The sequence below is a fragment of the Nilaparvata lugens genome, chromosome 1, assembly GCF_014356525.2.
Source record: "Nilaparvata lugens isolate BPH chromosome 1, ASM1435652v1, whole genome shotgun sequence".
Taxonomy (NCBI): domain Eukaryota; kingdom Metazoa; phylum Arthropoda; class Insecta; order Hemiptera; family Delphacidae; genus Nilaparvata; species Nilaparvata lugens.
The window spans coordinates 13,343,820-13,461,652 of NC_052504.1; the positions used below are offsets into that span (position 1 = coordinate 13,343,820).

The 117,833-nt window shown below is 34.7% G+C and overlaps 6 protein-coding genes across 10 annotated transcripts; 2 read left to right on the plus strand and 4 right to left on the minus strand.

Moving 5' to 3' along the window:
- Window positions 1-3,558: 3,558 nt before the first annotated feature.
- LOC111064056 (retinal rod rhodopsin-sensitive cGMP 3',5'-cyclic phosphodiesterase subunit delta) lies at window positions 3,559-14,600 on the plus strand. 2 transcript variants are annotated; one of them, XM_039430831.1, is made up of 6 exons: window positions 3,559-3,739; window positions 5,984-6,046; window positions 6,641-6,776; window positions 10,794-10,915; window positions 11,783-11,902; window positions 13,704-14,600. In XM_039430831.1, the coding sequence occupies exons 1-5, from the start codon at window positions 3,699-3,701 to the stop codon at window positions 11,862-11,864; spliced, it is 444 nt and encodes a 147-aa protein (XP_039286765.1). In that variant the 5' UTR covers window positions 3,559-3,698; the 3' UTR covers window positions 11,865-11,902; window positions 13,704-14,600. The 2 variants fall into 2 exon arrangements, with proteins under 2 accessions (XP_039286765.1, XP_039286773.1); XM_039430839.1 differs by lacking the exon at window positions 10,794-10,915 and adding an exon at window positions 8,378-8,499 and having other exon boundaries at window positions 3,575-3,739; window positions 13,704-14,599.
- A 3,218-nt stretch (window positions 14,601-17,818) lies between these two features.
- Window positions 17,819-22,217, minus strand: LOC111064075. Its single transcript, XM_022351741.2, has 5 exons — window positions 22,022-22,217; window positions 21,226-21,325; window positions 20,682-20,774; window positions 20,099-20,251; window positions 17,819-18,282 (listed from the first exon to the last, which is right to left on the minus strand). Exons 1-5 carry the CDS (start codon window positions 22,207-22,209, stop codon window positions 18,232-18,234), a joined length of 585 nt encoding a protein of 194 aa, XP_022207433.2. The 5' UTR covers window positions 22,210-22,217; the 3' UTR covers window positions 17,819-18,231.
- A 1,769-nt stretch (window positions 22,218-23,986) lies between these two features.
- On the minus strand, window positions 23,987-34,697 carry LOC111064057 (glutamate--cysteine ligase regulatory subunit). The gene is made up of 5 exons (XM_022351724.2): window positions 34,316-34,697; window positions 32,184-32,382; window positions 30,038-30,222; window positions 28,963-29,077; window positions 23,987-26,927 (listed from the first exon to the last, which is right to left on the minus strand). The coding sequence occupies exons 1-5, from the start codon at window positions 34,421-34,423 to the stop codon at window positions 26,767-26,769; spliced, it is 768 nt and encodes a 255-aa protein (XP_022207416.2). The 5' UTR covers window positions 34,424-34,697; the 3' UTR covers window positions 23,987-26,766.
- A 4,767-nt stretch (window positions 34,698-39,464) lies between these two features.
- LOC111064058 (zinc finger protein 98) lies at window positions 39,465-46,267 on the minus strand. Of its 3 annotated transcripts, XM_039430740.1 has the most exons (6): window positions 46,096-46,267; window positions 45,566-45,571; window positions 45,162-45,226; window positions 43,548-43,616; window positions 42,733-42,811; window positions 39,465-41,582 (listed from the first exon to the last, which is right to left on the minus strand). In XM_039430740.1, the coding sequence occupies exons 3-6, from the start codon at window positions 45,222-45,224 to the stop codon at window positions 40,633-40,635; spliced, it is 1,161 nt and encodes a 386-aa protein (XP_039286674.1). In that variant the 5' UTR covers window positions 45,225-45,226; window positions 45,566-45,571; window positions 46,096-46,267; the 3' UTR covers window positions 39,465-40,632. The 3 variants fall into 3 exon arrangements, with proteins under 3 accessions (XP_039286674.1, XP_022207417.2, XP_039286682.1); XM_022351725.2 differs by lacking the exon at window positions 45,566-45,571 and having other exon boundaries at window positions 46,095-46,267; XM_039430748.1 differs by lacking the exons at window positions 43,548-43,616; window positions 45,566-45,571 and having other exon boundaries at window positions 46,095-46,267.
- Window positions 46,268-48,817: 2,550 nt separating this feature from the next.
- LOC111064059 (neutral and basic amino acid transport protein rBAT) lies at window positions 48,818-68,207 on the minus strand. The gene is made up of 10 exons (XM_022351726.2): window positions 67,317-68,207; window positions 66,670-66,858; window positions 63,301-63,464; window positions 61,958-62,083; window positions 59,919-60,148; window positions 57,331-57,496; window positions 55,167-55,338; window positions 53,988-54,183; window positions 51,374-51,517; window positions 48,818-49,067 (listed from the first exon to the last, which is right to left on the minus strand). Exons 1-10 carry the CDS (start codon window positions 67,738-67,740, stop codon window positions 48,992-48,994), a joined length of 1,887 nt encoding a protein of 628 aa, XP_022207418.1. The 5' UTR covers window positions 67,741-68,207; the 3' UTR covers window positions 48,818-48,991.
- A 19,671-nt stretch (window positions 68,208-87,878) lies between these two features.
- Window positions 87,879-100,420, plus strand: LOC111061592 (peptidyl-tRNA hydrolase 2, mitochondrial). Of its 2 annotated transcripts, none has more exons than XM_022349289.2 (4): window positions 87,879-88,129; window positions 93,470-93,594; window positions 94,438-94,518; window positions 99,584-100,420. In XM_022349289.2, exons 2-4 carry the CDS (start codon window positions 93,478-93,480, stop codon window positions 99,869-99,871), a joined length of 486 nt encoding a protein of 161 aa, XP_022204981.2. In that variant the 5' UTR covers window positions 87,879-88,129; window positions 93,470-93,477; the 3' UTR covers window positions 99,872-100,420. The 2 variants fall into 2 exon arrangements, with proteins under 2 accessions (XP_022204981.2, XP_039286757.1); XM_039430823.1 differs by lacking the exon at window positions 87,879-88,129 and adding an exon at window positions 92,654-92,796 and having other exon boundaries at window positions 99,584-100,274.
- The last annotated feature ends 17,413 nt before the right edge of the window (window positions 100,421-117,833 follow it).

Here is a 117,833-nt window from a genome sequence, read left to right on the forward strand (position 1 = left end):
TAGAAAAGGATAGTACCACCGGCTTTGTCAAAAAGATAGACAAGGATAGCAAAACCAAAGTTGATAAAATACTGTCATTATAACGTTCCTTAATTCCTCCCTCTACATCCATGACCAGGGAACTGGATAGATGGCGTCGAATGGTAAGATGACAGGTCAAACTATATTGTCCTTGTGAGCATTACAATACTCATTGACTGAGTAGAATGGGTTCCTCTTCAGCCAGATCTCAACTCGGTTTTTAAAAGCAATACCCTGCAGGCTCTTCACACCAACAGGCAGGTCATTGTATAGGCGCAGTGCAAATATTGGGAAGGAGTCTTTTCTCTTGTTGGTTCTGCAGCGCGGTATGTCAATGTCAAGTCTCCTCCTTGTAGCATGCACATGACGATCAGCCCTCAGCACATGACAGCCCTCGGTGTCCTTAACATGCAGCAGACTCAACAGTATGTACTGGTTGAAGACCGTAAGGATGCCCAGGTCAATGAAGATAGGCCTACAGTGCTCACGATGCCCTGCTGAGGTGATCACTCGAAGTGCTTTCTTCTGGAGCATCAGCACACTCTTGCAGCCCGCGGCATGCCCCCACAGCAGGAGTCCATACAGCAGATGGGAATGGAAAAGGGCAAAGTATACTGCATCACCATATCTTTCCTGCTGAGAAGGGCTCTGAGTCTACGCAGCAAGTAGATTACTCATGACAGCCTGGTGCAAACTCCATCAATATGGCCTGCCCATGTCAATTTTGAGTCAATGACAAATCCCAGGAGTTTCACCACTGATTTATGGGCAGAGTCAGCCAGGCTGCGAACGTGGACCTCACTATAGAAATTATAGATAACTTTTTTGAGTTTTGTTGTGTAAGAGTGTTTGTGGTGTGTAACTTACATTGTTGTTGAACAAATGCATTGTTGTTAGCTTGGTTGTGACGTAAAGATGGGTGGATTTGGCAGTAAATGTTGGCTTCAGAGGCTAGACTTCACAACGTGTCTATTCTATAACTGATCTAATATTACGACAAATAGACGCTTGTGTCACAAACCACAGTGCCCCTGGAACAGAGTGGGACAACTACAAACTGGGAGTATTCGTATTCCTATTTCACAAAGACGACAAAGTGGACGGCGGCAGATTGGAACACATTGGTTTCAGCACAGAGAAGGAAAGGATCGTTTTTACTGGGTGGATTCAGTTTGTTGTATGGATGTGACATGTGATAGAAAATCTTAATGTCTATTATAGTGCCTCCAACTGCATGTATTATTCATTGCTTGAGTCAATCTGATTTTCGAACTCTGCTAAAGTAGGCTATCTAAGACAACTCCTGTCTTCAAGAAGGGTGAAAAGCATGACCCCTGGTAGTTACATACCTATATTCATATAGCCTGCAATCCCAAAAATTTTGAAACTAGTGGGCTGCCAGTTGGCCAGATACATTTTATACTGTTATAGCAGATCAGCTACTTGTTTATTTTGACCAGAGTGGCTTGTTTGTAGCCAACTGTTTCAGAAGAAACAGATTAACTGTTGATGTGGTTGTTTTTTTGGTCTGCAAAATATGTTATGATTGCTATGAGGTGCATAGTCTTGCTAGGCTCAACTTGTGTGATATCAGCAAGGCATTTGACTCACTTGATCACCTGATTTTCCTCAAGTAGCTCAAGCATAAAGATGGATCACCTATCATGCTGATCCAGGCCTATCTGAGGGGCCGCAGACAGGCAGTGCTGACCAATGGCATACTCTCACAAATTAGAGAATGTTGTGACTGTGAAGTGTCCAGGGTTCTGTCTTGGGGCCCCTGCTTTCCTGTGAATGATGTTGCATGATTGTGTGGATTGCAAAAGAACAGTCTTATACCAGCAAGAGCTTTCATACATATAATACACGAGGGGCATTGAAAAAAGAGGGAGCCACAGGTAGGATGCACCCTATCAGGGGCTGGGCAGGGCATAAACTGGCCTTGTTCACCTATCAATAAGATGCCAATAGCAGCAAGAGACCAAGTCAATGCTGGCCAGGTCAAAATTTATTGAGGAGATTTCTGACAAAGAACCTATTGTAAGCTCTCAGTGAGTTCTTCCTGTTAGATAACATGCTGGTAAGTTATTATTAGTTCTGAATTTTTTGTGGTGACTTGAGACTTTGTTTTTTCTTCTCATGTTATGTTTTGAAGGGACGGGTTCAAGGATCTAAAGGTTCAAAGATCATCACATGCCAACCAAAGCTTATTGTGTGTCCCAAGTATGTAAGTTGGGCAAACCAATACCTGTGTCCTTTGAAAGATCCAGGAGTTTTTCCAATATTTAGTATTTAATAAATTAGGTCCATAGAAGGGATCACTGAAGTGAAACCCACTGGGACATGTCAAGGAGAAAATCAAAGCAGCTTTCCTGAGGCAGAAATCGAATAAGAAAATAAGCACTCAACAAACTGCTCTCTAACATTTATAGAACTCACATACATAGGGTGATACATCAGCAGGCTCTTCAGAGCCCCTCGAAACCGTACAGCAGGCAGATCCCTGGTCAACAGAGGCAGCCTCTTATAGAGGCTGATAGACATATGGGCCAGACCAGTCTGGGCTCTGCTCAGCCTCTGGTAGAGTACAGCCTGAGTCTATTCCTAGTCTTATATGGGTGGAAGCTCTATCAGGTCACGAGCAGCCCCACGCAGCCAAACAGAGCCCTTCTCTTTCCCCTAGTCCCTTGCAATCCAGTATGATATGTTTGGCAGTCTCTATGGATTAATTATAAAGGCACATCTGACTTTCATTTCTGAGTCCAATCGCGTGATGACATAACCTGAAGTGGCCATGTGCTGTTATCAGAGCAATCAACTGCTTGACCAGACCTCTAACCAAACTCACCAGACAGCTGGTAAAGTAAGAGCTTGCATCAGCTAGCAGACTTTTGCCAAGTGCTTGATCAGGGTGACCTTTTCATTGCTGGTGATGTAAATCCCTGGAAAATTTACATATCGAACTATTGCTATAAGAATCATAGGTTCCAGTGCTCTTGATGTGAACCATACCTGATTATCATATTTAAATGATCATAACTGGAGATGAATCGTGGAGTTTGTGCAGCAAAAAACTAGAGCAATTTACATTTCTTCACCTCTCAGCAAACTGAGATGCTGATTGATTGAGACTCATTACCTGAATAGTCCCAGTCTGCTGGGTACTAACAAACTGGGTGACAAACTGGGATGGTTCTAATTCCAGCACTGTCCCCCAAACTGGGACAGTGGAAGACGTCAGAGTGGTTTACATTTCAGAGTAATCCCAGTCTGTCATGTGCGTGCAGCAGCAAACTGTTGCAAAAAACACGTTTCAGTTTGCTAGAGTCTTATATTGTCGTTAATTCACTTTGTCACAGTTTTCGAGAGATCACATCCATGGCATGCCGCCAAATCGAGTCAGCAACAGACTGGGTCACATTCCTGAGCAGACCCAGCTTGTCGTGTCATGAGGCGACAGATGCGGTCGAAAAAATGAGCCGATTTGTCGTCAACCCAGTTTACAACTATACTACCCAATTGCAATTCCACCGTTGCTACTTGCTATCAAGTTGGCTGTGGTAGACGACGGTATCGTTGGCAACAGTTTGTTGATTTTATGCAGCTTTTTGTTGAGTGTTTAAAATTTCTGTAATAATTGCTTAATAATTTTTTAACAACGCATAGTTAACATCAGGATGACTCCAAGAGCCGAAGAAATTTTAAGTGGCTTTCAAGTGTATCCTTTTAAATTTATAAACATGATGCATTATCTGGTTTAACCTCAAAACTTCAAACTTGATTTCCTGAAAGATTTTACATATTTCTTTGATTATTAAGTTTAAGTTGTAATTTGATATTCAAATACATACAAATTTGAACATATAGATTCTCTATCTCCACTGTATATCAAAAGTAGGCTAATTGGTTATTAAAAGTCTTTTGGAGGCAAATTCTATATTGTAGTTCATCTAAAATTAACAATTATAAAAGTATCAATTATATAATGTTTAAAATAATTTATTATGCCGTTAATCAAGCTAAAACTATTGATCGTCTATAAAAATAACAGTATTAACAATTCAAAGAAATCTAGTCTTATTCCCTGACCAAATATTTTACTCAAACTAATCTTCCTAAATAGCATAGCATATTCCCTTATTCCTATTCCCTTATTCATTTTTCTTCATCAAAGACCAGTGAACTGAATAGATGGCGTCATGAATTTACTTTTAAGATGGCAAGTCAGGCTATGTTGTCCTTGTGTGCATCGAAATATTCACTCATGGTTTAGAATGGGTTATTCTTCAGCCTATGTCTCGTATATCGTTGTACCTGCTATGACTAATAATAGATTTCTTATCATGGAGCTCTAGTAATACTTAACAGATGTTGAGCTCTAGATTTACTAATGTATGATGAGTTCGATTAACCAGCCGGGGTGACAAACAAATTGGCGGATAGTGAATGGTCCGCTTCAATTTCAACTCGACTGGAATCAAGTTTTGTCTGTATTCGACCCATTTTCGGCCAATCGCATGAATATACTTCCATTTTCATGATATTTGGCAGAAGGTATTTTTAAGGCGCGTCAACTCATGTTTATACTCTGTATTTTAAGGATAATATCAGTAATTTCTCGTGTTCGAAATCTCGCTGAAAATGCCACTGTTATTCTGTCAGCTCCTATATTGAAGTAGTAGATAGACAAGAGAATTAGTTCATGTTGCATAGACCAGTTGACAGCACTACTCAATGTTAGATTCTAGCAGAGGAAGCTGTGGCTTAATATAACTTTGCGAGTTATTCTGTTTACAGAATGAAAGATTCTTAGTTCCTCTAGGTTTAAATTTATGTCGGAATCACGACGTAACATAAAATGTTTGTTTAATTATTTCTAACGGTAAAGTGTAGCTTAGGGGGTTGTGTTTTTGCTTTCAAATACTTATTTTTTACTTGATACTTGTTGTCTTCACCTTTACCAGCAGGGCTGGATTGATTGCGTCACAGGTGGGTCCAAATGATATCGCCCAAATTGTCCTCAAATAGGCCTACACGTTTAGCGAGTGTATTAAGCACTGTCGACAAGCCAGGACTTGGGTCTGCTTCTAAATGTCATCTTAAGTCTGCTATCATCCAGTCACTTAACCGCAACTGGCAGCCTGTTAAACACTTGAGGGCCAGGTTGGGAAGCAGTCCTTCTGCTGTGAATCTGCAGTGCGGAAGGTTTTTTGATGAACAATGTCCAGCCGTAAAGCTCTGCTTATGTTGAAAAACTTATTTTTATGATTGTCTTGATATGAAGTAGGCTGATAAAGATATAGTTACTGTAAACCGTTAGGATTTCCAGCCGCCGAAAAATTGACCAGGTTCAGTGATCCAGATAGCCACTTGAAGATATCACTCTCACAGCACTCTTTTGAATAAGCAGAATAGCTTCACAACTGGAGAGACCATAGCTCAGAAATGGTAATATGTGTGGTATTATTCAAAAAGTTTTGATAATATTAAATAGGTTGACCAAACAGCTGAAGTGAAATATAGATGAAATCAATGTCACCCCGCAGAACTACTAATTTGCATTCAAAGTAACTTACAGAAGAAACATAATTAAATTTTTCTTTTGATGACAATTGTGGAGCATTAAATGAATTTCTGGCATGCACGGATTAACTGTATTCCACGTCAATTGTACGTAGTACAATCCAAGTATTTAGTAGCTTCAGACAACGTATCTTCAACTATAAATTATTGGTCCGTAAAATTTATGTTTAGTTTAATATTATATCATCTTGATGTTCAATTAATTGAGTAGGTTGATAATAAGAAACACTTGTAAGTAAAATTAACTTATAATTGTACTGCAAAAGCAGTTTCAGCTTTAAACTGACCAGACGTCTGTAATATATTTAGAAAATAATAGTAGCTTAAATCTGTTTATCTTGTTGAATTTTCGAGATTTCCTTGACTGAGTTTATTTTAGAAACTGGATGAATTTGAGGGATGCTGATACTGGACAAATTCTGTGGCAAGGATATGAAGATTTGTAAGTAGTTTTGTAAATAGACATTTAGTTGTTGTATTTTCTCATAAGTTTTTGTTATCTTCATCTGTCATGATTGTACTTTAGCAAAACTTTTGCTACTCTCAAACATTATTATTATTCCTCATTTAAAGGAGAGCTTCAACATTCGTATGAACCAATATTATTCACAAATCGTAATAACAGATCAACCATATTACAAGTCAGAAGATTACATTTATCAAATAAGAATAATACATGTTATCTTGAAATCGTTAAAATAACCAGTATTGAAAACTAGTTTGGGAATAAGTCATTCCAAGAGTCTTGATTCTTGAGAAACTCACGTGAATATCGTCATAAATACACATCTACACAATTATTAGAAATGTTGTTTTTAAGTGTTTTTCTTGAGAATTAACATTCTAACTACCGTAATGTGGATCTTGAATTAATGTGGTTTATTTGCCATAGTAACGAAATATTCAAGTAATAATTACATTGCAACTAGCATGATTCTCGTAAAATATTTTAGCCAATTCAATAATTCCATTTTCTTAATAATACTGCAGCCTATAGCTTACTATTGCAAAATAATGAATATTCCAAAAATTTCAGATCACTGCCGGACAAAGAACATGAAGCAAGAGTGCCAAAGAAAATCCTAAAATGCCGAGCTGTGTCACGTGAAATCAACTTCTCATCAATAGAAGCGATGGAAAAGTTCAGACTACAACAGAAAATCCTTTTCAAGGTAATTGTAAAATAATCTTCCAATTATTATACAATGTTTACGATAATTTAATGATTTTCCAGTTAATTCTCAACTTTATACAATTTGAATCAGGCTCCTATATCTTATTTTAGAAACAGCTACGATAAAAACTTGAAAAGATCTTGAAAATAGAAATAAAAATAAAAATCTCAGTACCCTTTTTGAATTATTTTATCACAAACAATTAAAATAATAATTATTTCATTACTGTAGCCCTATACAGAAAAGAGATAAACAGTAGATCTTATATTATCATTCTATATTATTCCAATTGATTCATAAAGTACTACTATTGAGTCTCGTCTCCTTTTGACCATCACAAAAAATAGTTCAAACACTCCATAAATAAAATCTGACATTCCATTGAGTGGGGAAGGTTCATATAAATCTTTGAAAGAATTTGACAATCATATTGAACTGGAATCCAATTCGCTGTGAGCACTTAAGTAGTGTGGAATATAAAATAGTCCGTAGTATCTGTGGCTGAATTTTGTTTAAATGAGGATATTTTTTGAAATTTCAACATGGGGAAGTATGAGGGATTCACCAAATAGCTGTTGTCGCCCAAGTAATTAAGTATATTATCTAGCCTTGGTTGTTGCCTTCCTAACTATAAAAACACCGGTAATAGTAGAGTCAACTTTCAATGACTTCAATATAGAATGCATATTAAAGCCTTGTCCACACCGTTGCGAACCGCTTGGCAGCGACGGAAATGAAATAATCTTTAGGATATTGTGGATGGTTGAAGTTGTCCCGCTCCCATTGCCGTCATGCGGTTCGCACTAAAATTCAAATTTTAATACAAAGTTCCACAATCACTGAAAAGAACAAATCAGTCACAAGAAATTTTATAACAATTATAAACGATAAATAAGAATTAGTTTTCAGTTATAAACCTCATTCTATACTTTAAACTCATATTTATATAATCATTTTATATAGTATTCTTATCAATCATTATCTTCCTCTTTAATTGCCTAATTTTTATCACCTCGGAATCACTACCAATTCATCTGGATGCAAACTGGGTTTATCAAGAACATTCTCAATTGTAGATTTTTGGGCTTCAAATATTTTATTAATGTGACAATTCATTCAAACCCACAAACATTAATGCTGTACTTGAGTGTTTTATTATTATTTTTTAATCAAACTTGAAATAGTTTGAATAGTATGTTAATACCTTAGACCAGTTATAGAATAGACACGCTGGGAAGTCTAGCCTCTGAAGCCAACATCTACTGCCATATCGCCATATCGTGACGTCAGCATCGGATAGAAAACTTTTCTGCAGAGTTTGTTTACATTGTTTTCCATAGCTGATTGTGTCTATTTCAGATGGAAGTAAATTATTATTTACGAAAATGGTAAATTCCCGCTGAAATAGAAATAGTAAACTAACTCTACAGAATTTTCTATCCGATGCTGACGTCACGATATGGTGAAATGGCAGTAGATGTTGGCTTCATCGACTTTCAGTATGAATATACAATGGGCCGCGTCTATTCTATAACTGGTCTAAGGTTGATACTGACTCGTTTGCTGATTACTTAGCGAATGTAACTTTTTTGTATTAGGGAAGGTGTCTAGAAGAATGGTTTTTCGATTTTGGATTTGTCATACCGAACTCAACAAACACGTGGCAGTCTGTGATAGAGGCAGCTCCTGAATCTCAAATGATGCCTGCCAACGTTCTCAAGTAAGTCCATCTTTAACCAATCATCTAGAACACACATTCATACATTTCAATGTGTTTTCACGAATCATTGAATGGGAGGGAATTGTCTCACGAATACAAAATAAAACATTTCAATCTAATTTTTACATGTATGTGATTTTCCTTGAATAAAATTATTATAATACGTTACTATTAAAAAATCCTTGGTCATTATGTCATAAGCACTCAAGTCCAAAACTTCAGTTTTGAGAAAATTGAGTCCGAAGTTTTCTTGTATGTTCAAACATTTTTTTTTTCAAGAATATTTTTGATCCTATCACAATGAAACTTACAAATTAGGTTTGAAATACACTTATTCATGATTCTATTATTCCAAAACAATGAAAAAATAAAAAACCACTGATTCAATTATGACTTAAGTTGTTTGATTCATGAAAAACGATGTTATAAGTGGACTTAAGTTGTTTGGTCCATGAAAAACGATGACATAAGTGGACTTGAGTTGTTTGGTTAATCAAAACGATGACATAAGTGGACTCAAGCTGTTTGGTTCATGAAAAATGATGACATAAGTGGACTTGAGTTGTTTGGTTAATCAAAACGATGACATAAGTGGACTCAAGTTGTTTGGTTCATGAAAAATGATGACATAAGTGGACTCAAGTTGTTTGGTTCATGAAAAATGATGACATAAGTGGACTTGAGTTGTTTGGTTAATCAAAACGATGACATAAGTGGACTCAAGTTGTTTGGTTCATGAAAAATGATGACATAAGTGGACTTGAGTTGTTTGGTTAATCAAAACGATGACATAAGTGAACTTAAGTTGTTTGGTTCATGAAAAACGATGACATAAGTGGACTTGAGTTGTTTGGTCCATGTAAAATAGTTCCATTCGGCAGAGGTGGACGAATATCTGCAGCAATTGAGGGATTCTCTTTTTTCAATGGCAGCAAGATAGAAATCGTTAAATCCTGTGTTTACCTTGGATCCACCATCTCCAGTTCTTCTTTTGGAAACCTTTCTCTTAGAGCGTCCATACGCAAGTCGAGGCTAGCCGCCGGTCATGCATTTTCAACATTGGCAAAATCAAAAACCAACTCCATTTCTTGCATTAAGAAGATATTTATGGCATTGGTCAAGTCAGTACTGCTATCTGGTGCACACATATGGGGATTACGACTCTTGAATGAGTTTGAAACTGTGCAAACCAGCTTCTACAGAAGGATTTTTCATTTGCCTCAGTTTACCCCGAATGCAGCATTGCGCATGGAGGTCGGGGAGATTTGCATTTCCTATCTAATTTTTACTGCAGCTATTAACTGGGTTATCCGGATTTTGAAAATGGATGATGATCGTCTCCCAAAAATTTGTTTCATCAGACAGGCTGAGTTGTTAAGACTGGGTGCAGTTGACCACATATATAATTGGGCGGCCCAGTTGAAGTTGCTGCTGGAGGGTGTCAACAGGGGAGAGCTCATCTTCAGCAGAGATGTTCGAGAATGGCAGATGAATAAAAGGGTCATACTCCATGATTTCAAGATGAGGCTTAAAGTTCAAGATCTTGTGAGGTGCAATGGATCTGCTTCGTTCCTCTTTGACGTTCCGAGAGGAGTTGATGATTTTGAGGCTGCTTATTTCGGCCTTAATATGCCTTTCCACTGTATCAGGCTGATGATACAGCTGCGACTTGCCACGAGACGACAATTCAACCTCACAAGTAGGGGCAACATCCATAAGATCAGAGCAGATCAGTTGTGTTCCATCTGCAACTTGCAACAGCTGGAGTCAGTCGAGCACGTGCTATTCTCATGCCCACAGTATGCAGCACCGCGAGCATGGCTCATTGGCAGAGTTCCGGCATTTGAGGAACTGGATCCGTGCCTCGTGATCCGCAGTCACGCCACACTAACGACGCGGGATATGAAGATCCTATCTACTTTTGTGGAGCAATGCTTGAAAATTCGCTCATTCTGTTTGAACGAATAAGATGTGGATTTGACTGTCTAAAAGTGCAAACAATGATTTGAGGAACTATGATTTTTTTCTTTTGATTGTACTGTGATGAGTGTGATATCCATGAATTTTTTTCCATTTAAGACTTTATTGTCATGAACTCTCTAGATTAGCTTGTGATCTATATTGTCTGTAATGATTTGTTTGCTTTTGTAATTGAATTTTGTAAATAATGCCAACCTGCTATAGGATAATTTCCTAAAAAGCAACTGTACTAAATAAATAATGAATAGTATGTTGATACTGACTCGTTTGTTGATTACTTAGCGAATTTTACTAATGTTATATTTTTGTATTAGGGAAGATGTCTAGAAGAATGGTTTTTCGATTTTGGATTTGTCATACCGAACTCAACAAACACGTGGCAGTCTGTGATAGAGGCAGCTCCTGAATCTCAAATGATGCCTGCCAACGTTCTCAAGTAAGTCCATCTTTAACCAATCATCTAGAACAAACATTCATACATTTCAAAGTGTTTTCACGAATCATTGAATGGGAGGGAATTGACTCATGCATACAAAATAAAACATCATATTTAAATTAATTTTTACACGTCTGTGATTTTCCTTGAATACAATTATTATAATACGTTACTATAAAAAATCCTTGGTCATTATGTCATAAGCACTCAAGTCCAAAACTGCAGTTTTGAGAAAATGGAGTCCAAAGTTTTCTTGTATGTTCAAACATTTTTTTCAAGAATATTTTTAGGTAGTAGGTTTAAAATGCACTTATTCATGATTCTATTATTCCAAAGCAATGAAAAAATATAAAACTACTGATTCAATTATAACTTAAGTTGTTTGGTTCGTAAAAAACGATGACATAAGTGGACTTGAGTTGTTTGGTTCGTGAAAAACGATGACATAAGTGGACTTCAGTCATTTTACCAAATGATACCATCCGAACAGCAAGCTATTCACATTTTCAAACTAACTACAGTACCTGAGTACTATACTCAGTATTTGCAATACCTGACTTAAGATGTTGTAATGGTCTAGATAACGGAAGTAGGACGAAAGTGGTTTTACCAAAGTGTAAATCTCGAACTTCTACATCCGGATGTGAAATTATCTCATTTCTTTAAAACGTGGACTTAAGTGCTTGTGTCAAATGACCAAGGAAATATTAACAGTAAATTGAATACTTGACAGTAAATTTCACTCAAGGAACTACTGAGAAGTTCATTAATTTTCAGGAATTATTAGATTTTTTGAAATTAGATTTGATGAAATATATCACGTGATCTAATAATCAGTCTAATATTCTTGTTCCCTTTCAATTCCAGTGGAAATATTCTAATAGAAACGAATTTTTATGATGATGATCTTCTAGTGTCTACGTCACGAGTGAGGCTGTTTTACGTTTGAACATGTCAATCTTTGGTTCTTCAAAAGCAAGCTGAAAGGTAAGACATTCCAATCGTACAAACTAATTGAAGCTTAACCAAGCTTAAACGCTATTTTATCCTCAAAGTTGAAGAATTATGCAAAATTAATGACGACCAGTGTATATTAGGTCAATTTTATGCGGATTGCATGAAAATAAACATTCTTTAGCGTTCCTATACGAGCAAGTTTTTTTGTTGTTGTTAATTCACTTGGTTTAAAGATGATGAATAAAGTTGGAATATAGTTGGCACGATGTTGGAAGCTTTTTTCAGCACTAGTTGAAAACTGTTTCTAAACAAAGTAAATCAACAACTATTCTCAAACAAGACAGTGATGAACAGTTTCATGATGTTTTTATTAAACTACTGTTCTTGATTAAATGCTATTCAATTGTTTAAAACTATGAAGCCATCATAGAATCATGAGGCTTTGGTAATAGCATAGCCACCTTTAATACAAGGCCGCGGCCTACGATATTGCAACGTCGCAGTGTAAGCCTACAATCTAATACATGATTGGTAAAAAAGATCAGCTGGTTTTTTTACTTTCCTTGCCCTATTACCATAGGTAAGGAAAGTATTGCTTTCCAAAAAAATTAAGGTAGCCCAATTTCATGTTTTCTATACGTTTCAAGGTCCCTTGAGTCCAAAAACATGATTTTTGGGTATTGGTCTGTGTGTGTGTATGAGTGTATGTCTGTGAACACGATAACTCCATTCCTAATTAACCGATTGACTTGAAATTTTAAACTTAAGGTCCTTATACCATGAGGATCCGACAATAAGAAATTCAATAAAATTCAATTCAAGATGGCGGAGAAAATGGTGGACAATTACTAAAAAACCATGTTTTTCACGTTTTTCTCGAAAACGGCTCTAACGATTTTTTTCAAATTTATACCATGGATAGCTATTTATAAGCCCTATCAACTGGCATGGGTCTCATTTCTGGGAAAATTTCAGGAGCTCCGTAATATTCTTGAGAAAAATGGCGGATAATGACTAAAAAGCCATGTTTTTCACGGTTTTCTCGAAAACGGCTCTAACGATTTTCTTCAAATTTATACCATGGATAGCTATCCATAAGCCCTATCAAATGACATGAGTTTTTTTCTGGGAGAATTGCAGGAGCACCGTAATATTCTTGAGAAAAATGGCGGATAATTGCTAGAAAAACCATGTTTTTCACGATTTTCTCAAAAATAACTTGACCGATTTTTTTTCAAATTCATACCCTGTATAGTTATTTATCAGCTCTATCAACTGGCAAAGTCTCCTTCCTGGGAAACCAATGGGGGGTCCACCCCATCCTTGGGAAATGGACTTAGTAACCTCCTTCTCGTGCATGAGGTAGGTAGGTAGCGCAGTTCATAAAAAGAACACATAGTCGAGATATTTCATCTGTAGAACAGCTGTTCTGACGACTTTAACAAAATGACGACTAAAAAAAATCATCGAATTTCACAATTCACACAAAGAAAAAGTACTCTGAAAACAATTATATATAGAAGTCTGATCATAGTTTCAAATATGAGCAAGGAAAGACGGAAAGTTGTGTGAGTGTTCCACACCAGATATTTTAAAATCTTTTTCACGAATCATGTATTAGATTGTAGGCCTACATTGCGACGTTGCAATATCATAGGCCGCGGCCTTGTATTAGAGGTGGCTATGGTAATAGTCACATTGTTGTATGAGTGAATTTGAAGCAAGCGACACTTTGTTCTGTACAGGAAAATTGCAGTCACTTTTTATTTAAGATTTTGAATAATTTTGATGCAGAATCTAGAATGAAGATAACGTTTTTCTTTTTTTCCAGAGAGTCATCAAACTGCATAGTTTGCAACTTATGACATCTGCGCGGTGAGCAGTGCGCAATGTGAGCCAAAGATGAATTTATTGAACATTTAACTTCAGCACAGCTAGGAATTTCAATGTATTATCGTTATTATGAGACTATTGACATTGCTGCTTACTGATCAACTCATTACGATCATTCCAATTTACATATCAACCCGTTCATAGCATATTTAACTGTTTTAGCATTTATATTATGTACTCGTTTCAGTTGAATCCCAGCTATATTATTTAAGCCTGAACTAGTCAAAAACAAGATGTTTCCGATCTGGTACTACCGTACTCGAACTAATTTATTTTTAGTTATATTTGAACTCTGATATTTATTGAAAACGTTGTTATTTTATAATAATATTATAGAAATAAGATTTTTTAAATCCAACCGTAGTAATAATTTTTACAAATCAATTGGGAATCACTCGTATTAGCTGGTCTTATTGTTATCGATCTCATTCACTTAATTCATCATTTCTTACGTCAAGTTATTACATGTAACTTGTAAGCTCTTCTCTCTCTCTCTTGCCATAAATTTTCTATAGTAAATGGAACTTTTTAAAATTAGTTAAACAAAGACCTCAGTCTTGAAGAACTCCACTTCACAACCTAGAATGTGAACTGATTTTACTCCAGTATTATGTGACGCAATTGCGATTGCGTCTAGACGAAATGTTAGGAACTAGTTTAGTTTTTCTAACCAATATTCTTGGATTTTGGAGTCATCGGTTTAATCATTTTTTAATCTGGTGAGAAAGTTATACTAATTTGTGTGCCTAAATGTTTGTAAATAGCTTGATATATGTGTAATCACTTAACTGTTGTATATACTTGAACATTCAATAACAGAACTTCATAACATTGATTAGTTGTTATTACATTTCTCAAGAATTGCACCTTCCAGTATCTCAGTTGTTTTGTAAGGTTTGAATAAAATTTACTGGTTCACTACTCCTTTTCCAATTGTAATAAGAAAACAAGGATTTTGTCAAATTTCACTGAAAATTTATTAAAAACTTTAAAACAGTACCATGGTTTCAAGTTTACTCACGATAAACGTGAAACCATGGTACTGTTTTAAAGTTTTTAATAAATTTTTAGTGAAATTTGACAATATCTTTGTTTTCTTATTATGGAGAGATTTCACATCACCATCAATTCTACTAATTTTCCAATTGTATTCGAGAAAGTAATAATTTTTTATTGAGAATAGTGATTTGTTTTTAGAATGTTTGATGTAAATAATTGTAGTAGAGAAGTTATCTCTTTCAATTTCAGAAAGTGAACTGAATTTGAGAAAGTATCATTTCTACTCGAGATAATGATTTTGTAAATGAGAAGATGTCAGTTTTGATTAAGAAATCAAATAAAAAACTTTTTTATTGCGGATGATGCTCACATTAGCTTTTTCTTGTGCGTGGGTAATGGAAAGTGCGTTGGTGAATTGATGAGGTGATCAAACGTCCATGCCATCGGTGGGATTCGAACCCGCGAACCAGGCGGTGCTAGCAAACCGAAGTTTGTAACGTTCCTTACCACTATGAAATAGCCGATGTTGGAAAAAACTGATATAAAGTTGGATAAAGTTCAAGTCAAATTCATGTATAAAACTAGACTGGATGATCAAGTACTAGTAGTATCATTTACTAGTAGTTCTGTGAACAGTAGACATCACGCAGTATTCTCATCCTCTAGAACCTGATTGAAACTATAGACCTTATGGAAATACAGCAATAGACTGGCTTCTCCACTCATCTGTGTAATCACTTGTCACCTGATTTATGATGAATAATTCTATAGTCTGATTTTTACTCTAATATTGGCGTAAGAAGGAGGCTTCTTTTTCCTTTATATTATCATTGAAATGCAAAAATTCCAAAAACCGTGTATATACGTCGACGTGCAATTAAAAAAGGAACATACCTGTCAAATGTCATGAAAATCTATTACCGCGTTTCGCCGTAAATGTAAAACATTTAAACATTAAGAGAAATGCTAAACCGTCGACTTGAATCTTAGACCAAACCGGCCATATCACCATTTAAAATGTGTAGAATATAGGTTTGATTTCGAATATAGATAAATTGATTGAGTGATTTCTACTTAAATTAATCCTCATGATAAGGTAGAAAAGAAAACATGACGTTAGTCAAGATAATTAATTTCTCATTTTCAAGTGATAACTACTCATTTACATTTTACTGTTTCTGAATTACAACTCACTACTCTCAATTACATGTGATGCTTTATCAATCACTATTCTCAAATTTCAATTGATATTTTCTCAAATGGAAGTCATTTCTCAGAATACGATTGGAAAAAGTAGTCAGGAATAAAAAAAGTGATAGTGTATATTATTCCATTAGATTTTTTTTAATCTACATTGCAAATGCATTACCAACCACTTTAAAAAATCCCAAGAATGGGCTTGAGTCACATGAGTGAGGGAAACTTGATGTGGGATGACACGTCCTGTATTGAAACTTAACAATCTAAAAATTTACATTCCTCTCATTGTGAGCTCTCCTGAAATATTGAAGCATGTGCTGCCTCTTTTTCTTTCTGCTAAAAAAATTGAATCAATTTCCAAACAATTGAATCATTAGAAGCTGATATACGATTCAAGTTGCATGTTTTAATGGAAGCACTTTGTGTTTGACACAGTGTGTAGTTTAGCCAAAACACTCAAAGTGTATTTCACCTGATTGCTCAGCATCTGTAATTATTAGATAGTTAGATTTAGTGGGGGAAATGATATTCTATTTTGATTGCCATGCTAGCCTCCTCGTTTCATAAAATTATAATATGCATAGGAGGAAGTCATCATTCGTGTTAAATTTTAGTTAGATACAACATTTGATAGATGAATAAATGAATTTCTTATAAATAAATAGATGAACCTTGCATTTCTTTAATTTTTCATTCTACGCCAATCTGCTTGAATTTTATTGTTCAATAGATTAAAAATGAATGATAAGCTCAGTATTATAAAGATATAATTTCAGTCTCTGCTGATAAAGATGTGTAATAAAACTGTAAAATAATCTACAACAGTATTTAATTTGCAATGTCTCGCATAGATACTTCAAATTCCACCAGCTTTCTTGTCTACGAATCTATTCTATGAATAAGTTAGTAACTCTGTTTATTTTATCCTCAATATTATTATATTATGTCTCGAAAGTATTGAAGAATGACACTGAAAGTCAATCGATTATTGTTGGAAATTTATTTACAAGATATTGTTTATATTTTTGTCATATTATGATTACATTAATTATTGTATTTGAGAAATAAAATAACGAAAAATCTAATTTCCATTATAAGAGGCAACTTCTATCTAATCATTGTGACAATCTTTCACTATTGGACAACTATGATTGTTGGAAATATAACTCCACTTGGAACATACATATTAATACATTCATTCCTAATAATATGTTTTTAAATGAATAATACAGTTTATTCTATGTAGTTGATGTAATAAAAATTGAATGATTTTGGTTTTTATGGATGTTGAATACAATCTTATCCACAGCTCTTTTTAAAGTTCTAGACCTGTGTAAAGAAATCTTAAGTAACTCGGTTCATATTAATAAGATTCAGCATTTTATCAAATTAATGTCTTTATGCCTAATATCAATAACTAAGAGTGCTTACATCTGCTCGGCATGTCTTAGCTTTCAGAGTTCGTTGCAGACATTTGAAACTATTATAGAGATTTCATTCATGTTTCTGATGATTTGAAATACAATTTCGGTACGTTACGGTACTCTATTATACTGGAGTTTTTGGATTGATGTAAATTATATTTGTTTGCTTGAATGCTCAATATTATAGTCCAGTTTTACATGTTAAATCTTGATTTAGGCCTATTTAATCAATTTGCTGTTCCTGAAATTTAAGGTACGCCGTCGTTTCGTCTATTAGAACAGTGTGTCAGTCTTCTTTTGGAGATGGACTGAACAAAATACTTGTACACAATGTGATACAATGTGGAACATCCATCTAGAAGTGAAATAAATCATTACTAAGTTAAAGTTACTTGATCCTGGATTGAACCGTGGAACTTAAGCACAGATGTGTTTTAATAAAGTTTTTGATTACATTTTGTTCAATAACCCTAGGGTTTTCAGCTCTTTATAGGCTGATTTCAATATTATTCATGGTTTCAAATTTAAAAATTAATGAATATTTATAGAAATTGATAAATTCAATTTGTAACAGACTGTTGAACCTGAATGGTCTTTTTCGCTCATGCCAGGGAGAAGTGGTGGTTGCTGTTTCAAACAAGTGTTGAAAGTCTGTAAGTCTCATATCGAATTTAAACAGTCTAGTCAATATTATTTTCTCTTGTTAGCTGTAGGAAAGATTATGGTAATTTCAAATTCAATTAACCAAGAGACTTCTGAGACATATGTGTTTATTGTTTCCAATTTCCAAAACATTATTTTGAATTGGACTTATTAATTGTTAAAGAAGAACCATTTTTACATTCATTTCAACTTCCATAAAAGATTGACGTAAGAGTAAGTGGCCTGCAGCACCTGAAACATTGGAAGTGGATTCAGGCTAAACATACATCACATAAATTCAACTGACACATTTTTAAGTAAATCTCAAGATAAATATCCCATTACAAGCTATGGGAGCACCTGTAAACAAAATAAATTATGAATCCTAGTGCAGCTAGAATGAATAAAATTAGATCTGATTCAGATTAAAACGATAAATTTGGTAAATATATCATACACCTCAAACGACAGGGTCCACTTACTATCAAAATTTAGCTCCTCTAAATCACAATGAATAACTTTTTATGGACCACTAAATGTAAAGGGTTAGCCAGTGAAACGGGAAGATTTAAATAAGTAACTAATTCTTTGAGAAAAGTAACTTTTTATGTAGGCCTAATGGTTATAAATATAAAGAAAAAATCTAGTCATTTACTGAACAATTTGTGAAAAAATAATTTTTGGATATAAAATTAACAAAATGTTCTCAATTGGAATCTATGCACTGCTGCGGCCGGGCCTGGAAGTTTCCCATGACATTTTGCAGCTTATTGACAGCAGATTGAGGCGCATTTCCACCTCTCAGAAGATACTGGTCAAAGGAAACCCCTGTCGCACTTCATGAAACGACTCTTCATGCTAAAAAGTAACGGTTTGGTACGCAATGTCGGCAAGAGGAATCATAGGCCCATTTTTCTTTGAGGATATCAAAGTGCTGTAACTGTCAACTCTATCCTTTACGTTGCAATGATACAGAACTTTCTTACGCCACAACTCGGCAGTTTTCCTGTAAATGAACACACAATGTTCCAACAAGATGGAGCAACAAGCCACACTGCAAGAGTGGATTCTGTGAATGCTTTGTTCCCAGGCGACGTCATTTCCCAAAACGGGGATATCCCTTGGCCCCATCGCTCACCAGACTTGACAGCCTGGGCCTTTTTGTATGGGGTTACTTAAAAACAAGAGTTTTTCTGAACGATCTACCTAGAACTGTTTGTCATGAAACATCGAATTAGGGACGAAATCGAACAAATACCAGTCAATATGCTGCAAAATGTCATCAGAAACTTCCATGCCCAGCTGCAGCAGTGCAGCATTAAAATAATAAAGAACACTTCGTAAATTCTATAACCAAATAGTTATTTGTGCAACTAGTGCGCAAAGTGACAGTTTGCTGCACCGAAAGAACCGTTTACGCCCGAGCCGTAGGCGAGGGCGGAATGGCTTCTTGAGTGCAGCAGAGGAACTTTGCGCACGTATTTCACGTTAAATTTTTCCTACAGTAACCATTGAATATGAAAAGTGGGTAATTATGGGTAAAATTCCCTGAAATCCATCAAATGTTTTTCTTTGTAATTTTATTATTAATAAAAACCTTAATTTATTTAAAATTGAATAATGTAGTAGTAAATGAATGAAGGCGGCTGTCACTCATGTGGTGGCTGTCCTCGTTGTCCTTAATATTATTATAACGTGCACCACAGTCACTGTTACCAACTTAATTTTGATTTTGCTGCACTGGTGCTCCATATAACCTACTAACTATTTTGCGTTGCATTGCAACGTTGCAACTATGTTGCAAATCTTGAGTGCAGAAAAAAAAATTTTCCCGCACTAGAGCGGAAAAGTGATTCTTTGCGTTCTGAAATCAGTGCAGGAATGGCCACTTTTCAAGGTACCGGTAACTGTAGGAAAAATTAATTTTTTCACAAATTGTACGGTAAATGGCTACATTTTTTCTTTATATTTATAACCATTACATAATAGAAATTATTTTCTCAAAGAATTAGTTACTTATTTCAATTTTCCCGTTTCACTGGCTAATATTCTCACACTATTGACATACCTTTACTACATTAGTGAGGTTTATCGTGTAGAGAGCTGTTCTGAGGCCCAACAGCCGAATAGAGCAAGTCATGCATATTGTTACACTCTTTTTGAACCAATAAGGCTTTTCAATCCAGTTGCACATTGTAAAGTCGTGGAATAATTGTTCACTCTGAAAATGAATTTAATTCGATGAGCACAATTTTTATAAAATATTCTATAACAAATTTAGTGAAAAAAAGTTCAAAATATTTGACATGAGCAACTCGGATATGAATACGGTAATCCTTTTATTCTTATTAATTTATAAAATGTTTATATGAAATACCGTAGTTTATAATATATGATGACAATAACTGTTTAGAACATGCTTTTCATAAACTCAAATCATCTGAGCTGTAATTAGAGGCATCGAATTTATTTTCTGAGTTACACAAAAATCAGTTATGATTACCAGAAAGAATACTTCAATAATTATTGATGGCTAGATTACAAAGGAATTTGAAAGTTCAGCGGAAAATGATCAATTATGTTTTCAGTCTGAGATTTGCATGTGAGAGATAGTTTCTTAAATTATTACTAGAAAATGTCTGTTTTCATACCTCATCTGTTAATCCTTGACCCATGAAGCAAATGATGGCAAAGGTGAAGAAAGCTGACCCGACATCGGTGATGTTATATAAGCTGCCTGTACTCTGAAATTATAATTAATCAATTAAGCATAAAATAATACTTCATTGTATTACTTCACAGGAGCCCCGAAGGTCCTGTACATAAATACCTAAATTGGGCTATCTATGAAGTTATTAGGTCAACGTTTTTCTTTTTTTTATTCAATAGGAAATCGATCAAAATTTCAATAAAATAACAGAATAATGATTTTAAAGGAAAAGGCAAAGTTTTGGTTCTATTGATTATCACTTGTATCAATTTAATAAACATTACTAATTATTACAAATGCTACTATGAAGAGCGAAAGGACCTATGAGCAGTTTAATGAAAAATTACTCAGAAGAATAATTAAGAGTGCCTGTTCACGTGAAGAAATTGTATACATAAACTAAACCCAAACATTTTTTTTTTTATAAATACCTAATTTACTGTTGAAGTCAAAATATTAGAGCATATGAAGTACTTGTGCCGTACCTCCATAAGAAAATATAGTTTCATCCCAACAATAACTGCAATAACATTGTTGAACGGAAACATCATGAATGAAATGGCGCTGTTCACATTCCTTATTGAGCTGCAATAAAAAAGTCTCATTTGTTTGGAAATTTTCAAGAGGGAGAATTTTAGAATATAAAAAATAAAAATGGAATTTAAAAAATAATGGTGAATAAATTTATCTCATTGCCATAGGAACGTCTCATATTGAGGCGCATTACGCTGACAATAAGTTATGACGAACTTTATAACTTGCTTGTAGTTCGGAGTCCACCTTAGCCTGTAGGCCCACTTCTCTCTCACCATCATCCCTTCCATTACTCACGCACAAGCCCAGTGCTTATATAGGAATAATACTCAGTAAACCAGCCCGTAGTCCTAAACTCACAATACGTACAACCTTGTATGAGACACAATTTTGATGTTATAGGATGTATAGGGTATACAATACATTTCCAAGGTGATGGATTAGATCATGCGTAATATTCCATGCTTTTACCTTTCAGTATCAATTTCAAAATATCTTCCATGATATAATAATGATAATATGGGCTAACTATCTAAAATAGGCCTATGAAGAGTTATGTTCAGAGAGAGCGAATTTCATCTAATAAAGCTGTGATCATCTCGTTCACTCGTGTTTTTTTTTTTTTTAAATAAAACCATAAATAATATTATGAAATTAAGGATCAGTTGTTTTAAAAATATCGATCTAAAGATAAATTTTATTTCAGCAAGTATACATTATTATTAAGATATGACATCAAAAATTTACCTGAGAATAGCTTGATGGTATTTGATGCAGAGGTTTATGTATCGCTTGAGACTGATCTCATAAAATTGCTTTTTGTCATCTTCGGAAATCTTAGAGTCAATGCTTCTAATATACTGACGTAATATCCAAATTTCAGCCTCCAATTTTTTGACCACACAAGTAACCAGAAAACAGAAATTTGCAGACATTTCCAATGTGCATATAAATATCAAAACTTGAATTATAGATAACAAAATGTATACCAGTATGGCTGGAATTCTGTGAGAAAATAACTTTTGGATTGGAATTGTTATATACACCATAAGGATCTCGTATTGTTCAATAGCATCGAATTCTTTCCGGTAGAGCTCATGGACTCCCTTAGCCATTGTTAGAAGGCTTTTCAGTGACCATGCTAGCACAAAAAGCAGAAACATTATGTGCACTTTTTTCTCACGCCGGTTGGTTTCTTTGATCAACTCCTTTTGTTCCTCATTTAATGGAAACTTCTCATCAGATGGATACAGCTTCCGGTCGAGAACTTTGAACAAGAATATATAGTGGTGAGGAAAGTAGATTAGATGAATAATGGCGCAGAATTGAAAATAGATTACGACGCTGTTCAGAATGAAATCAAATTTATAATCTGTATTCCAGAACCTGTGCGTGAGTATAATTGAGTTGACGATGCCAGTTGTGTTGATTAGTAGGAGCAATATAAATCTTAACGAGATATTTCCCACGTCTTTCTCGTTATCTTTGGGCAACTTTCTTCCCATAAGTTCAAATATTTTTGTTACAACTTCAGATGTTGCAGATCGCCAAAACCATTCAATAGTAGACTCAGCCATTCAAAATCAAATTTGCCTACGAATACAGAACGGAATACATGAAATAATAATACTGATTAAAGTGAACAGATAAAACATATATATTATTTCTACTACATAATTAATTCAAACAGGTATATTGTAAGTTGGTTAAATTCAATTATAGCCTATTCATAAAAAAATAGCTACTCTCACTGTTAAGGTAAGATTTTGTTAAATGCGATTTGAATTACAATCAAAATTTTCAGAATAATGTGGCATAATCCACACTACTTGTTGAAGAACAATAGGTTTACTGCTAGAGTAGTGAAAATCAGCGATTGGTTGAGTGTTTTTATATCCAACGGCTTATAAAAACTCGTCAATTTATAGAACTCATTAAGTTATAAATAATGTAATGTAAAGACTTCACTAGTTCCATTCCAAAAATAATGCATTAATTGGAGTAATAAGTCTTCAATAACTGACGTGACAGAGTAATTTAGGCGACAGTGAATTATAAATACTGTTCCAAAGTTTTAGAGAAAACTGAATGTAGTTTCCCATAATTTCTGAATTTTTTTGAATCAATTTTTTATGATGTCGGATAATCAAGCTAACTGAATTTAAGAGACTTCTTTGGTTATAGAAAATTGCATGAAACTAATTGGGGGGTTGGCTATTGGGGTTCGAGTCAATATCGAATAATTATTCTCATGTCTCCAACAATTTGAAGATGCGACAAACTTTTTTACAGTTAAAACAAACAACAGAATAGTTAAGGAAGGTCACATAATTACAAGCCAACTATTTTCATAATGATATCTTACTTCGGAAAGTTGACAATGACTTTTTACTTCGGAAAAATGCAATGATATCATTACACTCAATTCATTGATTATTTCATCCTTATAGTTTCGAAACTAATTTTGAGCAAAACAGTGCTCGCTCCCAACATTAAAATTACTGCTCCATAAAATTATTAATTGTACGCTTTTCTGGTTATAGGAACTGAACTTCAACTGAATAGAAATATGATTTCTATCAAGTTAACAATTTGCCAACAATAAAAATTCTTGATTAAAATAGAATCAGAAAAATGTCAATAACTTTTAAAAATAAATGTGAATGATTAAGGTTGAAAGATTCACAAAAAGGAGAATAAGATTGTCTGAAATATTTTTGTAAACAATTTAATTGACACAACATTCAAATAGAATAAACACACACACATACAGTGAAAATTTCATTTAGTGAGCATGATTCATTTTGTAAAAAATATGATTTTTGAAATCAATCTTAAATTATTTCTTAATGGAATAAAAGAAAGCAGCTTGTTGACATGATGTAGTTTCTTTTAACATTAATATAACAACATAGAAATCTGTTAAAAATGGTACTAAATATTATCACAGAATATTTCAAAAGTGTGGATAAAATTTAACAGATAACACAATATATCAGAAATATGTAACTTTTTTCAATATTAGATAACATCAAACCAGTCTGATAAGTAATAACAATGAAGACATTAATGAACTGTCTGTCATTTTACTGGATAGCTAGGCGTTGCGGGAAGCCTATAAGTAACAAATAGGCTACCTTACATAATAAGTAAAGTATTGATTAGAATAGTTTTGCTTTTGACAATATTATTTCACTCAAAATATTCAAGGTTAAATTATGAATGACTTGATGTATTGCATGTTACATAAAAACTATTGATAATAATTTGTAAAGTGATTGTGATGAATTAAAAAGCTATTCAGTTGAATTAACATTTTCTATCGATCAGATAATTGAGGTAATAGATAGTTTTAAAATTAATTATCAAATAAATAAACAATGATGATGATCAAATTTGAAGTTCAAGAATGATCAGAGCATAAAAATAAAAATTCAAAACTACATTCATAAAAAACATTTTTTTAAATAATTTGTGAATAATCAATCCAATATATTTTTCATAAAAATATTATATTCGATCTTCATCACTTTACTACAGTATTTCCCATGAAACCGTCAAGTAAATATGCACTGGGATAATTTAGTTGAACAGGGAATGTAAGAGAATTATTTTTATTGATCAAACAATGCATGGTCTGCAACATTTGCAAAAAACTTATCAGAGAAATGACTGATTGGCTTTTGAAATATTTTCATGCATATTTCATACACTAATCTAGTTCGACATTTTACCAGTAGAATAGCCGGCAGTGGCAGAATTGATTCTCGTGAAAAAATAGGAATCTTAAGGTTGGATGTTTCCCACATCGGAAATGCTTTGTAATGGAAATATAAATAAAAAGCTATTTATCAGATGAGAGAAAAATGAAAACTAATCAAAGATCAATGATAATTTTACTGGGACTGGGATCATTAATGGAAAGAAACATTTCTAATAGAAGAAACAATTTCACATAGAAAGAAACTATTAAAAAAATTAAAACCAAATTTTTCTCGTACACGACGATATGATTGAATATTCTAAATAGACTTTTTGTCTCTTGAGATGAAAAATTTCAAGATACATTTATAATAATATTTCTACTCCATAATAATATTATTCTAAATCATTTTGCTTTTAAACTTGAAATGTTTATAACATGATAAATTAAAGCCAACGGTTTTTCTCATGCTTTTCCTTATCAACTAAACCCTATGCACTTTAAAAGTAGAATATTTCGTGTTTCAATTTAATCATTCAATCTAATCTATGAAATACCACTATTTGATTCAACTCATGTGCTGAAATCATTAATAAAAGTATCAAGTGGAAATAGAAATAACATAAGATTTAGCAGAAAGCTAACAAAGAAATCTGTACAGTTTTATTTGTGCCCTAAAGTTAGAAACAACAGTACCGCATTACACTCTAATTCAAAATAGCCATAATGATCGATATCTATAGTCTATGATATAGCAAGTTCATATTCCATGTCGGTAGGACTCTATTGACAGCAGCCAGGGCCACATTTACGAACAATGCCAGATAAAATTGAGCTTACCCTAAATTTAGTTGTCCAGCAAAGCAACACGATTCTAGACAACCTAGTTAAGTTTTGGTCCAAGCATCATTCATTGGATTATCATTTGTCCCAAGTCATAAATGACGCTATAGTGATTGAGATTCACGATATAAAGCTAGTGAAAAAGATAGGATGACAGGATTTTCAAGTCTCGTATTTCTAGAGTAGATAGCATGATTCAAGTTATCCCGATATTTCTGATATGATATCAATTGTTAATCATGATCAATAATTATATTTTATTCGTAAATCATTTATTCATGTTTGGATAATACATTCTCCTGAGATTGAATATTTTGTTATATATATATATTTCTTCATAGCGTAAAAGCAATTTGGCAACATTGCGGAGTTGAAAGAGGATATAAATGCTTTACCTAGGCAAATCTGTCTAATTTTGTTAAGATATCTGCTTTGTCTAATGACAGACAAGGATAGCAACACCAAGGTTAATCAGGTGCTGATTTTATAACATGAATCTCACCATAGACCAAGAGTTAGCTCAATTTCGTTCCCTAGGAAACAACGATTCTAGTACGAGGTTGTTAGACACACACATCGATTTTTGGACGTACAATTTTTTGCCGTCCTTACAATTATATTGGATTAAACATAACTTGGCATACAGATGATGTGTTGTACAGTTCTAAGACGATTGTTTCATAGTTCTAAGGACTATTGTTTCTCGTCCTTATAAACTATATTGGATTAAAAATAACTGGGCAAACTGATGTGTTCATAAATTGGCCTAGTTCCGTTTAATCTGGTAGATTTCATAAGGACGGCAAAAAATCGAACACCCTAAAATCGATGTGTGTGTAATGACTTTGGACAAGTCGTGTGAAGTGTAGTTTTCGGCATCGTTCATAAAACGGCCCGAACTGCGATAGGAAAATAGTTGTGGAGAGATGGTTTGCTGATATGAGGCTCACGTGGGTGGTGTACGCTGGATGCAGATGAGATGGCTCTTGGATGCAAGCACGCCGCGACACTTGATGTGCACCAGTAGACGCGACATCCACAACAGCTTGAAGCTGCGCGCTTCCTCGGCACCAAGCAGAGTCGCCATCGCTTCACTGGGCAGCACGTCTGCAAACAAAATCGGCCATCAACATAGAATTACTACTGTACCCTCCAGTCAGGGTTCACCCATGCAAACACAGCCATTAACATAATACCATTTCACCTTTGAGGAAGACACCACAGGATACAGCCCAAAACGGGTTCTATTACAATTTAACAGTCTTAATTTATGTGTAATATTTATGTAACAGTACAATTTAACAGTCTTAATTTATGTGTAATATTTATGTAACAGTACAATTTAACAGTCTTAATTTATGTGTAATATTTATGTAACAGTACAATTTAACAGTCTTAATTTATGTGTAATATTTATGTAACAGTACAATTTAACAGTCTTAATTTATGTTTTAAGTCTTAAGTTATATGCCACTGTCATTATATATCATTCAATTAGTCGAATTCACACTCCAAAACAAAGAATCACAGATATTTGATTTTAAAATACTTGGTAAGAACATCTAAATTGGATTATATCAGTAATTGAATATTCAAAAAGTCTATCCTTGAAATAAAATTATGTGACAAATGAACTGAATGCATTATTGACCGAACGTAGTGAGGTCTATGTTTTAACTCTATTTTTATTTTTCTGTCTGTATGTAACGCGATTACGGCCAAACGCTTGATGGAATTCGATGAGATTTGGCAGGAACATTCCTTTTTCAACTGCGCGACGATGTTTACACAAGGTATTTGAAATTTTGCATTTTAAGGATAATACGGAAGAAAAGGAATTCCTCCATACTCTGATATCACTATATATATTAGCCTTTCCTTATATTAAGTATTTGTACACAATGTGATAAATAAATATATCATCTACTTTGAAGATAAGATTGATCAGACTATAGAATTATTCATAATCAATTAGCTGACAAGTGGATTATTCATTGCATGCATTACACAGATGTCTGGCCGTGTCTATTTCTATAAGGTAGGGTTTCAATATTTTTTATGATGCGTGCCCATCAGTATCATATATTCTCACATTTGAAAAACAAATTTAATAGGTGATTAAAAAAAAAAGATAAAATTAACTAAATAATGCTGAAGAAATTATAATACTCTTGATTGAAAAAAATTAATTTTAAAATAGTTGGAAATATGTTTATCAGATGGAAAGATTATCACGGAACTGGATAAATTATCATATGGGATATAAATTCAAACATAAGTGAGTTTTCGATCTTGGAGAAAACAAACAACAGTTTTTAAGAGTAAATTATGATTCAACTGTGAATTTTGATTCAACTGAATCAACTAGAACAGGTGACATCAGATACTTGTGGATGAGAAAACTACGTGAGGTCTACTGTTCACAGAACTACTAGTATCTTACTTGGAACTAAAAGCAAATTAAACGTGAATTAAGTCTTAATACATATAGAATTGAATATCTTTATAAGCCTCAATAGTACATCACAATTTGACATATAGGCCAGTCAACACAATACAATACAGCACAATAAAAACAGACAATAAAAAACTAGAGGACACTACAATAAACAGTCGCAGTACATTGGACTCAAATTCAAATATACATTGTACAGTAAAATTCATAATTTACAATAGTATCAGGGTCCAGAGATAATAATGATCATAATGATCATACTGTCAGACAATAAAAAGAAAACCGTTAAATTTGTTATTTTAAATAACATTGAATAATAACATAAATTTGTTATTTAAATTTTTTCTTTTGATTTCACCTAGATCAGTAAGATTACTATTCCAGAATTGGAGAGCTAATTTATCAACATCTATCAGTTTGATTTATTCAGTAGACCAGCGTACATTATTAACTTATTATCCGTGGTATTTTTGTCACTCTCCCACAGATAAAACTAAGCAAAATAGCCAATATTTTCTTAGAAAAACATTAGTCTCATGTAAAAAACTAAATAATTCAGTATTTGAAATCAGAAAATTGCAGCCAGGAAATGAATGTATAAATCTACAAGTTGTCTACAACATGCAATCCAAAGTTGTATCATTGATACGAAAAAATAGTATTAAAGAAGTAAAAAGTGTCACTTACGTTTAGGGTCGTTGTGCGTTAGCAATTGTACGTCGTTTTTATTTGTAAATTCCTGTAGTTGAGGTGGTACAACACAGCATGTTGCCAGGCTGATTTGAACTATAGCTGGTTTAATCTAAAAAGAGTTACAAGCTCATGAAAAGTACCGCAGAATCAAGTTTCTGAATAATATATAAATTGAAATCTTAATAAATGTGTAATTTTGTATAATGTATATTTAATCTGAAAAGAGTTACAAGCTCATGAAAAGTACTGCAGAATGAAGTTTCTGAATAATATAAATTGAAATCTTAATAAATGTGTAATTTTGTTTAATGTATAATTGAATGAAAAGTTGGCTAATCAATATTCAAGTGATATAATGCGATTATAAACCACTTTTAAAAGTACAACATAATATCTATCAATACTGAAAAGAGCATGATAATAAGAATCCTGCTTACACAAATGAATATTGAATATAATTTACACTTTAAACAGAGATATTGTGGAATTTATTGTCAGTTTCACATAATTTATGTGGTCTAATTTAGTCTAACCAAAAAGACCACTGAAGATGGATGCCTTGGTGCATTGAAACTTAAGTTTGGCTCAGATAAATTATGTGGAACTGACAATATCGTTTCTATTCCACCTAAATATTGAATACTTTTCATCAAATTAACTATGACCTATAGATTTACCAAATGCATTTTTCAAATTAAATTATTACCTATGAAACAATTATTATCAGAATGTTTATTTGAAAATGAAAGTTGATAATTTAAATTTATTTAAAGTAGACTTCATTTTAGAGACATAGACATGTTAACATGTTTAGTGTTTTTCCCCACTTTAGGCCTACAAGTTTATTTAGGTGCTAAATTGAAAAAGCTATCCTAATGGGTTCAACAATTATGCTATTCTGTAACGAGTTTGGGTAATAATGTCTTGTGACACTCAATATAGATCAAATGTCTTGAAGTGAACTTTTGTTGACTTATTTCCGAGTGAAATATTCAATTAAATACTATTTACAGGTATTAAAATCAATTAAGTTCTTCAAATCGATAGAAAAACAGAGTGATAACCTTACCTTGCTCATTTCATAGAGTTTGACGAATGTGTCTGTTTCAACGTCAGCCACCCCAATCTGAGCGATCTTATTGGCCGTCACGTGATCCTCAAGCACCGACCACAGCTCCATTAATTTAGCAAAGTCTTCACCATCGTAGGACAGCACTAGCGAGTCCACATGACAACCATTCACAACTTCCAGTACTGTAACAACAAAATCCATCTCTTGAGAACGAGAAATAAATTGACTTCAGTTGGTTTACTCTGTTTCTTCGCTCTGAAGATTGTTTTGATAAATAAAGTGTACCCCTACAGTAATATGTGTTGGGGTTTATTCTACATGAGTTTATATTTTTTATACTTCTTATTAGTATTGAAGCAGAAGTTACAAAATACAATCCATTAGTAAGATAGTAAGAATTTAGTTGCTGTTTGGGAAAGTTATCCTAACCATTTTTTCTGTCTCACAGGAAAATTTGGAAAAGAAATGATTCTGTAGATAGTATAAAACTCATTAGAATAGGCCCCTATAGTGAGATTCACATTATACAGTCAATGGAAATAAAAGGACAATGGAGTTACTGATTTTCATATTTCCACCACCTTCTATAGTGGACAGCGTATGATTCTAGCCATACTGGTATTTATTTCAGATCTAATGTTAATTGTTCATTCTTGTAGATTATGATCGATTATATTTTATTGGATTCATTTTATCAGTATTGGGGGCGGAGGAGAGTGAAGATGGTGGATGATGTCAGGGACGAGGGAAAATACTTCATGCTGGAGAGAATAGCACATGACAGAGAGGAATGGAGAAGAAGGAATCATTGTATGGACCTGCCCTAGGGCAGAATACAGATGATGATTTTATTAGTGAATTTTATTCGTCGAAAAAAAATTCAATGATTTAATAAGACATTTTCATATAGAGATTGAATATTTTCGAAATTCATTATATTTCTACATGGTCTAAACCAATCTGGCAACGACGCAGATCTAGGAAAGGGTAGAGCTGTCTGCTTTGTCTAATGACAAAGGATAGAAAACCAATGTTAATCAGGTGTTGACTTTATAACGTGAATGTCACTATACATCCAAAGCCAGAATGAATATTTAATTTCAATATAAAATAATTTTAAAATATTTTTTTCGACTTATGAAATTCACTAAAATATAATCGATCATAATTAACAAGAATGAACAATTAACATTATATCAGAAATACCTGAATGACAAGAATCATGCTGGCTTCTATTTATTTATTTACAATGCAAATGACACTAATGTAATAACATTGAAAGATAAAATAATAAGATAGTCCTTGTGCTATTTTTCTTCCAAATTTATAGGTGACAAAGTCCAAGATAAGGTTAGAATTTCACGTATAAATGGGTAGGTCATACTCTCGCCGAGTACCTCGCCAAATGGCCAATACGAGCGGCTCGCCGACCACACTGCAACGTGAGATGACACCAGAAGACGAGCGTCCCATCAAGATCAGTGGTAGGAAGCCACTAGCCTTCGCTTGTCACGACAAAAATCGGAGCGAAGAAGAGTGGTGGCATAGTAGCCATCTACACTACCACACTCTCGCCCTTGTCGACATTTGTTGTGGTTGGATGGAAATTACTGTCCAAACTTGGCCACATCAACAAATAAAAAGTCATTACATCCTATTTGTAGACAATCGGCACGAGTGTGGCGCTGGTACACTGGGTTTGTCGGAAACTGCAAATGAACAGTGATTTGTTCATTTCTCAAAACTTGATTGAGTTTAAAGTTTAAGGGAGCTTAGTGCTTCATTAGTTTTATTGCATAAAACATCTCTTACTAGAGAGTCGGCCGGCAATCAAGTGGTTTTATTCTTTATTTGAGAATTTAAAGTTTTTTTCATGTTTTTACGAAAGTTTTATTATCAATCTATCCAAATTTTAAATTGTTTGTTTTATTCTAATTTATATTTTTAGATTGTGATTTAGTGTAGAAATTGAAATGGACATAACCTATGTATAATATTTGGATAATTTGAAACTAAATTATGAAATTGAAGAAGTTTTGGACAATATCCTGTTTTTTTTTTTCCGATTGTTGTATTGTTTTTGCTAACCTAATAAATAAATAAAAATATATACCTAGCTCATAGCAAAGCGTAGGCTACTTACACTTATGAATGGCTTCGGTGAGTGCCAGTGGACCACCGTCAGTGACGTACACTTTGCCACTGTACCTGAGTTCGCTGACATCGTCCTCGGTTGGCACATCACTCTCATCCTTCACGTGCACCTCCACCTGGTCACCCCCAACCTCGGCACCCCCCTGCGTCGCCCATCTGTCTAGCACAACACGCACACTCTCCACCAACTGCCAACAGCAAAATACATTTTCAACAATTTGAAGAATATCACATAGGCCTAACATTTTAGTTGTCGCTGTGAATATTTGGTTCTAAACAAAGTACAGAATCATCTGCCGTCATCTAGAAACTCCAGAACACTTTAGTAGGCACTGACTTTCAAGCAACTAACCACCACTCTCTCAAATGCAGCCATTTTCAACTGCTTCACACATGCTGGAAGCTTCTTGAAGAAGCGTATTACTGACCTACTGTAGCATACCTGCGATCTCTGGAGGCGAACCCTGAGGATATCGATCAGCTATTGATGCCTGGATGTTTTAGTGATGCACATCTGAGCGGGTTACCAAGTCTTGTTGTTTCTTTTTGATGGGCTTCAGGCAAAGTAGTACGAAGTGGCTAAAAACTTTTCAAAATACTCAAACCAACAAAAAGGGGCTTGAGTGTACACGATGTTTTACTTGCAATCATGATCCAGGCAGCCCGTTTTTGCAGTTTCAGTACGTCCACAACCTTAGCTGACACCACAAGAGTAGACTGTAGGTAAACTAATAAGACAGTGAAAAAGAGTGTGATACATCATGACCAAGTAAGCCTCCGTCACATGTCCCAGCAGCTTCAACAGGAAAAACACTCTGGACAGTCTCTTAGTTACCTGCAGAATGTGTCCAGACCTGCTTATTCTTGTGTACAAGAAAAACCCCAGCAGCTTCACAGTGTCTTGATCAGGCAGAATGCTAACTACAATAATGAAAGAACTGAATTCGTGACAGACTAAAGATTATAAGCTGAGTCTTGTTCTCATTCAGCTGGAAGCAGTTGATGTGGGAACAAACGGTTGAATACCGCAGATGCTTCAATGACATATCCAACACCTGATGACAGCAGAGATGTTATCTTCTATAACCTAAACAAGAGACGACCCGTTGCTGTCTAAGTCATTGATCATGATGGATAAGATCGGTCCTAGTATTAAACTTTGAAACACTCAAAAATTCACTGAAAGTAGGGAGGAAGCTGCCCAACCCAGACACCACCTGTGCTTTCGCCGTTGGGTAAGAGTCTAAGATGTACAGGATAGAATACAAATATTCGGTCTAATAATATTTCTAACTTGAGAAAAAATGAACAAGGTATGCCTATATCTATTTGTACTTGATTTGAATAAAATAATCAAACAACACTTGCTAACAAGAAGGACTGATAAACACTCCTATAACACAAGAGGAAGAGTGAAATTAGACGTTCCATTCTGCTGGCTGAGGAAGAAGAAGGATTGTTTTCCGATGCTAGCCCTCAGAATGTAAAACGCTCTACGTTACCTGGACTTGAGGTGCTTCAGGGCACGAAAGAAGTGGTTAGTGGAGTCACTATTCTACAGTGTGCAATAATATTTTGAGACAAACAAAAACACCATCTGAACATTTGATGCTTTTACTGGCGGACCTTCTTGGAAAAACGTACAAAACTATATATTTTCAATTGTTCTATAATGTTTGACTAAGTGAGCAAACGTGTCAATAAGTGTTATTTTTGACATAACTTGTACGTCAATCCTATAACAGGGACCAAATTAGGTCCACTTCCAGACACAGTCAATCCTGACCTCTGGTTTGACTAAGGAGAAAATTAAGTTTACAAAGTATAAATGTTTTTAAAAGTTAGGTCTATTCAAATGCGAATGAAATTTATTTCTAACCTTCTATCTTATTCTATAGTTTTCAAGCTATTGTTGTTAATTAGGAGCGTATCATTATTATTCATAAATATTCAATCAATCTACCTAAAAGTTATGCAATAGATAATCATCAAGTAAAAAAGTAAATAAGTTACTTATAACAAAATACCTAATGTAAAAGATTGTATTTTCTAACCTAGAAATTACGAGTCAACACTTTACTACTGACCACTAAACTAAAATAAATGAAAAAGTAAACGTACCTCCTCTGTTGGATTTTGAACAGCTTTTTGTTTAAAGTTATTATTGTTCAAAACATTTCCAGTACGAATGCATATTTTTGAAAGAGAAGGAGGAAACTTGGTAAACATTTTCTGAATGTTGAGTTCTATTTTCCGAGAAGTAGAGGATGAAAACCAATTGAAGTCATTCAATATTACACAGCAAGAAATGAATGATCAAGGTCACTAATAGTCCAACTATTTTCTCATATTCTTTATTAATCAACTTACAATAGCACGTTATCGCAAGTGCTGTACCTTATCAGGCTATAAACTATAAAGGATTGACGCGTCGGCTGCATCGTTTGCCACAACCCACAAGAAAGAACACACTTGCCACTTGCCACCTTGCGGCATGCCTCTTCATCTGGGTTTCATTTTCATGCTCACAATAAAAATCGAAATTTTCCAAGATAAGCGATATTTTTACTATTGCAGAATATAATCGAGACGAGAACACTTCTCTCGAAAATTCTGGCAAGTTCATTTTTCAGGCCGTCAACTGTGACTCTTTTGCAGTAAATCACAAAATACATAAGAATATCATTTTGTTAAAAATACATTAAAATAACATTCAATCTCTATAAAAATATCAATTTATTATCAATATTATTATGCTCGTATTGTTCTCAGTTGTCCTGGAAATTGTGCTGTGGTGAGAAACATCGATGTTTTGCGCAGTCAACCACGTTGGTGGAAAATATCGATTTCGTTTTAGATTCACCTATCAAAACTGGTTGAACGTAAGGCATTGCCGTTATTGATTATGAATGCTGACAGTATCAAGTGAATTGTAATGTATCCAGTGTATATTAAGATAGTGTGCAGAATGTAAATTTTGGCTCAACTCACACTTACGCGACTCAGGTCGAGAAGAGACTCGACTCGACTCTAGTCGAGAGCATGTTCACTGTGTTTTCAAATGGTGACAGTCGCGGAGACTATAGTGAGGTCCACCTTAAAATGATAGTATTTGATCAACTTTAGTTTTGCTATCCTTGTCTATCATCGACAAAGCCGGTGTTGCTATCCTTTTCTAGGTTCACAACGATGCCAATTATGTTTCTGACAGTGTAGAAATATAATTAATTAATTCAGAGAATCGGCATCGCTATTTTTCTATCTTTATCCACTGCCATTATAACGTGGACCTCACTATAAAGTCGACTGGTCTAGTGTCACCATTTGGAAACATATGCTCTCGACCTGAGTCGCGTAAGTGACCGTATCCCCATATATCACAAAAACTTTTCTATAGAATTTAATGCTTAGCGGTCAGCGCAGTTTGTTTAGCTTATAGTGTTGTAGTTATAGTCCAGTCAAATGGTCGTTTACTCGTTTTTCAGGAAACAGCCCCGAAAGAATTTTTCTCGACGGTTCTATATACCGTATGTATTTTGGGGCGCTGAATTCGAATCCGAAATTTGCTGACACGCCAGAGGGCGGCTTCACCCTCAAAAACCCCCAAAATTTCGGACTTTTTTCGAATTTCTCATTCATTCTCGAAAACCTTGAGTTTCTCAAGAAAAATCATTTTCGACAAAATTAATAGTTATTTGTGCAACTAGTGCGCAAAGTGACAGTTTGCTGCACCGAAAGAAACGTTTACGCCCGAGCCGTAGGCTTTGCGCACGTATTTCACATTAAGTTTTTCCTACAGTTTCCATTGAATATGACAAGTGGGTAATTATGGGTAAAATTGCCTGAAATCCATCAAATGTAAATCTGTGTAAATTTGTTATTATTAAATAAAATAGAATGTAGTGTGTGTTTGAATGGCGGCTGTGTGCTGTCAACTGCTGTCATCCACTGTTGTCCACCCCATCAAGATTCTTATAACGTGCACCACAGTCACTGTTATCAACTTAATTTTGATTTTGCTGCACTGGTGCTCCATATAACCTACTAACTATGTTGCAAATCTGGAGTGCAGGAAAAATTTTTCCCGCACTGGAGCGGAAAAGTGATTCTTTGCGTTCTGTAATCAGTGCAGCAATGCTGGCAACTTTTCAACGTAACTGTGGGAAAAGAAAATAGTAGAATTTCCAATGGATTGAGTGGTCGCGAAGGACTCTATCGTTTTTGGTTCCGGAGCTACGAATTTTCAAAAAAGGGGTATTTTTAAGGGTTTTTCAAAATTATGCAAACTCACCATTTTCACCCTATACAACTTGAATATTTCACTAATGAAATATTAGTAATGATGAAAACCACACATCACGTGATACAGCAATTAATTCCGAAAGGGATTACTTAGGAATTTTCAAATTCAGTAGAGGGGAAGGGGGGACACCAAAAAATAGAAAACAAATCATTCAATAAAAATACAATTTTTTCATTATAAAACCTTTCCAAGGTCTTCCTAACAAAAAAAAAAAACATATTTCGGCTGAAATCATCAGAAGTCCTTATTTTCTATGAGAATCACCCGTTAGCTACCAGTACACTTAATTCCATTATTTCCGTGTGGGGGGGCACCCATAAGGATACGTCAAGGATCAAAACTTTTAACACTTATAACTTTTGACAGAATGACCAGATCTTCTTGTTCAACAGCTCATTCTTCTCAGCTCGTCAAGGCGGTTCAAAATCATGTATCATAACTTAAATTTGATGAAAAAATAAAAATTCTTCTTTTAGTTTATTTTAGCCCATATTTAAATACACAGAAAAATGCCCAATTTCTGATTCTAATACCATTCAGAAGTTTCAACCGATTGAAAAAAATGATTATTTTTATTTTCTCATTTTTTCTACGATTTCACTGTTATTCAAGAGTCTCTAAAACAAGTAAGATACATGATAGAAACTTGTGATTGGTCTCAAATGAAAGAGAATTACATGGTCTATGAGCTACGATGCCTCAAATCCATCTTGCATGACTGTTTATTATCGAAAAACTGTGAAAATGAGGAAAATATCGCAAATTTCTTGATTTTTTTAAACAAACGTATCTTATTTCACGATTATATTTTCACAAAATTCATTCACCTCACATGATAGAGGAGATTCTGTTCTTCAAATCAAGACCAAGTAACATTTTTCATCATTTCGGGTTACCAAGGCACACAGTTTTTAATATAGAAATTGGACAATTTTCTGTGTATTTAAATATGGGCTAAAATACTCTAAAAGAGGATTTTTTTTCATCAAATTTAAGTTATGATACATGATTTTGAACCGCCTTGACGAGCTGAGAAGAATGAGCTGTAGAATAAGAAGATCTGACCATTCTGTCAAAAGTTTTAAGTTTTGATCCTTGACATATCCTTATGGGTGCCCCCCCACCCGGAAATAATGGAATTAAGGGTATCTAACGGGTGAATCTCATAGAAAATAACCCTCTTCTGATGATTTCAGCCAAAATATGGTTTTTTTTTGTTAGGAAGACCTTGAAAAGGTATTATAGTGAAAAAATTGTATTTTTACTGAATGATTTGTTTTCTATTTTTGGGTGTCCCCCTCTCCCCATCTACTAAATTTTAAAATTCCTAAGTAATCCTTTTCAGAATTAATTGCTGTTTCACGTGATGTGTGGTTTTTCATCATTACTAGTGAAATATCCAAGTTGTATAGGGTGAAAGTGATGAGTTTGCATAATTTTGAAAAACCCTTAAAAATACCCCTTTTTTAAAAATTCGTAGTTCCAGAACCAAAAACGGTAGAGTCCTGCGCGACCACTCAATCCATTGGAAATTCTATTTTCTTTAATTTTGTTGAGAATGATTTTTCTTGAGAAACTCAAGGTTTTCGAGATTGAATGAGAAATTCGAAAAAAGTCCGAAATTTTGGGGGGTTTGGGGGGTGAAGCCGCCCTCTGGCGTGTCAGAAAATTTCGGATTCGAATTCAGCGCCCCAAAATTCATATAGAACCGTCGAGAAAATTTCTTTCGGGGCTGTTTCCTGAAAAACGACCATTTGACTGGACTATTAAGTCAACGAAGAGTTACCTCTTCTTTCAGCTCAATCGTTTGATTGGTTAGCAGCCTTCCATCTAAATCTGTCCATTGCTACTCTCTTTCCATTGTAAATGGCTCATATCACCCGGATCCTTCATCATTTGTCTTAAATACTGTAGCCGGGGTCTCCCACGACCCCTTTGTCTATCAACTGTTCCTTCTAGAATACTTGACGTGAAGAGTTACTTACAGAGGGGAAAAAGTTTGGGAGACAATTTTTGACACTGTAGGGTCTTCTGTTTAGGAGGGAAACATATAAAGTGAGGCCCAAGTTAAAATGGCAATATTTGTTAAAAATGGTACTGATATCCTTGTCCATCATTCCACAAAACAGGTAGTGCTATCCTTTTACAGCTCCGCAACGTTGCCAGATCGTTTTCAACAATGTAGAAATATTCTAAACAAAATATTTAATCTGAGTTATAAACATTTATTATTTTATCATCGAGAAATATATTTCCTTGACAAATAATGTATAATTGATTTTTTTTTAATAAGAATGAACAGTTGATAATAATTACATCAGATATACCGGTATCAGCTACCCTCTATAGAAATCAGTAGCAATTCAGATAATCGGCAACGCTGCTTTTCTATCTTTCTACACTGCTATTATAATCTGAACCTCACTATAGTATTTTATTTATTTAATCATTCAGAATTACCCAACTTACAGAAAAGTACCACAGGCTTATAAGCCCAAAACGGTTCAAATTCTAATTTTTACAACAGTCCAAATGTAGCTAGGTTATGTGTCACTTAACATTCATCAATTACACACTCAATTTACAATTCAAAACACACAAAAATCATTTCTAAATTTAAAAAAACACTTATAAATTAAATTGAATCAATCACAAATAATTAGAAAATTCTAAACTTTGAAAAAACTATAAAATTTTGAGACCTAAAAGACAAACACACTATTTGTCTAATAGTATGGACTGATTGATTAGCCCAGACAAGAAAGAATATTCTCTTGCCTCTACTATTAGCTTAAATACATAAGGCACATTTTTCCTGAGTATAACAACAACAAAATGACAAAACAACTTTATCATAAAATGATTGGAAACGAACAAACAGGCTTATAGCCCTTACTATACTGAGTATAATGTAGATTATTAAATTGTAATAAAACAAGAAGAGGGTTCTGTTGCAAAAATATGAAATGTTTAATTACAGTAATTTATTGAAATACATTCACACACACTGTACCGCAGAAACACATGCAAGTATCCTCGTATACAACTCACAACATATGTGTACCATTTCTAGGTCTCTTGTACACACACACTTTACCCGTATGGCATGTTATGCGTGTCGTGGTTTGGAATTATCAACGTGAACAATTGTTGTTCATGACACGGAAAAGCTAAACAGCACTATACTTCAAACGGACGAGACTACAGATAGATAGCTGTGACTAAGGCCCGTTTGCAGGAACTTGGTTTAAACGAAGAAATGTTAGTTTAAACACCGTATTAAAAACATTACGATAAATGTAACCACTTGATATTTGAGGTCGTTTCCAATGACTGGGGATTCCAGATAGGCAGTGTCGGAATTCTCAATAAAATAACCTAAATGGTCATTCACGCTGTGGAGGTGCTTGACTCCCAAAAAGAGGTTCACTGTAAAAGTCCTGCAGTGAGTAGAGTGGCTTTTACATTGCAGTGAGTAGAGTGGCTTTTCCACATATCTACACGTAAACGTGGTTTAGCGTTGAACGAAGTGTTAGCATATAAATGGTCCAAAATGTGCTTTTTCAATATTCAACTCGAACTCAACATGCTAGTATTGGCAGTCATCATAGCAATAAATAAATAAATAGCAATAAATAAATATGGAGTAATAAATATACGAGTGATTTTCGGTAGCTGTAAAAATTCATCAGCCGAAATCACACTGTATGAAGGCGGGGTGAAGAGACACACAGTATCAACTGCCCTAGCGATCCGCAGCACACTCACAATCGTATACTTGCGATTATAATATTGCGAAACAAATATAATTAGTGTGTGTTAAAATATTCATCTTTGCAATAAGGCTACTAATCTTCGCTATGGGCTTTAACCATATGATTTTCCAAATTCCATTTGGAGAAGAATCTTTTGTGACAGATTCCACACGGGGTTGGTTTTTCTTTAGTGTGAGTCATAATGTGGAAATTCAAAGCAGGCTTCTGAATAAAGCATTTGTCACAGAAATCACACCTGTAAGGCTTTTCGCCAGTATGACCTCTAACATGGATGAGCAAAGTTGTTTGTGTTGTGAATCTCCTTTCACAAGTATCACATTTGTAAGGCTTTTCTCCAGTGTGTATTCTAATATGGTCTCTCAAATGAGTTTTACGCGAAAAACATTTCTCACAAAATTCACATTTAAAGGGTTTTTCTTTAGTGTGAGTAAGAATATGTTTTTGCAGACTATTTTTTGAGAAAAACTATAATCGCAAAACTCACATTCAAAAGGCCTTTCTCCAGTGTGGATTCTCATATGCTTACGAAGGGCTGAATCTAATCTGAATCTTCTAGCACAGCACTGACATTGAATTGGCTTTTCACCAGTGTGTATCCTAATATGTCCAAACAGATGGCTCTTTCGTAAAAAACATTTCGAGCAATGTTCACATTGGAATGGTCTTTCACCAGTATGAATCATGATATGCAACTTCTTACCTTTAATTGATAGAATTTTGTTACAAAACTCACATTTGAAAGTTTTACTCCTAGCATGATTTTCTAAACCACTATTCAAAGACATTTTGTCAAAATTTTCTTTTTGAAACGGAAATTCTTTAGTGTGTTTCATAACAGGGCCCTTCAAACTGTTCTTTCGAGACAAAGGTTTTCGATTTTTCAAACGGCTTTTTGGTGGAGACCTTCTATCACAATTTTCACTCAGAAACGGGGAATCTCCAGTGTGAATTTTGACATGGCCCTTCAAACTGCTCCTTCGAGAGAAACTTTTGTCACAGAACTCACATTTCAAACCTTTCTTCCCACTATGAATGTTAATATGGTCATTTAACAGGCTATTTTGGGAAAAAACTTTGTCACATAAATCACATTCAAATTGCTTCTCCTCGTATTGTACTCTTTTCGAATTTCCTTCTTCTGAGTCACAAATACTGCGATCTGAATGTCCCTGCACTGTGTCGATTTGAAGGAAATTCGATGACGATTCAACATTCTCGATTGATGGATATGATTCATGCTCACGTTTTACACTGATTGGCATCGTCACAGAAACTAGTGGTTTGCATTTACTGTCTGCATCGATGTTTTCTGAAAATAAATTAAAGATGATAATTAACATAATAGATTAATACAGCCAATAAGAATAATATAATTAAGAGTGTTCCAAGAAGGAGTTCTACCAATTTCGATCATTGATAAATTCAACCAGAAAGGGTACAGAGTTCTACAGGTTTTAAAGAAAACCCTGAATATTTTAATGTCAATTGATATCGTTCATTTGAGCTGATTCATATTTTAAACAGACAAATAATATCTGATAACCTTGAAATATATCAAATATACTTGTAAATAATATGAAAAGTAAATAAAACATCATCTGCATACCTTGAAATATATCAAATATACTTGTAAATAATTATGAAAAGTGAATAAAAAATAATCTGCTTACTGAAAGGCATGTTAGGCTGGACCTACATTGGAGCAGACTTCCTTCCTCAGTCTATCCATCTTGAAGACTTGATACGGACGGAAGTAGTCTGCTCCAATATAAAATTCTAATTTATTTATTTTCCTGCATAAATACAATCGGCAAACAATAGTATGCACATAAGTGATAATATTCCAACCAAATTAAAAAAAAAAAACAACGCAAATAAAATACAAAATATACTTAAAAACGATAAACAAGTCATAACATGTGGGTCGAGCCGATAAACAAGTCATAACATGTGGGTCGAGCCTTACAATGATTATTGTAAACTTGAATTTTTACTTGGTGATGGAAATTTTATCAGCGGGAGACATGGAAAGTTCGAGAGTATCGATAATTTAAGTTTAAGCCTGACAGCACGGCTGGCCAAGGAACGATCAGTTCTTCTTTCTAGGATCATCATAAAATATTTATCAACAAACAGGTGACCGTAAACCACTTTCAACTTGAAATTCCTTGCATATATATCAAACCACAGCCTTCTCTAGTAGGTTCAGCCAAGGTATATAAAGACCTTTCTATGAACCTTTGAATCAGTGAGCTGGTTAGTCTGAGTTGAATCATGAGTATTAACAGAAACTTGAAAGAAACAGGTCAAAATGCATTAAGATAGTAATTTTTATGTAGTCCTACATATTCCGAGCTGACAGAGCAACTTAGACCTGGTAGTACAGAGTTACCAGCGCTATCCCACCAGATAGCTGTGATTTAACTAAGAACAGCCTGAAGAATGAATTCTCAACTAACCTTTATTTAGCAGAAGAGGATCTTTGGTGTCGTCAGTTGCTTCAATTTTTACTCTAAATTCCTGATCAGTTGTGGAATACTGTAGACAAATAAATGCAATGCATTATTAATTTAAGTAGATAGAACAATTGGAAATTTTGATACACAAATTCATAGTTTTCTGCTCTATCAATACAACAAAGACCGTCTCCAATTCAATTTTCACTAATTTTATATTTTTCTAGGCTATCATTAGCATAGGTCTACTCGTTCTGCAGGGAGACAGCATGCTTGTACAAAACAAAAGTATTCAATGAAATGATCAAGTAGTATCAAAGTATAACTTGATTAAGTGAAATGATTGAACGTTATTGATCTTAATTTCTTCAATGAAATTATCAATTAGTATCAATCTATAACTTCATTACATGAAATTATCAAACTTTACCTTTTAATAAAATGCAGATCAATTGACCTGCATTGAATTTGATTCAATAAGAACTGATGGTGAAAAACTATTTGTCTAATTTATTACATACAGAGCCACCTGTGTGCATAAGTTAAGTAACCCAGACTGCTAACCATAGCTTTTCTATCCCTACTATCACATACGTTTGTTGACTACAAGGTCAAGATGCTTATACTCGACCTGCAAACCATGGCCCATGGGAGGGCTCGGATATTTTTTCCAGGTTTTCACAAATTTGCTTTTTAGCTATTTTCGCCTATTTTGCTTTTGTATAAACATAATAATATTTTACTCATTCTTTAAAAAAATAAAAATCATTTGGTAAAACTAAGAAAAAACAACGTAATAATCACGGATTTTTATTCACCTCTTCTTTGATGCAACTCTTTTTGAATACTTCTGGCTCATCATAATTCTTAGTGTTCACATTAACCGACTGTAAAAAGAAAATTCACTTGATTATCTTAAACATTTGAATTCAACAATAAGTTAACGATCATGAAATAATAATGTAGAGGTTACAAGAGAATCATGGGCCAAATTATAAGGAAAATTAGAGAGAATTAAGATAATTAAAAAAATATAAGAGAATTAAGGTCTAATTATAAGGAAAATTCTTTCCTCAATCAACAGGATTGTAATTTATTGTGATATCTCAGCTTTCCAATGAAGGATCATTATTTTCATGATTGTCTTTGTTATTGACTATAATAAGGAGCAGCCGACTATCCAACAAAACAGACGGCACTTGTTTGAGTCATCCATTCAATTTTTACCATATAAATAATAAAATATAATTTGTAAATTATAGTAGAATTGACTTTTGTGTTTTATAACTAATAACGTTAGCCATAAACATTTTTCATCTCCAGTCTCCAGTGAACTATTTTATTTTTGTAGCCTATCTATAACTAAAATTTCTCTTATAGTGGCCTCTTATTATTATTGTAGCCTATTTATAACTTAGGGTTCTCTTATAGTGGCGCCTCTTATAGTGACTCAAGTATGAGGGATGGGCCACAGAAGCCCCCCCCCCTTACAATAGTTATATTTTTGTCATTCATAACGTCCCAATGCTAATTTTTTAACAAAAAATTCAAATTTGCAGCAGAAGCCAACATGCCTCGACGCTACAAAAGATCTTTAACCAGCAGAAACTGGAATATTTTTCAATAAATGATTGGTTTTTTGAAGTGGATTTCATTTGTTATAGATGTCATTATTTATTTTGAAGGTTGAACAGTTGGTTTCACTTTGTCTAACTCTTAAAAATGAGCTTGAATCCATATATTTTTTGGAATGAAATAAATTCACCCCAATCCGCGGTTGACATTGTCTCTTATTTAAAAAAATATATCTTCATTAAAGTGAAAAATATCAACTTTTTATAATAAAGAATACTCTTTGAACATTGCAGTATTCAATAAAAAATATTACAAGAAATTTGTTCAACTTAATTATTAATTGCAAACTATTTAAAAAGTCAACTCCCCAAAATAGGTCACCCTTGTTTATCATAATTAAAAGAGAAATTTAGCTTTAAAGTAAAGAGTTTTATAAAAGAAATATTATTAGGCGCGTATTTGAGGGCTTAATGACAATGGAGTTGGGAGGAGACAGTAGAATGATGAAGTCAATTCAATTGTAAAAGGTGAAGATGTGGTATGTTTCATCAAGTCACAAAGACTGCGCTAAGAGGCTGGACTGGTCTTGTTGAGAGAATGGCAGATCATCGAATGCCAAAATCAATTCATTAAGGCCAGGATGGAGGGTAGATGGCGGTAGGGAAGCTACGCAACTAATGGAGAGATGAAACGAAGGATGATCTCCAGAGGATGGGAGTCCTCTTTTTGGATAGTCTTCTATGTGCAACCAAAGTCTATGATTCAATAGGTCTATAGTAATATTGCCATAGGTTCTAAGTACCGTATTTTTTGTGCTTGTAATATATATTTATATTATTGGTGCTTGATTTACTCACAGTTTGCTGGTATCCCATGTCTTCCAGCCGTATGAGTCTCACAATCGGGATTCTAAGCATCATTTCTGGAATAGAAACAAGAACTATCCCAATATTTATAACATATCAGCCACAAACTCACTGCTCTTTTCCAATTGTTTTCTAGTTTCCTTAAATGTAAATTTAAACTTTCTAGTTTGCTTCAACTAGAAATTAAACTTGCTAAATTCGATTAATCTATTAATTACATAGGCTATTGTAATTTCTTACTTCTAAAATATTAGTCTTTCAATAAAATATGTTTCCTTGATAAAGCTTTTTAAACATGTAATGATAATGATCATATGATTTATAAACATATGCTCTAGTTATTAGGCAAATCAATTATTGCATGTTTCATTTTATGTGTCATTAATGTTTGATACGGTACCATAAACATAAAGCCTTGTTAATCTCAAAAAGGTTTCTCTTTCGTTCTAATTTAGTTCAAAACATTTACTCATTAAATACTACACTAAAAGGTTCTTTTCAAACTATTTGTTCCTTCAAATAATTATAGATATAAAATACATAGCAGGAAATAGCCTATCTTAGTCTGAATGGAATAGGTTGAGACTTGACATCTTGACCTCCAACCGACAAATTATATTTTTTGAAAAATATTTGATGCACCCAAACACTGTTTCTTACAGTTATTATTTTGATTATCATGGTCTAATAGTAAACAAAATCGAAATATTGGTAGTTTGAGGCTTATGTTCTTTCGAAACAGAGTGTAATATTGTTAGGAAAAATAAATTCAACTAATAAATTGAGGTTATATTAGCATTATTTTTACTAATAATATTAAGCTATATCAAGACGTTTTCTTTGAACTTTCTCTTTAAAGTCAAGATAAGGTTATTGGATAGAATTAAGTGAGAACAAATTGATAATATTATCCTTGTTACTTACGGTACTGAAAAGTCATTACAGCAAGCAGCATGGACTAAACATGTAAACAAAACAACTAAGTTTAACTTTTACACAGAAATTACATCAATTTTTTGTCAACATTACAGTATTACCGTATTAATTAAGTGAGATATCGTTAATGCTAGACTAGATTCTTAGCAAAATGACTTAGAATAAATTATGTTCATCCTCTTCTTTTGTAAAGACAATTTTATTACACTTTTCAATCTAAGCGGGAAAAGTAGCCATTTTGAGTTTTTGAACTAAGCACGGCCATCTTAATTTCGATTTACTAGGCCATAGCACAGAATACAAAAATATAGCATTATAGAAGTTTTCTCTGGCCATATTATAGAAGTTTTCTCTGGCCATAGGTAATAATCTTCAGCACTCCAGTGAAATTTTTTCTACTTCAATTACAGCATTCCATGTTTTAATAGCCGTAAGTTTATTTGATTCACATTTTTTTGTGATTTTTTTTAATCTTTGAGCCGAAGCATACCGTATATCCTTTTCCTTCTCCACAAGGTTTCCATACATTTTTTTACACTGCAGAAATATAATTAACAAAATAATATCTCAACTATGAAAATTTATTATTCAATCATTGTAAAATATATTTTCTTGACATATAAAATACATCAGATCATTTTAAACGAGAATAAACAATTAATATTACATCAGATACACCGGTATCAGCTGGCAGCTATCCTCTATAGAAGGCAGTGGCAAGTCAGAGAGTCGACAACGCTGTCCTATCATTCTCCATTTTCCACTATCACGTAGACACAACGTAGAGCTCTCTGTACTTTGAAATTCTAAATATCCAAGCAATGAATGCTCAATAAAGAAAAGCATATAGAGTGAAAAGTTTGGAATAAAATGTTTGACCCAAGCAGCTCTGTTTAGAATAGTAAAGAGCTAAAGAGATAGCACACCAATTAAAAGCCAATACCTCCGTTTACGGAGGTAGTGCTCCTACCCAATGTGCTAAAGGGGAGGGGCGATTTCAAGGTACCATTTTTTCACATATATCTCGAAAACTGTGCGTTTTACGGACATGGATATTCTTAAAAACATTCCATACAACATTCATCTCAAAACTTTTCTCATATCTTCCATAGCTTTCGAGATATCTTTTAATTTAAATTAAGGTGATGTCTCATACTTCACAATAACTTTATCTTTACAGGTGCGTGATTTCATGTAAAATAATATTGAAAGAATAAATAAAATGGGCAACTCATCTAATCTTTCTAATTATAGGCTCATCTCTATTCTATCCAAGTTCTCTAAAAAATATATTGAAAATTAACCCTAAAGAGACACACTGGAGTGTTTCACACTCCAGGGATTTTTTTTGTGTTCTGCAGTTGACAATATCAAACAGATAAGAATTTATGCCCAGTCTAAATTCGGTTTGTAGTATTTTCAACTTCTCTCCACCACTTCCAGTCAGTAATAGCATTCTACAAGGTCACCAGCTCATCTTGTTTTTCGTTTGGGGTGTCTAACACCCCAGAGTGTCTTTTACGTAGGACTTTTATCAAACACTTTTATTACAAAGATTACTCTTGTTTTGTCACTACGAATGTGGGATGATGGATAAGATTGGAATAAATGCTATGATTCACTACAACTTGAGATTCAAAACAATAAAATGAAGAGACGTGAGTTTTTGATGAAGTTGTCATTGGCAATGATCAAGCCATTCGTTCAAACCGGATTAGGAGCTCCAACACTTAGGCGGAGCATACGTACTTCTAAAATTAATATAAATATTGATAAGCAGTGCTTTACTTTTGATTTCTGTATGCACTTGGAACAAAAATTATTAAGAAATGATGAAGTATGGTCCAAGTACTTGTTTATTTCTTATTTTTCAAAGAAAAATGCAAAATTAAATTGGGGTGTTCAACACCCCAGTGTGTCTACTGTGTTAGCATAAAGTAAGTGTGTCTCTGTAGGGTTAAAAATTCTTTATTAGGCTGAGTTAGGACTTCTAAGTCCTCTCTACCACTCCTATTTTTATCTCTGAACTGCTCCTGAATTATTGTGAGCAGTGCGGCCTGGTTGCGATGGGGCAACTCAATCTTGCCAGCTCTGAATCTTATGCATAAAAAATTGTGACTTATCGAACCAAAAACTCATCGCTCTTTCAACTAGCAAAAGCTAGTTTGTAGCCTAAACTAGCCGAAGCTATTTGTGAATGGGTCTGGGTCCATTACATTTTTTGTTTTCATGAAACTGAATATATAGAATACAGCATGTTTTCTCCAGACGTTAAACGAAAGGCTACAGATGCAAATGGTGTTTTGTCAACTTCTGATTTGCAATTTTCAAAGTTTCAAAATTGAAACTTTCAAATTTCATTGAAAAGTTCAATGTTCAAAGAATTCTGAATGATATTATCTCATGAGATCTAATCGGGCTAATCCAACTCGGCCCAGCCGAGGGAGACTATGAATGTGACTCAACTCATCGTAATATTTTCACTGCATCGTACCGGGCACGTTCACTCATACTGATATTGGAAGTCCAGCCGTAATCAGTTGATGTGGAGGAAGTCACACTTTACTAATAACATTTTGCTTTTTACAAATATTCCATCCTAGTCTCAGCACATTACTTGTCATTGAGTCGTTCTTGTAGAATAGTAAGTTATTGTGAGAAACAATATCTTGGTAGTGTGTACTAAGAAATGATGTCAATAAAACTCATAATTTGCTTCACTACATGCTTTATTAATCTTCTACTTCTTATGCTCATTGTAGGCATTGTGCCTCAAAAGTTCAGCTTTGAACCATGAGCTAAAATACTACAAAATAAAAATAAATATTGAAAAAAGAAATTCATCAAATTCTACATGTCAGTTTGTAAAATGCGACCCATTGTTTTTAACCTTCAGGAACGAAGTTCAGAACAATAGCACTGTATGGCTCCAGTGACACCGAATCTGCATTCAGCTTGCTCCTGCAACAAACAAGTATTTGCTTTAGTCCAGTCACTATAAATACATTGGTGCTTGCAATATACAGAGTGAGTCGTATGTACCCTTCAATAAATTGGAGACTGTTGTAGATATAATACTGTAACTTTCAGGATAAGTTATTGGTCAAATACTCTACCTTTTGACGTACTACAACTGAATCTCAACCCCTCATAAGGGGGTGACTTAGGTGTTGTAACTCGAATATTTTAAATGTTAACACCCATTGTGTGGTACATCATTTTTAAGATATTTCTAAAACAAGAAAGATGACATCAATAAAAATGTTTTATGATACTTTTATCTAAAATGGCAGCTGAATGAAGTTTTAGACTTTGAGGAAATGAGGGGTTGTAACTCAAATATTTTAAATGTTAACACGCATTGTGTCATCATGCTTGACACAATGCTGGGATCTCATCGTACTACACTTCATCCTTTTCAGCTTTAGGGCGATTCAAAATCATGCATCATAAGTGAAATTCGGTCTAAAAATGGAGAATTTATTGTTTTCAAGTTAATTGCTATAAGGTACACGCCAATTGAAGAATAATTATAATAATTGTTATTGATTTACTTCATAGAAGGGAACACAAAACTTCAACTGATGCAGTTAGATTTTGCATTATTGTGTAAGAATAATTTATTCGAAAACATTGATATAATCATTTATTGAGTAATTTCGTTAATATTCATTTCCAGGGATCATGACTTGAACACACTTGAGGATTCAAATGTGTGACAAAAGCAAAATGATCAAGTATAGATCTGCTCTAAACGTGACAAGTTCTTAAAAATCCTGTTTTCATTAACCTGTATCCAATTTCCGACCTTTAGACACTACATATTGTGGGTTAGGCTGGGCGTACACCGGTTAGTCAAGACAAGACTAGTCACGTTTAGTCACAATACTTCACATAGTTGCTTATGAAGACATGTCTAATTGCAATTACTAATCAGTGTGAGTTGCGTCATAAGCAACAATGTGAAGTATTGTGACTAAACTTGTCTGATCATGTCTTGTCTTGTCTTGACTAACAGGTTATGTACGCCCAGCCTTAGAGTGGTGACGAGGAAACTTCCTTGTTGGCAGGCCCGTTACATAGAGCATGACTGACTATAGATAACAATATAGGCCATGCATAGAGCATTATATACTGCATAAGCACATAGTTACATAAAGTGCACGTAATTAGTAAGATTCTAAAGCTGCATACAGACTTGTGCGCCACAAACACACACTTTTTGCTTTTCATCAGCTGATACTATGCTCTATCTATGTATATCTGTATCTTACTGCATTTATGTACAAATACAGGTATAAACGTAGCAACAGCTGATGAAAATTGTAGGTATAGTGTCTGACCTGTCTGTGTTCGTGGCGCATAAGTTTGTACGCAGATTTAATTGTTGAGACAAGCTAAAAATTATAAAACTTCGTTGTTTAGAGGTCCGTTACATAGAGGTAGACAAGTGTTAGAAATTCTCAAATATCATAGGAAACGGTGAACATTCGTTAATAGTATTTAGTTGTTTAGAGGTTCGTCACTTACATAGCGATTCGACTGTAGATTATTTCCTACTTATTGTAGTAGATACAGTTTAGTTTTAATGTAGTTCAATTCAATTATTGCAAAATCAGTTTATGTTCATGGTGTTCACATCCCATAAGGTGCGTAGACTTGATTACCGCGAACACGCGCATTCCACTTTTCGTCAGCTGATGTGTAGGATATTATTCTACAAATCAATATCCTGTTACAAATCAATAACTTTTATTAGTTTCACAAATTCACATTTTACATTTTCTTGATCTATACATTGAGCTTTTCTTGTAAAAACTAACTTGTTTATTTATTGAGCTTTTCTTGTAAAAACTAACTTGCTTATTTATTAAATTAACGATGTTGCTTTACTTTACTTTTCTTGTTCGTCACAATTATTAAACTGCATTAAGGGAGCAACGATCCCGCAGTATATGACACGTCAAAACTTTTGCTTTTTGAATTAATCACATGATTACTTTCATATGATGATAACATCATACGCCAAAATATAATTACCATCGCTACAATCTCATATCCTACAGATGCTATATCTGTAACTTATTTTTTTCTGTGCAGATATAATCAGCTGATAAAAAGTGGAATGCGCGTGTTCGTGGCGCTCAAGTCTGTACGCAGCTGTAAACAGCTGACAAGCAGACAGGGGATGAGTCACAAACCTAAAACGAGCACAAAAAATCGGAATGACTACATTGAGAAGGGATAGGCTAATCTGTATGACTTACTTGGGAGCGTAGCCGGTGGAGGGGGTGGCAGCGGAGACGGTGACCTCGTTGGGGACACCCGCCATCTGCGACTGCAGGTTCACCTCCGCACGCGCATCGCCCACGTTCAACGCCACCAGGTAGCCAGGGTTGCCTTTCTTGATCCTAACAAACCAAAAACCATCAATTCATGCAATAATCATATCATAATCATCAACGACAAGTCACTAGTAGAACTTTAGTTCCTTACTCTTCAAAGTGAAGTACAGTAACTTTACTCAATTGAGATAACTTCACTTATCTGGGATAACTGAAATTGAGATAGTATTAATATAATTTTTTTCAATTCAATTTATTTTTAATTACACATACAAGTTTGATACAGAATACATGCAAACAACAAGAACAATACACATTAAAACATAATAAAAAGAAAGTGGCGCAAAAAAAGGGTGGAAGATTGAAGGGGTTTTCCAACTATGAGTTCTTAATAGCTGCTTCACATTTACAATTTATACTTGACATTTTAAAACTGCGTCTGTCTTGCAATCCACTTTTAATATTACTCTTTCTAAAAATTAAAATAAATCAAATTCCCAATGAATTTTAACTTGAATTCAATCGAATAAGTACTATCATAGAATATTCTTCTCAATTCTTATTACTTTTATCTATTTCAATTTATTTTTACACACACACACATACAAGTTTGATACAGAGATTAACAAAAATAATACATGCAAACAACAACAATACACATTATAACAAAATAAAAAGAAAGTGGTGCAAAAGAAAAGGGTGGAAGATTGAAGGGGTTTTCCAACTATGGATATCCATGTACTAGGAAAACCTTCAATCCTTGTAAAGGTGAAATAGGTATCAGGAAAGGTAATGAATGGTAAATGAAAGGTAAATGATGGGGGAAGAATAATAAGGGAAAGGATGGAAAAAGAGACCGATAGGACCAGGTGTTAAAAAAAAGATTTAAAGGACTAGATGAATTACAAAAGATTGCAGAATAAGCAAGCACACAAGTGAGAAGAGTACACTTTGTGAAAAATCTCATAGATAGAAGAAGTAATTGCATTTGATCAGGTGTTAATATCCTGTTTTAGTTTTTTAGGTAACTTATTTTAATTGAGATAATATTATGTTAATTGAGATAATTTCATGTTAGTTGAGATATTGTTCTATGGCAATTCACTCGTATCTCAAAGGCATGTGCCCAGAAGAGCAGTCTACAATAATTCATCTCAAATAGATTTAAGATTTATCTTCATTTAACAAGTTGTAAGCGTCAAGCGTCAGATAATTTATCCTATGTGAAATCTAATAAGTAAGATAGAAAGTTGGAGGCGTCAGATAAGTTAAATTTGAAAACAACAGCAAGATTCTCAACTAAAACCACATGAATCTAGCAGAATAAAAATACAAAAAAGGAAATGGGAAAAATGAGTTCTCATTAATCAATAATTCAATGCATTCATGAGTGGAATACTAGTGGCATCATATCAAATTATATGATTATGTTTCTGGTTTTTTGTAGTATAATAACATTTAATTTCGGGTAAATCCACTGAAAAAGTATCCAGATGATAGAACCATTAAATTATTATCACAGTTTATTAATAATAAAGACCAAAGAATTGTACTCATAATATTGTTCTTATCAATAACTGTAAAAAATCAACTTTACTGTGTATCTGTGGATTTACAAAAATCTTTTACCAATTTTTTGTTCCTGATATTCATCAATTTTACATTCTATCTTATAGTAGTATTATCATTTACTTCTCTTTTTGTAATCTACAAGTAGTATTCAGTTTAAAAAACTTTTATTCTAATATTTTTCCTCAAGTCTTGTTCGCAGTTTCTTATTTCTCATCCCAACTAACCTCTGTTTCCCCTCATACTCCCCATCCACCACTTACATTCCACAACCTCATGCTTCCTTTTCTCCCTCTCCAAATACCTGTACTTTAGTTTCAATACATTTCTCTCTTAATTTAATATAATTTTATAGAAAGCATTCAAATTTATTTTGTACTAGCAGATAACCCGTACTCTGCAAGGGTCTAATTAAAAACTTGACTAACAGAAAACTTGACGTAATAAAATCTTGAAGAATTTGAAATTGGCCTATAACCATCCTCGGTAAATCAAGAATCTATATTCAAATTTCAAGTTAATCAGTTCAGTAGTTCAGACGTGATGATGCGTCATTCGTGAATTTCCTATCCCCTACATGTATAAGCCTTTCCTTTATTGTATTGTTGTAAATGTGCTTTTGTAATTAACACTCTTTATTCATTAAAAGTTTTCATCCATGAACAAGATAAAAAATAAAATACAACATTATTTTTGAATATCTCTCATAAAACTCCAACTAGTTATTTACTTGTGAACGATATTTATTATAGAATAGGCACCTGCTGAAAAACCTTATTAGGTTTGGCGAGTCTATATTATGTGTTTTTGAATAATAAGATGATTGAATGACTTCAATTATTTACACACCAAAACTAACAAAAACACAGATTTAAAATTTAAAAATACTTCTAAAATTAATTGAATCAGTTTTAAAAAGTATAAACTTTCTTTTAATAACTTATTTATAATATTGTGATCAATGTACCTGGTGAAAGCAAAGACAGTGTCGTTGAGGAGAGCGTGGGAATTTGTATCACCGTAGAGGAACGAGTCGGTGGCTCGCAGGTGGATAAGTGCCTTGTACAGGTTGAGTGTGCTGTTGGCGTTCTCCTGCTGGGCCTTCACGTTCACATCGGTGCTGTCGGCCGCCATCGGCTGCCATGGCTCTGCTGTCGAGAACCCTATAAACCGACAAACACTCCAATTCAATCCACACAACTCAACGTTGATAGCATAAATAAATAAAGAATTCATCCCTCTCTAGAAAATTACAAAAAACAGCAAATACAACAACAAAGCTTCAAATTTGAATAAAACAAAATTACAACTTCACTAAACATGAATTGAAAGTAAAGTAATGTTTGGGTGTAAAGTACAGTAGTCAATTTTTGTCCCTAGGGTCTAAAAGACCCCAGAGTCCTAGGGTCTAGTAGCCTAGTAGCCCTAGGGGCTGAAAGTACCTAACTACTGTATATTACATCCTAAGGTGCGTACAGACTTAAGCGCCACGAACACGAGCATTCCACTTTCCATCAGCTGATGTTATGCTTATTTTATCTGTATATTACTGTTTTTGTACAAATACAGATATAATAAGTACAGCATCAGCTGATAGAGCAGTGAAATGCGCGTGTTCGTGACGTTAAGTCTGTACGCACCTTCAAATAATATCAAGTAAGCCTATCTGGGGCTAATTGCATGAAATATACATTAATATTGAATGAATGAAGTTTTATTCTCAATAAGCTTAATACAAGAAAATGTAAGATATATTTTCTTGTATTAGTAGTCAGCTGGTTATTAGAATAGGAAATCACTAAGAGTAATATTAGCTTGCATATTTTCTCATGCAACTGGGCCCAGATTTGGTAGTAGGATTTTCGGGAAGAATAGAAAAGCCAGATATGCTTACTAAAAAGCATAACAACTTTAGATGACTCAAGTAAGTTTAATTATTATTGAACGGAAATCCAAATAAAATGCTGTAAATAACCCCGAAGACTCCTGCTACTGCAAATATTGACAACAGGGTTAACAGCTAGATTGATTTCCATTTAATCATAATTATACATTAATTAGGATTTGAACAAATGTAATTTATCATTAATTCCCATCTGAAGTAAGTTTACATTTTATACCAAGTCTTAAAAGATAGTTGACTGACCAGCGTTTGTGGAATTGTCCCATGGAATGGGGGTGGGCTTGACAAGACCCAGCTCGAGGCCGCTGTGAGTGACCGGCGTACCAGGGAGCATCATCGTCACCACCATCAGGCTAGTGCTCACCTCATCCTTGAAGTTATTCTTCATTGTATTATCCACTCTCATCGGAATGATCTGTCAATAACGCACAAGTCAAATAACCATTCTGAATAGACATTTTCAACAGATATTTCCTAAAACTGTAAGTGTCGCCGATAAGATATCTAATAAAATGAAAATCTAATTAATAACTCATGTTATGAGTTTCCTAAAACTGTAAGGGTCGCCGATGAGATATCTAAAGAAAAAAATCTAATTAAACAATGACTCTTGTTATGCGTTAGACGGCGTTATACCGGCGAGATATTTTCAAGGATATAAATTGCCGAGGAAATATCGACAACATAAATCGCACGGGGGTTCATACAGAAGTGATAAATCGGCGGGGAGGGGAACAATGAGCCATCATTTCTGAATTCTGAACAGGTTTGTGACTCCAGTCACAAGTATGAGCTCAAGTCAGCATTCGTTGTTAATGTATGAGAAGCATGAAAGTTATTAATTTATAGATAATGCAGAAAGTTTGTGATGAACCTCGAGTTATGATAAGCTGAAGCCAGCATTCGTTGTTATCTATTGTATGAGAAGCATGTAAGTTATTTATAGATAATGCTGGAAGTTTATGATGAACCTAGAAAATATATCGCAAGCAATTTATCGCTAGGACCGACAACAAGCAACACTTTAGGTGATTTTTCTGTTCTGATAAGCTGAAAATCGCATAATAACACACTGTAACTTATTTGAGCTTAAGCCTGATCTTCTTTTCCGCAAGCGTTATGCACTAGATGTAATGAATAAATAAATAACCGTGACACATTGTAACTTATCATGTTCATTGCGACATGCTCTAGTCTAGAAAAAGCTGTCAAGTCCATTGAGACCTGTTCTAAACTTAGTCTAAAGACGCTCGATAAAAAGTTTCCACCTAGAATAAAACAATAGCTCAACTTTCAGTTATCGAAATAATAAAATGAAGAGCATTTAATTTCAATATTTTGGATGAACGGAAAATAAGCTAGTTGAAGAGTAAAACTAAAACTTAACTTCTAGGGTCGGTTTCCGAGCTCGGGATTTAGCTAAATTCTAGACTTTAAGGCTGTTTGGTACACTTTTTTCATTATCTAAATTGGATAATCTTTTTCAATACAATTGTTAAGATCATTATAAGAGTGAGAAAAAGTGGCAACTGAAATTTTTAAGTGGTCCAATAAGCGAGTTATGGGTTGTTGAAGTGCTAATTTTCCAGATTCCGTTTTCTTTCCAGATAATAAACGGTTTCGACTATATTAACAGAACTTCTCTTAAAAATTCAAAAAATGTATCTTTCCAAAGTAAAACATTTTATTCCCCATATCGTTCTTAAGTAAAAAGTAACATTTTTTGTAAATTCGATAACTTGTTTATTTTGGCATAAATCGCGAAAAAACGCATATTAGAACAAAGCCAATGATATTCTGAATATATTAAAAAAAACTCCAATAGAAAATTGGAAACTGTTTATGATCTGGAAAGGAAACGGAGTTTAGCACTTCAACAACCCATAACTCGCTTATTAGACCACTTAAAAATTTCAGTTGCCACTTGTTATCACTCAATAATCTTAACAATTGTATTGAAAAAGATTATCAAATTTAAATAATGAAAAAAGTGTACTGAACAGACTTACAGCTGGCTTTTTCGGAAATTGGCTTTCCGAAACGTAGTCACAGTTTTTATAATAATCTTTATTTTCTCATTCCTATAATTGGAAACTGGTTTCCTTGAAGAAATGAAACATTCCTAAATAATTCAAAATAGCTGAAACTTTACACTATTTTTTCTTTACTTTATTTTGTGTTCAATATTCTAGTTTATCGAAATTTATTTAAACGTGGACTGCGACTACGCCCCCTTTCGGGAAGCCAATATTCTGACTCAGCTGTTTGAAGTTTAGAACTTGGCTAAATCCCGAGCTTGGAAACCGTTCCTGAGTTATAAAAATAATAAAATGAGCAGCATATAATTTACTGTCCATATTATTATCACTATAAAAGGAAAATGGTGAGATCAAAGATGTGAGCCTACCTCCCATGTGGGCCAAGACGACTTATCGAGAGTGATGGTGACGAGGTCGTTGAGTTGTGACGCATTGAACTGCGGATGCAGCCGCTGCGGTTTCACCAGCAGCTGGCCAACTGTCGCGTTCGACGCCGACCGCGAGTCGGGTCGCACACCGTTCACCGACAAAATCCTACACACACATTCATAGATCATTACTCAGTTACTCAAATACGCTTTCACCTACATCTTCTCCACCGTGCACAGACAAAATTCTACACATACATTCTGTTGACTGCCAGATGTCAGGAGAGTTTCTATAATTTTATAATATCTATTACTCGATCAATTTATCGCTTAGGCATCGGCCGGTTTGAGTGTCAGTGTGAATTCAGCTCTCGTACTGCTAGCACTCCCTGTCGAGGCTTTAAGATTCAGGAAATTCGTCCTGAATCTGCCTAAATATTCGTGTCATTTAATATCATAGGAAATTCGGCCTATACATATTTATTCGTGTACATAAATTGCATTTTCGTTTTACATGAAAAGTTACTCACGTTTCGTATTAATTAGTGAAAAGTGAATGCCAGAACGCAAGTTTAGTTTTTTGTTTCTATTCATATTAAAATCTTAGTGTTAAATATCCAGACAGTAAATTCCACCCTAGAACCGGGAAACAGCAAGGAACCAACTTTAATAGTCGCCCTTTCGGTTTGCATAATTTCACCTATCTTTTCCTCTCATCTATCCTATCCAACTGTCCACCTTTTACCTCAAAGAAGGCTATAGAAGTAGGCAAACAATTCAAACAATTCGATTCAAGACATATTGGATTTTGGATTAGGTGAGTACCTTTTCTGATTTTCTATATGTTCTATGTATATGGTTTTTCTGAATGGATATATTATCCAGCACAAAGATTTGATTCGTTTTATACAGTCCACATCAGAGTAATTAAAGCTTGCATTTTGAGCTATTTAAATTTACAGAGCCAGTATTTACGTACCATATCATAGCCACCTCTAATACAAGGCCCCGGCCTACGATATTGCAACGTCGCAGTGTAGGCCTAGAATCTAATACATGATAGGTGAAAAAGATTTAGAAAAATACCAGCTGATCTTTTTCACCAATCATGTATTAGATTGTAGGCCTACACTGCGACGTTGCAATATCGTAGGCCGCGGCCTTGTATTAGAGGTGGCTATGACCATATTCATTTTCAATTATTAAATAAAATCAAGTTTTATTCAATGACATCACTAACATAAAAAATTTAGTTACTCAGTTAATATTACAGATCATTGAATATAATCTTCTTCATTTAAGAAAAATCAATTATACAAATAATGATAATAATTACCTACATCTACTATTTCAAGTACTCAGACAATTCTTTGACACGGAAATAACTATTTTTTGAAAAGAACAACTAAAGAACTACTTTTTCCCCAAGTAATGTTGAATACTTTAGTAAAGGATGTTAAATACAGTAGTTCCTGGGGCTACTAGACCCTAACACTCTCGGGTCTTTTAGATCATAGGAACAAAAATGACACAGAAAGAACTATTGCTTTAAAATAACAACTAAAGGACTACTTTTTCTCCCCAGGATGTGAAATATAGTAGTTACTTTTACCCCCTAGGGCTACTAAACCCTACGACTCTGGGTTCCTTTAGATCCTAGGGACAAATATTGAATACTGTACTTTACACCGTAGTGAGAAAAAGTAGTTCTTTGGTATTCTTTTGAAACATAGAAAAAGTAGCTCTTTAGTAGTTCTTTCGATGACAAGGAGTAAATACGGTGATTATGAGTACTAGAAGAGTCAATAAAAAAGGGAAAAACTGAATATAAGCAGTGGATACCACAAGGGCTAGAAGTAACTTCATCTCAGGACAAATGAGATATGGATTCTAGCATTTCTATCAAAACCTACAGAGACACTCTCAAACTTTGTTGAACGTATGTTTTTGCGAAAGTTTGACAATGTAGCTTGTAGCAAAGAAAACCAGTTGGTTCAAGTTTTAAGAACTCTTCTTAAAGAGAAGGTAAAGAGTTACATTAGTAGAAAGGAGGGCAGAAATCTGCGAGATTTCAATTTGTCTATAGTGAGGTCCACGTTATAATGGCAGTGGAGAAATATAGAAAAACGTTGCCGATCCTTAGTCTTGTCAATGCCTTCTATAGACGATAGCTGATCAGGTTTTTTGATGAAATATTAACTGATCATTCTCATTTGAAATAATCAATTATAACCATTAAGCAATAAATTATATTTTTCAATAATTTCGTAATGAATTTTAATAATCAAGATAAAATATTTTGTAAAATTAATTATTAATTCTACGTTGTTAAAATACGATCTGGCAACAGAGCAAAGCGAGAAAGAGATAGCGCTATCCGCATTGTTGAATGATAGACAAGGATAGCAATACCATTGCCAATCAAACACTGCCATTATAACGTGGACCTCACTATAGTTTATGAACATAACTTAAAAGGTTTTCTTCACTTAGAGTTTAAAGGTAAAATGAAAGGTTAGGTAGATTAGGTTTTGTCTTTTATATTGTAATATTTTGATATTATTGAAGATATTGATTAGTGTAATTACCCCGAGCTGTTGGCCGGTATCTGGTTCCACTGGTAGAGCACGTCGGCAAGTTGGGGCAGATCGGTGGTGCGATGGTGCGTCAGGAAGTCATAGTGACCCAAGTGGGCGTCCCCAGCCTCCCTACCCGATGCAATCGTCTCATTGACCAGGTCCTTGTCCTCCAGCAGGTGCTGCACTTTGTCCAGGTGGAAGCCCGTCACGCCCACATCCAGCCAATACTTCATTATGTCCTACACAACACAATCAACACCACTCAAACTACTACTATACAGAAAATCTGGTGTGGCGCACACACACAACTTTCCTTGCCGTTATGAAAATTGATAACCTGACGCTAATGTTCACGCACATCTCAAGTCTACTATTCTAAGATCTGAGCCAGCTGGTGACAGGACTATAACGCTGGAGACACACGAGGTCTGCTATCTCTTCATAGTGAATGATTTAATAGAATCAACAGTTTGCAATTGAATAATCACATTTTCTCGAATTCCGAGCTAATTTCCATTTTTAGGTGAAAATGTTACTGAACATCAATTGTAGAGATTTTCATGCTCAATCCTTTCCAATTGAAATTTTTTGTTTAAATTGCATCTGAAGTGATAATTGGGAATCTAAAATCAAACTTTGCATAGATGGGGCGGAGCTCCTGAAATTTTTACAGATATTGGACTTGTGGCAGTTGATAGAGCTTATCAATGACATCTTTAGGTATAAATTTGATCAAAATCGTTGGAGCCGTTTTCGAGAAAAACCCCTGTTTTTTACAACATTTTCGCCATTTTAGCAGCCATCTTGAATTGCATTTGATTGAAATTGTTCGGGTCGGATACTTATAGTGTAAGGACCTTAAGTTACAAATTTCAAGTCATTCCGTTGATTGGGAGACGAGATATCGTGTACACAGACACACATACACTCATACACACACACACACACACACACACACACACATATATATATATATATATATCATATATATTATATATATATATAAGTTACAAATTTCAAGTCATTCCGTTGATTGGGAGACGAGATATCGTGTACACAGACACACATACACTCATACACACACACACACACACACATATATATATATATATATATATATATATATATACAGACCAATACCCAAAAACCACTTTTTTGGACTCAGGGGACCTTAAACGTATAGAAATTTGGGAACCTTGATTTTTTCGGAAAGCAATACTTTCCTTACCTATGATAATTAGGGCAAGGAAAGTAAAAAGATAGCATAATAATATTTTTGTCATATATTCATTTAATCTCAACTGTTTTCCTTGCATAAAATCAAGCCGGTAAACAGCTGTTTGCAGAACAAATAAACATATGATTCTCATTACAGCATACTCTACTGTAATGAAACCATATGTTTTCTCTACAGTCGAGTATGTTTCCTAGTTCCGAAATAGGAACAGCAAAACTGTTACAAAAAAAACCATCTTCAGTGCTCCAGGTGGAAAGTTTTGTCAACTTTCACAAAATTCCTGATTCGGAATTTGTAAACTAGGTTATGCTTATAGAATGTATGTAGTAATTTCAGAACAAGCGGGTAATGTTTTCAATTTCTCAATTATATTTGTTTAGATTATTATGACAAAAAATAGTGTACGTTACTTGGACGTGAATGTCTTTTGCAGTGCTTGAATGAAATTCTAGTCTCGGCTAACGCCTCGACTAGAAACATCATTCTTGCCTGCAAAAGACCCCTTCCCGTCCATGTGACGTAAGATACCGTTAGTGTATTGTATAGCCTACTACTGTCTATTATTACTGTTTTGACCGGGTCAGAGTGTAAGGCTGGCCACTAACGGAAACATGCATGATACACAGTCTTCATAGCCTACATTGTTGTGTCACCACAGCTGCGATCACAGCGAAAAGATTCGAGCAAAATTTGAAAAACAAGAAACTAATAAAGTGATCAATATATTTGTTTCGTAGTCGATCAATAAGTTATAATGGGTTAGTTCTTTCACAACATTTTCCACACTCTTCAAGAAAATCTCTCAACTCACCTTGAAAGAATCGATAACAGCTTGATTGTGGAAATTCAGGTCTGGCTGTGACTTTTCAAACTGATGCAAATAGAACTCTTTTCTGACGTCATTCCATTCCCAGGCAGAATCTCCAGTAACACTCAACTAAAACACAAATACGAGTTGAAAGCTATTAGGTACAATGAAATTGCAATAATTTGAACGCCTGAATGATGCACTTTGGCATGGACAAGCAAAATTGCAAATACAATGACAGTGAATCATAGTGAAGTTATGAAGAAATCATCATATATTTCTGTGCTAGGCCACTACCTCTGTATACAAAGCCATAGTGCATGACAGGTGGTTGTTGGTAACGTCAGCACAGGTAGGGCTCCTAAACCGATAAAAACACTAGCTGATATAGATCAGCTGGAATCAACAAATTTTTATTGGTGTAGGAGCCCTACCTGTGCTGGAGTCACCAGAATGCACTAAGGCTTTGTTTACAGAGGTGGTGGCTCGGCCCACATCTTCCAAGTGAAACTACTCTCAAGTCTCTCAACTGAGCTTGTGATCTATCCATATTTGAAATTATGAACAAATCAACTTTGAAAATTACATTGATCTTATGGGTCAAAGATGCGTTTGATTCAATATGGCCAACTGCTACCACGCACTCTCAAGTTCAGTGAGTTGCATAGAAATTTCATCGAAAAACGTTATTTTTTGTTGCAGCCTTTGGATTTACTACACAAGATAGAAATATATAAAATTGTTTTGTTGATGCTGATGTCGATACAGAGTTCATAATTGTATCACAAGAGCCCTCTTTTGTGGTAGATACTAGAAAACAGTGATTGAACTATATCAACTATAGATAGTTGAAGGCGAATGTAACGTAAGACTATAACTACTCAGAGAAATTGGCATTATATGTCTATAAAATTGTTTAAAGAACTTCCTCTAGAGGTGAGACTCATGGACAACAAACGTTTCAAATCTTGCATAAAATAAGTTCTTGTGGAAAAATGCCTATATTCGGTTAATGAATTTTTTGTATAGACTTTATGAGTGTGAATGTTCTACTTTTTTAGCCACAGAAAAACTCACATACATTTAGGTATCACCCGTTTTAAAATAGCTTTTGTTGTGTAATACCATTGTTATTATTATAATTGTGTTGTGGTGCAGCTGTGCTGTAGTAATTGCTCATTGATCCATTGTTGTTTTAGTTATGTGTGGATTGTAGTGAGTAGTATAAGTTTTATATGTGATAGTTGAGTTCTTTAACTCGTATTTTCATTTTTTAATTAATAATGACGATTGTCTCAACATATTGTATGTTTCATGGCAGTAAACGATGATTTGATTTGAATTACCCAATTGTTTGGAGGAAGAGGTTTGTTGCCATCCCCATCGAATTTCGTTGCTTTCTTCCACACATAGTAGTCGGTGAAGGGCTCCTCTCTGTTCACCGACTTCAAAAACCAAGGATGTTTGTCACTGGAGTGATTCGGGATGAAGCTCATGAGCAGATGCAAACCTAATAAGAAAACAAAATATTTCAATTTTACAAAATACTCAAAACGAGTTCAGTACACTGGAAATAATTTAAAAGAAAATCAAAAGTAACTATAATAGAATAATAGAAAATTGATATTTTATTTATTCATTTACTTATTTATCTATACATGGATTCCATCATTTCAAACCGTCCAAATCCGTGTCCGTCCAAATTTTTTTCACATGAGTTCAAAGTTAGTGAAACCCTGTACAATTATTTAATCACCACAATAATTTTTATTGTGATCATATTTTATTTATTCATTTATTTATCTATACATGGATTCCATCATTTCAAACCGTCCAAATCCAATTTCCAACTATGGAAGCAATTTAAAAGAAAATCAAAAGTAACTAGAATAGAATAATAGAAATTCAATATTATGACTAGTCATGTAATACTACTAGTAGTTCTGTGAACAGTAGACCTCACGCAGTATTCTCATCCACAAGTACTTGATGTCAACTGTTTTAAATGTTAACAAAATCAGTTCACGTTTGAATTTGTATTCCATAATTTATTAATATTTATGTTAATTTAAACAATGAATAGAATATATTTCTATTCCAGAATTTATATAATATTCATCCAGTTCCGTGATGATCTTTCTATCTGATGAAAATTAATTTTTTAGAATCAAAAATATTATAATTTCTCCAGCATTATTTAGTTCATTTGTTTATTTTTAATCACCTATTAAATTAGTTTTTTTTCGAATGTGAGAGTATTGATACTGATGGACACGCATAATAATACCATGACTGCAAAACAAAATATTGAAACCAAAGACCTTAAAGTTGCGATTAGACCAAATTTATTAACAAAATGTTAATAACTCAATCCTTATAGATTATATTAGATTGAACATAACTTATCATACACATGATGAACATGTGTGTTTGTCAACTTGTGTTCAATCTAATAGAATCTATGAGGATCAAGTTATTAACATTTTGTTAATAACTTTGGTTTAAATCCAGCTTAAAGATGCATAACTCTTAAAGGTCTTTGATTGAAACTATAGACCTTATACAAATACAGTAATAGACTGGCTTCTCCACACATCTGTGTAATCACTTGTCAGTTGATTTATGATGAATAATTAGATTAGATTCTATAGTCAGATTTTTACTCTAATATTGGCGTATGAAGGAGGCTCCTTTTTCCTTTTATATTATCCTTGAAATGCAAAATTTCCAAAAACCTTGTATATACATCGACGCGCAATTTAAAAAGGAACATACCTGTCAAATTTCATGAAAATCTATTACCGCGTTTCGCCGTAAATGAGCAACATATAAACATTTAAACATTAAGAGAAATGCCAAACCGCGACTTGAATCTTAGACCTCACTTCGTTCGGTCAATTAGAACTCATGTGAAAAAAATTGGGACAGATACGGATTCGGACGGTTTGAAATGATGGAATCCACCATGGCAATTGAATTTTACTGGTATCATGATATTCATTGATCAAATTCAAATTTATTTATTCGAATAACATAATTACAAGACGAGATATAGGTTACTTTCTGTAGTATTGAGATTTTAAAGGTTAATTAAAAACATTACAGATCCAGTTGTGTCAAAGCTATTAAAACCTTGTACTAATTATTTACTTACCACAATAATTTTTATTGTGATCATAGAGTACCATAGGTAATAATGAAATTTATTTCGTAAGTTCTGAAATTTACGTGGTGGAGCTGGAAAGTGATGAAAGTATATGTTTTGTCCGATGAGGGACAAAGATAGCAAACCTCAGGTGCTGACTTTATAACCTAAATCTCAAAATAGAATGATGACTCCATGTCAACTGCTAGGAGATCAGTGAACAGATAGTATCTGACTATTTAGTTTCTGAATAGAGCTGCCTTCTATAGTGATACAATCGTTCTGTCAAAAGCGATTGGTCCCACTTTATGTCAATTAAGTGAGTTGGACAGTCGACTTTATTCGATAACTAAGAGCACATTAACCGTTGTTGGGTCGCACGCTAGTCTATCATTCAAAATTCAAATGCTCAAAGGATAGTCTACTGACTGCAAAGATGCGTGTGAATTTCGTAATAGAAATGAATATGAGCTTATTTATTCTACCATAAAACTTTCACACTACTTACCGAAAATGAAAATATAAACTTGCAGATGAATTTGTACAATTTGGACTTAAGGAATTTGATTTCATAACAGATTCTAATCTAGGATTGGAATATTCTACAAATTAATTATTGACAAACCGGTAGTATATTTATAACTCTAAAATGATTAATGATTACAAAACATTTTTACTATTCGGGTTTTCAGCCCAGAATAGTGAGGTATTTTTTGTGTACCACACAACTCTCCAAGACTTTGTCATAGTGAAAAATGGAAATAGGTTCTGATAAATGGTCTTGGCTATCAAGAGAAGTGTAAATAAATAGCTGTATTTCATGGAGTAGCTAACTATAACGGAAATAGATTCATAATAAGCTAAAGCTAAATTGAATCACATTCTGAGAAGGATTTTCATTTAGTTGTTACTGAAAGCTGAGTCAAAATTTCAAATTCAATAATCTGAGTACAATATGTAAGTTATCAGAGTTTTGTAAATTTTAATGACAATTACTTTTTTTATCTTAACAGCGGTAATAAAAATGATAAGGAACATTTTTTAACGGTCTTCAAATTTTTGGCATGCTTAAGCATCATCAAATAATAAAACTTCATTCAATTAATGATTTTGAATTTAGCAAAGCGATGTTAGGAGGAACCCTCTTACAAAGTAAGTGGATATGATTAGAAGCATCGGATTTTTTATGGAAGTTAACAAAAAACATAGTTTCTTATAGGGGGTAAGTTTTATTATGCTCGTCTAGTGTTAAGGCTTAGGGGCCTAAGAGTAAGAAAAATAGCCAAGCCACAGGCTGTTTTTTCAGTCGGTACGAAGGACAGAAAGATCTTCGATTGAATTGGAGTAATCTGTGTTTAATTTTTAGCAGACATGTCGCAGTTACAAGTTGTCACGCATAAACTGTCTGATAATACCGTAATGTTACTCAACCGTGAATGAATATTATAGTAGGTAGGCTAATTATTCTAGTTTCAACATCAGCTATTCTTCAATAAAAATATAATTATATTGAATGAATGATTGAATAGGTACTCTTATCATACACTACACAACAAAAGAGAGAACTCACCAAGCGCTTTCATTTTTTCCAAGAGATTTTTCAAATCCAACAGAGTACCAACTTTTGGGGAGATTTGTCTGAAGTTTTCGACGGATCCCTCCTTAGATACGTCCAAAGGCTCGGATGAATCTAGCAGGTTAGAGACCACTACCGTTTTGATTCCCAATTCATTCAAATAGTCCAACTTTGATGTCAAACCTTCAAAAATGAACAAGCAGACCAATTTAATTATCAAACAGCATTTTTTCTAAGTTGAGCAACTTAAATATTGCACATGAAAATAGGTTTCAATCTTAGTAGTTTATGAATTCTTATAATGATTCAACTTGTAAAGTGGAATGGTGATTTAATGAATCATTTTGAATCTGCAAATGTAACTTGGGGTGTATGTGTCATAGCATAGATTATGACAAATCAAGTAAATTAACTTAATAAATAAAAATTTGTTCAACAATTGCGATGAAAGAGAAGTGGTGCTAACTTGCTGTTAGCCAATTTTACATGTTTCAAGTACCGCAAAATTAAAACAATACTTTGTAGATTGTAAATCCCATGATTTGGTTAGGTTAATTCAATAATCATCTTAAATGACTATAAAGGATAACATAATATAGAGTGAAACAAATATCAAGTTGTATGAAAATAAATTTAATTACCATTAATATTCCCCACGCCAGTTTGCGGTTCATTTCCATCCTTGAAATTCCGAATATCAATCTCGTACATGGGACTTTGTTCCCACCATTCTCTTGGAGGCGGTGCATAGCATTTGGGCGCAAGTACAATTATGGCGATGGCACCAGCAAGCATTGCAATCCAAATGAGCCAGAACAGATTGAATAGAATCCATCGTGTTCTCACCCAAAACGGGTCGTTAGCAAACTTCATGAGCTCTTCTTTGCCCATCCCAGCAAAAGCTGATTGAAGATCAATATCAATTTTAGCATCCCCGTTTTGGGTGTCGGGCGTAACGTATTTCACCTCGATATGTTTGTTGCTATGGCCATTCTTTTCTTCGGCTACAAGCCTCTGCTCAGCTTCCTCACCAGGAGAGGCAAGCGTCGAATGATCATTATCCATTTTACTGCTACCTTTATAGCCAATTATCCTTGAAAATGTTTATGTCAATCAGCACAGAACACAAAATAATTATCAGACCTTTGTATACCTAGTTTAACGTTTTATTGAATTGTTACAGTAAAGTAGTTTACTGCAGGGCCATATGGTTAGAAAAGTTTTGAATTAAAATTACATACACTATGCCTCTAATAAGCTACCGTATCTGATGTAAGTAGCCTAACGTTTAGGCAAAAAAGGAACACCACACTAAATACTTCTCTTACCGTACACTTCGTAATTAAAATAGTCTACAATCTCACTTCAACAAATTAGTACACTAATTTATTGCGATAAGAAACCGTACGAAATTACACAAAACACGAGTTCCAAAGTTAACAGCTAAAAGCCAAACATCCAACCCAATCAATCACTAATCCGAATCCCAAGTGATGCAATCGAGCAATGATTGGAGAACGAGGTCTGAACTCTGAACAATCAGCAACACGCAGACGCAGTCGCAGAGTAGGGAATAGTGGAATGTCGACTTTCATAGTTTTGTATATCGATATTGTGATTCCGATACTTTTCATATTATTGATAGTTGCAAAATTCTTCAATCAATCATTGATTTAATCAGTTATAATTTATGTTTTTCGATATTTTATTAATATAATCTTGCTCTGGAGTAAAAAAATCTTTGCCCTTGACTCAAGACAAACTTTCTTTATAACTTGGAACTCGCATTCTCAAACTATCAACTGTATATCGATATTCGATTTCATTCAGTCAATAATTAGCCTTCCGATATCCCATTTCAGAACAAAGTGGGTGTGAGAAAGCAAAAAAAAACTAGCAAAATAGGGCATGGTCTTGACGACTTTCTCTTAATTCAAATTGGTTTTTCACAGAGGAAAAAGGGTCCTATCATTCTCAGTGGGGTTTTGCAGATTTGATAATCTAATTTCCCATTGCACATGTGCTATTAAGTTTAACCGCTTCAGGTGGGCGTTTTGTCAACTACATACAATGACAAAATGGGTACCATAAGCTAACCCGTCTGGTGAATGCAATGGCTGGAGACCGATCGAGCAAAGATGGGCTTGCAGTGGACAAGATGGTTACATACTAGCTTACTACCCGTTATAATTCTTACAGCCCTCTTTTGCAGCCTCAGGACATTAGCAGCCCCCGCTGAATGGCCCCACATGAGCATCATTATGAGGTACTTCTCAGTCAACAGGCCCCTCATCTTGAGTAGCAGGAAGCAAATGCGGGAGAGTCGGCTGATTACCTGCTGTATATGAATATGACTGTTCCAGCAGAGTTAGCTGTCCAAGACTGGAGCAATTTAATTTATTAAGCAATTAGCTGATTCCTGTAATTAAACTTTCATAATTATCGAAGCTCACTTCGCTCGCCATATCCGTCTAGCCAAGGGGCTCCGCCCCTGGATCCCCTACTGGTTCGTCCAAAAATGAGATCAACGGGTTGCTTCGCTCGCCTGTATTTTTCATTTGAGCATGCTTCATTTCATCAAAAAGTCAAAGTAGGTATTGAGAAAACTCAGAAAAGCTGAGAAACATGCTGATTTTGGGCGTATCTTTGATGAAATATTCAAGTCATCTCATCAAAAAATGTTTAGACCTTAACTAAACCTCTGTACTACAGTAACAATATTGGGTAATATAGTTACTGTACTCTGTACCAAATTTGAACTTTTTCTGTCTATAACTTGATTAAAGAACTGAGAAGACGCAAAAACCCGCTAATTTTGGGCTTATCTTTGGCGTTATTGCAAATTTCTTGTAACACAACATATTATTACACCCTAGCTTAGCTTCTGTACTAGATTTGAACAATTTCTGTTAATTTGTTCTCAATAAATCTGAGAAAAAGCAAAAACCGCTAATTTTGGGCTTATCTTTGACGTTATTGCAAATTCCTTCTAACACAAAATTATTACACCCTAGCTGAGCTTCTGTACTAAATTTGAACATTTTCTGTTCATTTGTTCTCGATAAAGCTGAGAAAACGCTATAAAACGCTGATTTTAAGTGAATCTTTGGAAATTTTTCCAAATCCGTCCTTAGTGCGCCTCTAAAGGGCCAACTGAACATACCTACCAAATTTGAACGTTTTTGGTCTGGTAGATTTTTAGTTCTGCGAGTGAGTGAGTGCCATTTCGCTTTTATATTAGGCTATATATAGAAAAACACAATGCTGAGAATGAAAAGTTTTCATTATATTTCTATAGTTTATTATTGAATACTATTGAACATAATACATTCTTGTAATAGTTTAATAACTATAATATTAATGTTATTAAAATATAAAAGATTATAATTAATTTACAGTTTTGATGGATTAATTTCAAAGTTATTTCTTTAATTACCCTATATGATCGGAATTGTAACATATGAATAAGGCCAGGTTTAGTTATTTAGGCTGGATTCACACCGGAGAAACGCGTTTCGTGAAAAAAGTTTCAGGAACGTGAAACAAAAGTTGCTCGCAATCGACTGATAAGATTAAGCAGGGAACGTTTCTTTTGTATGCATGCGCGAGTGAAACGGATTGCATGAAACAAGTTTCATGAAAGAGGGCTTCACGAAATGCGTTTCTCCGGTGTGCATCCTACCTAAGAATACGTTCTCGATTATAGAAGATTAGTTTGATTTACATATTTCTATATTTTGAGCAAATGCGAGGAAAATTACTAATTATTTAAGGCCGCTGAATCCGAAACTGGCATTAAAATTCTATTTCTTATTTTACGTGATTTAGGTTTTGGATGAAAGATAAAGAGACGAAAATTACGCTTGGATGTCTAGAGGAAATCACGAAAAGAACAATTCGATAAAAACCGTATGTGGAAAGAGTTCTTTTCCTTTGCAGATGGATGATAACCGGTGTGAAGTGACACATTGTCTAAGCAGAGGACCGATCTTTTTCCATCATAAACTTGAGACTAGAGCTTCTACCTTACCAAACGGCGTTGCCAGATTTTGTGAAATAACAACATTCTCAAGTCCATATAAGTTAATCGAATATTCAATTACACTACAACTAATACAAAGTTGTCATACTGAATATATTTATGGGCTAGCCAGAGTAGCCTAAGTAGCAATTTCAAACAATCTAGCTACGTCGATGTTTATTCAGGAAGCTCAAGTCTCTACCTAAAGTAAATAGCCCAGTCAATAGAGATTTATTGATGCACAAAAAAATAGAGGAAAGCTGAATTTTTGCAGGGTGTTAGTATAGGTACGTAACAAAGCCTGGAACCGAAAAGTCTCCGTCGTTACACCGGTTGCTTGCTATAAAATAATGTATCACAAGCCAAACTTTTTTGGTATCCTATAATCATCATAATTCTGTAGAATGTACGTTTTTCCCGTGATAGATGCCCATTTAAGTAATACCACCAACAGGTGATTTCGGGAAAACTATTATTAAAAGTGCTTTTTTTGTTCTCTATGATATCCACCTCAGAAGCCCTTGATGATAGATAATTGAATTTGGTCTCAAATTGTAGACGAGGATTCTTCCTTTCATGTGCATTATATTAAATTATGAATAAATATTTTTGAACTTCTTCAATTAAGTATAAAGAAGCCGAAGATTTCAAGACATTTATTCTCTCTCCACAGTTAGTCTCCACTAACTAGAGATTAATACAGAAAATAATAATACAAGAGAAATACAATTAATTGGTACCGAATTGAAGGGAATTTTATCCCCTATAAACCCTGTTGACTTCATCCAGTCCGTTTGATTGAGAAATGGCTCAAATTCCGGAGAAAGAATAATTTTTTTGAAATCTTCAGCTTCTTTAAACTTACCTTACCTAACCACCTAACTTTACCTACCTAACCAATTTCAAAACTATTATTATTAGTTAAATTTAATGTACATGAAAGGAACAAACTTTGGGAGGGTCCTGGTAGGAAGCAAACGGTGTAACGATGGAGACTCTTCGGTTCCAGGCTATGTACTATCTATACTAACCACCTGCAAAAATTCACTTCCCCTAATTTGTTGCGCTAATCCATGTTTTTCGTCTTCATTGGCTGGGCTAGAAGTAGGATGCCATGCCCTGCAATAATATTCAGTTTTGAAAATTGTATTCAATATTTATTTCCTACAAATCGTGCTTTTTACTGATTTTTGGCTAACCAGCTGACTAAACCTACTTGTGCAACGGTGCAGTTATCCTGGAGTAGGCTGAGATTACTTTAAACTATACTTTATAAATAACATGAATGCTTCTCCTTCGAGCAATTCTGCAAGCAAGACATTAATCTCACTGTAGAGAAGACTGTGATTGGAGTCGTGAGCGAAGTGAATAGGATGCGGAAATTGGCCGTTTTGCAAAAAATTCACATCTGAGAAATAGTCGGCCGGGTTGGTTAAGTGTTAAGGAGCGTTACACCGCCTGGCTCGTGGTTCGAATCCCGCCGATGGTATGGACGTTTGACAACTCATCAATTCACCAACACACTTTCAATTACCCACGCACAAGCCAAAAGTTCATGTGGGCATCATCCGCAATAGAAAAAGTATCCTTACAATCGGGCATTAGAAAAAGTAATTAACATTTACTATCACAGAAGCCTATATCATTTTTGTCAGAATTCAGTAAGTTTCGTAGTCTTCATCAGTAGCACACATCATATTGTATATCCTGTACTTGGTCAGAATCGCCTGGATTTCATCCTGCGCGAGAACCGAGTTGACTTTGGACAGTTTGCGCAACTGTTTTTCAATTCGTCTGCCGAATACTTCAAACTCATCAGTCAAATGTGTTGATGGCGTTACACGGTGCATCAGCTCAAACGAAAACGGTTTCTGGTCTTCCGGTGAGTCGGGGATACTCCCACCACAGTCACTGTCTGAGAGGTTATCAATGCCTTGGGACTCCTGTTTTACGGTCGCGTGCAGTTCATCTTTGCTAATGTCCAGAGGATCTTCGTCACCTTCAAATCAAATAGAACATTAATATACTTGGAGCCTTATTTCACAGTCATAATAATTATCCACATTCACTATCAGTATACAATATAGTTGATTGTTTTTGTTAGTTTAAGATTTTTCAATTTACTAATGCATTTTCAAGTGTAATAATTATTTATTTCATCTTTCTGATCAACCCAGATACAAAATTGTTAGTATAATGTATATTTGGAGGTGAATTTTTGTGATTTTTATAAGTGTTTACTTAACTTCATTATTAAATTTGGACTATTTTTATCAAAATTAGGGAGAGAAACAGTTTTATGTTCATTATTCTGTTGATTTTCTCCCAATCATTAATTTGATATTTTATTGTGGAAATAAATAAAAATTAGATGAAGGTCTTATACTTCTAATATTATAGGCCGAATATAGTTGTCTATATATAATCAAAGTTGAGCTAGCATACTATAGTGAGGTCCACGTTATAATGACAGTGGAGAAAGATAGGAGAACAGCGTTGCTGATACCGGTGTGTACATCTGATATAATATTAACTGTTCATTCATTTTTAAAATAATAAATTATATTTTATTTGTTTAAAAAATAAAATGATTAAGTTTTATAATTAAAATTTAATATTTTGTCAATTAATTTATACATTGTTAAAACCGATCTGTAAACGTTGCAGAGCTACAGAAGGACAGCGTTATCTGCTTTGTCGAATGATAGATTGATTGATTGATTAGCTGCCTTTATTAAAAACCTAGGAGGGCGAAGTTAGGGCGCAGCCGGCCCTCTCTTACACTTAACCCTCCAATACAATTCTAAGTAAAACTAAAACACTGTACAACAAAGATTATAAGATAAAATAAAACAATTCACAAAATAATAAAATTTTCAAATAGTCATTCGCTATTAGAAAGAAAAAAAAACAAAATTTCTTTCTAATTTAATCAGTGAAAATAATACAATAAGAAAAAAGAGAAAACTGAAAAGTGAAAACGGAAGAAACGTCAGTTCAAAATCCATAGATCATTTCGATAGAAGTAGAAAAGAAGAAAGAGAGGAATAAATTAAAGAAGGAAGAAAGGACACACACACTAACACACACGTTAATATTTAGTGAACATTCCAGCCGAGTCCACCACCTCTGATCCACCGCAAGACAGCCGCACCGAACCGACGATGTCCCTCAACAAGCCTTAGCTCAGCAGGCAGAGAATTCCACAAACTACAGGCTGTCACAAGGAACGACTTGTTGTACATAACAGTCCTATGTGTTGGGACAGCCAGCAGATGGGATTCATGCCGCGTTCCTCCACGACCAAAGTCACCCAAGTAACGGTACTCTACTGCCAGACACTTAGGGGTTTTAGTTTTCAATATCTTATAGAGGAAGCACAAAGCAAGATGTGATCTACTCTCACGCAGCTTCATAAGTTCAAGTCTGTTAAAGTATTCTGTTACATGGTCGTCACGTCTAAGGTTAAAGATAAAGCGAACACAGTAATTATGTGCACGCTGCATCCTCTGCAGAAGTTGAACTGACATGTCAAGAGTCACAATGTCACAGTAGTTGAAGATCGGGAAGATCAGAGTCTTGACCAACATAACCTTCGTTGTAAAGGGAATGAAGTCAGAGATCCTCTTCAATGTCATAATCCCCCCAATGACCCTGTTACAAGTCTGAGTCACGTGGCTGGTCCAGTCAAGAGTCCTTGTCATTGTAAGTCCTAGATTTTTCACGTCAGAACTGTATTGCAATTGTATGTTATTCAATTTTATAAATGGTCCGTTAGTTATGTCAAGTGTGTTTAAAAGTCTTGAATAACCTATGACTATTGATTTTGATTTAGTTTCGTTAATAGGCAAGGATAGCAGAACCAATGCTTATCAAATACTCCCATTATAACGTGGACCTCACTATAGGTAGTAGGCCTATACTACAAACAAATGTGTAAAGAAAAATGTGACAATAAAAATCACAACAATCAAATGAAATTATTCAAACAGTGAAATCTTAAAAGATAATACTTAATACTTAATACATTAATACTTATTATGCCTATACTGTACTATCAATTTTTCGAACATGAAAGATGTTTGATATAGCACCACCAGCAAAAGGTTTGTTAACTTGCTTTTTAGGACCTGTTTATTAAAAGTCAAATGAAATAATTCAAATTGTTGAATAGTAGCACTCATCGAATTTCCATCTAGCTGTTTAACCTGTTGTCAATATTTGCAGTAGCAGAAGTCTTCCGGGAGATTTACAGCATTTAATTTGGATTTTCGTTTAATAATAATTATTATGAATAATTCAAACAGTGAAATCTTAAAAGCATGTAATTAAAAATTATTATGTCTATACAGTACTATTAATTTTACAAAACATGAAATATGTTTGATATAGCACCCCCCGCAAAAGTTTTGTCAACTTGCTTTTTGGAACCTGTTTATTAAAAGTCACAAGTTAGATATTCACCTATGAATTTTAACAGAAAACTGATTGCAACTGCAACGTAGTATAGTTACAGTATGATTATATAGTTAATATAGTGATTACCAGCGGCTTGTAGAAATGACAATGACTTGAGGCTCTAATCATCAGTAACAACTCACTATGCTTGTTCAATAAACAAAAAAGGTTTCTTTCACTGTTGAATTGAAAAAAAAAACGTGTGATTGAAAGATATTTTGACACTGACAATGTTACATTCATTCAAATCATAACCTTATCTTTTACTTTGTCACCTTTAAATTTGGAAGAAAAATAGCACAAGGACTACTGTACCTTATTATTTTATCTACCAATGTTATTACATTAGTGTCATTTGCATTGGAAATTAAAAAAGTCTTCCATTATAGGTAAATCCTACCTAGAAATGCCTTGGTGGGTCATCAAGAACAACATCACCTGAAATAAAATAATAATATGATACTGATACAGACAAAGAGCTGGTAAGTCTTTGAGCTCAACAAATTCCAACTGGAAATGAATAAGATATTAGAAAAAAGATTGAATTTCAAGCCTTGCTAACACCGACGCGGGATGAGTCCTGGGTGGTTTATAATAAAGTTGTCCAAATAAATAATAAATTGACGCAAACTCAAAACACTTATAGTAGCCTAGGAGTGGGTTATGTAATGAAGGATATGCCATAATTGACCGAAGCGAAGCTGAGGTCTTAGTTTCGACTCGATCGGCGTTTGTCTGTTTGTTTGTTTGTACCGCAGTTACAGTCGCAGTTATTGTCCGATTTGGATGAAATTTGGTATACTAGTTCTTCGAAACAAGGCGCAGAAACGTATGTGTAACGATTTTTGATAAGACCTCCAGTTTTAATATAAATTGAATATAAATTGTGCCGCTCTAAAATGTGCTGTATTGAATGAATGGTATCGTTGGAATGATATCGATAGAGGACAAGAGTTGTCAGCGGTAAACCTTGAAACGTCTGAGCCGCTCCAAATCATACTGTATCTATTAATTGAATAAAACTTCTCTCTTGATTGCACCATTTCTTCCCTTTTCAACACGATATTTCCCTGTTTCATAGATGAATAGTTTCTAGTCCTACCGGACCGGCCGGAGACATCACAGCTTAGTTAGTTAGCTCTTGTTTTCGTTTTAGTATGAGATCGGAAACCGACTTGTGAGCATAAACATTCTGCATAGGCATAACAAGCCGCCATAACATTGAATCCACTTTTCATGACAAACATTATTAGCAACCTCCTGTCATTGTCACTATCAAACCCATCTTATTTAGATTCATTTTCCGTCTCACTATCGTCTGTGAGCCGATTCATCGTCTAAATTGCGTACTGCATATTCCATTTTTCTATCAGTTGACCGATTTCTTATAATTGATTGTAAGAAAAGTTGTAATATTGTAAATATGGGGACAATATGAAGGTACCTCCTTGAGAGACAAATATAAGTCCGGTGTCCCTGGAAACAATGTCTTTAGCACTTTCAGTGGAGAAAATAATAGATGACATGGATAAATCTTCACAATATACTGTACTTTCTTAATGGCCCTTCTCATTAGTTTGAAAGTTGTAGGCTATTCATGAGCTAGGTCTACTGTTCACAGAACTACTAGTTAAAAGTTTTTAATCATTATGGTCTTCATGCAGGAAGCAATAATTATTGGTAATTGCTAAACATTACGGGCTCAAGTTGTTACTGAAATTAGAAGAGCACGTATTCGTTGGTTGGGCCATGTGGAACGTATGCCGGAAACCCGTACAGCGCGTATGTCTCTGTATCAGCAACCGGGGGGACAAAGAAAGCGCGGTCGACCACGCAAGAGATGGTTGGACGACGTGGAGGCAGACCTTCAATCCTTGGGCGTGAGAAGGTGGAGACAGCGAGCACAGGACAGAGATGCATGGAAAAGGCTTGTGGAGGAGGCCAAGGCTCTTCAAAGGCCGTAGAGTCAATGAGTAGTAGTAGTAGTAGTAAGGGCTCAAGTGCAATCGTTAAGCGACCGCTGTTGTCTCAGTAAATATTGAATATATCGAGTAAATAATTCAAATTATGATCTCTCTCTATTTTAAAATTATGGGTTATTTCATGTCACACAGCTTTTATATCTATAATTTCTTTCAAATGGACTTCAAAAAATTTGTCAAGGAGATAGACATAATTCAACTATATAAACCTATTTTATTCATGGTATAAAACCTATTGTTTCTACAAATAAACATAATAAATTACAGTATTTCTCTCTCCCTACTCATGTCACAAAGACAGTTTGAAAACTTTAAGATTTTTTATAAAACATTTGAAACTACTTCCTTTTGAAAAAATGGTATTTGTGTCTCTGGACGGGTTATCTCTACAATAACATTTTATAAACAAGGCCATATTTCAATAGTTAGCCTAATTTTATTATCTTTTGAGATTGTCACTAGGCTTTTTCTCTCTCCCTACAAACTTTTTGAATCAGCCGCTTGGAACCAGAATATGAGGGATTTTTTTGTTTTAAAAAATGTGAGGTAACACTGCTTCAATATGGCTTCCGATATGACTTCATCTGTTTCCTGCCAAATCATTCTACAACGCCCAGGAAAAATTGAGCAGTTGACTTGAAGAAAATATTTTTATACTTCCTCATTCCCTACAACTGTTTCATCAACCAAGGTGAGTGATCAATTAATTAATTATAGTTGAAAATAGTGGATATTGTCAGCAGGTTGTTGTGTAATTTATTAAATTTACAAAATCTCTTTTCTCTTGTCAGCTGATTTATATAACCTCAAAATTCACTCTCCCTACAACCTCTCTCCCTACAACTGAAATGATAATTCTAATTTGTAGGGAGAGAGAATGGTTTGTAGGGAGAGACCATTGTTGTTGCTTTTAGAGTTAGCTGATACTATTATTTACATGTTATTAGATTCTGGAAGGCTAGTCAATCTGTAATTAATCTTTGAAGCATGATTAAGCCTACATGTCTCATGTGGTCATAAAAAATTATTGCTGATTGCGCATCAGAAACCAAATTTTGTGGAAGTGTTAACATGTCAACTACTTACAACACTAAATTTAAACAATTTTTTCTGTTGATATCTATTATAATTCTATACAAAAAATAATTACCTGGACTACCTCACAAAGCAAAAGCTTGATTTTATAAGAGCTTCATTGCATTGGCAATGGTTATTAGGCTTAATTACAGTACTTTTGCCAATTTTTTTGTAAGAAAATACTAAAATTATATCACTAATGCTAATAACTTTTACAATGTATAGCTGACACCATAAAGTTAGGTGGTTTTATCTGCTATTTGTGCTCTCCACAAATAATGATGTTGTCATTTAGCTAGGCCTAGGTGATGAGTTTGAAATCAAAAGATACATTAGATGTGCATGACATCAGCTGTAGTCTACTATCAAATTACTATTAACTTCTACTATGTAATATATTAGTATGTAGAAAGATCTGAATTATTTTATTTCTCTCTATGCTGTATAGTTATGTTTTGTGAGACTTATAAATGATTTGATATAGCCTGTATCTTTATTCAAATCAATCATTGTGGTTTTAGCTCATGTTGTAACCTAGTTTTTCTTTTCTATTGTTTCAGGAATATGGCGCCTAAGAAGAAGATTTCGAAAGAGAAGTGGAGAGAATATGCACTAAAGAGACGGGAAAGGATAAGGAGTGATCCAGTTTTGGCAGCAATCGAAGCGGAGAAAGAAAGGAAAAAATATGAGAGAAAGAAAGCCATGAAACAGGTAAAGCTAGTTAAGGACATGTCTGTTAGAGAATTGCGAGCAAAACGTAAGTTGTGGAGGGCAAAGGCAAAGAAGGCATATGACAAGAAGACTCAGCAGTCCAGACTTGAAAAACATTTGAGAGACTCGTCACCGCCTCCCAGTGAACCTGATGTACCTCAGCCAGTTGATGGTCGCATAAATTCTGGACGAAAGCGAGTAAGAAAAGAAAGATCAAAGTCAGCTCGGATGATCAAAAAACTGAAAGAAGAGAATGAATCACTAAGAAGACAAGCAAATAAATGGCGGCAAAAACATTGGAGGCTGAAAAATTCTTCAAGTGATTCAAACTCTCCAAGAAAAGTAGCTTCAAAACTATTAAAACAAGGTAACAAAGAGGAGATTCGTAAGAAATTGGTATTTGGTGAAGCAATAAAACGTCAATTGAGTGAGAATTTCAAAACCCTATCTGGTAGACGAGCAAAGAGGAGATTTGGAGAAGTCTTAGCAGGAAATGGTAAAGTTTTGAGGAGATATAGGTTACTTTCACAAATGCGGGGTATCATTTCATCCAAGATATTCAACAATTTGCAGATGCTAACAAATAATAGCCATTTGAAACATCGATTGAGGAAAATTAATGCCATGGTAATAAAGGATGTTGTAACTTTTTTTGAAGATGATGAAATATCAAAGTTGTGTCCTGGTAAGAAAGATTGTGTGACTAGGAATAAGCTTAAGAAACAGAAGAGAGTTTTGGAGGGTTCTTTGAAAAATCTTTACTTGAAGTTTCTGGGCAAAATTGACTACAAAATTTCATATTCCTCATTTTGTAAATTGAAACCGTTTTGGGTAGTTTCCCACAAAGTTTCTGCAAGAGATACATGTATGTGCAAAGTGCATGCAAATATTGAACTCTTCATGGCAGCCTTGTTCAGAGCTAAAATAATTGAAAGTGCAAGCCCAAAAGAATTTGCACGCCACATTTGCTGTGATATAGGAAATGTTGAATGTTTGCAGAGGAAATGCCAAACATGCAAGAGTACTGACATTCCATATTTAATATTTGAAAGTGACATATTAGTGTCTTTCTACAAATGGCAAGTGAAAAGTGAGTCAATAATTGACAAGAAGAAGAATTCACATATTGTGAGACACATAGTGAAAGAAAGAGTTAATCTTATGGCTGCAGATGCTCTTGAAATTTTTGAAAAAGACTACAAAAAATTTTTATTCCATGAAGGGAATATAATTCACCAATTCCGAGCAATCAGAGCTCTAAAGGCTCAACTGAAGGAAGATGAGGTTCTGATACACTGTGATTTCAGTGAGAATTATTCAATGAAATATGCTTCAGAAATCCAAGCGTTTCACTTTGGAGGTAGTCGACAGCAGTACACTCTTCACACATCACAGATTTATTTCAGGAGAGATGTCTATAGTAATTTAAGTACTCAATCCATGTGCACTCTTTCTGAAAGCTTAGATCATGGCCCTGCTGCAGTGTGGGCGCATCTTCAGCCAGTTTTTGGTTTCATCAAGCAAGTAATTCCAAGGCTGAGAGTGATTCATCTTCTAACTGACAGTCCAGCGACCCAATACAGGAACAAGACTATATTTTATCTCCTTGCTCAAGGTCTACAACATTTGGTTGGTGTTTCAGTTGCAACATGGAACTACATGGAGGCTGGACATGGTAAGGGTGCTCCAGATGGAGTAGGAGGGTGCCTAAAGAGAACTGCTGATGCAATTGTTGCTCAGGGTCAGGATATTGGCAGCTTCCAACGTTTTGTGGAAGTTTTAAAAGAAAATGTACGGAAGGTAGACATTCACGTAATTGATGGCAAGGAGATTGAGTTGATAAAGGCCATTCTACCATCAACAATCCCTCCCTTTCGAGGTACTATGCGGGTGCATCAAGCTGTTTACATGAAAGAGCACTCACAGAAGTTGTCTATGAGATCTTTGAGCTGCTTTAACTGTTTCAACTGCAACCATCATTCTCTAGGATGTCATGATCTTTCATCTGAAGAGCCATATGAACATTTGGAAATGTCTATCAATTGTGACATCGAACCAGTCACATTTCTAAGTGTGGATCACCAGGAACAAGACTCCAGCACCGCTCAAGAATTATTGGAAGGTTCAGCTCAACCCTCAACCTCAGCTCAACAACCGTCAACTTCAGCTCAACCATCATATTTGTATACTCCAGGAACTTATGTCCTAGCTACATTTCACAGTAAAGTTAAGAAGAATTCACTGCTACATTTCCGATATGTGTGTTGCATTGAAAAAATCAACGAAGATGGAACCATTGTTTTGAATGGGCTACGAAGCTACCAGAGACTAAAGAACCAATTTGTAGTTAAAGAAAACGACTGCTGTGTGGTTGATCCTGCTGACATTGTGCAAGTGCTACCTCAGCCAAATTTCATAATGAAAAACAGGAAAATAATTAATTCATTTCCATTCAACATTGATATCAATGAACAGTAAAAGACCTCACGTTTGCAATCTCTAAAATATTATTTTTAGTATCAAATTATTTTTGTAACAATTAAATACTTTTTTATAGTGAAAATGCACTCACGTTTCTGTAGGTGGAGACAATTGTCTTGTGCTGGAATAGCACATTTTCAATCCGAACAGAGACTGAGATAATCTTCAGTCTCTGTTCGGATTGAAAATGTGCTATACCAGCACGAAACAACTGGCTTATACACGTACGGAATAAGAAAATTATGTTTGACGCCATTATGTACTAATGGACTGATTAACATGAAGGAATTGATTGAAAGGAAAGAGCTGGCTTATATTATACACATACTGGATAGGAAATTGACGTATGACCCATTACCACGTTTGAACAACAGGACTGATTAACTTGCAATTTTGCATATAGATTCTTAATTAACCAAGGCATATCGATTCTTAACTAACCAAGGATGGTTATAGGCCTATTTGATTTCAGTAGGTTGAGTTCTTAATTAGATCCTTGCGGAGCATAACCTACCGGTTACCTACTAGGTCTAGTGTGAAATAAAGTGGTAGTAGGTGAGGGTGGGGGATGGAAGGGAATTGAAAAATACTTGGGAGAGAAGGTTTAAACTGAACTTATTAGGTAATAATATCAAATAGGGTTCAAGATTGGTATTGACTATTTAGGATAATAATGGATTGTGTTTGTAAATTTCATATTCTTCTACAGTGTTGAGCTTATGTCCTCTTTTCATGATAAGCTAATCATGACATCATAAGATGTCCAGATTATTTTCAATATTAGTGTAGGTTTGATTGGTATTAAGGAGGTGGTCAGCAAAGTGTAATTGGGTACTGTGAGGATGAGTTAGTGCACAGATATGTTCTTTAAATCTTGTAGTAAATTCTCCCTATTAAAACTCCTAAAACTCCCTATAGGAGAACCGGCCGATCATTCAATTCTCCCCACGGGAGAACCGGCCGATTATTTACCACAATATTTAAAGAAGGATTAAGACAGAAGATGACTTTTTGAAAGATTTCTTCTATAATAACTGAGATAACAGCGGTCGCTCACCGATTGCACTCTTGCCAGATAATGACTAGCATGTTATACTAATATTAATAGACAAGAGATTCCCAGCATAATAAGAAGTGTGCAAACAATTTCTATACTGAATTATCTATATAAAAAGTAGAATAGATGAATCTTAGAGTTTAGCTACCGTACTTATATAAGACAATCTCTCAAGCAACTTACAGTTGTTTCCTTTTTTGAATGCAAATTTACATGATGAGCGTGATTTGGTTTTTTAAGATGTTTTTTCAAATTTGAGATGGTTGATTTGTAAATGATATTTCTTCCACATATATTGCACGTTGCAAATGATCTCTTACGGTCGGCAATAGTAAAATAATTCCAAAGGTAACTTGTTTTTCGGCCCATTCTTGTAAAAATTTAAAACAGCAATAAATGAAAATCACGTCTTTAGTTTCAATATTTAAAAAAAACTTATTTCAGTATTACAAATTCCGACGATGCAACCTATCAATCAAACAAACTGTCGGTGTTATTTTAGAAAACTTGAATAATATTGCCATTTGAAATTCAAAATTCAAACCCCAAGCTAATAACATTCAAACCTAACCTCAACTCCTCAACAGCATTCAGCAACGGGCCCAACGGCATCATCAAAGTTTCTGTGGGTGCGCAGAAATTCCTCAATAGAAAGTCTGTTTTTCACAACGTGCGCACAACCACAGAGAAGAGAAGAAAGAGTTCCTTTTACTTTGTGGTACAACACAAATCATGCATTTATATAATAATTTTATTATGCTGTTCTATGTGTGGTGAGGGGAGGGGGAATCATTATTAAATATTGAATGAAGTTAGAATTAATTTCTTTCTTCGTCTGACTATTTTTTGATGACATCTTATAGTTTTTGAGATTTTCGAGCCTGAAGGTTTGACATTTTAGAAAAAAGGTTTGTTTCCCATTTTTGCTCTTCTATTTTTCGATACCTTTTCAATCTATTGATGAAAAAGTCCATGCCGATCATAAGCTTATAAAACATCAAGTTCTCTCCAATTTTATGTATAATTTCTCTATTTTATGCATTTCATCACGACTATTCAAGAAGTTTTATTGTTGAGTGTGAAATCTTTACTTCTAAAAATGATAGGTAGGCCTATCAAATGATTTTGGAAGAAATGTTTGGAACTACATTTTTGACTTTGCAGCTTTTTTTGGACCAGTTGGGAGGTATGGCAAACATAATTATTATCAAAAGTTCCTATTCCTACCTCTTGTACTAATGGGATGAGAGTTGTTTAAAAGTTGCATTTTTACATAGAGTAACAATGCACTCTTGCACTCAATGCACTACTTTCCGGAAATTGTCAAGTCACATCACACTCAAAGACCAAAAAAAGTCCAGGCCATGTGAAAAATCATCTTGAGTGGTACACTGATGATCTTGACAGACTCAAGGGAATTATGCTTGCCCTATGAGCATGGCAACGGCAATGACAGAGAAAGATACCATCGGGCCAAATCCATCTATAAAAAAAATTGCATGGTTGCCTGTAAAGTTGGTATACGGGCAAAAGTTTTACGTGACAACGACTTTGAGTGGTAAAATAATTTTAATGTGAATATTCATTCGTATAGTAGGAAGAAGGATGAAATAATAGTAACAATTTAAAACATCTATTTATACAAAGAATTATATTAAAACATTAATTTATACAAAGAATCTCGCACTGAATTTCATATTAACAAAATTTTATTTTTACCTTCACACATCCTCAACAAAATCACTCTGTCTCTCTCGCTCTTAGGCGGGCTAACTGTGCTCGATTCAATTTTTTACATAGCAGCCTGAGAAGTAGTGGCGCAGTCGCAGGAGATTGCTTGCAGCGCCTGGGCAGGTTGACTGCTCCGTTTCACTCTCTCTCCCAGGTGAATGCCTTCGGGTTGCTGCTGCGTTGCTCGCCACTGCTCCTATTCGTGCTCTTTCCAGACGACCGTGAACCGAAACGAACGCTCTCACTCGCTCTTATTGTGAGCGCATAACACGCATAACACAGAGCATAATGCAGTTTCTTGAAGTGTCACCTAGCAAACCAATTTATAAGACGTTGTCATGTCAAAAAGTATTGAGCAGCTAGAAAGTTGGCAATAGAATCTAAAATTGAGAGTGCACCAAATCGTTGCAAGGCTGCATGGGATGTGATAAACACACATAGATCAATGCCATGGAGACAACTTGATTTTGCAAGCCCTGACTCTTTCAACAGTTTCTTCATAGAGTCAGTAGATAAAATAGTGAGTGCAATGATGACTGTTGTTCCTGAGGATCCAGTTGAGCTTCTGGCTACATGAGTATCACCCATGCATACTCATCTCTCTGTCTTCTATCCAATGGCCCTTAGGAGGATAATCCGGTCTTTTAAACCATCCAGGAGTCCTGATATGTACGGCATGTCTGCTTATATTCTTTGGGAGGTGATTGACTCCATTTCAGACCCCTGGCAGCAGCTGTCAACGACTGCCTGAGAACTGGTGTTTTTTTCAGATTTCCTAAAAACCTCAAGAATTGTTCCTGTCTACAAGAAGGGGGACCACCAGAGCCTTAACAGCTTCAGGCCAATTTCAATGACTCCAGTGTTTGGAAAGGTGGTTGGAGTGGTCATCAAGCCCCAACTTGAGAACTTCTTTGAAAGAGAAAACCTTCTTTCAGGTATGCAGTTCAGTTTTCGAAGAGGGAGGTCTACTGTGGATACTGTAAATAAAGTGGCTGGACGTATTGGTCTGGTGTTTGAGGATGGAGTCTCTGGATCTGACCCTGTGTGACCTGAGCAGAGCCTTTGATTGTGTCGACCATCGCATCCTGATTGAGAAACTGTGCTACTACAGTGTAGTGGACTCAGTGCTATCCATTCTGGAGTCCCATCATTCTGGAAGGCAGCAGGTGGTGTCTCTGGGTGGAGCTTCTTCCTGCCCACTCCCAGTGAGCCACAGTGTACCTCAGGGATCAATCATTATTTATAATTATGATAAACGACCTCAACTGTGATGGTTCAACGCTCTTGTTTGCGGATGTTACATCATTGATGTCATCTGGCTGTGACCTTCAGCAGGCATTGGAGATGTCAGCTAAACATTTGCGGTCTTCAACTTAATGGTTCCTGGCAAATCGATTCCAGTTGAATGCAAACAAGACCAAGCATATCATCTGTAGCCTGTCAAGAAGCCTTCCTGGTGATCAAGACACTGTCAAGCTACTGGGTTTTGTTCTGGACTGTAAACTCAACTGGGCCAGCGATATTCAGCATGTGACCACAAGACTATTCAGAATATTTGTTTTCTGCTACTGAAGCTGAGGGGTCATGTGACTGAGGCCTATTTGGTCATGATGTATCATGCGCTCTCCCACTTTCACGTTTCCTATAGGGGAACAGGAGAAACACTGACAGCACGCTCGTGAATTATGCGGACAACGCTGACAATGTTTGTCTAATCAGTATCCTACAACTTTTCGCCTCCTTCCTTTCAAGAATATTAAATACATTACCACATACTAAAAGGTTTTTCTTTTTCTAAAAGTAGAGTCTCGCATTCAAAAATCACATTTTATGTTGAATGAAAAAGACTAAGAAATTGTCAAAAAACCACTGATTTATTGATAATTAGAAAGACCGGTTTCGGTTATTACACCATTGTCAATCTCTGATAAACTAAAACTAAATACAAGAGCAGTAGAATTTATACTAGTAGGCGAGTACTGCTATTGGTCGAGGGCATGAACGCCTGCCATTGGCCTAGCTAGACAGTCTCCTCTCCCTCAACGGTGTGACAAAATGGCGGCTTAAGCAACAGAATCGCCATGATAATGAAATTTACTTTGAGTACAAAATAAGAACCAAGAAAACAAGTGTGAAAGTTAATAAAACAAATATGTAAATGGAAAAACTATTGACTAATGTATGCTTACAATTTTATGATAAAACTAAATTCGTAGTGTTGTACTGGTTGAAATGAATCTGGTAATTTAATCTATACTGGGAATTTTCCTAAAATTGTTTATCTGTTTTATAACTTTTGAAATTGTTTTTAAACTGTTTTATCATAAAATTGTAAGCATACATTAGTCAATAGTTTTTCCATTTACATATTTGTTTTATTATCTTTCACACTTGTTTTCTTGGTTCTTATTTTGTACTCAAAGTAAATTTTATTATCTGGCGATTCTGTTGCTTAAGCCGCCATTTTGTCACACCGTAGAGGGGGAGGAGACTGTCTAGCTAGGCCAATGGCAGGCGTTCATGCCCTCGACCAATAGCAGTACTCGCCTACTAGTATAAATTCTGCTGCTCTTGTATTTAGTTTTAGTTTATCAGAGATTGACAATGGTGTAATAACCGAAATCGGTCTTTCTAATTATCAATAAATCAGTGGTTTTTTGACAATTTCTTAGTCTTTTTCATTCAATATGAATAATTACCACAATATCAACTTCTCAACTACACACATTTTATGTGTTTAAAATCAGTTTTATTCACTACTGTTCTATCTTGGTAAATGTAGAAAAGGAATGTGAAACCCATATTTTGACCACCAGAGACTGCATAAGTTAAATCTTCAGCCAACTTCTCTTCCCCTATGGCCCACTCATGTGGGGTCATTCAGCAAAGGTTGTGGACATACTGAAGCTGCAAAAACAGGCTGCCCAAATCATCACCGCAAGCGAATATTGTACACATTGCAAGCCCCTTTTTGTTAGACTTGGTATTCTAACAGTGATCTGCTACTTCTCACTTCTCTGTCTGATGTATGCCAAGAAGAACCAGCAGTACCTGTTGACTTGGACTGATATGCATGAACATAACACCAGACATCGAGAGCTGATTCCCAGAGTACGCCTTCAGAAATCACAGGGGTGCTTCAGGAGTTTGGCATTGCGATACTTCAACAGGCTGCCTACAGGAGTGGAATTGTTGGGTTTAAGAGCGTTCGAGAAAGTTGTATACAAGCACTTGAAAAGCAAGGCATACTACAGTGTTGGTGAATATATGAGTGATAATTTATCGGAAATGCTGTCTTGCTAAACATGCCTTATGAATGTTTGTTTTGTGTTTTTTATGTTTTTGTCGCCATCGATCCCATATTATGGGTAAAGGATGCAGATTTAGGTATAAAGGTACTCCACTGACATGACAATCATTCAAAAATGAAGCAATATAAAATTCCCACAAGTTTTGTCTTATATCCTCATTACTTTTTAAGATATAGGCCCTATATGCTCTTAAAATTGTGTTTTATTTTAAAGCACAGGCCTTTATCCAACTTTATAATTAAATAAAATTGTAGGATCAGAGATAAGGGAAGAAGTACTAACTTCTCTCTGGTATATAGGATTGAAGAGCATTAAATTTGATGAACCATCCACCTGGAGCGCTGAAAGCTACTACGCGAGCGCTTTATGATACAATTTTCTTTAGAGAGAAAGAGTGAGTTGTTTTGCAGCACGGCGCAAAGTATGAATTTTAGTTAGACTCTAACCTCTGACAAAATCTAAAAACCATGTTTTTAATTGTTGAGGCGTACTATTTTCTATAAAAACATATTGTTCAAAACTACATAAAGAGTATTGACGCTTTAAATTTATATTTGAAAAACAAAGCTCATTGACAATAATTATACAAGGCTACTATCACGATACGTCGCTAACAATTTTTCCGGTAAGACTACAGTTTCTGATACACTATTATATTTTAGTATGTTATATTATTGTATGGTTGTGGTTCAAATATAAAGTTATCCAGTTATCCAATATCGTGATTGATGATCGTATCGTGATGAAGTTACCGTACTTGAGCAGTAGGTCAAGTAGATAGTCAATTTGAAACGTTATGGTTGTAATGAAAAACCTCTTCATTCTAGGCTTTATTGATCAGTAATGAATTCATAACAGATTCAAATTAGAATAAATAGTTCAACATCTGATAACAGAAACATAAGAGAAAAACACTAGTCATATGATGATTCAATATCATCACATTCTTCCCGTCTTTAGGAATTCAATGAATAGTCTTTCAAATAAGAAGGCATTTTGCGCTCTCTATGAGATCTTCGCAGGGTGCCATCAGGAGGCTCTTCTTCATCACTGAGGGGGAATCCTGTATTTGTTTCATCTTCATTTTCATGATAATTTTCTTGATTGTTCTCAGGCTCTGCGTGATCACTAAGGCTTGATCCTGCATTTGTATCATCTTGATTTTATCGTTATCTTCTTGAATGCTCTCTTCTCCTCGAGGGGCAAGGTTTTTCAATGATACAGTTGTCTCTCTTCCATCACTAAGCCGTACCTTGGCATATTGTGGGTTGATTTGAAGAATATCCACCTCCTCGACCAATGGATCGAATTTACTTCTTCGTATAGGTACTTTCATTAGGACTTTGTTTGAAGGGGCAAGCCAGGTTGGAAGTGCTATACCAGTAGATGATTGTCTATAGTGTCGGAACATCCTATCATGTGGCGTCTCATTAGTAGCCGTGCACAATAGGGATCGAATAGAATGTAGAGAATCTGGGAGCACAGATTCCCAATCAGATACATCCAAATTTCTATGCTTCAATGTAAGAGACACTGTGCGCCAAATTGTACCATTTTCTCGTTCGATTTGGCCATTTTTGGTGCGTTATAAGGTGATGACATGGAAGTGGCTACTCCTCGATTATGAAGGAATTCCTGCAGCTCTCTGGATTTGAAAGAGGTTCCATTGTCAGTATGTACATAAGAAGGTAAACCAAATGTGGTAAACAAGTTCACAAGGCACTGAATTACAGTTGATGAATTCATATTCGGACAAGGGTATGCAAACGGAAACCTAGAGTACTCATCATTATTGTCAACAAATATTTGTTTTTAGTTTTTGATGGAAGAGGACCCTTGAAGTCCATGCTTAATCTTTCAAATGGATGTGTCACCTTTATGAGAGTAGATTTCAATTTCTTGAAAAATGAGGTTTTATGGCATTACATGTTTGACATGAAGAAGTCATTTTTCTGACATCCTCAACTGAATAGGGTAAATTATGAGTTCTTACCCAATGAATCATTCTGGTCACTCCAGGGTGACACAAGTCACAGTGTAGGGAGTGTAATTTATCGGTTTGAGTTGCATTACACACTCTGGAAAGTGCATCTGCTACTTGGTTGTCCTTTCCTGGTCTGTAATTATTTCGTATTGTAGCATGACATCTCCAATCGCCATCGTTGTATTTTTTCATTTTTTATTTTATTTCGATGAGTCATATCAACATGAATGATCAGAGCGCTGGTCAGTGATAATTTTGAAGAATCTTCCAAGTAAGAAATGCCTCCACTTTTTAAGAGCACACACAATAGCAAAAGCCTCTTTTCAATGGATGAATGTTTACGCTCACTATCATTCAGCTTCTGAGAAAAGAATGCTACTGGACGTCCACACTGTGATAGGACAGCTGAAATCGAAAAATCAGATGCATCTGTTTCAACCACAAAAGGTTCAAAGTCGTCAATTGTACTAACTACTGCCTTAGAAATCTCAGTTTTGAGTTGATTGAAGTCAGCTATAGCTTCAGAAGTCAAAGGAAGGTCTTTGCTGTAAGAAGCCGTTTAGCTTTATCTGAATATTGGATATCCATTTGGAATAGTGTGCAAACATTCCAATTGTTCGCTCAAGAGCCTTTCTATTATCTGGGGGTGGAAGATTGAGCAATGGTTTCAGACGTTCAGGGTCAGGAGAAATTGTCCCATTTTCATTTTATAGCCAAGCAAGCTTATTGAAGTAAGTGAATATTGCTTTTTTCAGTATTGATTGTAAAATTATATTTTTGTACTGCATCTAAGAATTTTTTGAGATTCAAATCATGTTCCTTCTGATTCTTACCACATATTGTCACATCATCCAGGTATGCATACGTTTTTTCAAGTTTTTCATTATTAATAACATTATCAATGACTCGCTGAAAAGTGGGTACACCATCTGTCAGACCAAAAGCAAGCCTTCGAAATTGATACAAACGGCCACATGCCTCAAAGCAGTGAAAGGTCGATCTTTTTCTCGTAGGGGTACCTGGTGGTAAGCGCTTTTCAAGTCAATAGTGGTGAATACAGAGTTTTTTGAGACCTTAGAAACAATATCTTCAAGACTAGGGAGGGGATATGCGTCAAGATGTGTGTATCGGTTAATAGTTTGAGAATAGTCTATTACCATTCGCTTTTTGTGATTTTCGTTCTTCACTACAAATGCTTGAGCTCTCCAGGGAGACCTGCTTTCTTCAATAATTCCATCAGCTAGCAATTTCTCAATTTCTTTCTCCATGAAACTAGTGTCTTCAAGAGAATGCTTTCGGGATTTAGTAATTATAGGTTTAATGTCTTTAGTTAAAAACTCAAAAAGTGGTGGAGGTTCTATCTTTGCTGGATCCAGATAATTGATAGTCAATGGGGGTTTAGTTCCTCCAAATGAAACTCTAAGTTCAGAGTGTTGATTAAGTAAGTCATGTCCTACAATAACATTAGCACACAAATCAGGCAATACACTGAATTTTGTTTTGGGGTAATGTTGACCTGAAAATTCTAAATGAGCTACACAATAAAAGGAAATGTTCTTTCTTAGTGATGTTGAAGCCATGGACACTGCACCAGTTGTAGGGTACATTTCAAGTCCACATTTTCTAGCAAAACAGTGTGAAATAAATGTCTCAGAGCTTCCTGTATCTATCAAAGCAGAAGTAGGAATGTTGTTTACCTGAGCTTGTACTGTAGCATTTTCAGAACAGTAGAGGCTGCAATAAGCGCCGAAGATGAAGAAGTTTTAGTAGATTTGCAGACATTTTTCCAATGACCTATTTTCTGGCATTTTTCGCATGAGTCGTTTAGTGCAGGGCACTGCTGACGTGTTTTATGTCGCTGACGACCACAAAAATAACATTTTTGAAAACTTGAGCTTCCATTTTTACAGCTGACAAATTTGTTTCTTTACATGAATTTTCTGAAGAATTATTTGAAGTGGCATTAAGAATTATTTCAGAAGAGTAAGAAGCTGATTGATTTCTGGCAGATTCCAAGGCACGTGCTTTTTCAATAGCTCCATCAAGAGTTAGCTTGTCAAACTCCAAAAGTCTCAGTCTCATCTGATGAGAGCTGAGGCCCCGGATAAATGAATCACGAATGTATGTTTTCCTATGAGTTTCAGAATCAACATCTGCAAACCCACAATTCTTACTCAGTTGTTGTAAAGCTTGGTTATATTGGTCAATTGTCTCATCTGAAGACTGTTTTCTAGTTGCCAATTTATGTCTAGCGAATATTTCATTTATTGGTTTTACATATGCAGATTTTAGTGCGTCAATAGCCAAAGTATATGAATTTTTGTCGGCAATTGTTTGATAAACAGAATGAGATAGAAAGTTGGTAAGCAACCGCAACTTACTTTCATCATCGATGTCTTCTTCGTCAAAAGATGCGATGAAATTCTCAAAAGTCTTTAGCCAGAAGTTCCATTCTTGTTGAGCTGTTGGAGAATTCGGATCACCATCAAACTTGTCTGGTTTCAAAAATTTGTCCATCGTAACGCGAATTTTCAGTTTTCGTTTCCAGAAAAGATTTGAAGATTATACATTTGTTGTTGAATAGAAATTGTGAAATAGAGAATAGAAATTGATTGACTCGTATTTGATAAGATGAATTGATTTGATGATTTTAGATTACTGATCAATAAATTGTAATGAAAAACCTCTGCATTCTAGGCTTTATTGATCAGTAATGAATTCATAACAGATTCAAAATTAGAATAAATAGTTCAACATCTGATAACAGAAACATAAGAAGAAAAACACTAGTCATATGATGATTCAATATCATCACAATGGTATTTTTGAATAATAATGAAAATGAAGTAGTTGGCAGGCACTTGTCGCTTCAGTTTCCGCATCAAAAACGTCACCCTGGCCAGTTGATTGCACAGCATGCCAATATGCCGATCCCACGATAGAGCGGGATCCATTACAAAATCCAAGAGTTTGATCTTCGCCTCACCACGAGCCTGCAGACCACGCCTTAAAGTGCACAACAGGTTCTGTGTTTTCCCCTCATTTAGACACAGTTTGTTTGATGGCCACTGGCTAGCCTCTTCTACAAGTAGGTTTGACTGGGCAACAGTAGATTGGGGGTCCTCATCCTGTGCCAGTAGGGTGGTATCATCAGCAAACAATAAGGCTCTTCCATGCACACTGAAGTCGTTGATGAACACAAGGAACAACAGAGGACCAAGAATCGATCCTTGCGGCACTCCATAGATCACCTCCCTTGACCGTGATTCCGCACCATTCACCGATGTGACCTGCATTCTATTGGAAAGGTAATCCTCCATGGTTTTCATGAGAACTCCACTTATCCCATACCTCTTCATTTTACCCAACAGTATGTCATGCGAGACACAGTCGAATGCCTTGGTCAAATCACATGAAGCAACGGAGACCGACTGCCTGCCCTCCATTGTCCCAAGAACCGACTCCACCAAATACCGCACAGCTGCTGTGGTTGATCTCCCCTGAAGGAATCCATACTGGTGAGGTTGGAAGATAGAATTACCCTCAAAATACCGTGAAAGCTGAGCATACATCACCGATTCCATGAGATTGCCAAATACTGGAATTATCGAGACTGGCCTGAAATTCGAAAATTCATCAGGTTCACCTTTCTTGAAGATTGGAATTGTCCTTGATGTTTTCAGCTCCTTGGGGAAAACTCCAGGATCCAAACAGTCGTTGATCAAATTACACAGTGGTACAGCTAAAACATCAACTATTGACTTCAATACCACTGTTGAGATTCCATAAATGTCAGGACTAGTTGAATCCAGCACTAGGCTTGTGCGTTGGCATCTAGGTAATGACTAATAGTAAAGACAGATAGTGAAAAAGATGGTTAGGCTTCACCAGATTCGGTACTATCACCTTATCACTGGTTAACTGGTAGTTTTTAATTACATGCTCAATCATCAACATTCTCAAATTCAATCATATTTTCAGGTTCTACAATGGACTACTCTTGGATCTTCAAACAAGTAGCGTTTACATGCTTTGGTACAATTCTTGGTTACGTTATTGGAAAATATGCCAAAAAAACATTGAACGATGAAGGAGAACCTAAGCAGGTACTGCAAAAATCATTTAGACTATGTTGTCTCTCATTAGTGAAAAGTACATGTAAATGAAACATTCAATTCACATTTTGGAAAATTATCCAATATTTTATCTTTTGTCAGTGCATTTCCTGAATAGATTATAATCTTGGTTATACATAAATCGGATAATTTTATTATTAATGAAATGTTGAATTAAAAAATGTTTATTGTCAAAGATATTTTAACTTGTATAGGCCGTATCAAAATATACATTGTTTTTATTTCTGCTGAGGGTGATACCATAGAAAAACAATAGCTATAAGTAGATATCCCATGGTATAGGGCGTTTATGTTGCAACTCTGACTGTTATCTCAAGCCGATAGTCCACATAGTTCTTTCCCGTAAAGCTGTGTGACACTGGTGCCGTTCATACACTCTCACCCGGCCAAAACAATAAAAATCTACAGTAATCAACAATAATCGGCTTGAGTTAACAGTACCAGTTGCGACATAAACGCCCTATACCATGGGATATCTACTTACGCTATTGCTTCTCTATGGTGATACCCACATAAGCACTAAGCAATAATAAACAATCTGGACAATTATTCCCAGCCCAGGTATCATGGTTAAATTCGTGTATTTCTTAGTATACTTCAAAGAATATTTGATGAAACCAGTTTTAATAGGACTAGAACCATATTCAAGTTTAATAAAACTTGTGTATTGTAACAGCAATGTAGTTTCTTATGCTATTTCAAATCGTGAGTTTCATAGAATTTATTACAAGTATTGACAATCCTTCTAAAAAAGATATTGGGTTTTCATGTTTTTCATCTTTAACTAAATTTGAACTTTTTAAATATTTCTAGGATGATGGGGAAAACGATTGTCACATAGCACTCATAATCAACAGCAGTTTGAAAATGGGAAAAGGAAAAGTAGCTGCTCAGGTCAGTTTATTTTTATGTATTATCAAAATTGTGATCTCAGAAAATTCAGTGACATACAACAGGAGGACAGGGGCCATAAGTATTCTCGTGAAGAGTGTGACCTGCCTGGCTCAGGTATAGTGTCAAAGTTTTCAGTTTGCTCCTGATCAATTTTATGGACTCTGTCCAGACCTAACGACTGTTTTAGGCAGTCGGGAGCGACGAAGCAAAATGGAACTCTGATCGGTTGCTTTCACACATTTCTGTGTAAATGTATCTGTAGTGACACCCATGTTATAATGGCAGTGGAGAAAGATAGTAGAACAGCTTTGTTTATTCTTAGCCTTGCCATTGCCTTCTGTAGAAAGTAGCTGATGCCGGTATATCTGATGTAATATATACTTTTCATTCTTGTTCAAAATAATCAATTATATTTTATTCACCAAGAAAAAATATTTTTCAATGATTATAATAAATTATCATAATTGAGATTGAATATTTGGTTGATTAATTATACCTTTACAATGACCTTGAGGTTGGATGAGGTTGGTACCTTGGATGACCTTGAGGTTGTGAATGAAAGTCATACATAATTTCGCTCCTGGGTTTTGGAAGATTTTGTGTTTTAAATAGTCACGGATAAGTACAAATTTTGTATTAATTTCATTATTAATTGTTCTTGATCACGTTTTATCATTTTGTTTTAGATTTTAATTCTTAATTCTATTTTATAAGCCAAACATCGTTTAGAGGTTATTTTGAGGTTAGGTTTTCGAGATTTAAAAATAAACATAGATAGTTTACTTGACTAAAATTATAACCTAATTAAAATCCTATCATTTATAAATCAATTATTATTATTGCAAGTAATATAATTTCTTAGATATGAAGATGAGCTCAAATAGAACACCGAAGGTTATTAATAGAAATGTAAACATTGCGGGAGTACTTACGCGTTCCCAAAACGCCAAAACCAAAAACCCCAGTTCCTCAAACTACTTTAGCCGAAAAAGTTGCTCAACTACAAAGTAGCCACACTAATTTAAAAAACCAATTAGAAGTAACTCTAAAAACGTCTGAGGAAGAAAGGTTAGGGATGGTAGAAGAAATTAAATCTTTGGAACTGATTATAAAATTACAAGATGAAGACCATAAAAAAGAAATACTAAATCTAAAAAATCAATGTAGTCTAATGTCGGAGGAAATAAAGAAACTAAAATCTAAATTTGATAATACTAAATGTATGATAGAACCTCCGTCCAAATGCAAAAAAATAGAATCTAACCTAAATGATGGGAAATGCTCTGAAAATGGTCGAAATAAAACGTACAGTGAGGTTTTGAAGACAGCAACCAAAAATATAGCTGAGGGAAATAAAGATAGGAAAGGGAGAGTTCTGCTACTGACGTCCAGTCATGGACGTGATTGCAGTGATCTCCTTGATAAAAGATTGAAAAATAAATTTGATGTCCAATGTTTTTTCAAGCCAAGTGCATCAATTAATGCAGTTGTAGAGTCAGCTAGGGAACAAACTAAAGACTTTGATGAAAATGACTATCTAATTGTACTGGGTGGCTCAAATAATATAAATGAACCTAACTTGAATCATCTTCCTCAAGTAACAGAAAAAATCAAGGAAATTGTGCCACTCAGCAAAAAAACAAACTTAATAATAAGTACTATTCCTAATAGGTTTGATAGGCCAGAATTAAATGAAGCAATCAATTCGACAAACAAATCAATCCATAATACAATCAACAGCCTAAAAAATAAGAATTCTAAACAACTGGGGATTTGTTTTCTAAATGAAAGGCTGAAAAGACATAACTTCACTAATCATGGGTTGCATCTAAATCGATCTGGCAAAGTAATCTTTTGTAATAGATTGGCAGAGCTGATTGAAAGCCGTTTGCAATCCTCTGGTTTAAAAACAGTCAAAAAACAAATAACGATTTTTTAGTAAATTGGCTCAAAACAGGGAAAGGGAAATAGCTACAAATGCTAGAGATAGAGTAGCACAAGATGGTAAGGTTTTTAGTATTTATCATCAAAATATTCAGTATCTTCGCAACAAAATTGACAGATTAGAAGTATTTCTTAAACAGGAGGATCCTGACATTGTTATTTTCACAGAGCATGGCTTAAAAATAAAGGAAATAAATCAAGTTAGGATTCCAGGCTATTCACTGAGATCAGAATTTTGTAGAATAGCTCATAGAAGTGGTGGTGTATGTATATTCACTAGCAATGCTAAACATACCCAAACTTATGAACTGGATTTTGTTAAGAGATTTTCTGTTGAGATGGATTTAGAGGTGACGGGACTAAGGTTAAAAATTGATGATCGATTTGAGGTAGCAGTGTTAGGTATCTATAGGTCACCAAATGGAGACTGGCAAAAATTTTGTGAGCTGCTCCATACACTTTTGGAAATTACAACCGCTCGTTTCACAAATGTTATAGTAGTAGGAGATTTCAATACCGATTTTGCCAGGCAGGATAAAATGACAGAGGATATTAGAGATATTATTAATATGAATAATTTAGAAATTAAGGTCCACGAATATACAAGAGTAACTCGAACTTCACAGACAATTATTGATAATATCCTCACAAATATAGAAGGTTGTAATGTCAGGTTAGGTAGCTCAGATCTATCAGATCATAACTATCAAATTTTAGATGTTAAGTTGCAGGGCCAGAATCCAAGCAGAAAAAAAACTTTTGTGAAAGAAATTCAGCAATATGAGCTAGGAAATATAAATTGTTTGAAGCAGGAACTGCTTCAAGAAAATTGGAGTAGTGTTTATAACAGTTGTAACCTAAATTACAAATATAAGCAATTCATTGATACTCTAAGATTTCACATTAGTGTATGCTGTCCAATAAAAAAAGTCAAAGTAAAAAGTAAATTAAACAAAGTAGATGAATGGATAACTGAAGATATTCTTACTCAAAGAAATATTGTTAGGGAAGCTTATGAGGAATTTAAATTAGTGAGGGATGTTCCGAGTGAAGTCAAATACAAATGTCTAAAGAAAAACTATGCAAAAGAAGTGAGGAAAGCTAAGTGTAAGAAAACAGCTGAAATATTAACAACTAGTACCAATTTTAACTCTGCTGTTTGGGAGGTAATTAATAGAAATAGGAGAGCAGCTCAAAAAGATACAGTTACTAATGTCCCTAGGATAATCGATGAACATGGAAATTATATGGATGATAGTATAGACATTTGTAACTTTTTCAATAAGTATTATCAACAGGTTGCATATAATCTCCAAAAGTCACTGAACACTAATACTTGTAATACAACTACATTAAATGCTGAGCCAATTGAAAAGGTATTTAAATTTCATCCATTATCAAGAGATGAGTTGTCAAGAATAATAAAAAATTTGAATAACAAAAAAACAGTAGGATTGGATGGGGTCTCAAGCAAAATTTTAAAAGAATGTGAAAATGAATTACTGGACCCTTTATTGCATCTCCTTAATACTTCACTAGAGCAGGGTATTTTCCCTGATGATCTGAAACAAGGAAAAATTTTGCCAATTTTCAAGAGCGGTGATTCTGAAAGAGTTGAAAATTATAGACCCATTAGTATTCTAAATGTAATAAGTAAAATTTTTGAAAGAGTAGTTTTAAATAGGCTATTGATGCACCTGGAAGAAATTAATTTCATATGTGATGAACAGCATGGGTTCCAGAAAGGGAAATCTACTAAGACTGCAATAGTATCCCTTGTTGAAAGACTAATAGATATAATAGATTCAGGTGAGAAGGCAGCCGCAATATTTCTTGATTTATCCAAAGCTTTTGATTGTGTGAACCATAGAATATTATTGGAAATACTAAAAACTGTAGGTGTGAATGGTATAGAACTAAAATGGTTTGAATCATATCTCATAGGTAGAAACCAGTGTGTTGAGCTTACCAAGGTGGATGGGAATGAAATAGTAAAAATTAAATCTCAAAAACTGGAGGTCCAGGCTGGAGTACCTCAAGGCTCAATTCTGGGTCCCTTACTGTTTCTGTTGTATGTGAACCAATTACCAAAAGAGTTAAAAGATCACAGAGCTCTGTTGTTTGCTGATGACACATCGCTTATCTTTAACAATTATTTATTAGATAGTCTAGAAATAAATGCTTTTACTGGAGTACAGTCAATTGTCCAATTCTTGAAGCAAAGGCAATTAACAATAAATAGTAAGAAATGTCAATTCCTACAATTCAAAAGTAAATATAATTCAGTAGAGGATAGAGAAATAAATGTGTTTGTAGAGGAAAATGAATTAGACCAAGAAGAGAAAGTAGCATTCTTGGGAATTTTATTGGACAGGAAATTAACATGGCATCCTTACATTGAGAGGATATGTAATAAGATATCATCTGGGGTATTTGTCCTGCGGCAGCTTGCTAGGCTGAATGATAAAAAACTACTGTTAACTGCTTACCATGGACTTATACTATCTCATATTAGGTATGCTATTTTAGTATGGGGTAATTCATCTCAACAAAATATGGACAGGGTGTTTAAGATTCAAAAGAAGGCACTCAGATGTATAGAGAAAGTGAATAGGTTAGACTCTTGTAGGCCTTTATTTAAAAAGCTTGGTCTATTAACTGTGCCATCTTTGTATGTATATGAAGTTGTAATGCATGTGAAAACGAGTGGTGTGATCCAGAATTCAGATGTTCATGAGTATAATACGCGAAACAGAGCAGATTATCATATAATGGGTCACAATAGTAGGTTATTTGAACAAAAACCAGATTATATTGGTAGGAAATTTTATAACAAGCTACCTCAAATCTTGAAAAGTAATGATGATTTGAAGATTTTCAAAAAACAAATTAAAAAATATTTAGTTGATAGAGCTTTTTATAGTGTACAAGAATTCCTTTCAAACCTAAACTAGGTTGAACTACTTAGTATTATATTTTTTATAAGATTTAACTACAGAATAAAACAATCTTAAGTATACGTTTTCTCTGCAGTATAACTTTAACGCCAAATATTATAAGTCAAAAATGCAGTATGAGTTTTCTGTGATGCAACTAATGGTAGAAGTGTATAATGTTGCAGTGTGGACACTCGGTGGTCTCTCTAATGAAGCAGGCGAGGAAGTCGAACGAAGTGCTGTACGAGAAGTGTGTGAGTGGCGCCTGCCAGCTGCAGCTGTTCTCCGTGGAGTCGAGTGACGATTTCAACCGACTGCGACAGATGGCGACTGGCTGCTCGCTGCCTAGCTACGTGGTGGCCGACGCCGGTCGCACGCAGATCGCAAGCGGCAGTCTCACCGTGCTCGGCGTCGGTCCGGCCTCTGCCGAATCCATCAATCACTTTGTCACTGGTCTCAAACCCTACAAATAGTGAAGTCTCACTGTACAAACTGTTATGAAAGGTCTTCATTATGTTTCAAAAAATACCGTTGTTTTGAAACTGTAATATCGGCTGACATTAAAATTGTTTTGAAATTGTAATGTCGGCTGACATTGAAATTGTAATGTCGGCTGACTTTAAAATTGTTTTGAAATTGCCGCTGACCAAATAAAACACATCGTCAATGGTATCAAACCCTATAAATAGTGTCACCGTTGTTACAATGTACAAACTGTGATGAAAATTCGTCATCATGTGTCGAAAATACGGTTGTTTTTAAATATATTATGAAATTGTAATGTTTGTGCTATAGTGAGGTCTACGTTAAGGTGCGTACAGATATACGCGCCGCGTACATGAGCAATTCACTTTTAATCAGCTGACTATATCTGTATTTTTACAGAAACGGTATAAGATATAGATATAAAAAGCTTGGCATCAGCTGATTAAAAGTGAATTAATTGCTCATGTTCGCGGCGCGTATATCTGTACTCACCTTTATAATGGCAGTATTTGATTAACACTGGTGTGGCTATCCTTGTCTATCATTTGACAAAGCAGATAGTGCTATCCTTTTCTAGCTCCGCAACGTTGCCAGATCGTTCTTTAACAATATAGAAATATAATTATAATGAGCAGTTAATATTAACAATATAGAAATTTAATTAACGAGATATCCAATCCTAATTATGAATGAATAAAGAAATGAATACATATAAACAAATTATGAAAATTTATTTTTTAAACATTGAAAAATATATTTTCTTGAGTAAAATATAGGTCATATTGATCATATAGATCATACCTAATTGATCATTTATATTTTCTTCCTTCCCCCTATTTCTCCCTTACCTTTTTCCCTCATTACTTCTCTTCTCTTCTTTGCCTGCCTATTACATGGGAAACCATAGCTGGCTAGGTATCTTCCTCTTTTTTTTCTCTTCAATACACCCAACCACAAAGCCCATGGTTTTTTATATTTGTAACATTTCATTGTGTTTTATTTGTTTCATAATTCTTTGTAATTTTGTTTTGTCATGTTTTGTGTGTTTTTAATAAATTGAAAATTGAAATTGAAATTGAAAACAAGGATTAACAGCTGTTAATATTCCATCAGAAATACCGGTATCAGCCGTCTACTATAGAAGGCCGTGGTATGGCAGAGATTGGTAACTCTGCTCTCCTATCTTTCTATACTGCCGTTATAATGTATACCTCGCTATTGAACTTGGTTGCAGATTTAATGTTTTAAAGTCTTCATTATGCAACGGATTGAAAAGGTGTTTCAAAAAGACTGATGCTTTGATTTTGTTAAATTTTAATGTATGTGCTAGTGCATGGTCGCATATTTATAATGTTTTGAAATGTTCTTCATTATGCAACGGGTTTGAAAATGTGTTTAAAAAAGACTGATGCTTTGAAAACTATTGTTTAATTGTAATGTATGTGTTATAATATGGACAGAGATAAAAGGCTTCATCAATTCAATATATGCAATATTATCATCATATACAAACATCAATACAATTTTCACTGTTAATGTAAGTCTTACTTTTAGTATACTTGGATACAGTTCACAATATTTCAACCTTGGATTTGTTATCAAGTTCATTTTTTAATCCACTTTTAAATTATTTTTGATGACACTGCAGTCTGTTTTGTTAAATAATAGTTATTAAATAACTAGTTCTAATAACTATTATTAAAAATTAATAGACTGTAGAGTCGTTTAGAATAATTCAAGAATAAATGAAAGTGAAATAGATAAGTACTATTTTTTAATAGTCAATCATCTTTATTAAACATTCTCTAAGACAATAATGTTGTCCTAATACAGGCTAATACAGGCTAATACAATAATTGATAATTTAACTTCCTGGAATCATGTTAATCCAATTGTATCACTTAAGGCTGTTCGCTACACTTTTTTATTATTCAAATTGGATAATCTTTTTCAATTTAATTGTTAAGATCATTATAAGAGTGAGAAAAAGTGGCAACTGAAATTTTTAAGTGGTCTAATAAGCGAGTTATGGGTTGTAGAAGTGCTAACTTTCCAGATTCCGTTTTCTTTCCAGATCATAAGCGGTTTCGACTACTGTATATTATTAGAACTTCTCTTAAAAATTCAAAAAATGTATCTTTCCAAACTAGAACATTTTATTCCTCATTTCGTTCACGAATAAAAAAGTATCATTTTTTGTAAATTCGATAACTTGTTTATTTTGGCATTAATCGCGAAAAAACGCATATTAGAACAATGCCAATGATATACTAAATGTAATAAAAATACTCCAATGGAAAATTCGAAACCGTTTATGATCTGGAAAGAAAACGGAGTTTAGCACTTCATCAACCTATAACTCGCTTATTAGACCACTTAAAAACACTTAGAAATTTTAGTTGCCACTTTTTTCACTCTTATAATGATCTTAACAATTATATTGAAACAGATTATCCAATTTAAATAAAAATAAAAAGGTGTACCGAACAGCCTTAATACATTATATTGTTCAATTTTTATTTACTTCTAGATTTAAGCATAAATGTCTCACTAACTAGACTTAAAAAAATGTACCCTAGGCCTACATTAACTTTTTAAAAATGCAACATGTTCTTTTATAATTATTATGAAAATCCATACCTCCAGTTGCCTTTTGTGAATGATTCCCAAGTTTCCGGCTTATGAAAATTGCTATTTCTTTGGATAAGGACGTTCTGTGAAGAATATAATTCCATGCTTGACAAGCATTTTGTGAGTGAATGTATGCACCTCTGAAGTTGACTGGCCTACAAAATTACTTCCATAATGTTCTATTGATTAATGACTCAATGTTTAATGATTAATTATAGTCATTGAAATTTATTTATATTAAATAAATGAGAAATTACTTTCATAATGTTTATATTTATTGCATTAATTATTTCTCCGATTACTATTTTCCGAATATTTGTTTATTGTCATGACTTTTCAGAAGTGCAATAATGGGTTTTAAAATACCCTACCAACAGTACCAACTTGGTTTTCTTGATGCCTTGACTCGTACCCAAATGTTTGGTTACATCAGTCTTTGTTTTCGGGTACTGTATCAATGCATACGCATATAAGTAATGCATACAGGGTCTGTATAATAAGTAACCGGACTGACCTCAGGAAATTTTTTATAGGTAAAATATATACAATTTTTCAAAGGAGTCCCTATTGGAGTCGATAGCAAACTGATACCGGATTTTCAAATCCCTGAACGCTCCCTGGAAGTCGGCAACCTCTATGCTGTCTAGAGCCCTCGTCGTAGCACGTTGAACGTTTTCCAGAGTCCCGAACGGCGTCCCCTTAAGTTGTCTCTTGATCTTGGGGAACAAGAAGAAGTCCGGTTGTGCCATATCCGGGCTGTAAAGAGGATGTGGCAACGTTACCCTCGACTGTTTGGACAACTGCTTGGTGACGAGCAGGCAGGTGTGCGTCGGAGCATTGTCGTGATGGAGGATCAACGAATCGGCAATCCCCGGACGTACCCGATAAACCCGGGCGGTTAGTCGACGGAGCACATCTCTGTAGTACGGTACTGATCGTTTACAGTTTGGCCAGTCCTCCTTACAGCCCGGATATGGCACCACGGGACTTATTTTTGTTCACCATGATCAAGAGACAACTTAACGGGACGCCGTTCGGGACTCTGGAAAACGTTCAACGTGCTACGACGAGGGCTCTAGACAGCATAGAGGTTGCCGACTTCCAGGGAGCGTTCAGGGATTTGAAAATCCGGTATCAGCGTGCTATCGACTCCAATAGGGACTACTTTGAAGATATCTAATGAAAATTTGTACATATTTTGGCCATAAAAAATTTCCTGAGGTCAGTCCGGTTACTTATTATACAGACTATGATGTATGCTATATCAGTTCTAACAGGACTTCCTTATACCGGACCTGTGCCTAAAAAAAATACTGTAATAGATAAATTGCCGCCGTGGGTGGTGGCCGGTATTGATATTTCAAACGGGAACTAGACAAACTGAGATTTCGACGAATTAAGACGCTCTCTAACAGCTGATTAGTGATTTTTTTCTCATTAGGAATTTCAATAAGACCACCACCACATACGGCGGCCATTTTTTTCTAGGCTCAGGTCCTGTAGTATATAGGAGGTCCTGGTTCTAACTTAGTTCCGAAATAGTGTTATTTAGGTATTTTGTTCTATTCGAAATAGTACTATTTATTGGCACTTGTCAGCTCATGATAGTCAAATAACTTGAGGTGTGATAAATATTTAAAGTTGAGATTTATTAGTCAATAAATAATTAATTTTCAACTTTGACAAAAATAGATGAATAATTAAAAAATATAATTGACAATAATTATTATTGAAGCATGAATATGGTCAGCATTAAAATTGAAAATTGTTAGGGAAACAAATTCAATTCTTCTTGTGCTAGTTTCAAACCAAACACGTTTTAATACAGAGTGGCACAAGGAAACTGTAATTTTATTTAAAAATAAGGAAAATAGTAGAGTGATAATGAAAATCCATATATTCATTGTGGAATTTATGTTAATAAAAATTATTGAAAATAATTAAGTTAAGTTATTGAAAATTTTTAGGAAAAATTCAATAATTATCCTGGTAGGCTACTAGTTTCAAACCAAACATGTTATAATACAGAGTGGTGCACGCGCAAGGAAACTGTAATTTTCTTGAAAAAATCATTAAAAATAGTAGAGTGATAATAAAAATCCATATACTCATTGTGGCATTTATGTTCCCACCCACAGTCAAAATGTTCAAAAGTACCTCTACTTTGAGAGACATTGGAGGGATATGTGCACATTCAGCATTCACAGCCTGTAAAGGTACGTACATACTTATGCTGCACGAACACTCAGGCCCGGTTGCACAACAGCCGGTTAAATTTTAAGCGTTTTTAATTTTTCATGAGAACCAATCAGAGAAGGCGTTTTTGAAAAGACGACTTCTATGATTGGTTCTCGTGGAATTGACCACGGTTCAAATTTAACCGGCATTATGACTAATGCTCTGCACATGTTCTAGAAAATTGTTGTGCCCGTGTCAATCTGGTGATCTTCATATAATTATTTTCTAATTTCTGTGGATAACATAGTCCTACATTAAGTGCCGGTTGCACAACAGCGGATTAAATTTTAACCGTGATTAATTTCACGAGAACCAATCAGAGAAGGCGTTTTCTCTGATTGGTTCTCGTGAAATTAATCACGGTTAAAATTTAACCCGCTGTTGTGCGACCGGGCCTTTGTATATTGTTGGCCAACGGACACCAGAATTCAAACGTAACGGGCTACCAAAATTGGAACAACAGTTCATCCTACAAACCCAGCAAGTTCAACTATAGAATAAAATTCTTTCTTTCATATTTTCTCAAAACTGATTCTTCACTATGAAATCCCTGACATTGGGCTTTTTCTCTGACCACTTGTGGTGGGGGGAGGAGGTTGCTGGTCAACCCCCCGCCCTGTAAGAACAATCAGTCCACGCACAGACAACAATGCCCTTGTAGGCTCTCCTTAATGTATAATCACAGAATACAACAATGCTGTAATACAATGCTGTATAATAAAGTATTTACATTATGGTTTTATATTATACCACAGAATACAGCATTGTAATACAGCATTGTTGTATTCTGTGGTATAATATAAAACCATAATGTAAGTACTTTATTATTTGTATTTTATATTATTTATCATTGCATATTTATACTTAGCGTAGGCCTATTTGAGGAATGAATAATATTTTTGACATGCTTGATGATTGTATTCATTGCGGCTACTATTCTGTGGCTACTAAACTGGTTGCAGCGTCCGATTTCTATTGTCCTCACAGGAACAATAAACAACTTTTAGTTGCCGACACTAATGTCCAGGTCTAGTGGACGCCACTATTGTCTCTGGTTAGTAGACCTTTTCACAGAGAAGAGAGATTCTTGTTTGGTGCAGATCCAGTTACTTTGAGGAACCACCGCTAGATAGCACGGCATTGCATTTTTCTTTACAGTGACAATGGGCATTATTATAGTGAGGTCCTCGTCATAATGGCTGTGGAGAAAGATAGGATAACAGCGTTGCCGATTCTCTGCCTTCTATATCGGATAGCTGATACCGTATATCTGATGTAATATCAACTATTGTTCTTTCTTGTTAAAAATTGGCACTTATATTTTATTCATCAATAAATAATATACTTTTTAATGACTAATAGATTTTCATAATTGAAATTAAATATTTTGTGATTAATTAAATTTCAACATTGTTAAGAACTGATCTGGCAACGAGCAAGAAAAGGATAGCGCTATCTGCTTTGTCGAATGACAGAGAAGGATAGCAACACGAATGTTAATCAAATACTGCCAATAAAACGTGGATCTTACCATAAAATAATATAGTAAATATGCTGTATAGAATACGGTAGGTAGTATATATAGTGAGGAGGACCATTTTATAATGGCAGTGAAGAAAGATAGGAGAGCAGAGTTGCCGATTTTTTGCCTTCTATAGCAGATAGCTGATACCTTGATATCTGATGTAATTTTAAAACTGTTCATTCTTGTTAAAAATTATCACTTATATTTTATTCACCAAGAAAAAATATTTTTCAATGACAGAATAATACATTTTCATAATATTGAGATAAAATATTTTGTTAATTAATTATAATTATTTATACATTGTTAAAAACTGATCTGGCAACGTTGCGGAGCTAGAAAAAGATAAAGCTATCTGCTTTGTTGAATAATAGACAAGGATAGCAAAACCTATGTTAGTAAAATAAGGTCTATAATGGACCGCCGTGAAGCTGGCCCCACCATATCGAGCCCAAAATTTGAAACATATGCCAAGATTTACTAAATATTTTCTACTATTTTCTACCTCCAATAACCGATTTTCTACCTCCCCCCAAACGGAGTTATAAGGGATTGTAAGTTTTCACCCACCCCCCTCGCCAATCACACACACGAAAACTCGTTCTAGCCTTGCCATGATGAATTTCTGAAAAACTAAATGAGCCAATATGAAGTACACAAGCCCTGCTATTATATTCCACGAAGAACGGAATCGATAGCTCATCACTAGACAAAGTTATTGAGTGTTTAAAGATTTCTCCCCCCCCTCTGAACAGCATGTCTCTGGCCTGGCCACATTTGAATTCAAACAAACCAACTATGCCAAAATTTTCTACCTATTTTCTACTATTTTGTACATCCAGTAAAAGATTTTCTACCTCAACCCAAAGGGAATTATAGGGGATTGTAAGTTTTCACCCGCACCCCTCGCCTATCACCACACACGAAAAAACGTTTCTAGCCTTGCCATGATTGAATTTCTGAAAACTAAATGAGCCAATATGAAGTACACAAGCCCTGCTATTATATTCCATGAAGAACGGAATCGATAGCTCATCACTAGACAAAGTTATTGAGTGTTTAAAGATTACTCCCCCCCCTCTGAACAGCATGTCTATGGCCCGGCCACATTTGAATTTAAACAAACCAACTATGCCATGATTTTCTACTATTTTCTACCTTCATTAACGGATTTTCTACCTCAACCCCAACGTAGTTATAGGGGATTGTAAGTTTTCACCCACCCCTCGCCTATCACCACACACGAAAACACGTGTCCAGTCTAGCCAGGAAAAAAAAAACTCAAAAACTAAATGAGCCAATATTTGATAGCTGAGTAGCACGGATCTATTGTATACATTGAGCACAAAATTTGGATAGCTTTCAAATAGAACCATAATGTTGAACATTCGCGAAGGTGTTGTTTTTAAAACAAACATTTTCTATAAATTTCATCAACTGAATGTATTTTGAAATATAAGCTGGTTGAATAGCCATTGTGATAGTGGAGGGGTTCTTGTTGTAGCTTATTGTTTTTATATGTTTGAATTAAAGAAACCTCATTCTAGGAAAGTGAGTTGGCTTTCGAAACCAACGAAAGGCTTTTGTAACCAACGTGAGTGAATGGGTGGAGGTGTGTGACTGATAGAGACAATTAGCGATCACGTGCTAAACTTTTAACCTAAACATACATAATAATATAATGCAGGCCTACCGTAGTTATAAACCGGTGGAATAGATGTTAGCTGTTTGTAAATATTAACCAATAGTTGAGAGTATGAATGAACTAGGTAGTGGCCTAATAGTAGGTAAATTAACAAAGCTCTCTCGTCATATCAATGCATTGTACATATCAAATCATACAAATCAATTAATAGCAGGCCATTCAAATGATATTGTAAGATTATTGTATGGTTTGTTATTTTGTACTGGATGTATAATTATTTATGATGATTCGATAATAAATAATACTTGCATACAGTATAGATGTAATTCATATCAGTACATCGGTAGATAGCCTGGTATAGATTTTTCTATTCAATAAATACATCTTCTATCAGTAAGATGTCGATCAGTCTTCTTACTATCAGTAAGAATAGATTCTTAATTCTTTGATTCAATAATGTTATCAATACAAAGTGCTGTACTCAGTTGACAGTTATGATTGTTCATAAATAAACATGATTGAAGTTTTATAATGAAAGAAAAGATGTAGTAGATTCAATTGTGAAATAATATGAAGCTTAATAATAATTATCTTCATGCTAACAGATCTGTATAATAATTTTTGAAGTTAGATTGTAAAATCAATTAGTAAATTTTTCAGTGTAACAATATACCTCAGTTTGTTCTTAGTATTATATATATATATATATATATATATATATATATATATATATAAGCGAAATGGCACTCACTCACCGATTGACTGACGACTCACTAACTCGCAGACTAAAAATCTACCGGACCAAAAACGTTCAAATTTGGTAGGTATGTTCAGTTGACCCTTTAGAGGCGCACTAAGAAATCTTTTGGCAATATTTTAACTCTAAGGGGGTTTTAGGGTTTAAAGTTCGTCTTTTAGCATGTATATTCTTCTTATTCTCTTAATTATAATTGAAAAAAGGCCATACCATATGTTAATAATTATAGAACTATAATCTAGAGAGAGTACCTCTTCGAAACCGTTGCTAACTGGCACGGTATTTAGATGAAAGCGGTAGGGGTCATGAAATGTGTGCGCAGTGGCCAGCCAGCTAGATTGCGTCATCGCCACCAACCGAGGTTTTTAACACCTATTGGCAATTATGAAACTTACTTATTAAAAACAGATGATTGGATATTATAAAATGACGTCGCTACACCGGAAATTTAGCACCAAATGCGCGTGACACCTACCGCCTTCTTCTATATACCGTGGTTAACTGGTAATAAATAAATAATTTTGTCAGGTTGGCATTAAGTTGAGTGACTTTGTTAGGTTGGCACCAAGTTGAAGATTGGAATCCATTAATCTAGGAAAATTGGGCACTGCTACTTCAATCAGAGCTATTCCTGGGAATATTATATTACTAGCCGTCAGGCTCGCTTCGCTCGCCATATCCGTTTAGCCAGACGTTTAGTCTGGACCCCCGACTGGATCGTCCTAACATATAATAAAAATGCTCAAATGAAAAATGCAGGCGAGCGAAGCGAGCCTGCTGATCTTATCTTGGACGATTCAGTCGGGGGTCCAGGGGGCGGAGCCCCCTTTCTAGACGGATATGGCGAGCGAAGCGAGCCTGACGGCTAGTATAATTATAAATTTGATTCAAGTCAATGAATCAATGTATGTGAGAGTAACGTATTGAGGATTCAATAAAATAATAAAATAAATTTATTTGTTTCAAGCACATATGCTAATACAAACGAGTTGAGTTGAATACAGTCATTACATTCTATGATATCACATTACTGTATGTCTTAATCAGTGGTCGCCAACAGTCGATCGCGAGCTACCGGTAGCACGTGGGGTAGTTTTTGGTAGCTCACAGAAACGCTCGTGCAAAGAATGTCGTCCAGTTTTGAATATATACACGTTCCTAGTCTGAAGAAAATCAATGACGAGAAAAATCCTCCACAGCACCGCAGAAATAACCAAGAATACGGTACAATTCTTTCAGACTTGAGACAACAGTTTGATCAACATTATTTCAATATTTTAAAAGCATATACAGTAGATAGAATTTTTGTTATTCAAAAAACCCTAATCAAAGCCATACTAGGAAAACCTAGACGCTATCCAAGTGAAATCTTTTTCTTGAATTGAAGGTTCTAACAGTAAGACAGCTATATATCAAAATTCTCATAATTATATAAATAAAATAAGATCTATTCAATTTGCGTGAATCTACTTATAATCTTCGTCCTCATCCATAACTTTTCAGGTTGCTGACACTATTGTCCATTTGCAGAAAACAATTTTCATACATTGCATCTAACTCATTAATAAAATCCCTCATCATTTCATCACCAATAAATTGAGTAAAAAGCTGGTAAGAGATATAAATGAATGGTTATCTTCGAATGACATAGTTTTTAAATATCTGTTACTAAAACTAAGCCAATTTTATCCATTTTTTCTCTTGAGAAATAGATTAATTTAATTCTATAGGTATCCCTCTTCTTTCTTTCCTGTCCTTTCTGTTCTCTTCTTCCTTCTTCCTCTTCCTCTCTTTTCTTTTTAAGTTAAGTAACTTTTTTCCAAGTTTAAGAAGTTTAATATTTTTCTATCATTATTATTTTTCCTTTCACTGTAATTAGTTTAATATTTTTTTATAATTAGTTTATCTTTATCCTGAAATTTAAAATATCTAGATTTTTAACACTCGGCCCCTGCGCACAGGTTCTTTAACCTTGCGGGGACCTTCCTTATATTCCTTGTATAATTTAATTTTATACTGTAATACATCATTCTAATGTAATTCTATTTCTATGTTTCTGATTTTCTTTGATGTTATTATTATTAAGGATAAATAAACGATTTTGATTTTTTGATTTTGATTTGATAAGATACACAAATTAATATCTGACCACCTTTATACAATCGAAACTAATCGTTCACATTCTGCTAACAGAAAGAATAGAAAAACATCCTTTATTGCAATGGATGAAAATTGCAAACTATATGAAATAAGATACACTAAAATACACTATATAAAATAGGAATAGGTAGATATTTAAAACTGGAATGTTATTATTGTTGATTACTATAAATGGTATTTTTTTCAGTATGTGAGAAATGTAGTATTGGATAAATTTTATAAGAATTCATTATTTTTGTAGTTGAACTGTTATTGCAAGTTTATAAAATATGTATAGGTATATTATACGGGAGTGCTATGATCGATAGATATGGAATTGTTATTACATAAATGTACGATAGATATTTTATTTAAAATTTCAAATTTTTCGAATGTGTTAGATCTATCTTTTGTATATAGGAACATATATACTTACTAAAGTACTCTTACTTGTGATATATATTTAAAGCATGATTTAAGACAATGGTCGCCAAAATTATGAGCCTGTGAGCTAGAATAGCATTTATAAATCTTCTAGTGAGCTACCAAGGAATATAAGACTGAAGAAAGTACGGTACGCAAAATGAAATTTCACACTTTTATTGCCTATAAAGATACATTTCTAGTGTTGAAATTTACTTATAGCAAAAAGTATAACAAAAGTTGAAATGTACATTTCAATAAGAGCAGTGGAACTCTTTTTTGGTCATCAATTATTTACTTGATGTTTGGAGTGTACGTTGTAGCCGTCAGTCTGTTCCAATATCGATTTTTTATGAATTTCATACTTGAAAAAGAAGCTTCACACAAGTAGGTAGAGCTGAACATAGCTTTCAACCTCAATGCAATTTGAATAATATTTTGATACATTTCTTCGGGGATTTGAGGCCAAATATTTCCAGTAGTAGAAAGTTATCTGAAAGACAGATCATTTTGAAAATCCACAAATTCCATTTCAACTGAAGCCTGATCTTCACCAAAATATTTTACAACACAAGCTGCAAAATCTTTTGCATAGATCTCTACAAAAGAGAGTTGATGAATTGTACCATATTTGATATGCCGTTCTTCATGGAATATAGTAGCAGGGCTTGTTTACTACATATTGGCTCATTTAGTTTTTCAGAAATTCAATCTTGGCAAGGCTAGAAACGAGTTTTCGTGTGTGGTGATAGGCGAGGGGGGTGGGTGAACTTACAATCCCTTATAATTCCGTTTGGGTTGAGGTAGATAATCTTTTATTGGAGGTAGAAAATAGTAGAAAATAGGTAGAAAATCTTGGCATAGTTGGTTTGTTTAAATTCAAATGTGGCCGGGCCAGCAACATGCACGTGACCTTAACATATTTTCGCCAATATCTCCATTATGCGTGATTCGATTTTAGTTTGGTTTGAGGTAGAAAATATTAGAAAATATGTAGTAAATCTTGGCATAGTTTGTTTGGTTAAATTCGAATGTGGCCGGGCCAGCGACATGCACGTGACCTATACATATTTTCTCCAATATCTCCGTTATGCGTGGTTAGATTTCAATTTGGTTTGAGGTAGAAAATAGGTAGTAAATCTTGGCATAGTTTGTTTGGTGAAATTCGAATGTGCCGGGCCAGCGACATGCACGTTATAATCACAGAATACAACAATGCTGTATTCTGTGGTATAATAATTATAAAACCATATTGTAAGTACTTTATTATTTGTATTTTATATTACTTATCATTGCATTATTTATACTTAGCGTAGGCGTATTTGAGGAATGAATAATATTTTTGACATGATTGATGGTTGTATTCATTGCGGCTACTAAACTGGCTGCAGCGTCCAATTCCTATTGTCCTCACAGGAACAATAAACGAGCTTTTAGTTGCCGCCACTAATGTCCAGGTCTAGTGGACGCCACTATTGTCTCTGGTTAGTAGTAGACCTTTTCACAGATTAGATTCTTGTTCGGTGTAAATGCAGTTAATTAGAGGAACCACCGCTAGATAGCACGGCATTGCATTTTTCTTTACAGTGACAATGGGCATTATTATAGTGAGGTCCTCGTCATAATGGCAGTGGAGAAAGATAGGAGAACAGCGTTGCCTATTCTCTGCCTTCTATATCGGATAGCTGGATACCGTATATCTGATTTAATATTAACTGTTCTTTCTTGTTAAAAATTATCACTTATATTTCATTCACCAAGAAAAAATATTTTTCAATGACAGAATAATATATTTTGTGAGTTAATATTAACTGTTCTTTCTTGTTCAAAATTGGCACTTATATTTTATTCATCAATAGATAATATACTTTTTAATGACTAATAAATTTTCATAATTGAAATTAAATATTTTGTGATTAATTAAATTTCTACATTGTTGAAAACCGATCTGGCAACGTTGCGGAGCTGGAAAAGGATAGCGCTATCTGTTTTGTCGTATTATAGACAAGGATGGCAACACCAATGCTAATCAAATACTGCCTATATAACGTGGATCTCACCATAAAAGAATATAGTAAATAAAATGCTGTATAGAATACGGTAGTTTTATATAGTGAGGACCACGTTATAATGGCAGTGAAGAAAGATAGGAGAGCAGAGTTGCCGATTTTCTGCCTTCTATAGCAGATAGCTGATACAGTGATATCTGATGTAATGTTAAAACTGTTCATTCTTGTTGAAAATTATTATCACTTATATTTTATTCACCAAGAAAAAATATTTTTCAATGACAGAATAATACATTTTCATAATTATTGAGATAAAATATTTTTATTAATTATAATTATTTATACATTGTTAAAAACTGATCTGGCAACGTTGCGGACCTAGAAAAAGATATAGCTATCTGCTTTGCTGAATAATAGACAAGGATAGCAAAACCTATGTTAGTAAAATAATGCCCTTTCTGCGGATGAGATTCTTGTTTGGTGCAGATCCAGTTACTTTGAGAAACTACCGCTAGATAGCACGGCATTGCCTTTTTCTTTTACAGCGATAAAGGGCATAGAAATACTCCTATTCTATAATAATATAGCTACTATTAAGTTATTATCAGAGAAAACTTCTATAATGCTCTATTCTGTGCTATTATCTAAAATAGTATAGTTCCTGTTAGATATTGAATAAATAATCTTCTATATATATATAAAAGCGAAATGGCACTCACTCACTGACTGACTGACTGACTCACTCACTCACTCGCAGAACTAAAAATCTACCGGACCAAAAACGTTCAAATTTGGTAGGTATGTTCAGTTGGCCCTTTAGAGGCGCACTAAGGAATCTTTTGGCGATATTTTAACTCTAAGGGTGGTTTTTAAGGGTTTAAAATTATTTTAGCATGTATATTCTTCTTATTCCAATATCTTAAAATTATAATTGAAATGTCCATACCATATGTTAATATAGAACTATAATCTAGAGAGAGTACCTCTTCCAAACAGTTGTTAACTGGTAACTAAATTAAAAATTTTGTCAGGTTGGCATTAAGTTGCGTTGACTTTGTTAGGTTGGCACCAAGTTGAAGATTGTAATGCAGGACCTCCTAAATACCAATTTATCCTATTATCCAAAATTAGCGTTTTCTCAGCTTTTCTGCGTTTCCTCACCTTTTTCAATAATTGATGGAAATATATTAAAAAAAATTCAGTACACTGGTTTAGCTGAGGTGGAAGAATTTTGTTCGCCAAAGATACGCCGATATAGTAACAGGTGTTTTTCGAGATCAAATTGACATAATACGTTCAAATTCGGTACAGAGGCTCCGCTGAGGTCTACATGCAGGCGAGCGAAGCGAGCCCGGTGATCTCATTTTTGGACAATCCAGTCGGGTGTCCAGAATTCGGTACAGAGGTTCCGCTGAGGTCTACATGCAGGCGAGCGAAACGAGCCCGCTGATCTCATTTTTGGACGATCCAGTCGGGGATCCAGGGGGCGGAGCCCCCTGGCTAGACGGATATGGCGAGCGAAGCGAGTACTTTTCATATCAACCAAACATCTTTATTTTAATATATTCAAGACTAAACTGTTATTAACGTCCTGATAACTAGTGTATTGAAATCATATGCTAATAATAATTATCATCTGTAACAGTTCCTAATGTGTGCACAGAGAGTGCTCTGAACGTCAGGCGTTCTCTGAGCTCTACGCTCCACGCACTTTCTATGGACAAAATGACGGCGGTCAAATTGAGCGTTCCTATTGGATTTTCCAATAAATTGAAGCTAAATAGAACAAAACAGTACCTATCTGTATCCAGAGAAATACATATGTAGCTTTAGCATCAATTTTATTCAATAATCTGATTTGCGACCGTCCTCGTAATCCTAATTCATTTATACTAATAATTGCATGTGGGCTAATCAGTTTCCAAGAGCGCGGAACTCAGAACGCCTTACCGCTCTCTGTGTGCATTCCTTATCTACACAGTATGCATGTCTTCTTTTATTATTGGTTTGAGAATTGGCGAGCATATTGGTTCCCGATTCAAGTTTTTCCCCTATGCTGCAGCATTCTTCAATTATATATTCAGGCGAAGTGGGACCTTCCCGCAAGGGACTCCCCACAAACAAAAGCCATACGAATTTACTTTTACTTTAGTCTAGATCATTTATAACAGAAAACTGGAATGTATATTCAAAATTTTATCCTCTTTGCCTGCATGCTATCTAACAAATCTCCAATAATTAACTTCCATGATTTCACTCAATTTGAAATTAAACTCTGCTCAGGATGGTTTAGTAAAGCAAAAGAGGGGCGATCAATTGAGTGATGTCTACTAGCTGTTTTTCATGCAGGGAAATTGTGAAAGCTAAGGCCGGCCCGTGTGCAGATACTCGGTTTAAACGGATAAATGTCACATGTTCGTTTAAACCCCGTATGAAACAAATTATGTTGAATGCAACAATATCGACAAGTGAACGTGGTTTAGCGTTAAACGTAGTTAGCATATGGCCCTAAGAATATCACTTAAAATATATCTGCGAGAGCTATTTTTTTGTAGGTTGGAACACGCTTTGTGTGGTGTTCTCTCAGCTGATCACACACACATCACTGAATGAATAGCCGTGAGAATAGAGATCTATTCCAATAATAGAGTGTAGCCATTCTTGTAATCGGCTCAGTTGAATAGAACGAAGGTGCCTCTGCCTTGGACCACTTCGTTTTCATTCTAGTTGTTCTGGACAGACGGTTCTCGATGGAGAGTGGCGCCGCTCAGTCTATTAAAACGCTTTGTTCGACACGGAGAAGTCACTTGGAAGTGATCGGCACTCTATAATACTGCCATTAGGATGTAAGAATAGCTTCAGAACATGGACAATGACTGTTCTCTCCTTCACACCTGGGCAGGTGATGCAGTTCCAGTCCACAGTCGTCTCTTGCTTCTACCGATTTTTGACGAGAGTCCGTGTTTGTGACAGAATAAGCATTTGGTTATTGGGTACAGCGAGAAAATATGACAAACAGCGAGAAAATAAATTCGAATCAAGACTTGAAGATGGTCCTCACCCTGATACCATTGAGTAAATGATACTAGAGAAAAGTAAGTTTAATATCTAATCTATGCTGATACCTAACCTATCTACCTCTTTAGTCGAAAGCACTTCTATCAGTGTAGTATAACTGCGAGTGAGATTTAAACGGTACACAGGTTTGTTGAGTGATAATTACTCATACTTTTATATACTACAGTATTCTTTGAAAAGTTGCTAGAAGTAAGTTACTGCTAGATGTATTAGTTGCTACTAGAGTGCTAAAAGTAAGCAGCAACTTACTATACTAGGGGAAGGTGGGGTAAGATGGGGAAGGGGGCAAGACGGGGTAGGTCTATTTTCTTTACCATCAGGTGCTGTACTCTGTTGATGAAGATCATAACTTGCTTAAAGGCAAAGGACAACACTACGAACAAGGCCGCAACCTTTTTGAGTGAAGCGTTCATGTCCAGTGGTCTTGTGCATGGTTCTGCAGACTCACATTATAATATTTGGCACTTTCAAATTTGTGACAGGTGAGTTGTGTTGAAATTATTCTATATTTTATCAACATATCCTAATAGTATCTTTCCTTACATACTATAATATGATATAGATAATTGTTGTACTATTTCTAATATGAAGATAATCAAAATTTAACTAAAAGATATACCATGGGGCAAGATGGGGAAACCTTATTTGGGGCAAGATGGGGATGAACCCATCTTACCCCATTAGTTTACTAACACGTTTAGACATAGACTCTTTGATGTTTGATGCGTGTTTGTTGCAGTGACATTTTCAATTCACTGGCAACTTTTTATTCTACTACTATTACTAGGCGAATATGGTTATGAATATCTTATTTAAGTAAAAAAGGTGCAGTGTTTTGAAAATTTATTTCATTTATTGAAACTTATAATTATTCTGATTGAACTTCCGGCTCTGTCTAGCTTGACTTTTTCAAGATAATGTGTAGTAGACAGTTTACTTATTCAATGTCCAGCTGTATTAAATAAATTTTATTGAAATGTTCCAGCTAACAATGATGCACAGCCTGGGTTTTCTCATTGAGGTCCAGCTGTACATGAAGTTGAAGAAAACGACATTATCCACAATGTTGGCCTCACAAGTAATTCTCAAGGTAATTTCACGCTATCTCCTGAGCAAATTTTGCCTCTTCCTCATGTAGGACGAGCGAATGTTCAACAGACAAATCATAAAAAAAGGTGAAACTGTTGTGGTAACAAGCCCTTCATACAAACATGAACTCATGGTTCAAATTAAAGAGAAGCTCAACAAAGATTAAAAAAAAAGACAAAAATCAACCAGCAGCCAAGAAATCAAAAATTCAGCAAGTCAAAAGAAAATGTAAAGAAGACCAAAAACGTTGGATACAGAAATCAAAAGCGCAGGATCATAAAACAGAAGGAAAAAGAAGAAGATGGAGATAGCAATATTGAGGATGAAGAAGAAGATGCAAACTGTCTCTATTGTGGATATTTATATTTCCAATCTGATGAGGGGTGGGTTGCCTGCATTAAATGCCATAAATGGG

Bases quoted from the DNA above. Each gene is read 5' to 3' on its own strand.
- LOC111064056 (XM_039430831.1), top strand. From the start codon at position 3,699: ATGACTCCAAGAGCCGAAGAAATTTTAAGTGGCTTTCAAGT. The intron at 6,777-10,793 runs GTAATTGTAAAA...TTTTTGTATTAG, and splicing joins AACAGAAAATCCTTTTCAAG to GGAAGATGTCTAGAAGAATG. The intron at 10,916-11,782 runs GTAAGTCCATCT...TTTCAATTCCAG, and splicing joins ATGCCTGCCAACGTTCTCAA to TGGAAATATTCTAATAGAAA.
- LOC111064075 (XM_022351741.2), bottom strand. From the start codon at position 22,209: ATGTCTGCAAATTTCTGTTTTCTGGTTACTTGTGTGGTCAAAAAATTG. The intron at 20,252-20,681 runs GTATGAAAACAG...ATTCATTTTCAG, and splicing joins GTCAAGGATTAACAGATGAG to AGTGAACAATTATTCCACGA. The intron at 18,283-20,098 runs GTATGTCAATAG...CCAATGTTTCAG, and splicing joins ACCTCACTAATGTAGTAAAG to GTGCTGCAGGCCACTTACTC.
- LOC111064057 (XM_022351724.2), bottom strand. From the start codon at position 34,423: ATGTTTACCAAGTTTCCTCCTTCTCTTTCAAAAATATGCATTCGTACT. The intron at 29,078-30,037 runs GTAAGGTTATCA...AACTCTTTTTAG, and splicing joins AACTCTATGAAATGAGCAAG to ATTAAACCAGCTATAGTTCA. The intron at 26,928-28,962 runs GTAAGTGACACT...TTTTGTTTGCAG, and splicing joins AACGCACAACGACCCTAAAC to ACGTGCTGCCCAGTGAAGCG.
- LOC111064058 (XM_022351725.2), bottom strand. From the start codon at position 46,125: ATGCTGCTTGCTGTAATGACTTTTCAGTACC. The intron at 45,227-46,094 runs GTAAGTAACAAG...TTTCTATTCCAG, and splicing joins TGTAATGACTTTTCAGTACC to AAATGATGCTTAGAATCCCG. The intron at 43,617-45,161 runs GTGAGTAAATCA...TTCTTTTTACAG, and splicing joins ACATGGGATACCAGCAAACT to TCGGTTAATGTGAACACTAA.
- LOC111064059 (XM_022351726.2), bottom strand. From the start codon at position 67,740: ATGGATAATGATCATTCGACGCTTGCCTCTCCTGGTGAGGAAGCTGAG. The intron at 62,084-63,300 runs GTAATTCAAATC...TTTGTGTTTTAG, and splicing joins CTCTTCCTCCAAACAATTGG to TTGAGTGTTACTGGAGATTC. The intron at 49,068-51,373 runs GTAAGTCATACA...TGTTTGTTGCAG, and splicing joins TCCACCGGCTACGCTCCCAA to GAGCAAGCTGAATGCAGATT.
- LOC111061592 (XM_022349289.2), top strand. From the start codon at position 93,478: ATGGACTACTCTTGGATCTTCAAACAAGTAGCGTTTACATGCTTTGGT. The intron at 93,595-94,437 runs GTACTGCAAAAA...AAATATTTCTAG, and splicing joins ATGAAGGAGAACCTAAGCAG to GATGATGGGGAAAACGATTG. The intron at 94,519-99,583 runs GTCAGTTTATTT...ATAATGTTGCAG, and splicing joins AAGGAAAAGTAGCTGCTCAG to TGTGGACACTCGGTGGTCTC.